The sequence below is a fragment of the Prionailurus viverrinus genome, chromosome F1 (genome assembly GCF_022837055.1).
Source record: "Prionailurus viverrinus isolate Anna chromosome F1, UM_Priviv_1.0, whole genome shotgun sequence".
NCBI lineage: Eukaryota > Metazoa > Chordata > Mammalia > Carnivora > Felidae > Prionailurus > Prionailurus viverrinus.
In genome coordinates, this window is record NC_062577.1 from 64,262,181 (window position 1) to 64,403,373 (window position 141,193).

Sequence of the window (141,193 nt, forward strand, 5' to 3'; positions counted from 1 at the left end):
AAGGAGATATGGACGTGTCCTACCCAGTGGTACAATTCAAAGACCTACCCCCCCTTGTCACTCCCTGATGACATAATCCCTCTGCTGGGACAGTAGCTGGGGCTATACAGTCAGGACCTAGAGCCCCCTTCCTGAATGCCTCTGGCAGAGGCTTCCGAGGATGCTTTCCTGAATGGCCCTGCAAGAAGGGGGGTGGGCTCCTTTGCTTGTTCAGGTCCTTGCCTCCCCTTGGAGGATAGAGGTCCCCAGAACTAAGGACAGTTTGGATCTGCCCCAGCAGAGGAAGGAGACCAACAGGCTGGAGAGGAGCTTGGGGTTTATGCAGAGGAAGGGGACCCAGCCCCACACGCGGTGACCCAACCCTGCAGCCTGGGGGTCCTGGGGGAAACTTTTCAGCCGACAACTGAGCTGGAAATTCACGTTCAAATTTCAACTTGGAGTTGTAGTGCATCGGGCTGAGTTGCAGAGAAAACGCTTGCCATTCTGATAAAACGTCTAACCCCAGGCCCGACCTTGGACCATTCTCCTTCGGTGTCAAGAGAGACAGAGTCCGACTCAGAGGAACGGAACGAAGAAAGAGGCCAGGCCGGGAGTGTCTGTTTGCTCTGTGGGCTCTGCCCTCCAGCCGTGACTTGTTTATAGGATCAGATATCACGTAGCTAAGGATGGAAACAAGTCAGGCGTGGTTCGCTTGCAATCCAAGGAAATGGTCAGAAATGGTCCTGTCTTATGCCCGGCATCTCTCTAGCCTCGGGTAAAGGCGCTTTTCATCCCGGCCTCCAGCAGCAACGGAGGGGCCCGAACCAGGAGAATGTTTGCCCCACAGTAACTGCTGTCCTGTCGCAGGCCCAACAGGAAGCAGAAAAGACTTCGCTGCCTTGACAGGGGCGGGGCAGGCCTTTAGCCCATCACACAGGCAGGGAGCAGTCGAAGTGACCCTGGAGCGCACCTGCCCGGTGGGGACCAGCCTCCCGCTCGCCCCACCCCTGTCCTGGCCCTTCCCCCACAGCCCCAGGGGTGAGGCGAGACGGACGGCACCTGCCTTGTCTGCAAGAGTGAGCCTGAGCGTGCCTCCCGGAGACGGGAGAGAGCACAGAAAGGGTAACTCACCGGACCGAACACCCACAGCAGCTGTGGCGGAAGAGGCAGAGATCACAGGTCTGCACACTTTCTAAAAAGGTTGTAACCTCCACCCAACACCCCCCTGTTCTCTCTGCCTTCCTTCCCTTAACCCCCACTTCTGGCCCCTTCCCTCCGCCCTCCCTCATTCACCTTCGCTTCCTTCCTTCCCTCATTGGCAAACAGCCTCCCGTGGAAACAAGTGCTCATTCTGCAAGACCCCAGCGTTGTGTAAGCATAGTGGCCCCCTTTACCGGAGTTCATTACCATGTAGGCAAATTCTCAAGAAGTTTCGTGCTTCGTCTCCTCCTCTCCCACCTTCTCTTTTTAAGACTATTTTGTTGGAGACAGATTGCCTGCCTGCTGGCAACACAGAAGCCAGGAAGGACGGGGACGGAAACGAGATGTCCGCTGGCATCTCGGGGACACTGTTTCTCCCTCCTTCCCTATTCCGGATCTAGCGCTGCGTTTGCAACCGGACGCGAGAGTCAGATTTCTCAGCAGAAGCTGTGGTCTCACCTACGGTCGGCAGGACTGGAAGCTGCTCCAAAGTGTAGTAATTCTCTCCAAAGAGATCAGCCCCAGATGTGGCGGCTTGCGGTGGGGCTGGGGCAGAGTAGGATTTCTGTGGGTTGGAAATCGAATTTCCTCCTTTGATGTCCTTTTAAGAAGTGTGCCAATGTTCTGAGAGATCAAAGCAGAAATGGATGGGGTTTTTGTAATGTTTATTTATTTTTAAATTTTTAATGTTTATTTATTTTTGAGAGAGAGAGAGAGAGAGAGAGACAGAGACAGAGTGAGTCAAGGAGGGCACAGAGAGAGGGAGACACAGAATCCAAAGCAGGCTCCAGGCTCTGAGCCGTCGGCAGAGAGCCCTACGCGGGGCTCGAACTCATGAGCCATGAGATCATGACCTGAGCCGAAGTCGGACGCTCAACCGACTGAGCCACCCAGGCGCCCCGGTTTAATGTTTATTTACTTTGAGAGAGAGAGAGAGAGAGAGAGAGAGAGAGAGAGAGCAGGAGAAGGGCAAAGAGAGAAGGAGAGAGAGAGAATCCCAAGCAGGCTCTGTTAGTGCAGAGCCTGACTTGGAGCTTGAACTCATGAACCGTGGGATCATGATCTGAGCCAAAACCAAGAGTTGGACGCTTTACCAACTGAGCCACTCAGGTGCCCCAGCAGAAATGGATGTTTTAAAGAGACAGAAAAGTGTCAGTATTTGCAAAAGAGATCCAGAGTCCTTTGTTTTCCTGGGAACCTGTTCTGCTCGGTACAGGTTCCCACGATGCCTGTTGGTCCCGAGTTAGAAGCTGAGGCCCATCCTTCCCAGCAGAGAGATGTGGGCTCGGGAGCAGACTCTGGGATGTCCGGGCACAGGTGGCTCTGCCCCGGCTCCGCCCAAGCCCTGATCCAGTTTCTACTGACCGAGAACCGGAAGCAGCAGCCACAACGTGAGACTGGAGGCAAGACGTTATCCCAGTGACAGCTCGGGGCAGCTCAGGTCCTACAGCAGGTCCCTCCCCGTGGACTGGGGAGCCAGGCTTGGGCACTGAGGTTCAGCAGGAAGTTTATAGAAAAATGAGAAAGGCAGTAGGAAAGCTCTCTGCCAGTCGGCATCGTCCCCGCCCTCAGCCCCACAGGTACTGAGAATATAAATGTTCTTCTTCACCGAGGTGCTCGGATATATGTGTACCGATCAGAAATCCTCCTTACAATGTGAGGTGTCTTCGCCCTATGGCTAAGGTCCCCGTAGGGAAGGCTTTCTAACACCTTTCGGTTCTCAGAGACGGTTGCTTGGGTTGTGAACCTGCAGAGATCCACATCCTGTGCCCGGTTTCTTGCAGGGGAGAATCCCTGCTGTCACACGCCCGGCCTGTGACACGGCTCCGGATATTGACACGCCTTCCAGTGTGCCAGCGTGGGGGCTGCTCTGCCCAGACCCACCCAGACCACAGGAGGAGACCAACAAGCACCTGTGAGAAATGACGATGGGACCGCACACCGGATAACTCTGCGTGTGGTCCGAGGACTCAGGAGGGTGCAAACCCGCCCCACCCTAGCCACCCCTGCCGATGAGATGACCCAGACGCTGCGGTGTTAGCCCGAGACATCAGCTCCGAACGACCCTGCGGTGGTCTGAAGGGCCTTGACACACACAGGACGGCTCAGCTCTGTCCCCTGGCACGCCAGAGTTCAGGAATAAATTTTGGAAGAGAGCCCTCGTATCCGGCTGGAAATAGAATCCATCCTGGTGGTTAAAAGAAGGGGGTTTCATAAAGGGATTGTCAGTCGAGATGTGGGCAGGGTGGAAGGGTTGAGGCCACCCAGAGGCCAGCCACGGGGGGGGGGGGACGAAAGTCCCGCTGTCACCCTTCCTGTACCTGGAGCCCCCGGCTGCCTCTCACTGATGGGGCCCAAGTGGAAGCCAGAGAGGTTGGCGGATCTTGCAGGAATCAGCTCCCCAGGGGACGGAGCAGCAGAGAAGGGACGGAGGATGGAACCGGGGGGCGGTGGCTGAGTAACCAGCAGAGTCCTCAGTCATTGGGGAGAAAGGTTTGCACCAGCACTGGCGTCTTCCCGGCAAACATCTCTCTCTGTGTTGGAATCTGCCCGTGTCCACCCAATGCCGCTGGTGGGCTGGTTGCTGAGGTGAGATTCAGAAGGCATTTAGGTCAGACAGAACAGAACACCCGGGTCACCTTCAGTCAGTCATTCCAGGAGCAAGACAAATGAACATCCTCTCACTAGCAATTTCAGATCCAGCTTCCAAAGGGTGCTCCTTTCCGCCTGGCTGTATAGCCCCTTATGACTTCTTCTCCCGAAGCCAGTGTGGCCCAGGAATACCCAGTGTGCTCAGGGGTTGGGGCAAGCCAGAGCTTAACTAGGCTAGCAGGTCTCAGGCCTGTCTCTGCTGATTGGTTCATGTTTGGGATCTGTGGGGAGCAGGAAGCTGGAAGGGGCAGCATCTGAGGGCTCAGACTCCAGGTCTGCCTTGTTGACTGCGTGGGAGAAGGCAGCGTACCAAAGAAGTCACACCCGCATGCATCCATACGTGTTCTATCTTGCAATCACTTTGATGCTTCACCCTCTAGAAGTGTGGACAAGTACATGTTCTGGGTAAGCTTTCAGTCATCAGGAGAGAGAGAGGAGAGTGGCTAAGTCAAAGCAAGGCCTGAGAGGGGCACCTGGGTGGCTTAGTCAATTAAGTGTCCGTCTCTAGATTTAGACTCAGGTCATGATCTTGTGGTTCAGGGGATCGAGCCCCACGTCGGGCTCTGTGCTGACAGCACAGAGCCTGCTTGGGATTCTCTCTCTCTTCCCCTTCCCCACTTGTGTGTGAGCTCTCTCTCTCTTTCTGTCTCTCTGTCTCTCTCTCTCTCTCTCTCCCTCTCAAAATAAATGGATGGACTTTTTAAAAAAAGCAATGTCTGAGAAAGAACAAGATGGTGTGACAAAGACAGAGGCGAACAGCAGGATCAGATGCGTCTGGAACGTTCCAACTATGGGCTGATGATTTAACAATAAGTCATGACAGCTAAGCAGCAGGCTGCAGAAAACGTGATGGCTCTTCACTATCACATGCTCCTTGGGATCTTGCTGTAAGGTACGGACACTTTCCCCCCTCAAATACGCAAACACACAAAGGTAGGAGGGTTTTTCAGATAGTTTGGGAGATTCGAAACTTTCAGAAGTGATCCAGGAACATCAGATTAAAATCAAGAGCCACTAGCCCCCCGCAGCACAAAGGCTAAGCAGGACAGAGATGGACAATTATGGATTTTCCAAGGACAGATTCCTGAAAGACAGAACTTTCTTGGCAGATGCTAAACGCTAGCTCTCCTCTTTACTGATGACATGACAATTTTAAGCCACGAGAGGAAGCCTGGTGTGCTGTTGCCTGCTTATTACCCAAGCGAGAGAACGCAGGCTCTCTAAGATTTCACGCCAGGCTCCTGTCCTCTGGGGCATCCAGCCCCTCTGGGAAGGACACGCAACTGGGGAAAGGGGGGCTTGGGAGCATCTGGAGAGCTCACCCCTGTAGTCTTTGGCAAAAGGGGTTGGACAGGCAAGGGTCACTGAGGCGGGCACCTGACGGCTTTCTGCCTTATGACTCTACAGTCCCTAGAGCTTTAAGAGAACCAAGAGAAGGGAACTCATGAAACTGTGAACACACTAGGGCGTGAAGGTTCTGAGATCAGCGGAGGCGGGACTTCTCAGACTTTGAATCTTCCAGCCCTCCCAGAAATTTTGTCCCCAGGAGGGAGGAGGTTGCCAGAAGAATGGGGAGAGCCGCTGCGGCAATGGGTAACTTCCCTTGACAGTGGGGTCTTATCTGTAGGTCTCTGGTGGCTGCTGGAGCAGGGGGGCCCTGACGTTTCAGGAGCAGATCCAGCTGAGTATGAAATAACCCCCCTCAGGCTCTTGGAAACTCTTTCCCAGAATCTTTGGCAACACTGCGGGCAGCAGACTTTGTGTCTGATGTGTTGTCCCCACCGGTGCATCCCCCACGACGGTCTCCTGCCCTCTACCAACCCAGGTCCTGATGCTGACATAGAAAGATTTTCAAAATCCTCTTTCTCTTTTTTTGGGGGGGTGGTGGTGGTTGGGGAGTGGTGGTGTTTCAAGATCTAGCACAGCCCGTGAAGGGGCCTGGAATCTGTGGCACATCTGGCCAGTAGGTGGTGGCCACAAAGAGTATCTTCTCCTGTCTCTTCACCTCCATCTATAGGTCTGGTCATTAGCCTGAAGTGACCCTGGGGAGAGCCAGGGAACAGTTAGTGACTGTCGTACGGTCCTATCTATAATGATATCCTAAACCCTCCATGATCTGATGCCACAGGAGTTCCCGTCTCTCCACGACCAAGGATGATCAAGAAAGGCGACAGGGAGAAGCACGAAAGCTCTGATTCAGGCTCCAGAAGTGGGGTGTCACGCGGATATTGTCCAGGAAGATGAGGCCGCCTCGGAATATGGGCACCGAAGCCCCTCTCCCAAAAGTAGAGATGCCCAGGGAAGAGTCAAACGGTTTAAGCTGATGTCCAAGGCCACCTTCTGTGCTACCGAGGAGGAAAATGGGGTCCCGTCAGCAAGTGGCAGCTGCCTGGGAAACCACCCTCTTGTTCTAAAAATACCACCCCCCACCCCCACCATCTGTGTGAGGAAAGCCCCAGTGTAGTTCGCCATACCAGTCCAGGCCCATGAACAACAAAACACGAGGCCGCCTCAGACAGGACAGGGGAGCGTCTCTTCCCCAGGACTGGCTGGACCACGGGCCAACGTGCAAGCGGAGACTTCAAGAAGCCGTGTACTGTGGTATTGAAAACAGGGTTACTACCATTTGCAATGTTCCCTGTCATCCAATCTGAGCACACTCCACTACACGGCCTGAATTTGAGGCCCCTGGGGGTAAAGCACCAAGGCTTACCCGGACCTCGTCTCCCCTGCAGTGAGCTTAGAGCCCTGTGGAGAGATCTCCAAAGTTAAAGGTGGTGCACAAAGCCTAAAGGGCACACTGACCACAGAGATGTGTCCATGAGTTTCTCTGAGTTTAGTTCTTCTATTTATTTACTTTTTTAATGTTTTTATTTATTTTTGAAAGAGAGAGAGAGAGACAGAGCATGAGCGGGGAAGGGGCAGAGAGAGAGGGAGACACAGACTCCAGAGCAGGTTCCAGGCTCCGAGCTGTCAGCACAGAGCCCGACGCAGAGCTCGAACTCACGGACCATGAGATCATGACCCGAGCTGAAGTCGGACATTCAACCGGCTGAGCCACCCAGGCGCCCCGAGTTTGGTTCTTTTAGATTCCACGTATACATGGGGTCACACAGTATTCATCCTTCTCTGTCTGACTTATTTCATTCAGCATAATGCTCTCAAGGTCTATCCATGTTGTCGAAAATAGATTTCCTTGTTTTGCTTTGTTTTCCAGTGTTTGTTTTTCATGGCTGAGCACTATTCCATGTGTATACACCCCACCTCTTCTTTATCCATTCATCCATCCATGGATGCCTGTCTGCTTCCGTGCCTTGGCTACTGTAAACAGTGCTGCCACAAACACAGAGCACAGATATCTTTTTGAGTCAGTGTTTTCATTTCCTCTGGATATATTCCCAGAACTGGATTTCTGGATCATATCATGGTTATATATATATATATATATATATATATATATATATATATATATAATTTTCTGACAGAAAGAGAGCACAAGCAGGGGAGAGGGCAGATGAGAGAGAGAATTTTAATCAGGTTCCACACTGGGTGTGGAGTCCAAGGAGGGGCTCGATCCCATGACCCTGGGATCATGACCTGAGCCAAAACCAAGACCTGAACACTGAACCCCCCAGGCGCCCCTATTTTTAATACTTTGAGGATCCACCATATGGTCTCCCACAGTCAGCCTCCAGCAATGCTAATGTCTTCCATTACTGTAGAGCACACCAAACTCAGGAAATTGGCACAGTACAATCACAGAACTCACTCAAATTTTACTAGTTATCATGCATTTATCTGATTTACTTCTGTGCACAGATGGGTGTGTGTATGAAGTTTTGTCATATGTGCGGCTTCATGTTATTATCACAACAATCAAGGTACTTAACTAGAGCTTTGTGGTTCCCCCCCCCACACAACACACATCATTCCCTAGCCCCAAGCAGCCATTAACCTGATCTCTACCTGTAAAACTATGTGATTGCACAAGTATTATATAAATGGAATCACGTAGTATGCACCCTTTTGAGGCTGGCTTTTGTTTTCATTCAGCATAATTTCTTATGGCTCACCCAAGTTTTTGCTTGCATCAGTAGTTTGTTCCTTTTTTATCATAGAATACACCACACTTTGCTGAACCATTCATTTGTGGTGTTCAGGTTCGGGCTATTAGGAATAAAGCTGCAGTAAGCACTTATCTACAAGTTTCTGCTTAAAAATAAGCTTTCACTTCTCTGCCCATGAGTACAAGTGCTGGGTTGTACAGTAAGTCCATTTTTAATACATATTTTCAAATCTGCCAAATTACTCTTCTGGTGTGGAGGTGCTGTTTTGCGTTCCCAGAAATGCCCACATGACCTCACTCTCCACATTGCCAGCAGCACTTCATGCCAGCACTATTTTGTCTTTACTTTCAGGTGTACTGTTAGATGTGTAGTGATGTCTCACTGGTTTACTCTGGTTTTTCTCTAGCTGCTGGTGTTGCGCTACTCCTCCTGTGCTTACGTGCTGTTTGTATGTCCTCTGATGGAATGTCTTCCATCTTTAATAGGGTCTTCTGTCTATTTTGCATAGGGTCTTCCATTTTCCTATTGGTTACTTTTGGTGTTTTTAAACTATGGTCTAGATACTAGTGCTTTGTTGGATATGAGGTTTAAAAATATTTTCTCCCAGCCCATAGCTTGGATTTTTATCCTCTTAACAGGAGCCTTTGCAAAGCAAAAGTATGACATTTTTATGAGGTCTGATTTAGCAGTTTTCTTTTCATGAATTGTGTTTTTAGTGTCAAATCTTTTTTTTTTAAGTAGGCTTCATGCCCAGTGTGGAGCCCACCACAGGGCTTGAATTCATCACTCTGAGGTCAAGACCTGAGCTGACATCAAGAGCAGGACACCCAACCAACTGAGCCACCCAGGTACCCCTTTAGTGTTAAATCTAATAAATCTTTACTTAGTTGTAGGTCCTGAGGATCTTATCCCTTTTTTCCTAGAAGTTTTGTAGTTGTACCTTTTAAAAAAATGTTTATTAATTGAGACACACACAGAGAAAGAGAGAGAGAGAGAGAATGAGCAGGAAGGGCAGAGAGAAGGAGAAAGAGAACCTCAAGCAGGCTCTGCACTGTCAGTGCAGAGTCTGATGTGGGGCTTGAACTCACGAACCATGATATCATAACCTGAGCTGAAATCAAGAGTCAGACACTTCACTGACTGAGCCATCCAGGTGCCCCTAATTCTATACCTTTTATACTTACATCCATGATCCATTCTGAATATTTTCTGTGTAAAACATGTGACTTAGGTTGAGAGTTCTGTTTTCATTTCTAGCTTTGCCTATGAACGTCCAATGTTCCAATGCCGTTTGTTTAAAAGACTATTCTTCCCCATTGACTTGTTTTTGCTCCTTTATCAAACATTAACTAGACTTATTTGTGTGGTTCTATTTCTGGTTCTTTATTTCGTCCCCCGGTCTGTCCCTACAGTACCATGCAGACTTGCTTACTGTAGCTATGCGGTAAGTCTTGGCATTGGGAAGAGTGATTGATGCTGCTGTGTTCTTTTTCAAAACTGGTTTTGCCCATCCTTAGCATTTCACTTTCTGTATAGATTTTAGAGTAAGCTGGTTTATGTCTACAGAAACCTTGCTGAGATTTAGATAGCAATTTTGTTAAACCTACAGACCTATATAGAAAGAATTGAAATGTTTACTACGCTGAGTCTTCCAACCCACAAATAGTGTGTCTCTTCAAGTACGTGGTCCTTCTTTGATCTCTTTCATTTGCATTTTGTAATTTTGTGTATATAATTTTGTTGGGTTAATACCAAAGTCTTTCATTTTCTTTGAAGAAATTATAAATAACATGTGCTTTTATTTTTATTTCCACTTGTTTGCTGTCAGTACACAGAAACATGGTTGATTTTTGTGTGTTGATCTTGGGTCCCTTGAGCTGACAGAACTCACTTTTTAATCCTAGAAATGGTCTTTTTGTTTGTTTTTGGTAGATTTTGGGGGGTTAGCTATGTAGACAATCCTGCCGTCTACACATAGAGGCAGTTTTATTTCTTCCTTTCTAATTTTTATGCCCTTTTCTGTCGTTCTTGTCTTATTGTAGTGGTTAGAACTTCTGGTCTTATTAAGAGTGGTGAGGACATATATCCTTGTTTCATTTCTAATCTTAGGGAAGAGATATTTGGTATTTCACTATTAGGTATGATGTGAGATGCAGAGTTTCAGTAGACACTATACGTTTGGGTCTACTACGTTGCTTGATTTCCACTTGTTGGAAGATTTTGCTGTTCTTTTCTGTCATTCATTTCCATTTTTATTCTATTATGGATGGAGAACATATTGTGTGATTTCAATTATTTTGTACCTGTTAAGGTTTGTTTTATAGCCCAGGAAAGTCTGGAAATAGTCTGTTGTGGTGAATGTTCTGTGCACGCTTGGAGAGATGGTGTCTGTTGCTGATGGTGGAGGGTCCCGGGAAAGTCGCTTAGATCCATTGCTCAGCATGCCGTCCAGCGATTCCCCATCTGTGTCTGTTTTCTGTGTAACAGCTTCATCAGTTGCTGAGAGCGCGGTGGGTGCTGGAGTTTCCAACTAGTATTGTGGATTGATTCCCAGGGTTCTCTTTTTTTCCCCTCGGCTTTATGATTCCCACGGTTTTGAAATAACACGTTCACATATTATGGAGCTTGCGTTCTTTAGTGTTCTTTCAAAATTTCTCTGACCATCCTCATAGGCTTATCTCCTCATGTAAGCTTGAGAATGAGCTTAGCTAGTAAACACAACAAAAATGAATTCAGCATTTTTATCAAAACTACGTCGAACTTTCGGACACATAAAAAGGGAACAAATAAATAACTACAAATAACATACATGAAAAATAAATATATAAATAACATTCATGATACTGAGAGTCTGAAAATAGGGTTTGCATTGTAGTGTTATTTGAATCTTGTGTTATCTTACTCATTAGAGCTTGAAAATGTGTTTATGGGGGCGCCTGGGTGGTGCAGTCGGTTAGCGTCCGACTTCAGCCAGGTCACGATCTCATGGTCCGTGGGTTCGAGCCCCGCGTCGGGCTCTGGGCTGATGGCTCAGAGCCTGGAGCCTGTTTCCGATTCTGTGTCTCCCTCTCTCTCTGCCCCTCCCCCGTTCATGCTCTGTCTCGCTCTGTCCCAAAAATAAATAAAAAACATTGAAAAAAAAATTAAAAAAAAAAAAAAGAAAATGTGTTTATGTAAGTTCTGCAATTTTTTGCTTGGCTTGTTGCGAGGTACCCCATTTTTTTTTTCTATTTACAAACAAGATCTGTTACTCTATTTTCTTACTAATGGTTGGCCTTGGCTGTTGTAAAGCTCTTTTTTAATTTTTTCCAACATTTATTTATTTTTGAGAGAGAGAGAGAAAGAGAGAGAGAGAGAGAGCATGAGCAGGGGAGGGGCAGAGAGAGAGGGAGACACAGAATCCAAAGCAGGCTCCAGGCTCCGAGCTGTCAGCACAGAGCCCGAAGGGGGGCTTGAACCCACGAACTGTGAGATTGTGACCTGGGCCGGTTAACCTACTGAGCCACCCGGGCGCCCCTGCAAGGTTCTTGATTCATATTGTCAAAGGCTTTCTAGAATCACTGTATGTGTGCATTGTCCTGCTCCAAGCCTCCTCACATGGTAGGGTCGTTGGGCATGATGGAAACTCTCAAAGCTCCCCCGAATGACTTTCCATGTCCCATTAAAGTAAAAGCCCGAGTGCTCACGATGGCTATGCTGTCTGGCTCCCGTATGCTTGTCTCCCATTGCTTCCTTGCATGCTGTCGACCATGGCAGCCATCTTGGCCTTCCCGGAAAATGCTCAGCACACCCTTGCATCAGGACCTTTGCACTGGCTCCTCCCTCTGCTTCGACTGTCCCTGAGCCAGCAGCATGGTTCGTCCTCTCATCTGTACCCGTGTCGCCCTAACAGCGAGGCCTTGCCAGGCCAGCTCACCTGGAAGCGCAGCTCTTCCCTTGTTTCCTTCGCCTTCTTTGTAAAACAGCACTTACTGACACACGAAACACCACGTAGTTTATTTAAGTTTTCTCTCCCCACCGGAATGTAAGCTCCATGAAGCCAAACACTTGGCCTTGTGTCTAACGCCACATCGTCCATGTCCAGCGGTGCCCATTCCACGGCTGTGCTCAGTAGGTCTTAGTGGAAAGAATGAATGGTATCCCTCACTTTGCTGGCTTGAAAAAGGGTGACCCCCCCCCCCCGCCCCAGGGTCTGTAAAACTCCATGTTGCCTCAGGTGGCCCCACGCAGGATGCCCCTGCTTTCCCTTCTCACGTGGGAGGGGCTCTGGGCCTTGAAAGGAGAAGAGAGGACAGGATGTGCCAACTGGGGGCCGAAGACAGTATGGCACGTGCACAGGGGGTCGGACTGGCACACAGATGTCAGGAAGCACTGTGAAATCGCTTCCTTTTCTCTGTCTGGGAAGCACGTGTCTGGGTATAGACCCAGCACTCAACTTCTGTGTTTGTGAAGGGGGCTGCCAGAGCTTCCCAGAAGGGAGAAGGGCATTTCTGAGGGGCAAGAGGCTGCGCGTGATGGGGGAAACCCAGGGGCCCTGCAGCCTCTCTGCCTCTTCCCTCTTTACTGGAACAGAAAGGAGTCCTCATGGTCTTTAAGCCAGGCTGGCTGTTGGGTCAGGTTGGACAAGCGTCCTCCAGGGCTGTCCTCCAGGGACAGAAACCACGGGTTAGGAGAGGTGCAGGTAGATGTCCAAGGATGAGTTGGATCATTTCCTAGAAAGATTCTCGTCGACAGGCCATTAGCACCACTTCCCCTTCCTGGAAACTACTGATCTGATGCTCCTCCATCCGATGGAGGAAAACAGCTGAGAACCATTGATCGTCAATCCTGGTTCTTCACCTACCATTTTGTATGACAGTTTCCAAGGTGACAGCCCACTGATGGCCACCTAGCAATGCTCTAGGCTGCTCCCTGGGACTCGGGAGCCATGAGCCTTATCAAAACAAACCTGCTAATGGTTCTTTTGGATGGTGACTCCTGTTGGGAAAACTGGGCCGTGGCTTTTTCCTTCCCTCGGTTGTTGAACCTTGTGTGTCTGCGTCTCCCAGAGTGAGCACATTATTTTTCACATCCTAAGGCTGCATTCTCTACGCAGCGTCTATCACGATTCTGGCCGTGTATCAGGTTTGGTACTTATGACCCCCTCTGTTAGCTCACTTTACAGCGCACTGCCTCAAACATCTTTGTACATTCTGACATTTACTTTCCTCTTAGGGGGATACTTCTAAAATGGGATTACTGAACCAGAAAGAATTTGAACAGATCCTTTCACATATTGTGAAATTATTTTTCTGAAAAACTACCATTTTTCAATGCTACTGGCAATATCCTTGTTTCCAAACGACGTACTATTTATGTGTGTTTTTGTTAATTTAGCTGCGTTGCCTAAGAAAATATTGAGATATAAATATACGTGCCTTCCTCTTGTTCCTCTATTGAAGTAGAATTCATTGCCTGCTCTGCTCAGCATCCGGCCCCGAACCAAGGTAAACGTGATGGAGAAGCCAAGACCAGAGGGACTGACTTCCGGAGAGAGGGCACAGAGGTAGCCGTAGAAGAAAATAATTCTGAACAAAAGAGAAAAGGCATTCAGAGGTAGAACAGGTGAAGAAGGAAGAGAGTCAGGGAACCAGCGTTGGAAGAGATTTATTTCTTTAAGCTTTAGGAGTAATCGCTGCTATGCCGAGTGCAATGTCGAGGGAGAAAGGTGTAGAAATGAGATACTGAGGAAATTTGCCTGTGTGTTCTAGATGCAACTTCTTTTTAAATGTAGTTAAGAAAGAAATAAACTTCACCCTGACTGCCACACTCTTTGGCGCCCGTGGTATAAACAAAAAGTAGTATATCCCTATTGAGTTAAAATGAGCTTCAAAATACCCATTTGAATTTAAAAGGATATGGTAGAGAACATGTGATATCTTAATAATACCCACTGGGGAAATAACACAGTTTTGAACCCCGGGTGTATTAGATGGGGAACCAGAGTTACAGGGTTAAGTCAGTTCATTGATTTGAAGTCTAAATTAATTCCCCTATAGGTCAGACTTTGTTTTTTTAACCCAGCTTCCAAGGAAATACAATTTCCTGATAAGGTAGAGTCTTTCGTGGAAGGAGAAAGGTTTGGGGGGAGACTTTTGTCCTTCCCGCCACCTGAAATGGGGCCTCCTGGGGACTGAGTGGCTGTTGTGCGCACCATCAAATGAATAGCAAACCACAGTTTGAGGCCATGTGCTGCCAGGAACAAGAAAAACTCATGGCGGGAGGTGGTAGAGGGGGATCCCGAGCTGTTGTAAGAGCCCCCCGCCCCCCCGAAGCTTACAGGTTGGCCGACCTGGGGGGTAAAGAAGTCTCAGGGATTAGGTGTGACTTTTCGAGGTCCTGCAACGTTTCCCGGTTTCCCGTTCCCCCCCCAGAGTGTCACAGACTTGATAAAACAGAACTTCCCAGGACGTGGGAAGGGCAGGGGACCCTAGCAGTGATCGGAGAAGAGCGACATCTGGTGGCACCAGGGAGGAACGAGGAAACAGAGCCTCTTCTCGCTTCTCAAGAGGCACCAGATATTTGTCCGACAGGTAGTCCGTATTTTCCATTAGGACTGCTCTGAATTTCAAAAATATAAGTGAAACCAAACTTTGGCAGACTCTTGAGCCAGAAAACACCACCCTGCGGGGTGGCAGAGAGAAGCCACGAGAGCCCAGTGAGAGCAAGGTGGCACCAAGGACGAGGATGAACTTTGACCTTGACGGGACCCTGAGTGACCCGAGTAGGTTTGTTTTTCCAATTGGGTGTTTCAGACCTCGTTAAAAGATCACAGTAATTTCCCTGGGGAAACCGGTGGCAGGGACCAAACCTCAAGTGTTAAGAATTGGCCATCTGGGGGCGCCTGGGTGGTGCAGTTGGTTAGGCGTCCGACTTCAGCCAGGTCACGATCTCGCGGTCCGGGAGTTCGAGCCCCGCGTCAGGCTCTGGGCTGACGGCTCAGAGCCTGGAGCCTGTTTCCGATTCTGTGTCTCCCTCTCTCTCTGCCCCTCCCCCGTTCATGCTCTGTCTCTCTCTGTCCCAAAAATAAATAAACGTTGAAAAAAAAATTTTTTTTAAAATAAAGGGAGAGTAAAATGAGAACCACAATGAAAAGAAATTGAGCCATCGCTTCTATATTATCAGATTGAACCCATGGAGTATCAGGAAAGCAATGTTGTTTTTGAGAAAATATGCCAATCATTTGGAGTCTTTGGAGTTCTTTCCTGAGAATATAATAAAAATTTTTTCTTAGTTAGAAAATTTTTCAGAGAATTACGTGCAAGACACATATTAGAGCTCAAATAAATATTGATTGTCTCCTCTCAAAACACATTCTACAATCCTAAATCATTTTATTTATTACACATTGAAAAATGCCATTCTTGTACTGAATTTATTAGGTACTTACATATCCAAACTATCTTAAATATTACCAATATCCAAAGTACTAAATATACAAAGATTATTTCTCAGTGTAGTAGAGAAATATTAACAATGTGTTTTCTTTACTTTGGTGGATCAATTCTTACTTCTCTCTTTAACTGGGCTAAAGCCCCTGATCCACGAAAAAAACAATTTTAGCATTTTGATGGAATTTGGAATTACTAAATATTAGGAATTTGACTAATTGCTAGTCACAGAAACCTGAGTGATGATGGCGGGAAAGTGTTAGGAATTTATCTTTATTTCACCTGAAAAACATCTATTCCTGTAAAAACAGAATCTTCACAAAGAGGGTTGCAGTCTGACTGAGTCACGCAGGGTCCCGTCCACTTTGGGTTCAACCCTTCACCGATTGTTTTCTTCCTCCTGAATGTGACGCCTTTGTCATCCTCAGTGTCCTGAGCTCCCTCTAGCTTTCTTTTCCATCACCTTTAGCACACGGTTTCCATCCTAAGGGTTGCCTTCAGGATGCAGGCGCAACATTCCCATGGGAGGTAGAAGGAAGGAGGGACACCATTCCTGGCCACTTCTGTCTGAGGGGGAGCCGGTGGGAAACCTGGGTGTGCCTTTGTCACGTCACTGCCCCTCGCTGTCACTGTTTTCTGGGCACGGCAGCCTCTGCCGCACCCTGCCGACCCCTGTGGCTCTCTGGTATAGGTGGACTGACCGTGCATGTAGGACATCCGAGGTTGCAGACCTCTAGGGTGACTTTTTCAAAACTGTGTCAAAGAAGTTGACCTCTGTTTTATAGTCTCCATGCCAGTAGAGACTTCAAGTCTCTACTAGAGACTCTTTCTTGCTCACTGTCCCTGATGCAAATTACAACCTGACAAAATTTCAAGCCTGGTTTGAGCCTATGATCCTCCCCCCACCCGTCCCCCATCAGGTCTCTTTGCCATTAGGTTGGACCTAACTGATTGTATTCCAAACCCTCTTCACAGTGTTATGTGGTAGGAACACAATACACACAGATACTTACACAATATATGGCTGTAAGCAGCATATCTTACATGCTGGCTTCTGGATCTCAGGTCAGAGCTTCTAGAGTCTTTCTAATGAAGAAAGGAGGCTTGAAGGTACCCAAAGATAAGATCAAGGAGAAAGTTCTACAAGGTGAAAGGAGGGGTCAGAGAAGTAAGGAGATTGGGATAGAAGTCTAGAGTGAGATCAGAAAACTGGAGATGGGGAAGCAAACAAAAGAGCTTGGGTGAGCAGATGCTATGATGAACTCTGTCAAGAGACACTTCTGGGGAGAATTCTGGAAGTTTTTTGTGTGCTTTGTGTTGCAATATCCATCACCCACACTGGTCACCTCCTCAAGAGACGGTCAGTAAGGCCTGGGATACTGTTCAGTACTTCTGAATTTCCGTATGTTTTGAAAATTCTACCTTGCCAAAATGGATATTGAAAGACAGCAGTGACCTAATTTGTCGGGGTTCAGCAGTGTCATGACTTGTGATACCCAACATCTGTTTTAGGGAATTCAGTGAGGACATAGTTGTATGTGGTAGACTCCTCACTTCCAGATAAGTTGTGGGAAATTGAAGACTCATGTCTGCTTCGTGGTCAGAGCTCTAGGCAACAATAGGGTGACAGAAATTCTCCATTCCACCAAGGCATAGAAGTAGGTTAGAGATGGCTGGGTGGGGAACCAAGAAACAAAGAGTCTGTCCGTCAGCAAACATTTATTGAGCAGGTATTATATTTCAGGTATTATTCTACACAGTGAGAACAATGGTGAACGAGATAGATGGCATCCTTTCTCCTAAGGAGCTTGTATTTAGTAAGCTTGAGGCAGCCTACCAAGTGTCCTGAAGGGGCTACGTTGGAGACGAGGAGGGGAAGTGCATGTAATGATGACCGGAAACCTTGAGAGACACCAACATGGAGGGATGATCTTGCTTGAAGGCCAAATGGCACGGTCCAGATATCTACATGGATAGAAAGTGTCTATTGAGAACCAGATCCCCAACATGTGCCTTTCTGCGCTGGATCCTACACACACCTGATCCTGGAATCCTTCTCAGGGATAAGTGGTAGGGGGAAACATTGGGTCAATTGAGAAAACTCTGATAGAGCTGAAATTAACCTGAATTAGCAAGACTGAAGTCGATTAATTTATTTGGCAGGAGGCAGAATGTAGACTAGAGATGGAAATTAATCTAATAAAACTTATGAGAAAATTATTATTGTCATACACTTTAGTTTATGACTTATTATATGTTTATTCAGTATACCTGGTTATAAATCTAATTGAATTGGAAGCATCTGGAAATCACTTTGGTGTCTGTATGTGGCATGTTAATTAAGATTAGTATTTGGATTGTCATTAAAATATATTCTAGGAGATATTGATGATCAGATCATTAGCAAGTTTTCCATGTGACTTTGGATTGAATGAATCCAGTATTAAAAAAACTCAATTTTATGCTTTGACAACTTAAGGATCACTGCAGATGTGAGAATGTTTTTTAATTTTTCAGTGTGATTCAGGTCAAGTTGAATAACAAAGTGAGGATTACATTGTGGAGATTTTTAGAGGTAGAGTTATAACCAAGGTAGGTGTAGGAAATATCAATGATGCTCTTGCTTCAGGACTGATATCTTGATCTGAGTATACATGAAACACGTGGCTTCAATTTAAGGCTGGGAATGAGTAGATGCCAGGTTTGGGCTTCATTAGGGTTTGCATTGAGATTAAAAGAGTCCAGATTCAGATGTTCACTTTACTGCCTTCTTGAGGGTGTGTTGAGGCAAAGACAGTCAAAAGATGGGATGTCACATAATCAAATACCCATAACTTTGGGGTCAGGTTGAGGGAGCAACTCAAGTTGCCTACCATGGGTTCAGGCTTAGAGAAGACCAGGAAATGGGCTGATAAGGAATGAAAATAGAAACAAATCATGGGATAAGGGTTGGAGGAAAGGAAAGTGTTAGAAAGTTCAAGAAAGAGAGGCTGCATTCAGAGGTTTAAATGGTGGCATTTAAGGTTTTAGAGAAGCAGATCTGGGTAACGATGGGGCCTGAGCCATAGGACTTGGAGGGAGTGAAGGTGGGAGTTTCAGAAGTTGGGTTTAGGGGATTGAGAAAAGGCTATCAGTAAGAGGCTTATCCAGATGAGGGAGATAGGATGGGGGTTGGGGTGCGGAATCCCAAAGCCGTGTGGCTGTAGACAGTTGGATGGAGAATACTGACGTCTGACACACATCAGAGGCGAGAAGTCACCAATATCAAGGAGATTGTTTCCTTTTGGAGTTTTATCAGGTCTTTCGTTCAAGTGTTTAATTCATTTTGAGTTGTTGTTTTTGTTTGTTTGTTTGTTTTTTGGGTTTTTTTTTTGTACAGTGTAAGATAGCCATCTTGTTTCGTTCTTTTGCCTGTGGTCGTCCAGTTTTCCCAACACCATTTAAGAGACTATTTTTTCCCTGCTGTGTATTCTCTGGGCCCTTGATGAAAATTAATTGACTATATATGCATGGGTTTATTCCTGGGTTCTTATCTGTTCCCTTGATCTATGTGTTTATTTTCAGCCAGCACCTTTCTGTTTTGATTACTACAGATTTGTAGTATAACTTGATATCCAGGATTGTGATAGCTCCAGCTTTTTTCTTCCTTCTCAAGATTGTTTTGGTTTTTGATTTGTGTGTGTGTGTGTGTGTGTGTGTGTGTGGTTCCATACAAATTTTAGGATTCTCTGTTGTAGTTATGTGAAAAATACTGTTGGTATTCTGATAGGGATTGTATTAGATATGTAGATTCCTTTGGGTAGCATAGAAATATTTACAATATTACTTCTTCCAGGGGCACCTGGGTAGCTCAGTTGGTTAAGCGTCAACTTCAGCTCAGGTCATGATCTCGCGCTTTGTGGGTTCAGGCCCCATATCAGGCTATGTGCTGACCGCTTGGAGTCTGGAGCTTGCTTTGGATTCTATGTCTCCCTCTCTCTCTGCCCCTCCCCCGCTCATGCTCTGTCTGTCTCTCTCTCTCTTTCTCTCGAAAATAAAATAAACACGAAAAAAGTTAATTCTTCCAATCCACAAGCATGGAATATCTTTTCATTGTTTGTGTCTTCTTCAGTTTCTTCAGCCAGTGTCTTATCGTTTTCAGAGTATAAGTCTTTCACCTCCTTGGTTAAACTTATTCCTAGGGCTTTTTTTTTTTTTTGTGCAGTTGTAAATGGAACTGTTTTCTTAATTTCTCTTTCTTATACTTTGTTATTAGTGTATGGAAACAACAGATTTCTGTATATTAATTTTGTATTCTGCAACTTTACTGAATTCATTTATTAGTTCTAATAGTTTTTTGGTGGAATATTTAGGGTTTTCTATGTAGAGTATTATGTCATTTGCAAATGGTGACAGTTTTACTTCTTTATTTCCAGTTTGGATGCCTTTTATTTATTTATTTATTTATTTATTTATTTATTTTCTTGCCTAATTGCTCGATGGGACCATGGAACTTCCAGTACTATGATGAATAAAAGTTGCAAGAGTGGACATCCTTGGTTTTTCTTGATCTTAGAGGAAAATCTCTGTTTTTCACCATTGAGTATGATACTAGCTGTGGGTTCATCATAAATGGCCTTTATTATTTTGAGGTGTGTTCCTTCTAAACCCACTTGATTGATAATTTTTATGACGTTGATAGTTTTATGAGTGGTTGTTGAATTTTGCCAAATGCTTTTTCTGTATCGATTGACATGATCATATGGTTTTTTATCCTTCATTTTATTAATGTGATACACCACGTTGATGGATTTGCAGATATTGAACCATCCTTGCATTGTGGGAATAAATCCCACTTGATCATGGTGACTGATCCTGTTTTGAAAAATTTTTTTAATGTTTATTTATTTGAGAGATAGAGAGAGAGAAAGAAGGAGGGAGGGAGGGAGACAGAGTATGAACAGGGGAGGGTCAGAGAGAGGGAGAAACAGAATCAGAAGCAGACTCCAGGCTCTGAGCTGTCAGCACAGAGCCTGACACAGGGCTCAAACTCGAACTGTGAGATCATGACTTGAGCTGAAGTTGGACGCTTTACCAACTGAGCCACTCAGGCACCCTGTGACTGATCCTTTTAATGTATTGTTGAATTTGGTTTACGTTTTTATTTTTTGAGGATTTTTGCATTTATGCCCATCAGGAATATTTGCCTGCAGTTTTCTTTCTTTCTTCTTCTTCTTCTTCTTCTTCTTCTTCTTCTTTTGGTAGTGTCTTTGGTTTTGGTATCAGGATAATGCTGACCTCATAAAGCATATTTGGAAGCTTTCCCTCTTCTATTTTTTGGAATAGTTTGTGATGAATAGGTATTAGCTCTTCTTTAAATGTTTAGTAGAATCCACCTTTGAAGCCATCTGATCTTGAACTTTGTTGGAGAGGTGGCATTTTTTTGCCCCTCCTTCTGCACTGAGCCTGGGGTGGGAGGACATAGCAGTAGAAGGTGCTTGTGTACCGATTTAGCAGCTGCCTCTCTGTTTGCTATAGTCCTGCAGGTCTTAGGAATGCCAGCCCCGTTGTCTCTCAGAGCTCGGTGATTCAGGGGCACATCCCTTGGGTAGAAGCCCTAGAATTTGGAGTGTTAGATGTATGGTCCAAACCCATTATTCCTCAAGGAGAAGCTGGAAATTGGAGGTTCACCCTGAATAAGGGTGCTGTGCCATGGGTGGTGTTTGTGGTGAGAGTGTGTCTCAGCCTTTCCTACCCATTTTAGTGTGGGTATTTTCTAACTTGTACAATGTGTAGGAGCCACTAGACTCATTTCTGGATTTCTCTCATCTAGCTACACACTCTAGTTCCATCCACATTATTGCAAGGATAGAAATTCAGGAGCCTCCTATGTTGCCATCTTGGTGATGTTTAGAAATGGTTTTAATTCAACTTGACTAGCAACACTTCAGGGCTGTTTACAAACTCCAGTCATCTGGTTTCACAATCTTTGAACATGTCCTGAATGGACATTCCAACACTCATGTTTCCAGACCTTAGGGCCTCTGTCCAAACAGTGACCATATGAAAAGTCAGATTTATGAGCAAGACGTATTACTACCAATGATCTTACAGAGGAACTATGAGAGACATTAGAGAATGTACATTACTCCCACACAAAAAAAAAATAAAAATCGAATAAGTTCCATTTAAACAGCTTCATTCTTCCCAATGACTCTCTTCTTGGTCTCAAAGAAACCGACTCTGGGTTCTGCCCCTATGACATATAAGATATCTGTGTCTGTGTCTGTGTTTACCTGTATTAATAAACATCTACATAGAGTTTACTCCCCTTATCTCCATTTATACATGGAGGGTTTTTACCCAACTTACTTATTTTTCACAACTTACTGGTATTTTCTTTTTTTTTAATTTTTAAATATTTATTTTTGAGAGAGAGAGAGAGGGAGAGTGCACGAGCAGAGGAGGAGCAGAGAAAGAGACACACACAGACTCCAAAGCAGGCTCCAGGCTCTGAGCTGTCAGCACAGAGCCCAACGCGGGGCTCAAATCCACGAACTGTGAGATCATGACCTGAGCCGAAGTTGGACGCTTAACCGATTGCTCCACCCAGGCGCTCCACAACTTACTGATATTTTCAGGTATCAACAGTTAATATTAAATTATCAATTTATTTAAAATATTAATCTGTTATGAATTATAATTTATATTACTTATAATGATTGTTAATATGATTCTAAATAATTATTCATCAAAATATTAATTAATTTACCAAATAGAAAGGATAGATAGCGTAATAATTACAAGAATATAGTAGGAACTATAAATTTAAAATGTTAGCCTAGAAATGTTACGCTTATCCAGTAGCATTCAAAATATGCTGCCTTTTTATATGGCACTGACATCTTTATATAAATTTTTATCTTTATCTCATCACTAACTCCTGTCCTCCTCCTTCCAGAGTCTCAAACATGCTTGGGGCACAAGAGATAATCAGTGAACATTTCTAGTTAAATTAATAAGATTTTCCCCCAAATGCATTTTAAAAAATATATTTATTTAAATTCAAGTTAATAAACGTACAGAGTAGTATTGGTTTTAAAAGTAGAACCCGGTGATTCATCACTTACATACGACACCCAGTGCTCATAACAAGTGTCCTCCTTAATGCCCATCACCCACTTAGCCCATCCCCCCACCCACCTCCCTCCATCAACCCTCAGTTTTCTCCGTATGTAAGAGTCTCTTATGGCTTGTCTCCCTCTCTGTTTTTATCTTCTTTTTCCTTCCCTTCCCCGATGTTCATCTGCTGTGTTTCTTAAATCCCACATATGAGTGAAATCTTTTGTTACTTTTCTTTCTCTGACTAACTTATTTCGCTTAGTATAATACACTCTAGTTCCATCCATGTTGCTGCAAATGGCAAGATTTTCTTCTTTTTCATCACATTAATTTAAAAAAACATAAGAACCATATGATCTTTCAATGGATGCAGAGAAAGCATTTGACAAAATACAGCATCCTTTCTTGGTAAAAACCCTCAAGAAAGTTGGGGTAGAAGGAACATACTCAAACATCATAAAAGCCATTTATGAAAAGCCCACCGCTAATATCGTCCTCAATGGGGAAAAACTGAGAGCTTTTCCCCTAAGGTCAGGAACACGACAGGGATGCCCACTCTCACCACTGTTGTTCAAAATTAAATAATATTGTATTACCCGCTCTGAGAGAGGGTGCTGACAGAGCATGTCTGCAGTCTGCTCTTCTGGTCCTTCTCCTTCCCCGTGCTCTTAGCCCCCCCCCCCCAGAACACCATCAAGTCTTCATTTCATTCACACCCTCTTTTCGCGAACAAGTGACGTGCTCCAGAAAATAGTTAGAGAGTAAGAAACAAAGCAAACTGATGCCCCACCCAGATCTCATGGGCCGGGCATAGTGTGGACTCTCAGAAGAGGATCCATAGACCCCAGAGAGGAGACAACTGGCATGAATGGAGCAGAAAGAGTTCTCTTGGTCACACAGATGAAGGATGATCTTCATCTTCTGGGGGAGGAAGAATTGGCATCTGACAGTACAGCAGCCCCACAGCCAAGTGGGAAGCACAGTAAACTGTGCATGTGACTTGTTACAGAGCCATAATGGCCTTGGTGGCGGGGCGGGGTGGGGGGAGGCAGCAGAGTGTGGTGACGTCCAGTAACCCCGGGACACTTCCTGGTCCAGGGCTGGCTCGTTGGACAACTCCTCTTGCCCTCTTCCCCTGGCCCTGTCCTGGAATATTTATTCTCGGGCTACCAGACAAGGGGCTTTTTAACATGGGAATGTCTGTCTTTCATAGGAACTAGGTTTAGGATCGGAGATGTTCAGGGAACAAGTTGTGGGGCAGAAAAGAGCCAATTAAGGCTACTTCGTGCCAGGAAGTGAACCGGCCTTCCCTGCTCGGTGCTTATCTGAGGTGTCACCCCATCGGCTGCTTGCTTTGCTGTCATTTTTTATTTCCCATTTAAAAGAGGAACGCAAAAGCGGATTAAGCAAGATTAAATCAGCTAAATATTTGTTCAATAAAAGGCAGAAACGAAAACTGATCGTTCTAGCAAAAAAGATATAAATCCTAGCCAATGAAGCTACTTGCAAAGGGCCAAAGTGGCTTGCTCAAGGTCACGTAGCTATTAACTGACTGAGTTAGAATGATCAGGAACACCGCGTCTTGCCTATTATGTCCACATTGCCTTGTATGGGCTGGGGGAGAGAGGCCATGGGGCCTCCAGGAGGAAAAACTGGCAGGACATAAGTACTCTGTCCACATGGAGTTTGTGTGGTCAAAGGAAGATCTGAAAAGCTAACAGGATACTGAGGTCCACCTGCCTCCAAATCACATGCTTTAGCCTCTATGCCGTGCAGCCTTCTTGTGAGGATGTTCCAGGCAAGTCGAGAAGAGCATTGGCTCAAGTTCTAGGGCAGAGCACACCAGGGACATCGGACAGCAAATCAGGGACATCGGGACAGCCAGGACCAGGTTTCTGGACCTGGACAGGGATAGTCAGGCAGGATACAGATGGGACAGCCCAGCTTACAAGGTTTCTCTCTGTGACCGCACTCTTCTGACTGTCACCCCTGGTCCTTCTCTCTTGGATTTCTCTTTTCAGGTGCCTGAAGGCCTCTTTTCAGGCCACCACAGCTCACAGCTTCACTGTCCTCCTGAGGGAGGCCACAGCCCAGGTGCCCTGCCTGTCCCTCAGCATGCACACGGGCCCCCAGACTGACAGGTTGCTGCTAGTTTTTAAAGAAACTTTTGGGGTCTTTTTCCTGACGCTGATGAGAATGTTTTTGTAGTTCTGAGACTTAGTGACCAAACAATCATTAATAATGATTAACAAACCATAGGAGTGCCTGGGTGGCTCAGTTGGTCAAGCGTCCAACTTCGCCTCAGGTCATGATCTCGCGGTCTGTGAGTTCGAGCCCCGCGTAGGGCTCTGTGCTGACAGCTGGGAGCCTGGAGCCTGCTTTGGATTCTGTGTCTCCCTCTCTCTCTGACCCTCCCCTGCTCATGCTCTGTCTCTGTCTCTCAAAAATACGTAAAAAAATATTACAAAATTTAAAAAAATAATGATCAACAAACCATAAATAACAGAATATCTATTAATAGGCCATGTGACTAGACACCTACAGTTTTGGATAGTTCATGTTCTCCAGAACAATCCATTCTGTCTTTAGATTTTTTTTCATGATGAGTTGAAAAAATATATTTTCCTGCAGTTTCCATACGTAGGTCTTGTTACCTCTTTGGGAAGCTCACGGACCAGTTTTATTCTTAATGCCAGAGGCCTGTGCTTACCCTTCATCAACCCCAAGTCCTCCATCCTGGTCTTGAGTTCCTTCTCAATCCTGGACACTGTGCTGGGAGGGAGGCAGAAAAACACGTGAGAGGAACAGAGGGGGTCAGTGGTGGTGTTTACGGGTGTTTACAGATGTCTACAGGGAAGAGTAGCCGAACCCACCCCAATCCTGTTTTTTAGATCAATTACTTTTAGAAAATCAGCCCAAGACAACCCCAGTCATGTTGACAACCATGTCAGAATGCCAGTCCTTACCTTCTCCTCCCAGAAAGCACAGCCCAGTGACCCTCACCGGTGGGCTCTGTCTCACCTGTCCTGAAGCCAGACCTACATAAGACGGGAGCACACGAAAGCCTTGTCCTCCAAAGACTGAGTGGGATGAATCACCTGGAAAAATAATGTATCCATCATCATGGTGGTGGATTCCCATAGACTTGGTGCCTCATTAGCTCTTCAGGTCTTCCTTTGATCGCACAAACTCCATGTGGACAGAGTACTTATGTCCTGCCAGTTTTTCCTCCTGGAGACCCCATGGCCTCTCTCCCCCAGCCACGTGGACATAACGGGAAGGGCATGGGGTTCCTGATGGTTCTAAAGATTCCATGATGTTCGCTGGAATGCAATCATTCATTTGGTCAGAGTCAACAATCACTTATTGTGTGTCAAGCTCTGGGCTGCTGAGGAGGAACAAGGCAGGTGATTTCCTGCTCTCGCAGAGACTGCTAGTAATGGGCACGCTCGTTACTCGTAGAGGGGCTTTCGCCTTGATGCTAAACCAGCAGAACAGGAGGCTCACCCTTTGATGGCGTCCCCGGAGAGCATCTTCTGTGTTCTGAGGCGTGTCGTGGATGGATGTCCTCCAGACGACGATCTACGTCCACACAGCTTTGGGCCTCCCCACCCCCGGCGCCCCAACCCATCATTCCCATCTGGATGAGCCTCTTACTGCTAACCTTTCCTCAATCTCCGAAACTCCCACCTTCGCTGCCACCCGGTCCTGTGGCTCGGGTTTCATCGTTGCCCAGGTCTGCTTCTCCTCTAAGACCCTAAAAGCTTCATTCCAAGTCTCCAGTGCCTTCCCATTCTGTGAACTTCCCAACACTGGCCTTCCCTGGCCTTCCTCAGAGACATCCCTTTTGCCACGGCTCCTTTCTGTTCTCACTTTTTCTCAGCCCATTTCCCGGCCTCCTCTGCATCTTGCAAGACATTTGGGTCGCTCTGTCGGCCCGAGCCCTGGCATGGTCACCTCCCAGTGTGCCTTCCCGATTAGCCTCCAAGTCCAGATCTGTTAGGCCCACACCCTCACCCCTACCCTCTGACTGCAGAGAGGGCCTCGCGGCCGGGCACAGGCTGCCTCTCACAGATGCAGGTGTCCAGCCACATGCTGAAAACAGTGCTCGCCCTCATGTGGGTCTCCTTCCTCTTTGTGATGGTTTCAGCTCTGACCACTTCTCAGAGGCCCCTGTCCAGTCCAGCCTCCCTGGTTCCCCAGAAGTGATGTATCCCCCCATGATACACCCAAGGCACTGTGACTGTGACTGACGTGCCGTCCTTCACTCTCCGACAGGTGCTTACACTTATCGATATTTTCACCCTCTGTCACATTTTTCCCTTCCAGAAATCTGAGAATTACCTTACACCACCAACACTCAAAGAGCAAAGCCTTATAGACCCTGTAATTAGTTACCTCTTGTAGCCCTCCCCTTGCTCAACAGCCCTCGCCGGCTCCCCCTGGACCTGAGCCTCCCTGGGGCCACACTTCCTGTGGCGCCTGACGGGGCAGTCAAAGCACGAGTGCCACATGCATCACATCACAGGGCGGCTCTTTGCATCCTTGGGGCGATAGCCTTCCTTTCCTTTCTTCACGTTCCTGACTCTGCTAGTAAAATATGTTGGCAGGAAAGCTTTCATCTTTATTTTTCCTCCCTTCTCTTTCACCCGATGTCCCACACGATGGGGGAGAAATATCTCTGAGCCCGGAGGCCTGAGCTCCTTGCTGGTTGGTGGGCTCATGGGCCACAGCAGGTCTTTTCTTCTCCAAGTGTAAACTCTGTAGGGCAGGTCTGCCTCCCAAAGGTGAAGATAGATGCACAGGGTCTGGGATCCCGGTCGCAACCTGACGGAGGGTAGTCAACAGGAAAGCTGATGCTTTGAGGCTTTTCTGCATTCTGGGTCTGCTACTGCATCATTTCAAGATTTGGAGAGTGAGGGTGTGAGTAATTAGCATTTACGGACCCATTTGTGATAGACCCTCCACCACGTGTACCTTTCAACACCAGTATCCCTGGCACCCGACCACCAGGCGGGCTGAGACCCAGCCCTTCCAGACCAGCCTGCGTCGCTCTGGTAAATGATTCTGTTCTGTCCACACATGCAGAGCAAAGCCTTTCCCACTCCGGTTCTCCGGCCCCCTTGCCCCTCACCTCCTGCCCAAGAGTCATCCCCCCTGTGAAGTCCCTGATTAGCCCCAAGTGCAAGTGACCATGGCCTCCACTGTGCTCCTGAAGTGCCGTATACTTTGCTTCCTCAGCTGTTCGCAGACCCTGTCGCAGCTGCACGACCGTGTCCCGCATCAGTGTCTTTCCTGAGCCCGTCACACTCATCCAGCTCTCTCGCTACTCAGAGCTCTTTACCGGATACAGTGATAACCAAGCGACGAAACACAGGATTAAAGAGCAAAGCCCAAAGGAGCCAAGCTTTGTGCAGAGTGACGTGGACATTTCAGAGAAGCAGTGGCAGGAGTGACGCCGGCCTACTCAGCTGAGCGCTCCGTAGTCCAGCGTTGAACAGCTCTGGACGTGCGGCTGTGCTCGATAGCAAGGCGGGAGGCTGGGGAGACCAGGGATCTTGCTACTCAACTGCTGTCTATCACATACTGGTCTTAGGAGTGACTTGATTTCATGACCTCTTTTTTGCTCGGCTTCCAAAGATGGGCATGAACCAGGACAGGTAGAGAAGAGCAGATCCGTGTACTAAGCCCTCTGCTCTGTGCCGGAATGGCTGGCTTGAAGGAAAAGGAACCTTGGCTGCAGAGATTGACGCCTTGACTCTGAATCGTGGCGCCTCCAAGGGCAAGTCTGGATTCACTCTACTCTCCTTCTCTATTCTCCTGGTGCTTCCATCTGGGGCGAAGGAATCAAAGTTGGTCTGTCCCTCCCACGAACCCCACATGGAGGTCAAGGGTTGCCTGATCTTAGCAGGTGAAATGGCCCTACTCTTGGTCCCCGCCTGCCCTCGCGGGAACTGATTGCCGTGGTTACGCAGTGAAAGGTCTGAAGCAGAGGTGGTTGGAGCTGAGATTAGACCAGAACCAAGTCAGGGCAGCTTGGGGGTTTTGTAGTTTCCTTCTGTTTTCGCTATCTTTCTGCCAGTTCTGGCCACCTCCCTTCCTCTGGGGATACGCTGAGCTCAGCAAGCCCGGCTCCACCAGCTCTGCCCCCTGAGCCCATTGGCTTCTGGTCACCTGATAATGCTCTTGCTGCAGACAGGACCTCTGTCCCGCGGTGCACTTGTGCCCAGAACTCTCCGTTGCTGCCCTGGGGCCTCCTCGCGGCCTTGGATTCCAGCTCAGCCTCTCCCGTCGCCTGGCTCATGGCGCTACTCTTCTCCCTAATCCTTGGTGAGTATCTCGTGCCCTGCTGGCTGAGGCTTCAGACACCCCCAGAACCCCCTGCCCAGCTGGTCCCACTCCCTCTCAAGGAGTGACTTCTGCTCTCCTGCCCCTTCTGTGTCCAACGGTGTTCTAAACCCAAAGCCACTCAGTCCACACCCAATTTAGAATCCACTGTGATCCCCAGAGGTTTTATTTTTTTTCCTATTACTTTCTATTTGCCCTGACAAATTTATAACAGTCTATCATTTCCCCTGTTGCATAAATTTCCCCAAAGGTACTCTTTTTTTGAAAAAGACAAGTGAACCATGCGTAGCAGCAGGTGGGGGAAGAAAAGGAAGTAGAACCACAGGCAAACACCTTCCACAGGCCACGCTGTCCAGTTTCCTCCAAAAAGTGTTTCATGCGGGGTTTCCCAGTTTCTTATCATCCAGATTCATTCACAGTATATGGGATTTTGGAGTCAAAGGGACCCGAGTTTCAATTCTTGTCCTTTGATTTCTTGGCTGTCTGAATTGTTCAGTTACCTTCTCTCTCTGGAATCTTGTTTTCATCTATGGAATGAGGAGAATATTATGTTCTCTAGAGGCCTGTGGGAGACTTTTCACGAATTGAGAAGCTTGGGGCATCCAACAATGCCTACTAGGTCCCTCCCCTAACTAATCATAGCCATTTTTAAGTTTTATTTATTCATTTGGAGAGAGAGAGGGAGAGATGGAGAGAGAGAGAGAGAGAGAGAGGGGATCCCAAGCAGCCTCTACTCAGATGCAGGGCTCAGACTCATGAGCCGCGAGATCATGACCTAAGCTGAAATCATGAGTTGGACGCCCAACTGCCTGAGCCACCAGGCATCCCAATTTTACCCACTTTGTATTGTCTTGATGTTCTGGTGCATCACTGGAGCTTGCACTGGGCTCTCAACCAGGCAACAATGTGCTCTGTGCAGGATGCTGGCCACTCTCCTAAACTCCAGTGTGTCCCCTGTATCACCCAAGAGCGAGCCAGCCCATCACACGCATCCTACCCTGTCTTCCCGACTTTCCTTCGGCCCCACCTCCTTGGTGAAGCCTCTCCGGTCCGGTCCCCCACAGTCATCTACTCTGCCCCAGAGTTTTCAAGTCACTCTTGGGCTCTGTCACTTTCACACCTGCATGTCAGGGTCGACACGCTCAGTTTCCTCTCCGTGTGCACATGCTTCGTGCTCTTTACTGGAGATGTGGGGGGTTACGTGTGATACGATCTGGAGTTTTAGACAGCTGCGGACAAGCGGCCACATCCTGAAGGCCAAGGGCTTAGGGTTGTTAAGAAACTACTTGGCAAATAGTCCAGAACAAGCCAATGAAATTCTTGAATCTGCCTGAAATGCTCTAGACCAAAGTATTAGCTCCTTCACAAACATTCCACAAGATGTGGGGAGGGAAAAACTGTTCTGCACTGCAGAATGCCTAGGGCCTTGGGGACCACTCGGGGACCACAGGTGGACACAAGGTTCAGGACTCTTGGCAGCATTAGAAGGGAGCCCAAGGCGTGGAGGATCCCGGCCACCCAGAGGTCCTGCGGGAAGAAACTATGATGTCCTAAGACGTGCCGGTGCTTAAGGCTGGGGATTGGGAAGCAAATACAGAGCTGCTTTCCGACCTGTTGAGCCCCCGGGGGCCAGCAAACAGCCTCCAAGCTAAGGATGGTGTTTACATTTTTCAACGGTGGGGAAAAAAATCCAAAGGAGAATGATATTTTGTGCACCGAAGTCTGAATCTCAGAGTCTATGAACAAAGGTTGGTTGCAACATGGCCATGCTCTTTGTGCTCGTTCGGACACATGGCAACTCTCACGCTACAGTGACAAAGTTGAGTAGTGGTGACAGAGACCGTGTGGCTACAAAGCCCAGGTTATTTGCGGTCTGGCCCTTTACAGAAACAGTACACTGGCTGTGGTCCCAATGTAGCGCCAGTGAACGTAGACGATCCCTCCCCTTTCCCCCGCTCTGAGCTGCCGTGGTGGTGTCGCTGCCTTCTGCACCAGAGCCCGTTCCGGGGACCTCTGACACCTCTTCCTGTGGAGCCCAGAGGCTGCACAACACCCCTGGGGCAGAGCCAACGTTGCGTGTTCGGGGAACATGATGGGCTGTGGCAGACCGGTCTTTGTGGTTCCCAGCCACTGTCCGTGTGTCCTTGCAGGGGAAGGTCCCCACAGGACCGAGTCTGGAGGCTCTGTACCCACACTTTAGCTGCCCCACAAAGTCTAGCAAAAAAATTTCTAGACAGTCATGTTGTTTGAACAAAGCCTTGGAAATGGACTGTATGATCTCACTCAACTTCCTTCTTCTCTCCCCAGCCATTTACGCTGGACCTGGCATTTTAGGTAAGACTTTTTGAGGTCCTTGAGAGGCGGGGGGTTGGGGGGGCTCCAAGCTCCAGAGATGGAAAATTTGAAGCTTCCTGGGGCATGGAGAGAGGCTCTATTCGATACAGCCCTGGTAGATTTCCTTCCCGGTTTCTCAGTCCGCCCGCTCAGTCTTATGTGGATGGCTTCCCACCTCCAGAACCTGGGAGGGATTCGGGTGGCATTTCCCGAAAGGGGATTCCCTCCCACTTGGCCTCTGTGGCCCAAGACTCTTGGGCACCTCCAAGCAGCAGATGGCCTTGTTTGGGGCTCGGAAAGCACCTCACCTCCTCGCGGGCATATCTGGGTGAGGAGCTTCCTCTTGCCCTGCTGGGCTCTACCACTGGCGGGACCCTGTGTCAGCCTGCATGGCTCCTTTGAACTAGAAATGCGTCAACTTGTATGCGGCCTGTGGCTCGACCGGCAGCAGGCGGGCTGGATTTCAGCCTCCACCGGCCCCTCGAGTGAGGGTCCTTGGGCAACATACGAGGGGAATGGGTCTCTCAAGAGGAAGACTGATGCTCCAGACTCTAGGGGTTGGTCGTGGACTATCAGCTCCTTAGATATTACCCCATCCGTCTTCTTTGTCTTGACGGTAGAGGCTTCGCAAGAGAGGGGCAGCCACTAGCCTCTAGCCTCTTTACTAGAGAGGGGCCCCGCACCTGCAGGGTGCAGTTCGATTCCTTCTGGAGTGCTGCCTGGGGTTCTCAGCCTGACGCTCAGATTACACGGGCCTTTTCCTGTGGCTTCCAGGGCTGTTCTTGCTGCTGGCACAGGGACCACTGTTCTCCAGCTTTCCATGGCCCGGGACGCTCCCCCTCCACCCCAGGGTTCTGCTCTGGAGCCATCAGCCAACACAGTAGGTCGAGGACACTGCCGGGGATGCAGCTGCCTTGATGGTCCCCCAGCCCTTCTCCCTGGCTTTCAGATCTCTTCGCAGTTGGGTTTCTTGGACACTAACGCTGTTTCTTTCTTACATATTTCTTCTTTCCTAGGAGGTGTTCTATGCCTCCTTTCTGTGGAAAGGAAAACTCACTTAGAGCCAGAATTTTACAATTCAGAATCAGATAATGTGTGCAGCCAGCATCCCGGAGGACACAATAATGCCTGTCTAAACGCTAATCTTGCAATGAAATGCTGTTTCTGGGTGACTCCTCTAGGGTTACCTTTATTTGTAGGCTGCAAACTTAGGTGTGCAAAAATGAAAACCTTGCTTAGTTGTTTTGTAGTTACATTTAAATCTCTGTCTCTAGCCTCCATGCCTCACATTGCTTCCCTTAAAAGACACATGGAGGAAAAGGAGAGACACAAAAGCAAATGAGCAAACCGAAGGTCAACTTCCAAAGCACTTTGAAGTCAGCCAGCTCAGAGCTTTCCCACTCAGCCATGTCTTCTGGGGTTGAATGCAGGTTCTAGAGGATTTGTGTGCCACAGAGGCAGTGGGAGATCTGCTCCTCGAGGTCATATTCCATTCCTGCAGGTGCCTGAGTCACCCACGTGTCCCACGTGGTCATAGGCGACAATGCTCGCATCCTGGTTGGTCACAGACCAGCAGGCACGTGCGGTCCTGCCAGGTGCCCCAGACCTCTCTAGGTCAACCGCCCCATCCCGTGGAAGCAAGGCTGACTCAGCTTTTCTGTGCCACGTTGTCACTCGGAGGCTGCAGGAGACCCGCTGGGGTTGCCTCAGATGTCTTAAATATAATGTCCTTGAGGACAGCAGTGTGGACAGTCTTGTTGGCCACTGTTCTTTGAGTTCATGAACATAGTATGTGCTCAATAAAAGTGTGTTGCCTGATGAGCTCGTCTCTGTCCTCCCCACAGCCATCACTCTATGTCTATGTCTTACTGGAAGAGGGAGAGGATTTCAGTTATTCTTTTCCACCCTCAGAGTTGTAGCTGGGAAGCAGAAACAGGTTCTGGATTCCTCAGAAATTATCTGGAGGCTCTGGGGAGGCTGCCTCCTACCCCGGCTGCTGGAACCCTCTGGACTAATGACCGAGGCTCAGATGTGCAAAGGCTTGGCCCCTTGCCTACTTCTCTCTGCATTCTTCTGAGCTGTGTTCTCAGACATGGGAAGATGTCATAGGGAGCAGCAAGGTAGGGGAGATCGTTGATATTGGGAGAGAGCGAGAGTCAGGTTGTCCAGCCCAAATTATATCTAAACATCCTGCCTCATCTGGTGGCCATGGGGAAGGACAGGGTCAAGAAGAAAGAATGCAACAGGGAAGACCTCTACGTTTGTGTTCTGACCTGGGGCTTCCACCGTCTGGCCACGTGAGCATGTGTTTGTAGGTGTCTTGCCGTGGAGTTTCTTGGCAGAGTAAATTAAAAGGGAGCAGAATCAGAGCTTAGGGATGAGGTCCTGAAGCTCCTCTCCCCACCCCCTTCCCTTTTGAGCCCTCCTTTCCCATCCCCCAGCTTTCCAAACACCCTCTGTCAGTGATGGAAGTTTCCTGAGATGCCTGCGTCCTCTCCGGGCTCCTCTGGATGCCCAGCCAGGCTCCCGTTCCTTTGCAGGGTCTTTGTCCAGAGTGCGGCTAGTGGGAGGTGACCACCGCTGTGAAGGTCGTGTGGAGGTGCAGCAGGATGACGAGTGGGTCACCGTGTGTGATGACTACTGGAACATGAGCTCTGTGGCCGTGCTGTGCCGGGAGCTGGGCTGTGGAGCGGCCAGGAAGACCATGAGTGGCACTGTGTATGGACCAGTGACACCAAAGGACCAAAAAGTCTTCATCCACCTGTTCAGATGCAATGGGACCGAAGAAAGCCTGTTTCAGTGTGAGAAGGAAGATGCAATCGGATGCTCCCATCTTGAGGATGCGGGAGCCGTGTGCGAGAGTGAGTCCCACAGCCCCTCAGGCCAGTTCACCTGTCTGAGCCCACTGTGGACTCGACACGCGGCTAACTGGCTCCTCACCCTTCGTGTCTCACCTCTTCCTGATCGTGGGCCCTGCAGGTGAACACTATCCTCACTTAGTATTGCCCGTGCTCTTTGGTTGAGGTACCGCATTCACCTTAGTTTCAGCCTACGTGAAGGGCTGCTTCTCCCCTTTGTGCACGTGCGTGCGCGCGCGCGCACACACACACACGAGCACGCACAGATCCATCCACCACTAAATGTTGGATCAAGAGTATAACCTGTGTCTGCTGTGTCTGGAGCTTGGCGGGAGGTATGGGGAAGAAAAGAGCTGGTGAAGTACGATGTATGGTTCCCGGGTTTTGGTGCTAAAAAAAAAAAAAAAAAAGTACAGGGGCGCCTGGGTGGCTCAATTGATTAAGTGTCCGACTTCAGCTCAGGTCATGATCTCGCGGTTTGTGGGTTCTAGCCCCGCATCGATGATCTGGAATTTTAGACAGCTGCGGACAAGCGGCCACATCCTGAAGGCCAAGGGCTTAGGGTTGTTAAGAAACTACTTGGCAAATAGTCCAGAACAAGCCAATGAAATTCTTGAATCTGCCTGAAAGGCTCTAGACCAAAGATATTAGCTCCTTCACAAACATTCCACAAGATGTGGGGAGGGAAAAACTGTTCTGCACTGCAGAATGCCTAGGGCCTTGGGGACCACTCGGGACCACAGGTGGACACAGGGTTCAGGACTCTTGGCAGCATTAGAAGGGAGCCCAAGGCGTGGAGGATCCCGGCCACCCAGAGGTCCTGCGGGAAGAAACTATGATGTCCTAAGACGTGCCGGTGCTTAAGGCTGGGGATTGGGAAGCAAATACAGAGCTGCTTTCCGACCTGTTGAGCCCCCGGGGGCCAGCAAACAGCCTCCAAGCTAAGGATGGTGTTTACATTTTTCAACGGTGGGGAAAAAAATCCAAAGGAGAATGATATTTTGTGCACCGAAGTCTGAATCTCAGAGTCTATGAACAAAGGTTGGTTGCAACATGGCCATGCTCTTTGTGCTCGTTCGGACACATGGCAACTCTCACGCTACAGTGACAAAGTTGAGTAGTGGTGACAGAGACCGTGTGGCTACAAAGCCCAGGTTATTTGCGGTCTGGCCCTTTACAGAAACAGTACACTGGCTGTGGTCCCAATGTAGCGCCAGTGAACGTAGACGATCCCTCCCCTTTCCCCCGCTCTGAGCTGCCGTGGTGGTGTCGCTGCCTTCTGCACCAGAGCCCGTTCCGGGGACCTCTGACACCTCTTCCTGTGGAGCCCAGAGGCTGCACAACACCCCTGGGGCAGAGCCAACGTTGCGTGTTCGGGGAACATGATGGGCTGTGGCAGACCGGTCTTTGTGGTTCCCAGCCACTGTCCGTGTGTCCTTGCAGGGGAAGGTCCCCACAGGACCGAGTCTGGAGGCTCTGTACCCACACTTTAGCTGCCCCACAAAGTCTAGCAAAAAATTTCTAGACAGTCGTGTTGTTTGAACAAAGCCTTGGAAATGGACTGTATGATCTCACTCAACTTCCTTCTTCTCTCCCCAGCCATTTACACTGGACCTGGCATTTTAGGTAAGACTTTTTGAGGTCCTTGAGAGGCGGGGGGTTGGGGGGGCTCCAAGCTCCAGAGATGGAAAATTTGAAGCTTCCTGGGGCATGGAGAGAGGCTCTATTCGATACAGCCCTGGTAGATTTCCTTCCCGGTTTCTCAGTCCGCCCGCTCAGTCTTATGTGGATGGCTTCCCACCTCCAGAACCTGGGAGGGATTCGGGTGGCATTTCCCGAAAGGGGATTCCCTCCCACTTGGCCTCTGTGGCCCAAGACTCTTGGGCACCTTCAAGCAGCAGATGGCCTTGTTTGGAGCTCGGAAAGCACCTCACCTCCTCGCGGGCATATCTGGGTGAGGAGCTTCCTCTTGCCCTGCTGAGGGCTCTACCACTGGCGGGACCCTGTGTCAGCCTGCATGGCTCCTTTGAACTAGAAATGTGTCAACTTGTATGCGGCCTGTGGCTCGACCGGCAGCAGGCGGGCTGGATTTCAGCCTCCACCGGCCCCTCGAATGAGGGTCCTTGGGCAACATACGAGGGGAATGGGTCTCTCAAGAGGAAGACTGATGCTCCAGACTCTAGGGAGTTGGTCGTGGACTATCAGCTCTTTAGATATTACCCCATCCATCTTCTTTGTCTTGACGGTAGAGGCTTCGCGAGAGAGGGGCAGCCACTAGCCTCTAACCTCTTTACTAGAGAGGGACCCCGCATCTGCAGGGTGCAGTTTGATTCCTTCTGGAGTGCTGATGGCTCAGAGCCTGGAGCCTCCTTCGGATTCTGTGTCTCGCGCTCGCTCTCTGGTCCTCCCCCGCTCATGCTCTGTCTCTCTCTGTCTCAGAAATAAATAAACATTAGAAAAAAAGCAAAGTATGATGCATGCTCTTGCAGCTCTCAAGGAGTCCACTATCTGGAGCGTGGACGAGAGCCATTCCCTGGAAACCCACACAAGCCTGGTGTATGTATGTATAGTTGCCGTATTTCTTCGCCCTCTCCACACACTTGCTTCCTGTGCGCTAACAGTCCCCTCTCTGTGTGCATTTCCCCCCCATTAGACTGTGGTTTGGTGGCGGTTAGGGTTAGGTTGCTCCGTGTCCTCTCTTTGTCACCCTGCAGACTGTAACCAGGGACACAACCACTCAGGCTGCCTGACGCTGGAATCTCATTCTTATTTCTTGGAGAGGTGGAGGGTCAGGAGCGCTAACCCACGATACTTGGGTGATAAACGCTGAAAACAAACCCAAACGCTTTTGGTCTTGGACACAATGTGTAGGTGACTATTGCATTTATTTTGTAAAAATCTACACAACGCCTCCACTTGCCTCTTGGGAGGAACAAATGAGAATACGAACGTGAAAATAACTTGAAAAACTAAAAACGTTACAGAAATAATTAACTCACTCGGAACTGAAAAATGACATTCACTCCATCGACTCACTTGTCCATCCTTTCCACAAGCACCCACGAGGCAACGCTGAGCACTCTAGATGCGTCGTACCAAGCGCCAAGAGCAGAGGGACATGTCCGTGGGGCTCTATTCTGGGAGGATCGTGTTGTTGGGTAAGCAGACACCTGCTCTTTGCTTCCCCACAGGGCCGGAGAGTGTGAGGCTGGCCGATGGCCCCAGGCGCTGCCAGGGCCGAGTGGAGGTGAAGTTCCAAGGGGAGTGGAGCTCTGTGTGCCAAGCAGGCTGGAGCTTTGCAGCCGCCAAGGTGGTGTGCCGGCAGCTGGGGTGTGGACGGGCCACCCTGACCCGGAGAGGCTGCAACAAAGCGACCCAGGGCCAAGGGGCCATCTGGCAGGGAAAGGTGTCATGCTCAGGACAAGAAGTGAACCTTCAAGATTGCCTTTCTGAAGTTTGGGAACACAACTGTACCCACAATGAGGACGTGTGGGTCGAATGTGAAGGTAATGCCTATGAGTCCAGAGGCAGGTTCAGTCATGAATTTAGGTCAATCGGATTCGCTTTCACCAAGGCTCACGGAGAACCCGTCATCCATCAGATGACGGTGACAAAGTTACTTAGCTTTGCTGCCCATCAATTCTCTTGTTTTTAAAATGGAGACAATTGGAGAGTCTGGGTGGCTCAGTCGGTTAAGCGTCCAGCTTCGGCTCAGGTTACGATCTCACGGTTCTTGAACTGGAGCCCTGTGTTCAGGTCTGTGCTGACGGCTTGGGGCCTGGAGCGGTCAAATTCTGCGTCTCCCGCTCTCTCTGCTCCTCCCCTGTTCATGCTCTGTCTCTGTCTCTCTCTCAAAAATAAATAAAACATTAAAAAATTTAAAATGGAGACAATAATATGTGCCCTTGTATACGGAGCTGCTTTAAGCCATCTTAAACACTATATTCACATGAACTATTATTATATTGAATTCTATTTACTAGGAACAGGCACACCATTCCAGGTATTGTTGAGCTCTTCAATTTTTAAAAAACTAGTGGAAAGTCATTTAGTGACGTTAGATTTTTTCACGTTTTTAAAAAATGTGTATTTTTGAGAGAGAGACAGAGCGAAAGTGGGGGACGGAAGATCCGAAGCAGGCTCTGCCCTGACCGCAGTGAGCCCGACGCGGGGCTCAAACCCACGAACCTTGAGACCGTGATTTGAGGCAAAGTCAGAGGCTTAACTGACTGAGCCACCCAGGTGCCCCTACTAACGTCACATTTTAATAAACTAGATGGGGCGGTGGGAAATCCTGGTGAAGGAAAGGGACCGGGGCCGCAAGGTCAGGTCCAGAGAAGGGGATGTACGCTTGGAAGCCGGGTGGAGAGTCTCAGGTGCTGATGGGATCTGAGTGCCGGCTCAGAGGAGCTTACCCATCATCCTCCCTGCCTCCCGCCCACCCCCCTGTCCCCCCCTGCACCTGCAGATCCCTTTGGCTTGAAGCTGGTAGGAGGACGCAGCCACTGTGAGGGGAGGCTGGAGGTGCTGCACAAGGGCGAGTGGGGCTCTGTCTGCGACGACGGCTGGGGACAAGAAGCAGACCGGGTGGTGTGCAGGCAGCTGGGCTGCGGGCAGCCCCTGTCTCCACCTGTCAAAGTCCGGAGAAGGTTCGGCCCCGGGGTCGGCCGCATCTGGCTGGACGACGTCAACTGCTCGGGGAAGGAGCCGTCCCTGGAGCAGTGCCTGCACAGGTCCTGGGGCTACCACAACTGTAACCACAGAGAGGATGTGGCTGTGGTCTGTGAAGGTCAGTCCTGGGTGGATGGGCCAGCGTGGCGGGAGGGGAGGACAGGGGGGCTCCCTCTGGGGGTGAGACCCCGGCTGCCACGCCGCTCCCCCACTTTACGCTTTCTTCCAGGGACACGAGTGAGGCCTTCCAGCCGTAAATAGAAACAATAACGATACTGATTATTGATAAATCCCAAACCGTCTACCTATTGATGTGAGAGCAAGAGAGGTTTTAAGAACGGTTGGACCAACACCCTTAGATCAAACACGAAGAGAGTGAGGCTCAGAGAGGATAAGCAACTTTCCAGAATCATAAAAATTGCTTGGAAATGATAGAGCAGAGCGAAAATGCCCGGTCCTGACTCTGAACTCAGGGGTCATTGTCCCAGACGACCCCAGCCCTCGCACCCTGACTTTAAACTACGGGAGCCTGTCCCACCTCTTTCTACCCGTGTGACTCCCTTATTTGAGGTGAACCCTTGGGAACGGGGCTGGGGTAGGGGGCTCTCTGGCAACGCCCGGGAGACAGAGTCTTCTCAGACAGCTGGCAGACCAGCCCCGAGCTGCAGGCGTCTTTGGGGGAGGGAAGGAGGAAGCCAGAAAAATGCAGGCGTGACCCCTGGGGTCCAAAGCTCCGCTTTGTGAGCAGGGTAGATATGCAGGCCTGCTCGGGTGAAACAGCACCGTGGGGCCGGGTAAGGGCCGATGGGGCCGAGCAAGGCGGTGACCTCTCTTTCCTCTCCGGGGACCCAGTCTTCTCTCTGAGCCGTTTAGAGCTTGCATGAAGCCTTCCTTCTGGACGTGCCCCCTTCTCACTGTACATGCTTCTTCTTTCTGCAGAACAGCAGTCTGGCCTACTTGATGCTTGACCCACAGGCCCCAAGCGCCCTTACCTCTCCTGGGCCCTGATCGGCCCAGCCTGAGCCCCCCAGCCGCAGGCTGTACCCACAGCCCCGCTCTGCCCCCAGGAAGAGTCTGAACTCTGCCTACGCCTTGCTCCAGAGCCAAGCGCTCCCGTGGTCGCCCGGAGTTACCGGGTGTTGCAGGACCTCCGCCGGGGGAGATGGGCCTTCGTCCCCTTGCCCGCACAGCGGCCCCCCTGCCCCGGCTGGGGCCTCTCCTGCCTCCCCTCGCCCAGCCCGGTGCTCTTTGCAGCCCCATCTCTGTGCCTGCGAAGAACGTGAAGGGCGCAGGACGGTTGCATGGAACTGGGGGGGAAAGCTTAGAACCTTTTAAACTCTTTTTCTCACGCTTCGGACGACCACGACGATTCATTGCACCTCGCCGCCCTCCTGCTCCTCGGTGGCGTCATGTCCTTTCAGCAGCTGAGCAGCGTCCTGGAATTCTAGACCCTTTCATGGCACCTGGAAACCATGTTGCACCCCCTGAACGCCTGGAAGAAAACGGCTCTGGTGACCAGCCAGCGAGGTGGCGCCCTATCGAGCCGCTGCGCGCACACATGCGTCCTAACGGGTCCCAGGAGACGCGCTGGCTGTGCGGCTGTGACCAGAAGGAGGGAGAGGCCCAGGGCCGTGCCTCACACCAGTCAGATGGTGCCTCTCATTTTAGCCTCTCACACGCTGGCACCTGCAAGTCTGAGGCGACGCGCGAGGCTGTTAAGGAGAGAATCGACACTCGATTCTAAAACTCGAGCCTTAGACTCTGAGCACCTGTAATGTGCCTGCATTTACGCCGCCTAATAAAGTCGATCTCACGGTCTAAACGTCTCAACCGTTGGCTCATGTGCGAGGTGCTTTTTTTTCTGCCCCGGGGAAGCAGGTGCGTCAGCGACGGCCTTTGGGGCAGCAGAGACCCCGCCAGCACTTAGGACCCCGTGCCTTCTAGAGCCCTACCCTCCTGCCTCTTCCCTAGGGTGGGGACAGGGGACAACCTGGTTCCGGAGCAGAGAAGAAAAGGCCTTATCACACATTTGGGGACCGACCCTGTGACTCAAAGAGACTTGCCTTCATTTGCTCAGCTCCCTTTATCAGATGAGGTCTTCCCGATTTCCCCCACAGACCAGTACCCTGTTCCTGTCACCCCAGAGGAGCTGGAAACCTAGAGCTGCCTGCACCAAAAAGCCGTTGTATCCAACGTAGAGCAGAAAGGGTTGGAATTTCACAACAGGAACTCTGAATCTCCCTTAATTTCTGCATTAGAATTTCGTTTGTGTCCATGCCGGCCAAGTCCCCTGAGAACCCGTCAGATCAAAGTAACAGCACTTGGAAGAGACGGGGTGGATCCCACCCGGAAGCAGGAGCTGGCAGGAGCCTAAGTGGTGTCACCGAAGGAGAGAGTGCGGAGCTGACGCTGGCCTGTTGGAACCGTTGGGGAGGAGGCCACCTCGATGTCCACAGCGGGCACGGATGAAATAGCGAGCCAGGGCCCGAGGAGATTCGCGTGTGACAGTGAGTGCCCGAGCTCAGGCTCTGCTGTGTCCTCTTGGACACGTGGCTAGTCTCTCCCGGGTGCCTCAGCGGCCAGCGCCCCCAGCCCGGCTCCAGCAGGGCAGTCTGCTCTCCTCGAGCTCTGCCTTCGGGGGGAGTAGTGCCTGCACAGGTCAGGGGTTGTGAGCTAGCTCACACCTTCTCCAAGAGACCCTCCTGAGACCCGACCCCTCCTGACCCTTGTCAGGGCCCTTGCCGGGGCACTTCCTGGCCCACACATGCCCCGTGTGCACCCCCACATCTGGCCTGGGGCAGACGGGCCCTCCGGGCCTGTGGGGATGGGGACCGACCGTACCACCTGCACAGTCTCCAGCATAGAGGGGTCCCCGGCCCTGAAAATCACCCTGAGGCAGCAGTTACAAGTCTGTGACAATCAGCACCCCCTTGCAGCCTGACAGGGTCGGGGGCCTCGCCAGCAAACAGGGCTCCCAGATCTGTCTTAGTAGGAGACACTGTGGGCAACCCTCTGGGCACTCGGGCAGGCGGGCCACTCTCCAGCCACTGTGCCTTCAGTGGACTATCGTCCCCTGGGGAGGTGACTTAGGGCCTGCAAGCTGCCATATGCCTCGTTCCCCAAGGGCCACTCTTGTGGCCCTGCCTGTCCCACCCTCGACAGAGGGTCCCGATCACAGCACCCACACCTACACCCAGCCTGCACAGCCAGCCGGGGCAGAATCCCCAGTAGCAGGGGCCCACGCCCTGAAATCACCCTTAGGCAGCAGCTGCAAATCGGCTGCAGTCAGTGAGTCCCGCTGGGACCTGCCACCTCTTGGTCCTGGCTTCTCCAAGCAACCGGGGCTCCCAGCTGTCCCTTCCGTCACCATGCAGCACGTGGCCGGTTCTCAGAACGGACGGGACGCCTTCCCACCGGGGCAGTTGACACAGCTCGCTTCCCCCAGGCCGTCTCTCTCTGTCTGCTGGTTGGTGGTTGGAGACCCTGACGACGTGGGGAGGGCAGAGCCAGAGCGTGGAGGGGCCCGGACACCCAAATGGCCCGGTGGCATATGCACCTCATCGGGTCTCTGCTGATAAGAAACAAATATGGCTTGTGTTAAGCCGGGAACACCTTTGGGTGTCTCATTTACAGCCCTCGGCTGATTCCGGCTCCCACGGACATAAACAGTTTTTACAAAATCAACTGCATTGCTTCAGAGCTCACCAACACACTCTCTGACGTGACTTCGGCTTCCTCGGAAGCCTCTAGAACTTGGCGGTAATCAGGAGACGTGCAACCTGGCCCACTGGTAATTCCATAGTTAGTGTAAATTAATCTTTTATTTTCGACAGTCTTCTGAGCCTTTTGGTTTGTAAACTATACCCAGCCTGTCCATTGCAGCCGTCATTGTGTGTGTGTGTTTTGGGACTTTTAAATTATTCATAAAATACTTGTTATCATTATTAATATTTTAATATTAATATTATTATTAACAACTATTAATTAATATTCATTATTAATCGGGCCGAGAGAGAGGGAGACAGAGCACCCGAAACAGGCTCCAGGCTCTGAGCCGTCAGCACAGAGCCCGACGTGGGGCTGGAACCCGAGAGCCGTGAGATCATGACCCGAGCTGAAGTCGGATGTTTAACCAACTGAGCCACCCAGGCGCCCCTAGGACTTTATTATTTTTTCAAGAACAGTTTTAGGTTCCCAGCGGGATTGAGAGGAAGATACAGAGCGTTCCCATACACCCGCTGCCCCCACACATGCACGGCCTCCCCCGTTACAAACATCCCTCTTCAGCGAGCACGTTAGTTACCACCAAACTCCTGTGACACATCGTGACACATCATTATCCCCCAATTCCATAGGTTACACCGGGGCTCACTCTTGGTGCTGTTCTAGGGTTCGGGCAAATTTATACACACGTATCCACTGTTACAACGTCACGCAGAGGAAGTTTATCCCCCTACAAACCCTCCGGAGTCCTCTGTGTTTGCCTAGTCACCCCTCAGCCTCTGGCGACCACTGATCCTTTCACTGCCTCCATTGTTCTGCCTTTTCCAGGAAGTCATAGAATTGGAATCACACCCCACGGAGCCTTCTCAGACTGGCTTCTTTTACGAAGCGATACGCGCGTAAATGTCCTCCATGTGTTTTCACGGCTTGGCCGCTCATTTCTTCTTAGCGCTGAGCAATATTCCGCAGTCTGGATGCACACAGTTTAACCTACGGAAGGATATCTTGGTTGCTTCCAAGTTTGCAAACCCGTGAACAGAGCTGCTTATATAAACATCCACGCACAGACTTTACTGTGGACACGGTTTCAGCTCCTTTGGGTAAATACTAAGGAGCATTTTCAAACAACACCACCCTGTCCTCCTGGCCACAGTCCATCGGTACCATGAGTGGGCGTCGGTCTGGAGCTAGAAGGATCACCCCTTCCTGGGAGATGGGAGCTGTCACTGAAGGAACATTGGTTTCTTCAGGTGGCTGGGTTTGTAGTAAGTTGTCCCAGGAGCAGTGGGAGGATCAGAGCATCAGAAGCCCTTCCACAGAGATGCACTAAAATGTAGGAAGCAGAGGGGAACACAGAGGAGAGACAGAGAATCTGGACAGTACTTTCCGTTTCTGGTCCTTGTCTTTTCCCGTCTCCATTCCTAGCGTTGCGCTCCGTGACAAAGCGCTGTATGCTTATCGTATACATGTTATGGATGTATATGTCCATCTACAAAAATATACGCTTAAATTTTGATCGACTTACCTCACTGGTTCTTGCACTGCTAACCAAAATAACCCTAACCGGTTTACGTGCTTAAAATTAATGCGCCGATAATTTGCGCATCTCGGGTGAGGTTCGTTAGGTAAGCTCGTGTGTTAGTAATGAGTCAATTCTCACCGCACTTGAAGCATCAAACCTGGGAAGGATCTGAAAAGGCAGAGATGCCACAACAACAGATGCAGGTGGCTGTGTGTCCCGGGGTGCTAGTGCTTCGTCCACGCCTGAGGTCATGACCTCTCTGAGATCGGCAGAGCTGGTGTCCCTCCAGCCACGTCCTGTCCAGCCTCCTCTCTCGGCCTCTTTTCAGGCAGTGGCCTGAAGCCGTCCTGCTCTCGAGTGACACCAGTGTTCCTTCTGTGTTGGTGGGCGCTCAGTATACACGATGTGCAGTGACAGCCTGGAAGGAGGCTCGGTCTCTCTAACTCCCAGGAGGAGAGAGGGCACCCTTGACCTCAGTGGCGCTTCTACCGGACTCTGTCCCTGTGAGAACCTCCTCATGAGGTTGCCCCAGAGACACAGGAGGGGAGTCCCGTCGGGGTCAGAAAAGCAGGGAGGAAAACACTGCAGGTGGTCCCTGGTTGTCTGAGGAGGAAAGAGGGACGTCTGAAGATGGGAGCATAGAGACGACGTTTTGCCGAAGTCATAAAGCTTTGCCCGGGACAGGATGGTTGATGTCCGCTGAAGGTCAGTTAATTTCCGTCAGTAATTTCTAGTGGACGCTTCCACTCCCCAAAGTGTCCTGGTTTCGATGATAAATTTTGTGCTCATTTTGACGCTGAGGGATGGTTAGTACTTGAGAACTGCATTTGACACGACGGGGGCCATCAAGAGTGGGGTGTCATTGCCCAAAGCTCGACACCCTCTTCCCCACAGAGCAAACTCCCAAGGACCCAGCAGGTGGATGGGCGAGTCTCACGCCTCGGCCACTTCCTCTCCGTGACCTCGTCTCCCTTCCCAAGGTCTTTCTCCCGCTGCTTCTTCAGCAGGACCAGCCAGTAACCTGTGGTGGGGAAGGTGGCCCAGACCATGAGGATTCAGTGGGATTGGCCCGCAGTTCGATTTGAATTCGCGACAGTGCTCTGAAAGTCGGGAGAACGACCTCCTCTTGTGATTTGCTCCCGACGCAGGACCCCAGACCCAGCATGCTCCTCGGACGTGCTACCATTTCTACTCTTCCCTGAACTCAGGCTTTCCCTCTTAGGGTTTCTTTCCTTCTACCCTGAGGTGAGGGCATCACATCTTGTGGGGACTTGACGGGCAACGGCCCAGGTCCAGCTGTTCCCTGCAGGCTGGCCGTGGGCGGGATGAAAGGGTGTCTTGTCATCGAGAGTCATGGTCGAGTCAACTCTGGCTGGTGGAAATGTAATGTAGAATGTAGAATGTAGAATTTTCTAGTAGCCATAGTGGAAAAAAGTAAAAAGAAAGAAAAAAGAAAGAAAGAAAGAAAGAAAGAAAGAAAGCGAAAGAGAGAGAGAGGGAGGGAGGAAGGAAAGAAAGAAAAAAGGAAACAGGTTGGGGGGGGCGCGCCTGGGTGGGTCAGTCAGTTAAGCATCTGACTCTTGATTTCAGCTCAGGTCATGACCTCACGGTTCGAAAGTTCAAGCTTGTGTTCAAGCTGACAGCACAGAACCTTCTGTCTCTTTCTCTCTCTCTGCCCCTCCCCCACTGTGCACACACACGCTCTCTCTCTCTCTCAAAATAAACATTAAAATTTTTTTAAATAAACTTTTAAAAAATTAGTAGATTTTATAGAAAATTCCAAAATCCTGGCTTCTGTGAACAATCAGATGATGGAACAGCATGTCCTTTTACCCTCAGGGCAATGACCTTCTGCTCCCCGAGGTGGGCGGTCCCTCCTCCAGCCCTGGCGCCCCCGCTGGCTCAGCTCCCCGTCTGAAGGATCCCCACGCTCTTCGTGCAGGGTGTGCTCCGTTCCAATCTCCCCTCTCTGTCTCTTCAGCCTCCCACTGTGCCAGCACTCCCTCAAATTGTGTTCCAGAACCTCGGCAAAACGCCTCTCCGTTCCGCGACTTGGTGCGTGCGTGCACTCTTAGCCTTGTGTGCGTCCCTCCTCACCCAGGCTTCTGGAGACTCCCAGCCACCTCGGAGGCCGGCTCAGACCTCAGGGCACCTCTGGAGCGCCCCGTCTCCCGACACCGGCTCCCTCGGGCTCTCTGCTCTTATCTCTCCCCCAGAACTCCCGCAGTCACGATTGTCGCAATGCCCTGTGTTCCGTTTGCCCACGAATCTTTCTCGCCTGCCACACTGTGGGTTCTCAGTGCTTAAGGAACGTGTGATTCTCACATCCATATATACGTGCTCAGAACGCAGCATAATGTGTGGCACGTATCGCCGTTTTCAGGGGACGGGTAATGCTCCTTCATCCACCCAAGCGCAGGACGGATGGAGGGTAACGGGAGTCCCAGAGAGGGGAGCAAACTTGAGCTTTCCACCAGTAAAAATTGCTTCGGAGGAACTGGCTGTGCTGTGTGGCCTCAGTGGTTCTCATAAGTGACCACGACACTCGGCAGATTTCCCATCGGGGCCACAGGCAGTGTGGACAGCCCTGGGCCTCTGCAGCAGGGACAGAGCCCGGCGTGTGGAGGTGGGAGGGTGACCAAGGAGACTGCACAGAGGCCTGCTTCTCAAGGACAGAGCCCATGTGGCACCCAGCCACACAGGCTCAGCTGCTCCTGAGTTTATCGGCCAGATAAGTCACATCCCCTTGGTAATTTTCCCCCTGAGGTACAGTGAAGAAATTCTCTCCCGTTTACGGAAACACGGGGACCCTTGGAGGCGTACCCCTAGCAGTCTGTAAATAGGTGAGTGACACCACTTCGAAGATGAAATGATAAATGAAGGTGACAATGCATGCTGGTGCCTGGCCACGAATCTGTCGTGGACCCGTGTCAGCCTCTCCTGCGGCTGTTGCCACAGCGATGTCGCCGGCTCCCCGCTGATGGTTACTTCTTGCCCAGCCGACTGAGGTTTTGCTGGGCTCAGCTGGGCTTGAGCTCGAATTCCCTGTGTCCTCTCATGCTGGAAAGCGGGTCAAAGGGCAGCCAAGAGACACCGTGCGCCCGCGGCCAGTGTCCCATTGCATGCGGCCATGCCTCACGCACTTACACCCGCCGGCCAGCGCAGAGCCGAGCCGGAGCCAGTGACACGGGGACGTCACTCCTCTCCAAAGATGTTTGAGTGAGTCACTTGATAATGAGAAAGCACATGCAATTCCTTTACGGGAAGGGAGCCAAGGGGCGCCTGGGTGACTCAGTGGGTGAAGCGTCCAACTCTTGATTTTGGCTCAGGTCACGATCTCCCAGTTCGTGGGTTCCAGGCCTGCAGGGGGCTCTGCGCTGACAGCTCGGAGCCTGCTTGGGGTTCTCTCTCTCTCTCTCTCTCTCTCTCTCTCCCCCTCTCTCTGCCCCTCCCCAGCTCTCTCCCTCTCAAAATAAATAAACACATTAAAAAAAAGGAGGGAGCCAATAGTGGCAAACGGTAATCTAGTCTGAACAGTGACGGCAAACAAGCGTCTTCCCACTTCCCCCATTTTCCTCGTCCGGAATGGACGAGAATGAAGAGTCATCCTTCCAACCACGTATCTGGGCCCCGTGGCCCAGCAGCTGATGCAAGATTCACCATCCCAGCCTGCCCTACAGAAGGCCAGCCCCCACTCTCTCAATACGGTGGGTGAGTGCTACAGATGTCTCCTTTCTGCCATGTGCCGGCCACCTCCGTGTCCTCCTCACTGCTCCCTGGACCAGAGTGGGGGTCTCCTAGGAGAAGCGCAGACCCACCCCCCCCCCCCCGGGAAAAGTCTGACCCTGATTTCGGATCCCCCGTGACAAAGTTCTTCCCACATTCCTCTCCCTGCTGGTGGTGCTCCCTCTCGCTCACCGCCTCCACATCAGACCTCGCCCCCGTTTACCGCATCAGAATCTTGGTGGGTTCAGATTTCATCATGGAACCGCATAGTTTATATGCGTATAATTCATACGAATGTACTTGTTGGTGTGTGTCTGCCAACGATGTCATAGACATACAAGGGTGAAAGAGCTTAACGAATCATGTACAGCCTTAACCTGCAGAGGAGGGGAGAGAGATTTTTCTCCTGAAGGAATTGTGAAGGCACGCACCCCAGCACGGGCAAAGAGCACGTGTGCGCACACACAACCTCACACGCTGGGCCGAGAGGACGCCACGTTCCTCAACGAGGGTGGAGCCTTGGTCCTGAAACTCTACACACAGGCTTTCCTGAGCCAGCAAACAGAGTCGGGGCGCGCTGCCCCGTCTCTGGGATTCCAGGGGCCCTTCGGTCAGCCTCCAGCACTGCTCCCTCTTCCTCCAGGTGGCTCCTCGCTGGCCACCCTGATCACCTGCTTCTCTTCCCATGCCTCTTCCGACTCTACACTCAGACTTGGATGTCATCGCTCAATGGCGTCTTGCCATGTCCCCTAAGAGCTTTGCTCCCACACGTTGTTGGGTTCTTCTTAACCTTAGATACTCAAAGACTCAAGAGATGTTGGAAATTCAGATGGTTTATTCTCCTCTAACCATAATCTGAATTCCACGCAGGCTCTGGGTGCCCAGGACTGGATCCCCTGTGTGCTCGAGGCAGAGATGACGCTGACTTGGGGAAGGGGAGGAACACCACCACAAATGCCAGGCCAGGAGCTAGTGCCGAATGTCCCCCAACACCCAGAAGCTAGTTTGCATATGCCTCTTTCCTGTGTTTCACTCACAGACATGCCCCCCACCCAGGCAGTAGTTTCCTGTGATTCTGTTTTCTTCTGTTTCTGGTTCACTGACTGCTACACCCTGCAAGTTTAAATATGGGAGCCGGCACCTTACAAATAGGCTGACTCTGTACAAATCATCATCCACAATGGTTCTCCGATGCTGCAGGGGACCCGGGTGACAGCCCATTGGTCTCTGGCTTGGACATTCGTGCCCAGAGCGGCCACAGTGCAGGCTGTTGAGAAACGAGAGTGTGTGTGGAGAAGACGTGGGCCAGGAGACATGCTTCCCAGTGAGGAAAACCCGCCATTGAACTTCCGCGGGACCGTGGTCTGAGGAAGGTTCATTGGGGTCAGAAATTGCCTCTGGGAAAGTTCCCTTGAGATGCCCCCTGCGCTCCGGAGGGAGGCCCTGGTGTGCACCCTCTTCAAGTCGTGGACAGTCAAGCAAATACAGAAAGGAGCACCTTTGCCCGTCTGGGCCCCCACAGGACAGGAAATAGAGGAGGGCCGTCGGAGCACCCTGGTTCTTCTTCTATTTCTGTAAACGTGCTGCAGCGTGACTTCCGCAGCCCTCTGACAAGCTGCTGCCTCTCGACTCGGAGCTGGATTCTTCCTCCGATGAGAAAGCATCTCCAGTGACAGCCCCCGACCTGGTCCTCATGCTGCTGGGGCTCATGCTGTTGATGTGCGGTGAGTAGGGCGTCCGAGCAGGTGCGGGGCTCCGGCCCCAGTGCCTCCCGAGGCCTCTGCCTGCGCCCGCGGGTGCTGGGATCTCTGCCTCCAACCGGCAGCTCAGAGTCGGTCAGCAGGTGGTAAATACTGGAAAGGCAGGTGTTTGAAGGGCACGTTCATTTCGGTTTTTACCTCCTAGGAAGCGTTCGCTGGCTGTCTTTCCTTCCAGTGTGAATTCTGTCTGTCCTCGCTGTTGCTGATAGCCACGGGGATAATTCATACAACAAACTGGGCCTTCGTTCCTTGTCTTAAACACCTTTCCCTTTATCGTCTGTCCTTGGCCCCCTCATTCCTACCATCAAACCCTAGAATTTATCACCAACAACTGTTCGCTTTCAAAATCCCTGTTTCGGGCACCCCCCCCCCACCCCCGCCGAGTGGCCGCTCTTCAACCCCCCGAGCGACTTTTCGTTGCCAGGTACTGTCCTCTGCCCCCTCCCTGCCTTAGATTCTGGGCGCAAGGCTCCTGGCCACACCTGCACCTCTCTCCTCGTGAGCAGCCCCCGATCAGCATACTTCTCTGCACGCATCACACCGGTGCCTTCACACGAAAGGCACCGTCCCATTGACTCATGTCCCTTTCAAGGTAGGGCACGCGTCTCCAGTGGTCCTGGCAGGGCCGGTGACCGCCTACACCTGCTAGTCTGAGCCTCACACCTGGACCACTACGTCCCAGCTTCTCCGCCTCCTCAAACTCCTCCCTTCTCACACTCAGCTTATGACCTTGCTGCCTATGTCGCTGAGGACATGAACACTATCAGAAGAGGAAGTCCTCCTCTGCCTGCGGCCGTGCTCGGATCTCCCCGCCACCCCTCACACGCCCTCCTTCGGGACTGCCCTATCCCCGTCCCCACGCAGGGGCCCTCCCTCCGCACTGCGTCCCAGGCGCTCCTGCTCCCTCAGAACCTCCACTCTGCCATCAGCACGATTTTTCCTTCTGGGTGATTCCTGTAAACATACAAACAGCATAACGTCTTTCCCCGGAAACCACGGAAATGCATCCTGACGGCCTCCGGCTGGCCTTTTGCAAAGTTTCTAGGCCGTTGCTGGGCTTTGCTTTACCTCCTGCCATCGTTTTGAGCTCATTTTTAACTGACGGGACAGTAAGATTCGCTTTTCTGATACGCCGTCTAAGATTCTCCGGAAGGATTTGCAGCCACGTGACCACCAGCTCACCACATTTCTAGCGCCTCAACCCCTTTGGCATCACACCCGCCCAGCCCCTAAGCCCTGGGACCGTCGGCCGGTTCTCAGTGCTCACAGGTCCCCCTCGCCCTGTCCTGGGCCGCTGCCGTCCGTCTTTCGTCCCCAGTGCTGTTCCCTCCGGGACCAGCAGCCACCTGCGCATCGCCCCGGCCTGGACTCCGGGTCCCATCTCCTCGCACTCGGCCTCCCGGGGAGCCTCCCTCTGCTCCCTCTTCTGGAAACGTTTCTTCCCGTGGCCTCTGGACTACCACATTCTGCTGGTTTTCTTTTTTTTTTTTTTTTTTAATTTTTTTTTCAACGTTTATTTATTTTTTGGGGGGACAGAGAGAGACAGGGCATGAACGAGGGAGGGGCAGAGAGAGAGGGAGACACAGAATCCGAAACAGGCTCCAGGCTCCGAGCCATCAGCCCAGAGCCCGACGCGGGGCTCGAACTCCCGGACCGCGAGATCGTGACCTGGCTGAAGTCGGACGCTTAACCGACTGTGCCACCCAGGCGCCCCCTGCTGGTTTTCTTTCTAACTCAACCCCCGTTGTTTCCGGACCTTCCCAAGGTTTAACTTTCCCAAGGTGGCTGCCCAGACCTGGCTCTTCCCCGCCCACCCCCACCTCGCTCACTTCCCAGCTTCACCGTTCAGGTGCTTTGTGGCCACTTTAACCTTGAACTCAGGCTAATTTTCCCCAGCGCTGGTCTCTCCTCTGAGCACATTCCAAGCAGTCAACGGCCGCCCGGCCTCAGCCGGCGTCCTCAGGCTTCCAGACCGAGTTGCCACCCATGTCCTCCCTGCTAGTCCTGCAGGACGGTGGTCCGTCCTCATCCCCGCGTGCGTGAGAGTGATTTTACAAGCGTAAGTTCAGTCAGAGCTGCCCACGGCTCCCAGCACACCTGGAATGAAATCCAGGCCTGGCACCACGTCCAGGAAGCCCTCCGTGACTGGCTCGGACTGCCTGTAGGTACCACAGCAGTGCCCATCGCTGCCCCTCCCTCAGCTGCAGGGGCACTGCCTTCTCCTCCCTCCACAGATGAGCTCACTCCTTCTCAGGTCCTCCGCACTTGCTCCTTCTCTGCCCGGGGTGCTGGCCCCGAACACTGGGAAGGCAGCTCTCTAATTTCGTTCTGTTTTCTACCCAACGGACAGCTATCCGAATGGTCAAGATCGTCCGATGATACCCTGTAACTGATTTCTCAGCTTTATCTTTTTCTTCAGTTTATTTATTTATTTTGAGAAGGAGAGACAGAGAGAGAGCCCGCATGAGTGAGTGGGGGAGGGGCAGAAAGAGAGGAAAAGAGAGAGTCCCAAGCAGGTGCCGTGCTGCCAGCCCAGAGCCCAACACGGGACTCGACCCCGCTGAACGTGAGGTCACGGCCTGAGCCAAAATCAAGGGTCAGACGCTTAACCGACGGAGCCACCCAGGCGCCCCTGGCCTTTATCTTTCCTACACGCTGATCACTCTCTGAAATCAGATTGCATATTGGTTTTTTAATTGGCGCTCTCCCCCTGAACAGCAAAGACTTGGTCACGTTCGCTCCGGCCACCCGCGTCCCACTCGCAATGCGTGACGCACAGGAGGCCCTCAAAACGCTTTGTAGGACGGATGAATGAAAACCGTGATGGTCGTGCCAGCCCCCGTTGACTCCACTCTCCTACCCGAGGAACGCATCATTCAAATAAGCATTTAAGCTAAAAAAAAAAAAAAAAAAAAAAGAAAAAAACCAGGCTAAATATGTCAGACTAAGTATGGGTTCAAATAGATAGTGATAATGAGGTAATATTTACTGAATGTGGAATAAATTCCAGGCATTTTACGGATGTCAACTTACTTAATCCTCACAAAAACTGCGTGAAGTAGGTCCAGTATTACCTCCATTCTACAGAAAAGGAACATACAGCACAGAGAGGGAAAGCATTTTCTCCGAGGTAACACAGCTAGTGGGGCAGAGCCAGGGTTCAGGCCCGTGCCTTCTGGCTGAGAGCCTGCATCTCCCCAGAATCTCCTGTCCTTGGTCATCATGTCATAATACTGTGGTCAAATCCTTGGGATATGAGAGAATCTTTGGGGAAATCAGAATTCCTTCTCTGGACCTGCTCCGCTGGGAAGTAGGTGAATAAAGGGCACAGTGTGTGTGTGTGTGTGTGTGTGTGTGTGTGTGTTGGTCAAGAGCCTGGCCGTTGTCACTGCGGGTTGGCCGGGCCGGGGCAGGGTCCTCTGGACTTTTGAGGGAGGGATAAGAGGGAGGTGCGGTCACCAACGAAGGTTCCGCGTCCTAACAACGGATGGGGACAGTGATCAGAAATGAATGCGGGAGAAGGAGCAGGGGCCAAGAAGGAAGCAGAGAGGAGAAGGAAGAGGCAGGAGTGAAGCGGAGAGGGAAGGTGTGGGAGGAGGGGGGAGGGGCAGTGCCGGGGGAGGTCCACCCAACTCCAGATCCGCACTGATCTCTCCCGAATTCTCTCCTAGCGCCGCCCTGCGAACTGACTGGTGAGTAGCTCTCTTCCCCTCCCCCTTTGCGGTCTGTGGGAATCTTGTCGCAGCCGTGGATGCTGTCTGACATCTGGTGACAGCGGCTCCCTCGGGGCCCCCCGCGGCCTGTGTTCAGACCAGTGTCTGCACCTGACACGAGCCTGCTCCGCGGGGGGTGGGGCGGTCTTGCTGAGACCTTCTCAGAAGCACCGTCGTCTCCGCTCTCCGGAAGGGAGATGCTTTTCACGGGGAAGTCACAGAGTGTCGCAGACAGATGTGAGAAGACTGTCCACCCTCCCGGCCTCAGGGGCCCCAAGGCCCCTGTGTCTTCCCCGCTGGGTGCTCCCCCAGGAGCGCTGGAGGAATCTCGGCCGCCACCCGTCCGCGGCGACGATGACGATGACGGTGGATGCCGGGCCTCGGGCGCGCCAGGCGTCACTCTGCCTCCTTCCTCCTGCAACTCCTGCTGTAGCCACAGCGGTCGGCCCGCACGACTTCTCTCCCAGACCCTGCTCGGTGCCACCGTTCACTCTGATCCTGATCCAAAGTCTTACCTTTACCAGAAGAGAAGAGGAAGTGTCCCCCCAGAAGGAACCTTCCACTGACGTGTGTTTACATCCAGGAGGCGTCAGAACTGCTCTCCTCTATGCAAAGTACTGTCCACGGGGCCGGAAGGGGCCTTCTGCGTCCTCAAGAACACGGGCTGCACGTACAACCGGGGGGAACAGGCCTCTGACGCCAACGGTCAGGGGTGTTCGGGACCAGCCCAACCTTCTGGACGGCTCTTCTGAGGTTCGTCCAGGTGGAACTCAGGCCATGGGCTCATGGGCTCAGTCCGAGCGTAAGCAGAAATCCAAGACCACACCCAGAAGAGACGAAACTCCCGCCACCGGGAATCTGTCAGGTGTTTCTGGGAACACCCGAGAATGATCTGGGGCAAGCTCTGAGCTCGAGGCTGAGCTCCAGCCCTCGCAAACGGCCCTGTCCGGGTCCCACTCCACGCCTGCCCTGCCCCATTCAGAAGCATGGGGCCCAGCTGCCTAGACGCCTTTTTTATTCCTTCCTCTGCTCAGCTCAAAAGCTGTGCTGTCCTCGGCCCACTGGGACTGCAGTTTTCCAAGGACAGAAAATGCCTCCCGGCGCACAGGTGTTCCGTCCAGGCCCCAGCACGGAGCAAGCAAGCATTCTGGTACCGACGTCGGGAGCGAGTTTTTCTGAGTTGCCAGGCGAGGCATTCCACCAGCCAGGCTTGAGGTGACAGGTGTTGGAGCAGCCCCCGCCTCTCTGTGAACTAGATCACGTGGCATTTTTCGCTGGTGAGGGGAGACAGGCTTCTCTTAGGAAAATTCCTAAACTTTCCCGAAAAGCAGAGGCTCTGAGCCTTCCACAAACAAATGTCGCAAGAGCCAGTGTGCTCAGGGATTCTGGGGTTTCCTGGGCGCTGACGCTGGGCAGAAGGAGGTGAGGGGAAGCGGGACCCAGCTTTAGCCACCCGTGACCCCTGTGGAGAAAACCCTTACGGCCGAAGAGGGAGGCATCCCTGGGCTCAAGGTACGGATTGAAATGGCTCTGCACAACCTTGCCTTCTACGGAGGTGTGGGCACGGTCCCAGAGCAAGGGAGCCCGGTGCGTGCGTGAGGCATTTTCCAGCAGGTGCACCCCTGTTGCTTCCAGTGGGAAGGAGAGAATCCGTAGAGAAGGCATCGAGCGCCTCTCAACCTTTCCCTGACTGGCAGATCCCCCGGTGTCACGTTCTGTCCTTGGAAGGAAGAGTGTGGCTCTGGGACGCCAGGGGGACGAAGCAGAAGAAAAACGAACGCCCTGATTTACAACAAGAATGAATGAAACCCACTCACTTTTCCTGAAGCGTCAGGCTTCACCGCCTCCAATCGCAGTCATCAGTGCCCCGCCCCGTCTCCGGAAGGGGTGTGTTTAGTTCGTGGCTAGAAATGTCGACGCGTGAGAACCAAGTGGCAGGCAAGGGTCGTCTTATGGACGGAAGAGGTGCTGCGCGGGGGGCGCCGGGGTGCGGGATGGGCTCTGCACCCCACTGGGTGGTTATCTGAGCACCAAGTGCCTCCGCCCGGGGACTCTGAACCCCTGGGCCCTGGAACATATGTGTTTCGTCCCTCTCTCCAGCCCTGCTCCTGACCGCCACGCCCTCTCGGCCCGTGGAGGGAGGCTCAGTGACCCTGACCTGCAACGTTCTGGTCCCTTCACGGAGGCTGGACGGCCCCCGCCAGTTCTGTTTCTTCAGAGACAGCCGGGTCCTGTGGCCGGGCTGGAGCAGCTCCCCGGAGCTCCAGCTCCCCAAGGTGTGGAGGGAAGACTCAGGATCCTACTGGTGCGAAGAAAAGACCATGGCAGCCAGAGTCACTCGGAGCCCGAGGGTCCAGATACGGGTGCAGAGTGAGTGCGGGGGCCTGCGGCAGGGGGCAGACACGGGCGGGGGCGCGAGGCTGATCTCCCCCAACACAGGGGGCTCGGCTCCTGCAGGAATGGAGGTGTACCGAGCTTCTCTCCTGGTCGGGGTCCCGGAGGGATCTTCCCTTATCCTTGCTAATCCCGCTCGAACGCGCAGAAGGGTATTTAGGAAGCCCTCATTGTGCTGGAGAGTGGGGCCCCCCGATTTCCAGGAGCCGCAGCTCCCGCGGCGCCCTCAACAGCCAGGGCGAGATGCGTGGCCGTGGTGGGGGGCTGACGGGAGCCACAGAGAAGGGAGAAAATCAGAGCCGCACGGAAAGGGGAAGCTTTGTACAGGAGGCGATTGGAGGAGAGGTTGGGGTTTGGTTTTGAGAGAGAAAAAGAGAAGGGGGGTGTTTTGTGACTCTGAACCGTGCTGCCCCACGTCAGGGTGGACACGCCGACGTCCTCCCCCCATTCTCGGTCCAAGATGCATCCTCGGAGCTGGGAAGCGGGTGTCGATTACCTCCAGAAGGCCGGCTTTCGCGCCTTCGCTCACAGCCCAGCCCTGGTGAGGCTGGAGACACGCGGGGCAGCGGGCCGTGCTCCCGGCCCGTCGCGCCACGTAAGGGAGCCCTCCCGACTTCGGGAGAGAGCGATCGTTGCCCGCTCCCCTGTGTAGACGGGAAATCGGGTCCCAGGGAAGTTAAGCCCTCGGATCAAGCACACACAGTAAGACCAGAACCAGCACCCAAGCCCAGGCAGCTTGACCTTCGATCCGCACCGTGGCCTCCTTACCGTTGTGCCTTGCAGAGTGAGGGTCCTGGGAGCCCCACTGTTCTGGGGCGGGAGGGGGTGCATGGTAACAGTATGGCCTCTGTCACACTGCCAGCATCCACTGGACCAAGGCAGACCCAAATAGGCAGAACCCCCCCACCTCAAAACGGCCCCCAACGTTAGCCATTCGACCGCATGAACTGTTGACTTTACCCAAGGCCTTTGGGTTCAGGACAGTCACCCCTCCCGGGTCACATTGTGTGTGCGTAGGAGTCCCCGTCTGTAATGTGAGCTTGGAGACGCAGCCTCCCGGCGGGCAAGTGCAGAAGGGAGAGAGGCTGGCTCTCATCTGCATGGTGGCCAGGGGCACAGGAGACATCACCTTCCTCTGGTACAAAGGGGCCCTGGGTTTGAACCTGGAAACAAAGACCCAGCGCTCTCTGGCAGCGAAGTTTGAGATCCCGGCGGTGAGGGACAGCGACACGGACAAATACTACTGTGCGGCCGACAACGGCTACGGCCCCAGCCTCAGCGAGCTGGTGAGCGTCACCGTCAGAGGTAAGTTCTGCGACCCACCAGCGGCCCGCCAGCTGGGCTCCCCATTCCCCTGGGGCACCCCAAGGGAGCTCAGCGGGGCTGGGCCTCCATGGGCTGGGATTACTAGTCCGTCCCCGTGTGGGGACCCTCTCTGACGGCCCCCCTGTCTCCCTCAGTTCCAGTGTCCCGCCCCGTCCTCACCATCAGGGGGTCCGGGGCCCCGGCCGAAGTGGGGGACGTGGTCGAGCTTCGCTGCGAGGCCCAGAGGGGCTCTCCCCCCATCCTGTACCGGTTTTATCGCGAGAATGTCCCCCTGGGGAGGAGCTCAGCTCACGCTGGAGGAGGAGCGTCCTTCAACCTCTCTCTGACCGCAGAACATTCTGGAAACTACTCCTGTGAGGCCAACAACGGGCTGGGGGCCCGGCGCAGCGAGGCGGTGCCACTCAACGTCACAGGTACAGCCCAGGGCATAGAGCTGTCTTGGTCACTGCCTCTCTCCAGCATCTTGGGAGAGGTTGTGTTAACTCTACTTAAATTCAAGTTAGGTAACAAACAGTGTCGTCTCGGCTTCAGGAGTAGAACCCAGTGGTTCATCTCTCTTGTTTTTAATTGGTAGAATTATTTTTTTAATGTTTATTTATTTTTGAGAGAGAGAGAGAGAATGAGCAGGGGAGGGGAGAGACAGAGAGAGAACAGAATCCGAAACAGGCTCCAGGCTCCGAGCTGTCAGCACAGAGCCCGACGCGGGGCTCCAACTCGCGAAACTTGAGATCATGACCTGAGCCGAAGTTGGACGCTTGGCTGACTGAGCCACCCAGGCACCCCCAGTGATCCGTCTCTTACATACGACACCCAGTGCTCGTCCCAACAAGTGTCCTCCTTAATGCCCATCATCCATCTAGCCCATCCCCCCAGCCACCTCCCTCCATCAACCCTCAGTTTGTTCTCTGTAGTTAAGAGTCTCTTATGCTTTGCCTCCCTCCTGGGGGAGTTCTCCTGACCCCGCCACGTTTCTGGCATCGTGCAACCAACGATGGGCGTCTGTGGGCGGTGTATCTGAAGGGCACGGAGGCGACAAAGGCTTGAAGGCTGGTGCCTCTTCTCCTGTCATCAGTGCGAAGAGCTGTAGGCCCCTCGATACAGAAGTCAGTTCACTGTCCCCCCGCCCCATTCCTGGGAAGGGCAGACCTTGGCCTCAACCCACGGCCAGGATGTCTGCTCTCCAAAGGCCAGCCGTCCAGCACAGCAGCTCACGCTCTCACCTCTCCCTCCAGTGCCCACGGAGGACAGGAAAGAACTTCTCGCCTCGGGAATCCTCAAGGGGATGCTTGGCGTCCTTGGTCCCGTCATTCTGGCCTTATTCTGCTGTGGGCTCCGGAAAAGACTAGGTTAGTATTTCAGAGACTGGTATTTTGTGACCGTGACCTTTGTTTTCACGGACACAGGCTGGGCCGGTGACGCGTACACAGAGGGATGGGTATGCCCTGCTGGCCACCCTGCCCGCACACCTGCTCCCAGCCCCCCGCACGGGAGCAGCACCCATTAAACTGACGCAGTGTCTTAGGTCAAGTCTTCCGTCTGCTACGTGTTATCAGTTCAGGTCCCCCCGATATCTTGTGTTCGTCTGATCTAATATTTGCACCAAAATGTAACTGTATGTAAACTAACTAGTCAGCACCTGGAGGAGACACACGGTTAGCAATCCCAGCCCTGCTGACCATCTCCCAGGTAAAGTCAGTGCCTCGGTTCTTATCCCCCCCTCCCCCGAGCATGGTCACGTGCCTTTCCCGCTTTCTGGAATGCTTGTCCACACATCCTCGTGTTCCACTCACTGCAGGATCCCTCCTGCTTTCCGGCTTAAGTGTCACTTTCTCCGAGAGGCTTCCCCTGGCCACAGCCCATGTTCTCTCATTATTCTCCATCAGGGCGCTAAGCTGGTTAGCCCCGCCGTGCTCACAACGGGTAATTACATATGTATTTGTGCATTTGATCCGGGACTCCTGTTCTCCGCCGAGCAAGATGGGGACAACGTGAGGTTTTCACTTGAATGCCCAGCTTTTTCTGCCTCTTGGGGCACGTCGCCCCGTCTATAACGTGGCTGTGGCAGTGCCTGCTTCTCAGGACTTGTCATGACAACATTAGGGGGTGTGGTTGTTAGAACCCGAAGCAAACAATACAAGAGGTGGAGGTGTAAGGGTTCAGAGGTGTGGGTTCAAGTCCTCGCTCCGGTGTGAACCGTCTTTGGGAAGCTCGCGTGACCATTCTGCACGGAGTCTCCTCACCTGCAGGACGTAGGATCTGTGCAAGCGAGTGCCAGCTTGTTCTCTGGCACGCGGCGGCCTTGTGAGGGGCACCGTGGCCCGGGGTGCGGTCCCCACACGAGGGCCACCTGAGAACAAGTGGTGAACAGAGTCCCCCTTTGACATGTCTGCTCATCTGCTTGACTTGTAGGAAGACGTCCCTCCGGGAACCCACGCGGGTGAGGCCCCACTTTCTCCATGTGCGCGGATGCGGCAGAAAAACCCGTCTTCCCGGTTTTGAGTTCTCTTCTCTCCTGTGCTTGTTTCATGCTATTATCACGCACCCTGCGCACCCTCCCCCCGCCCCAGGGCTCTCCCCCCCGGTAGTGAGAACCTGCTTGCCACCCCTCTTCCTTGTACTTGCATTTCAACCCTTGCATCACTCTTCCTAATTTAGCTCCCTCGACAAACTACCTTGACCCGTTTCACACATTCACCAATGAATTGATTCATTCGATCAATTCACCGGTATCTGAGGGTCTGTGAGTCGTTCCGATGAGGAAGGAAAACGGGATCCTAGGGTCTTAAAGTATCCCAGAGGCATTAAGATACGGGCACATTTCGGTAATTGAAGCCAGAGAGTGATAACCATTGCTGGTGAAGTTCTTTAGAAGTTTGGGCGGGGGGGGGCGCCTGGGTGGCGCAGTCAGTTAAGCGTCCGACTTCAGCCAGGACACGATCTCGCGGTCCATGAGTTCAAGCCCCGCGTCAGGCTCTGGGCTGATGGCTCGGAGCCTGGAGCCTGTTTCCGATTCTGTGTCTCCCGCTCTCTCTGCCCCTCCCCCGTTCATGCTCTGTCTCTCTCTGTCCCAAAAATAAATAAAAAACGTTGAAAAAAAAATTAAAAAAAATAAAAAAATAAGAATAAATAAAAAAAGAAGTTTAGGGGGGGTGGGGGGAGTTTTTTTTTAAATCCTTGCATCTGGGGACATCAATGTTTAGTTGACATACTTTTATACCGTGTTGTTTTTATGCCGACAAAATACAGATATTTCCCCCCAGATCAGGGTAGCACTCTTCCAGGGGTACATGCACGCACAAGCCCACTTTCTTCTCTCCTTTCCTCAAACTGCTTGTTCTGCCTAACAACCTGTTTTCCGTCGGGGGGAATCAATATTGCTCTGTTCAATATTCACTGAGCGCGTGTGATGTGAGGGGCACCGATGCGGGTGTGGGCGACACCACCGTGAGCCCGTCAGATGGGGGCCAGCGCTCACGGGCTGTGTGCCCCAGTGCTACCTGCTGCACCCTGCTGGGCCAGGTCAGAGCGTGGGCGACGCAGCCGTGCCGGGGACTCTCCCCAGGAGTCAGTATTCCGCCCAGGACGCTCCCTAGCAGGCTTGGCTCCTTCAATGTCTTGCTCACAACCGTCGAGGGAGATGTGCGGGGCATCTGGGACGCCACCCCACGCTGATGACGTGTGTTTCCGTGTCTGCAGGAGCCCTCCGAGCCCTGTGCCACCAGCATCCAGCTACGTCAACTCACCCACCCCGCTGCAGGGACAGTCGGTATACGAAAACGGTGAGGGTCCCGAGTGACCTGGCCCGAGGAGCTCGAGTGAGCTGGGGAAGAGGCGACGGGGTGCCGTCTGCCGGCCCCACCTGTGTCTGCTGTGCCCCAGCCACCGCCTCCATGAACAGGTGGCGGGTCTGTCCGTGTGGCCACGGGTGGTCGGCATGGAGTGGGAAGAAAGGGCCATGTCACGACGCCTCCTTCCTCCCCTTCCAGCGAATGTTGTACGCGGGGACGAGGTTTACTCTTTGGTGTACCACACGCAGCAGGAACGGCCACCAGCAGGTGAGACGCGAGGGAGCGAATTTGTCTCTGACTTTGTCCTTCCTGGAACCAAGGGGATAATCAGGGCCGCGAGCGGCTTCGGTGCTGCTGCTCTGCCTCCCTGAGCTCCGGCCTTGGGTCTGGGAGCCGCCCCGAGGAGAGCCCAGTGCCGGTGCCTGCTTAGTGCCCCCAGTCGGACGGCACACGGTGGGTGGCGATGTTGACCTGCACTCCTCGAGGGGCCCCGTGCTCTCTCTGAAGCCCGGGCGTCCGCTCACCTGCCGTTGTCCCGTCCATACTTGATGGCTCCAGAAATGCCAAGAGTGTAAATGCCCAGAGGGACCTACTCACCCGTCCGCCCCCACGAGGCTACAATTGTCCTGTGAACGGCAAGGCAACCGTGTTTGTGAAAGGCAGAAAAGCAAGACCAAAAACCGAGGGCAAGCAATACACCACAAGTAGCATGAAAAAGCATATAAAAATTTACATTTAAATATAAATGACATCTTACAGCGCACATCTTCTCTCCCACAGTACCGCCCCCGAGGACGCGCGTCGAGGACCAGGTGAGTCAGAATCCCCATCGTACTTTCCTTCCTGCTCGTCTGTCTTTCTTCTGCCGACGGCTCCTCAAACTTTAAAACTTATGGCCACTTAGCAAAACCCAAATGCCTCCAGGGTCTGCCTCTTCCCCTATCTCCCCACACAGTGGGATAAAAACATTTGGTTATAACAGTAAAGCATCACTGTGCAAGGGAATTTTGGAGGCTTGCGTAGACGTTTCCTTTGGCCACAGACACATGGATGATTTGTAGTTACACTCTGGCACGTGCCAAGTCTAAACATGCCGTTCCTTGAAAATCCTTGTTGTGAAATACTGTTCAGCCACACACACACACGACTTTGTGTTGTGAGGTTAACCAAACAACCCGTGGAGAACTAAATTAATATTGAACGAAGCTAAACTAAGAGGGATTTGTGTCATTGAAACTCAGTGATCTGTCAACCTTGAATAATTGACGACATCACTGATAATACGGAAATACGCTCAGAAAATTGTGGGAATCCCAGCTCGGCGTGTGTGCAAAGACAGCAGACGCTTTGTAGTTTTGTCGAGTGCAGTGGGGAAGCCAGATGTGTCACGACAGAACCCATGTCCTTGGGAAACTCCAGTGACACGCTGAATTTAGTGTATGAGTGTAAAATCCTGAAATCCTGCAAAAAAACCCAGCCCGTGGAACTGCCTAGCAGTGGCCCCTCCGAACGGGAGAAGGGTTACACGTTTGGATCCACCGGGGGGATGGGACGCAGGCCCTTTGAAAATGCTCTCCCAGGGCCGCAGTCTTCCAAGAGGCTGTGCTACATGTGCGTGGCATGTCATGATATGACGTGCCCCGGCTGCCTGGGGAAGAGACAGGCCCCATGTGTGTTCCCTGCTCTGGTCCTGTCTATGTGCCTTTGCTTTTAGAATGCCTCAGCCATCTATTTTAGGCTGAAGAAGGCAAACGTTACAGATGAGGACTACGATGACGCTATGTAACATTCTGGAAGATTCTGCCCTTTGGAAACCATCCATGACCCTAAGCCTCAGAACCAATACGTTCTTCAGAGATCCTGGGGTAGTCAGCCCTCCAGTGCTTCTCACCCAGCTGCTTTCCTCCCAAGACTCTTCCTAAAACCAGCCAAGAGAACCAACATGAATGTGGGGGCGGGAAGGACCTTGTTACCAGGACCCCATACCTACTGGTTCTTCTAGGCACAGGTCGAATTGTGCTCTACCTTCTTCTTATAAGAGGACACAAGGTGGGTGAAAGAACTTGGGATCTTGGGGTGGAGGGACAGTGCAGCTCACTCAGCGGGCCGGGATGCAAGGTCAGTGACTCCACGGGGCTGCCGCACACGGAGATGGGTGTCGTCACCTCGTAAGTGTAGACGGGCTCTGTACTGATCTCCAGAACAGACGTCCAGTCCTGCCACTTACGTGCAGCCTGCTTCTGCGTAAAATATGTCACTCGGTGCATTTGGGGTCACTGACACCAAATTAGAATTCAAACAAAGCTTTGTAAATACGTACTGTGGGTGCATTCAACTTTGGCGACGTATTTTGTGTGCATAGGCCAGTCTAGATGCCGCCATATTTGTAATGAGATAGAATCTTGGTGAGTTTCACCACATCCAAAGTTCTGTGCTTGCTGCGGCTTCTAGAAGCTTTATGAATACAGTTTTTCTTCTTTTATTCACAAGCCTTTTAAAAATGTGACAATACAATTTGGAGTCTGTATTTTCATTTGAAAACAATTATTCACCACCTCTTACAAATTAAAACAATTTAAAAGTATACAATGTAAAAACTAAGGGTCTTCCCTATATCTAACACCACAAACGGTGCCCGTTGCTTAAAAACTTAGCTGCACAGATATTTTTAATTCTTCATACAAACTCTTATACATGCAAGTAAATAGACAAATATTTAGAAATATGCCTACCTTTAAAAATTGCGGAATATTTTCAAGGCTTTACGTAGACATCTACTATTTTAAAAGGCTATATATATATATTGGCTATATACAGATAAATCATAATATATACTTTTTTTTTTGCAAACTAGAAGTAACATAAAATTTGCTACAATGACCATTTTAAGTGTACCATTCAGTGCCATGAAATACTATCATAGTATTTTGTAGTCTTTTCAACCACTGATGGACATGGGGTGGTTCCAAAATTTTTATATTATAAAAACAATACTAAAATAAATGTCCTAGGGCACCTGGGTGGCTCGGTCGGTTGAGCGTCTGACTTCAGGTCAGGTCATGATCTCCTCATTCGTGAGTTTGAACCCCACGTTGGGCTCTCTGTTGTCAGCACAGACTCCACTTTGGATCCTCTGTCCCCCCTCTCTCTGTACCTCCCTCCCTCCCTCTCTCTCTCAAAAATAAACATTAAAAATAAAATAATAAAATAAAAGTCCTTGTACAAATATATTTCTCTGTTCCTGTTAATTCATCTGAAGGATAAGTTTGTAAATCAGGGATTAGGACATTTTAGGTAGTGCAGATTTGATATTTTTGTTAAATACTCTTAAACTGCTCTGTAGTAAGGCTGGGTCAGTGCACACGTTGACCAACAATGCGTGAGATAATCGACCTGTGAGAGAAAAGCACCATTGTCATTTCAGTTAAAAATTTTAAAACTAATGCAATTGAGCATTTTCCCCATAAAGGGACTGTTAATTTGTAGTTCTTTCAAAAGTTTCCTGTGCTGACCCTTCGCCTATTTTCTCAGTGTTCGTTTACCTTTCTCTTATAGCTTTTGTGGGAACGATTTATAATTAGTATACAGTGAGGTGCACACATTTTATGTGCTTAGTTCGGTCAGTTGGACAAAAGCACGCACACAACTAACCCAAAGTCTTGTCAGGATAGAAAATTTCTCCATCATTCCAGAAACTTCCCTCACATTCCCTCCCCTGCGATTACGTTATAGAAACGTTCGTACATTTTCTTAAAATGTTTTCATAATTTCGATATATATTCACACAGTGTATCATATGCATGTTTGGGGTGAGGTAAGAATCTGCCTTTTCCTATTCTGGTGTTTTATATTATATTTATATTATGACTTTACTTTTTGGAATTAAAAAAATTATATGAGCCAGAGATCTAACTGTTTTTCCAAACAGGTGTAAATTATCTACTACGCTTGGTTAGGTCTATTCTCTTTCCTTTTATTTCTGTGCTACCTTAGCATGCCTGACGTGAACTTCCTTTCTACTGCTTCTGCCTAGTGCTAATCTCAACAATCCAGAACGAAGTGAGGGTTCTGGAGGGAAGAGGGCGGGGGATGGGCTAGATGGGGGATGGGCACTGAGTAGGGCACTTGTTGGGATGAGCGCTGGGTGTTGAATGTCAGCGATGCCTCACATTCTACTCCTGACGCCAATATTGCACTTCACGTTAGCTAACTAGAATTTAAATACAGTCTTGAAAACCAAATACTGACACCGTTTGAACTTCTGCTGAGGAGGAGTCTGCCCGTCGCACAACGGACTCCTATCACGTGCCCTGTGTTCTTGGCACACGCACCCCGCTGTCCCAGCTCCACACTCACCCCTGCCCCCGCCAACCCAGGCTCCGTGGGGCGCCCTCCCCATCACGTCCCTTGGCTGGGTTTCTCTCTTGAGTCTCTGTTTCTGGCCCATGGAAATGTTTAACTTTTTCTTTTTTAGGACAAATGTAGATTTTTAGATGTTACATTTTTTCTGCCACCGCAAAGTATTTGGACCTCAGGGAGGGCTCAAGAAATGAAACGTGGGCCCCAAGGGTCCAGAAGCGAGGACTTTTTTTCCTGGATTTACACGGGAGCCCCACCATTTACTGGATCTGCAGTTTGGGTCAAATTATTTAAACTCTGTATTTCTTGGGGTGCTTGGGTGGCTCAGTCGGGTTAGGTGTCCGACTTCCGCTCAGGTCATGATCTCACAGTCTGTGGGTTCGAGCCCCACGTCGGGTCCTGTGCTGTCAGCTCAGAGCCTAGAGCTTGCTTGGGATTCTATGTCTCCCCTTCTCTCTGCCCCTCCCCTGCTCACACTCTGTCTGTCTCTCTCTCTCTCTCTCTTAAAAATAAACATTAAAAAATAAAAATAAAAATAAACTCTCTTCATGCTTAAAACTGGAATAGCAATCATATCTGATACATCATGCTGCCTTGCTAATTATGTAAAACCATTTGGTTAAAATGCTTCAAGCTGTACATGGCACACGTTAAACACTCAAAAAAATAAATTATTATTATGATTCCATCTCAAATTTCCCTTTTTATTATGTATGGCATTTTACTCTATGAGTGCCCTACTTTATTATTTTAACAAACTTAAAATAGTATAAATACATTTACTTTATTGTAATTCTTAGGTTATTCTTCTGCCTGAAGTTTTATGTAGTTAAGCCTGCATTTGTCACATTTCCTGAATCTTGGTCATTGTAACTTGGTGGGTTTTGTGACTGCAGATTGAGACACTTCCTGTGCATTATAGGAGTCTCATGTGGCCGGGGCTTCTCACTCTGTCCCTCAAAAGCCATTTTGTATGTGCTTCCTCCAAGCCCTGGGGGTGGCAGTGGCCCGGGACCACTTTTCATGATAATTCCCCATGTGGAGCTTCCCAGAGCACCCACGGGAGTGGCCTTGTCTTGGGGTTTTGATATTTCAGGGGAAAGTCTATTTTCCCCCAGAGCTTGTAGAAAGACCAGGTTACTGTCATCTCTGTGCTGGTGGGTGGATTTTTTCCCCACCAAACCACTCTTTTATTAAGAGGAAAGCGTTCTGATGGCCCAGATTTTATGTGTTTTAGTTTCAAGCTTCTGCCTTTCACAGGCCCACGATTTTGTCTCCTGGTTCCTCCTGGATGAAATGCTAAGTTCATAAAAATCATCTCATGTAATATTTTCTCCTCACGGCACCAGAAATGCCAATTTACATGTGTAATACTCTGTTTTCACTTCCTCTTTATCTTCTTATCTGTAATGGAGGAATTTCCCTTTTCTTTTACCTATTTAATGATGCATTAAAAAATTATGTAATATTTATCCATCACGGAATGAATGAGTGAGTGAATGCACACTTCCTTGGACTGGTCAATCACCATCTCCTGGTGAGAAGGAGCTGTTAGCAGAGCACGTGAGATGAGCAAATCCCTTGGCAGGAAATCAGGACCGAAAGCCGGAAGTACAATCAAAGGGTCAGTGTATTCAATGTCCCAAGGGGGTCCCCTGTGGTCCAGAGTTCCCCTTGGTTGTTGGTGTTTCTGCCTGGAAAGTGACAAGTGACAACCATCCACCTTCTGGAAAACCCACACGTAGGCAATTAAAACAGAAAATAAAAGCTTCAAATTGAATTGTCTTTGGTCCCCAGGGGCCCCTCCACACCTGCCACCCCTCCCCCACCCCAAGCGAGCCCAGGCCACCAAGCAGGAGGGATTTTCACACACTGAGGAAGGTCTGCTCCCTGCTGCTCAGACATCTACCAACAGCCTCGCTGAGTCTCTCTGTGCCTCTGTCTCCCCTCAGACATCAAGACTGGGCTTGCCTCTACTCCCCATCATGGGAATGGCATAGCCTCATTCAAAAGGGGTTTATAATAGCTTCTATTGACCCTGAAGAAGATGATCTTCCTCATGAAGAAGAAAAGTTTGAGCTCTGAAAAGTCCAGTCTCCCAAAACAATCACTACCTGAACGGAGACTTACGCTGTCCTTCTCAGATTGCCTGGAGGAGACATGTAGGAGACTGAGATTGCCTGGAGAAGACACGTGGGTAATTCTGGGAGAAACTGGGGCTCCGGGACATCTTCATCTTCTAATCTGCCAGGAAGGTAACGGACGGCAGTTTCCAGGCATTGTGGGTCTGAATTCCTTGCCATGCTCTCTGGACTATGGAGGGCCCAACAGAATTCTAGGAACTAATGAATTGCATTGTAGAGACTCTTCTGGGCAGAAGGGTCTGCCTAAATAATGTCTGGAGAGTGTCGACACAGACACCATCTAGAGCCCCACCAGCCAGCTCTGCTGCAACAAACATTAGCACCCCCAAAAGAATATATCTCTTACCCTGGATATAATATTTCTAAGTCAAACCCCATCCAACAAAGACGCCATGTTGTTCAAGATGATTATAGTGACGGTTGAAATGACTACCACAACTCCTACCACATGATGATGATGGCCGTGAGTTATGACCATGTCTACCACCATGTGTACAACAATTCCTGTGATAAGAGATCGCATACGTGGTGACATTTCATTCGGTCATCGCCGCCTCGTGGCCCCAAGGTCAACCAAATACAACAGAGACCTCTGAAGTTATCCAGCTTCATTTTCTTATTGTGACTATCCTAGTAACTTCCTCAAATGGGAGATGGTATTTATTTTGTTCTGAGTTGTATTTCATGAAGACTCTGTCTCTGTCTCAATCCCTACACACCCGCCTTGGCATTGTACCTGACGTCCCTTCCAAGACACTGGACAGAGTTGACAGGGACACTGTTGCTCTGCGTCTGACAGAGAACCCTTGTGTATGCTGCAACCCTCAGAATCTCCAAGCCAAGAGTCTACCTGGTCCATCCGAGAGGATTTCGAGTCTTTATAGAACTCTGCCTCCCCGTGGCACCTGTGACTCCATCTTGCCGGTGGCCAAATATCCTCGCACAAGGATCTTTCTATCTCTCCTTTTGGCCAGTGTTCCCCTCCCCCCCACGCCTCCCACCTAGTTTCACTTCCTCCACTGTAACCTTGAAGATGAATTTACTGGGGCGCCTGGGTGGCGCAGTCGGTTAAGCGTCCGACTTCAGCCAGGTCACGATCTCGCGGTCCGTGAGTTTGAGCCCCGCGTCAGGCTCTGGGCTGAGGGCTCAGAGCCTGGAGCCTGTTTCCGATTCTGTGTCTCCCTCTCTCTCTGCCCCTCCCCCGTTCATGCTCTGTCTCGCTCTGTCCCAAAAATAAAAATAAATAAATAAATAAATAAAAAAACGTTGAAGATGAATTTACTTTGTTCTCCAATGAACCACTGAGCTTCTCACCTCTGGCTGGGGCCCCTAGTTTGCATCTGAGTTTAGATGTGCCTCTAGGTCATGGTCGTCCATATGCAAATGTCTGCCATCTGTCAGCTGTGAGAGCACCCAGAGGCTTATCATCTTAAGGACTTGCTGCCGCCCCAAGGGCCCCCCTACTTCACTGTGACAAGGCATATTTCTCTCCCCTGCATCACTCACTGGCACACAAACGACACCCCCTCCTGTTTGAAAATGCCGTGGAAAAGAACTAATTCTTAACTCCAGAGGCCCCATTCCCATACAGGACAGAATGGAATCGCAAATATTTTGAAAAATCTGCTCAGAAGTCTGAAAAACCAACACCTATCACCAGCTCTTCCTCCACCTTTTGCAGACACCTTTTTCTGTATTTTCTTCCTTAATTCACCGTCGCCCTCCAGAATCCTGTGCCTTCCTGACTGGGCAGGACAAGGAGGAGCCACAGACCGTCTAGAAGCCCTTCCACAGGCAAGGGCTGGACGAGCAGCTTGGTGAGCGGCTCTGTCCCAGGGAGAGAAACACCTTCTTCCAAATACAAATGGACCATTGGCCCTGCAGAAAGTTAAAGTAGCATTGCTTGATACACTTTGAGGCGAGAGAGGCCAAAAACACTGGGCCTTATTTTTTACGAATTTTTTAGAAATACATAAACAGCATATGTTCACTTTATATAATATATATTATATATTGATATGTAATATTTATTTTAGATGATATATATTAACTATATAATGTTTACCTGCTTTATTATATATTATAACATATAACATTTATTTTAATGTATATTATCTAAAATAAATGTTATATATTGGAATTACACATTACATAATTATAATATGTATTAACATATCATTAATGCATAATGTAAAATAAACATATGCTTATATATATTATATAAGAATACTAGAACACTAGATATATAGAAGACTAGAACATATAATGTTTTATATATATATACTAGAATATTTATTATATAGAATATAGAATATATATTATTCTATAAATTATATTCTGTAAATATATAGAATATATAGTAATATATTATATATCATAATATTCCATATATAATGTTCTATATGTTCTATATACTAAATAATAATATATAATAACATAATCTATATTATATTCCATATTATATTCTAATTATATTCTATATATGTAGAATATAAATTATAATCTATATATTATATAAGAATACTAGAACACACTGGTAAGCAAAATGTGGAGGATAAAAGCCACCTTTAATTACATTATTCAAATACGATTATACCAACATTTGGTGTTTATTGCCGCACACATTTTTACTGGACAAATGAGGGGATGATAATGTGCAAGTAAATCGCGCTCAGCCCCCCTTTTTCCTTACCAGTATATCATGAACGACTTTTATTGCTGTTCAATATTGTACAAAATCATTTTAGTGGCTGCTCGGTAGTACACGGACATATAATTTATTTTTTTTACCTGCCTTTTTGGGCGTTTTCAGCACTTTTTTTCCACTGCTATAAGCAAAGCTTTGATGATACGATGTATGACATCACATACGACACCAACGTGTCCCAAAGGGAAACTGTGTTTGTGGTGAGTGATAATGTTGAGTATTCACCTGAACAGATGACGTTTATGGTGAGTGACAATGGTGAATATTCACCTGAACAGAGGACGTTGAGCCTATGATCGCTTCACTGTCAGTCAGCCCACATGTTACAAACAGCTATGATTTTGTGATTTAAAGTTTCAGGCTACATATAGTCCAAAAAGGCAACGTACACCTGCCTGTCCAGCCTGTCCAAGGGGGCGGCTGTTACACACAACACCTGTGGGGACCACATCTGATGAGAATGGGAGTGACAACCGGCTTTGGGGATGCGTGCCCCGGAGGGTGTGGCTGCATCGGGAGCAGTATGGACTAGAAATACGGAAGAAGACAACGTTTTCAATGATACCAGGACAAGCGGTTTGAATCTTAGCAACGTCCCGTTCCGGAAGGCTGAAAAACTCTTCGCCCGAGAACCCCGCGTGGCTGCAGAAATGGTCCTACTATCCTAAGGATCATTGAGAAGCATGGTGTCGCAGTGAGATGTGACAGCGTTTGAGAGCCAGACTGTGGAATGGGCCCTCCTGAGTTTGACTCCCAGCTGTCGCTCCTGGAAAGTGGCCATGCTGATCTTGGTCAATTGCTTGCCTTCTCTGGTGCCTCAGTTTCCCCAGTCAGGTAACAGGGATAGTGTGCACTTCAGAAGCTTGTTCAGGGCACCAAATAACTCTGTGAGCATAAAGCACTTACAGCCACGTCCAAGGCACCAGCAGACAGAAGTTAAGTGTAACTGTCATCAGCATCAGGTGGAGGAGTTTCTTTGCATCTAGAGGGACCATCTGCATTGACTCAGCGCCTGTAGGAAGGAAGACAGCGGTCAGACACTGACAAGCCCTTCTACTTCCTTTTTTTGCTAATTGCATACAACTTACTTTGAAAGCGTTTCCATTCCCTGCACACAGACTCCAGCGGGTGCCCAAAGGGACTTCTCTTCTCGGACAGCTGACCCGGGTCCTCATGCTGCTGTGGTCACTGCTGGTCATCTTGGGTGAGTCCCATAATGTGCATCAGGGCTGAGGTGGCAGCTGACGGGGTCTCCAGCCCCTGGACGCCCTCAGGGTTTATCAGAGCCCGGGGATCAGTGGAAATGCTCAGGTCTGTGCTTGCAGCTTAGATAGCAGAGTCCGAGGGGAAAGTCAGACGGTCACGCATCCTCGCCCTTAGTGTTCAAGGCTTATGATCTTAGATAATTAGTAATTAGTGATATGTTCTCCTGAATCCAGTTTTCATAATTTCAGCATTTACTACTCCTCCCTGAGAACCACTCGCACACATCTAAGACTGGGTTCAGAGATGCGTGGACCCTCTTTGCTGAGGCCCCTCCGTTAGCCGTCCGCTACCAGGGAAACAAGAGTCCTTTCTCCACATTCAGGAGGCGCTAACATTTGTTAATGAGTAAAAGGACTCTCACATAAAACGTGGCCAGGGAAAGGGAATCTGCTCAAGGTGGGTTCGGCTTTCAAAACTGTGTGCTGCTCTCCGCCTGTCGGTAAGCGAGGTTGTGGCCGGTCCAGCCCTCGTGGGTCTTATTAAGACGGCAAGATGCCCTTCGGCATAAATGGTCAGGAAGCTTTGAAAAACGACAGGTTTATTACTTCCAGGGCCGGGCAGTTCCACGGCACCCCGGGACCGCACAGCGAGGTGGAGGGGAGAGACAGAGCCTGGCTCCGGGGTTCTGCTCGTCCTGGGGTGGAGGCTCACTCTTTGTTGGAGAATTAAAACAAATGAGTGGGAATTTGAAGCATGAGAAGACAATAAACCAAGGGGCCCACATGGTCAGTTACAGAAATCAACCGAGACCCCTAGAACAGAAGAGCCTCAGAGTGGGGGAGGGGACCGGCTCTTGGCCTGCAGCTTGTGGCCGTCACTGTCTTTGAAATGGGTGCCTTAGCATCAAAGCTTAAGTCAGGCACAAGGTCGGGCTTTATGCAACAGAAAACCCCCGACTTTCAGGGCTCACACTACTCACTCTGACTGGGTGTGTTTCCCTACGGACTCTTGGTGACTCGGGATGCCGTGTCGTGGTGCAGTCAACACACCGGGTGTGGAGGTGGTCGACGGGGACGGGGAAAGGACAAGGAAAAGGATACCCAGCGTCCATCCCTGGGACGTGCCTCGGGTGGTCCCTTCGGTCCAGGGATGGGTTTGCACCTGCCTTGTGGATGTGACATGAGCGGGGGGGGGGGGGGGGGGGCAGTTGAGGTTGGAGGGGTGGGATTGCTGGTGATAATGGAGTAGAGGACAGAAAAGGGAGTGATGGGAACTTTGGTGGCACTCTAGCAGAGTGATAATAGATTTCTAAATTGTGGGGGCAAACGCTCGGGGCTAACCTCAGGTTTCTGATGTCCCCACAGCTCCAGTCGATGGAAAATCAGGTGAGTCACCTCTGGCCTGTTGTTCTCGGGGTCCGGGTCCCACGAGGTCCTGCAGAGTGGGACAAGGAGAGGCCTCGGAGACGTTCCGGTGTCACTGTTCCCCTGGGACAGCCTGCCCTGTGGCTGCTCTGCTTGGCTGGGTGAGGAGGGTGTGCCCGGCCTGCCCGGGCCCACGTCCGCCGTGTGGCCACAGCCCGCAGGGAGGGAGGCGTGTGGAAATGTGCAGGCTGGACACGGGCCCATGTGGGAGGATGGTTCTCCAGGCCCTGGGACCCCGGCTCCTCCACAAGGTCCGGCTGGAGGTCCTCACAGCTCTGGCTAAGAGCGTCTGCGTGGTCGGACGGTCTTGTGCCATCATGCTTCTCTGGCCGGGGCCACCACCGGTGGAAGGGGCTCTCGGGGCCCCAAGGAACCGTCCTGGGATGACAGACTCTCGTCTGTCTTCCCCCGACAGCATTCTCCCCGGGGAATTCTTCCAATTTCTGGATGAAGTCTGTACCCGTGGTTTAAAAATCAGCTTGAGGGGCGCCTAGGTGGCGCAGTCGGTTGGGCGTCCGACTTCAGCCAGGTCACGATCCCGCAGTCCGGGAGTTCGAGCCCCGCGTCGGGCTCTGGGCTGATGGCTCAGAGCCTGGAGCCTGTTTCCGATTCTGTGTCTCCCTCTCTCTCTGCCCCTCCCCCGTTCATGCTCTGTCTCTCTCTGTCCCAAAAATAAATAAACGTTGGAAAAAAAAAATTAAAAAAAAAATAAAAATCAGCCTGATTATAAGTCCCACAGCCGAGTCCCCAGGGGATCCAATCCCCGTCACTGCAGGAAGGCAAACATCTCCAATTAATCTAATTGTCTCCGCAACCCACCTCATCTGCCCTTCTAACTCCACGTTTTATAACCCAGATTGTCCCCCAGTGCCCAACAGGTAAATCTGGTTCTCCGAGTGGACAGCCAGTCACACGTCGTCCAAATTTCATCAAACTCCCGTGAAAGGGCTCGGGTTCTGGTTCCGCGTTTTAGGAGACGCTTCGTCTCTTACGTGACCGAATTCTGCCTCCTTCCACTGCACCTCCAGATTCTGCCAGTCCTGCTACAGTTGAACAGTGTTAGAAGATTTGTGTCGAGATATAGCTTAGTTTCTCACCTGGAGGTCGGAATCCTCAACTACAAACCCTAAAATATAATGCAAATGTCCCAGACGCTGAACGCGGTCTGGTACGGAGAAACGGCCCCAGGGGACGCTTATTTTTGGCAATGACTTTTTTTCTCGTAAAAGTCAGTCACCTAAGAGCTGACCCTTGGATTAAAGGTCAGCTCCACCTTATTACTCATTGAAGGGATGGGGGAATTTTCTGGAAAATGCTCAAGGGGGCAATTTCTGAGGACTGAGACACTGGATCCCATTCCAATAGCCGGTTGACTCCCCAGTGATCTGGGCCCCCTGGCGGTTTCCTCCGGCAAGGCGAGAAGACGGGGCAGAATGTGAATTCAGAGCACAGTGCGGGGCCCTTAAAGGCTGGATAAAAGCAGAGGGGGCAGGAAAGCAAAGTGTCCCCTGAGGACAGTGGTCCCCCGGGTGACATCACCAATAGACAGAGCCGGGCAGGAGAAGCACCAGCGGCACACTCCCGCATCCACGTAGAAAAAGAAGTTTACGCTGAGACCCCTGCAATGGGCTGAATGTTTGAGTCCCCACCCCCTAAATCGCATTGTTGAAACCCTAATCCCCAGCGGATGGTATGGGTGGGGGGGCCCTTGGGAGGTCATGAGGTCATGAGGTCATGGAGGCGGGGTCCTCGTGATGGGATTAGTGCCTTCAGAAAAAGAGGCCGGAGAGCTGCGCGTGCAAACACACAAGAAGTCAGCAGTCTACAGCCTGGAAGAGGGACCCCACCAGAACCCAGCTGCGCCGGCACCTTGGTCCTGGACTTTTAGGCTCCCGAACCGGGAGAAAGAAATGCCTGTCGTCGAGAAGACACCCAGCGCATAGTATTTTGCTACAGCAGCCCAAGCTGACTCAGAGACCCCCCTCAGGACAAAAATAGGAGGCGACCCCGAGTAATTAAGGCGTGGGTCGGAACCTCCATCCTGCCGAAAGGGGAAGGGGCCACACGCACACCCTCTCGCTGCCCAACAGCAAAGAGACAGGTCAACATCTGCGTCCCCCTCACCCCTTCTCTTGCAGACTGGCTGACCCTCGTGGCTCCCTCTGCCGTCTTTGAAGGAGACAGAATAGATCTGACATGCCAGAAGAAAAACAACTGGTGGAAAGTCAAGAGGGTGTCATATTACAAGGACGGAGAAGAGTTACAGCTTTCAAGTGAACTCTCCAACTTTTCTATCCAAAGAGCAGTTTTGAGTGACAGTGGCACTTATCACTGTGCTGTTGCTCCTGATTGGCCTCTCTTTCCTTTCCAAAAGGAAAAAACCTCAAGAAGTGTAAGGATTGAAGTTCAAGGTACAGTCTTCCCTCCTGCGGGACAGGGGCTGGACGGGAGGGTAGCAGACAGAGCAGGGCAGGTCCTGGGAGGGGCATCTGACCCCCCGCCCCACCCCCGCACGCCGACCAGAGGGGAACCCGAGTCTTGTAGTCCGACAGCAGGAAGGGAGACCATGTGTTGGGTGACACGGCTGGTCTGAATGTCTTGTTTGCTGGGGTGGCTTTTCAGCAGGAACCTTCGACCTCACTGTGACCCTTCTTTCCAGAGCTATTTCCACGCCCTGTGCTCACAGTCAGCCCGTCCCGGGCCATCGAGGGGAACCCGGTGACGCTGACCTGTGAGACCAAGCTTTCTCCACAGAGGTCAGATGCCCAGCTCCGATTTTGCTTCTTCAGAGATGGTAGAGCCCTGGGGTCCGGCTGGAGCAGCTCCCCAGAGCTCAGGGTCCCTGCCATGTGGAGTGGAGACTCAGGGTCCTACTGGTGCGAGGCAGAGACAGCGACTCCCAGCGTCAGAAAACAGAGCCTGCAGTTGCAGATTCACGTACACAGTAAGTGGGAGTGGGTCTGAGCACCGGGGGACAGGGGCCCTTCAGCCCCTCTCCGGACGCCTAGTCTTTCGGGAGCTTGTGCAGCTCCTGTCCCTCTGGAAAGGGGGAACTGGGCTAGAAAATGGGCATTTCGTAAAAATAACAATCGGACAAAGCCCCCGTTGAAAAACGGAATCCAATGGAGCAAATGTGAAGACCGAATTGGCTTTATCAAGCCATTTGTGAGTCAGCTGGACCCCAGCCAGCCTGTGGAGAGACGCTCAGAGATGCGCAAAGCGGAAGGTTTTTAGAGGCAGGAGGTGGGGCCAGGGAGGGATGAGAAAATTTAAAAAGCATCCTTGCAGGTCCCGGACATCTTTGTGGGGAGGAAACTGCAGGGGTTTTTCTGGTTTTCGGTTTTCGTTTTATCATGCAGATGACCTCGTGTGGATCCAGGAATTTCAGACTGACTTTTAGAAGGTCACATTGCCAGGGCACCTGGGGGCCTCGGCGGGTTAAGCCTCTGACTCTTGATTTCGGCTCAGGTCATGATCTCACGGTCTTGTGAGTTCGAGCCCCCCATGGGCTCTGCACTGATGGTGTGGAGCCTGCTTGGGATTCTCCCTCTTTCTCTGCCCCTCCCCTCGCTTGCACTCTCTCTGTCTCTCTCAAAATATAGAAACTTAAAAAAAAAATTAGAAGGTCACATCCCTAGGATTGGCTGAAACCATAATTAAGTCTCAGTTGGCCGTCAGTGAAGGACAAATACTCCATTTGGGGCTTTTCTTCTTCTCTTTTAAACACTCCTTATAATCTCTCTCTTCTTTATTAAAGTAATGTCCATCAGTCATGCCTTCAATGATCCCTGGGTGCCTTTGCATCTAGCAGCGGGCTGGGCACCTGCTCCACAGTGGCTCTGCCTACAGCCCCATGCTGGCTTTCAACCCAAGCTGGTTTATTAGAAGGCACCACGGTGCTCCAGTGCGGGCGGCTAAGCAAAGCATCAGAGGAAGCAGAAATCAGAGTGAACTAAGCAGTCAGAGGAGGGGTGGTAATTCATGTTGAGCCTTGAAATTGGGAATAATGAAGGAATGGTCACAGATATTGTTAGTGGGAGCAGTGTCTCGTCCAAGGTAGGACTGATGCTACCGGGACGCCCTCACTCTGTGCTCAACGCATTGGTCTGGACAGCGACTCCTCCCCCCACCCCCCCCAGAAATACTTCCTGTCTCGTGGAGCAGATGACATGTTCTTTAGTGACGCCCTGAAATTAGGTGGGATTGGGGTTGGGGCATGCAGTGTCTTATCCACATTCTTCAAGGGCACTCGCTGCGGACCCCCCACCTTTCTGTACTTACAGTGGATTACGGGGACAATGCCCGTGCACCCACTTCTTGGACCACCTGGTCCCAGAGTCCTCTGCGGTCAGGTTCTCACCTGCCATCTTCTGTCCGTCTAGGAGTGCCTGTCTCTAACATAAGCTTAGAGATGCGGGCCCCCAGGGGCCAGGTGATCGAAGGAAGGAACCTGGTCCTGCTCTGCTCGGTGACCGAAGGCACAGGAAACATCACATTTTCCTGGCACAGAGAGGCCACAGGAACCAGCGTGGGGAAGAAGACCCAGCGTTCCCTGTCGGTGGAGCTGGAGGTCCCAGCTGTGCAGGAGCGCGATGCTGGCCGTTATTACTGCAGAGCGGACAACGGCCATGGCCCCATCCAGAGCAAGGTGCTGAGTATCCTTGTGAGAAGTGAGTTGCGCTCTGATTCAGCCCAGACAGAAACCCCAGAGCCAAGGCCACAGTCCTGGGGGTCCCGAGGAAGGGGCTGGAGGGTCCAGGGGTCGGTGCTATGCAACACCAACAGCAATGGAAGGATGGGTTACCCTTGCAAGTTAAACTGTGGATGTCTTTCTTTTCCTAGAAGGGAATTACAAAGGGGGCTGGACTGGCATTAGAAAAACACACGCTGAGAATTACACATGACCATGTGTCTCCAGATACTTCCCCAGAATTGATATTCTCCCAAATTCTTAAAGACGTTGTTGAGGGTCGGAGAGGCCAGGCCCATTGCTGAGGTCCTAGTCTGGGGGTCTGTGTCCTCCACGTCCTCACAAACCCTGTCCACGGCTCCCTGTCTCCCTCAGTCCCAGTGTCCTGCCCAATCCTATCCATCACAGCACCCAGGGCCCAGGCCGTGGAGGGGGACGTGGTAGAGCTTCGCTGCGAGGCCCAGAGGGGCTCTCCCCCCATCCTGTACCGGTTTTATTACGAGGACATCCCCCTGGGGAACAGCTCAGCCCCCTCTGGAGGAGGAGCGTCCTTCAACCTGTCTCTGACCGCAGAACATTCTGGAAACTACTCCTGCGAGGCCGACAATGGTCTCGGGGCCCGGCGCAGCGAGGTGGTGCCACTCAGCCTCTCAGGTGGGTTGATGGTCCCTGGATACAGGAGCATTATGACCAGTGGCTCTGCCCCATCCATCTTCCTTGGTACCATATTGGGGTTTCGGAAGGTAGGTGGAGGTCTAGGTGGCGGGAGGTTGGAGAAGGTGGTCTCGGTGCTTGGCCGCCTCTTTTTCTCCACACTAACCTGGAAAGTGCACATTACACTTAGATAACATTGCGTGACCACCATTCCTGCATAGTATTGATGGGGATTCCAGCCTTTACCCTCTGAGGCTGACGCGCTGGTCTCTTCCCTCAGGGACCAGCAGCTACAGAGAAGAACAGGTCACAGACAGAGCTCTCGGGCTGCTGGGTGTCCCTGCTTGTGTTGCTGCTGCTCTGCTGTTTTACTGCAGGTTCCACAAGACACGGGGTTGGTCATCTACCATTTGTTTTCATTGTCCTTTATTGCTGTGAACTTTTCCATTACTGATAGAGATTGGACAGGAAAGGAGAATTGAGAAATTAAGAAATTAGGAAGGAAAGAGAGAGAGAGAGAAGGGGAAAGAAAAAAAGAAAGGAGGGAGGGAGGAAGAAGGAAGGAAGGGAGGGAGGGAGGGAGAGAGGAAGGGAGGGAGGGAGGAAAGGAAGAAGGAGGAAGGAAGGAAGGAAGGAAGGAAGGAAGGAAGGAAGCTCCCCAAATCTTGTCAATTCTTTTTACGCATCACAGTTTTACATGGTGGCTTCTGCTTCAATAGCAAGTGTGGTAGTGAGTCTGCAATGTCTTTTTCCAACTAATTTCAGCCCACAGTGTCACGCACGTTCACCACAATCTCATCAGGTCCCCTACCTAACACTTGCCCAGATGCAAGGGGAGAGGGCACAGTCTCCACTCCAAAGACAGCTCTAAATGTTAAAGAACTCGCAGCCGTGTTTTTTAGATTTCCACACGAATCACCACGATGCCAGTCCCTGCCTTCCTCCCACCAGACTTCTGGAAGCAAGTGCCATGGGGGGCCAGCAGTTCCAGACCTAGGCCTCTCTCCGGGAGCGTCTCCCCTCTCCGACCTGGCCTGGGAGGTTCTTCCCTGTCCTGTCCCCTCTTCAACACCAGTACATAGACTTCCGCCAGGATTTTGTCCAATATCTCCAGTTCTCAGAAAAAAAGGCCAGTTCCGTTTCCTCCACCGTCCCTAGAAGCACGAGACACCTTCTTCCATAACCAACACTCCCATAAAGCCGCTGCCGTGTTAGCACGACCGTGCATTATCTTTGTAACATTATTTTTAAGACCAAGAATTTAGGAAACTCTTCGAAGGGGTAGCTCATACTGATCCCTACCAGCATACTGCTAGCCAAAACACGTTACCAATGACCAATTATTGCATCTGTTACATATGACGAGCTTACACATATTATGTGTAATTATAAAAAAATCATTTGGAAGTGTGCATCATGGTCCAGGTTTAACAGTCTTGGGGAAGTTGAGTGGGCCGAGGTGCTCACATCCAGTAGAGGGCAGAGCTAAGATCCAGTGTCCACACTGGCCTGGCCAGAAAGCCTCAAGCCTGCACGTAGAGACTCTTGACCTGAACAATTCTCTTGCAAGTTTCCCCAGCTCCAGCGGTGTCATTTTTTTCTTTAAAATTTTAAAAAATATTTATTTTATTTTTGAGAGAGAGAGAGAGAGAGAGAGCAGGGGAGGGGCAGAGAGAGAGAGAGGGAGACACAGAATCCGAAGCAGGCTCCAGGCTCTGAGCTGTCAGCACAGAGCCCGATGTGGGGCTCAAACTCACGAGCTGTGAGATCATGACCTGAGCTGAAGTCAGACGCTTCATCGAGTGAGCCACCCAGACATCCTGAGGTGTCATTTATTAATCTGTAAGATACAGGACAAGCATGGGAGACAACAGAGTCGCAAGATAAGCTTTTTAAGCTCCTACAAAATGTTCCCTTAGACCTATCAACTACCACCGAGTGAGAGAAATTTTGGAAAGTCATCAGTCATTCCTTTCCCAGATGGTGAAAATGTAGCTCAGTTTTTTCAAGTTCAGCGGAAGTTATATTTTTAAACAGACCATCTAAGACTAAGGAATTGTAATATTGTTTTTTCTTTCACTATGGTTTTTAACTGATAAAAATATGTCTATGAAGAGGGAGGTTGTTTTTCTAAAATAATTTCTAATTCATCCACTGTTGAATTCTCCCACTCTTTCAAGTTACACACCAATATAGTATTGATTTTTTTAAAATATAGAAACAATCTAGAAAGCAATAAAACATTTACTTTCTATTTTCCAATTTTTAAGCAATTTATTTTTCACGTCTAATTATATGCCCAAGGGCCTCTGAAATGTTATGTTATGTGGATGCGCTTGTCTAGCCCTTGTTTTTGAGGGAAATTTTTCTAGTATTTCTCTGCTATATACTATATTCAAATACTCCTTCTAGAGAAGTTCCAGTTTTCTTATTTTATCAAGACTACTTCTCAGAAACAACTTTTAATTTTTTCTAATACCTTGTTAGTACCTGTGAAGATAATAATATAATCTTTCTCTTTCATCTATTAAATCAATTAATTAAATTATACCAGAATACTTAATGTTGACTCATCTTTGGATTCCTGATGAAAACCCAATTTTGATGGTGCATTTTTAAGAAAGTAGCATTCTTTTGAAGTTTTCTTCCTTGATCGTAATGTGTGACATTTGCCAGCTTTGTTGCTATCGTGATCTTTTCCGGGTTTTGTACTCCACGTTATTCCATTTTTGCAAAAGGAAGCTCAACGTTGTCCTACTTTTTATATGTTTTGTATGTTCTGGAATAGTTTACATAGAAGTCTAATTATCTGTTTTTTAAAGAGTCTACATGCTCCCCTATGGAACCTTCGCCTGGTGGGGCTTTGGGGGAGCAGGTCTTCTGGAACTTTCTCTGTTTCTGCTCTTGTAACCAATCTTGTGAGAGACGCTGCTAATGTTCACCCAGCCCTCCTTTGCTTCCGGGCATGTGGACAGTCTGTGTTTCCCTGTCTCCTTGAAGTTCCATGTGGCCAGAGACATGTCCGCAGAAGTGGTACATGTTGTTTCCTGTCAGAAGTATTTACGAGTGAGGTGCTGATGCCCCTTCTCCTTCCCGTGTGCCAGTGGCCAGGCACACACATGCTGAGTGGACAGTGTCTCCGGCTGGAGTGGCCTCTGGCAGCCTCAATCCCTGAGTGACTGTGGTGACAGACACTCCCCCACCAGCAGACTTCTGACAGGTCTGCAGCACAAATGGGAAATTTGCAAATGCAAATCCCCCACAAGTCGAGCCTCGCTTGTTAATGCAGCAGAACACACCCCATCTTGACACCACATTCTGTTCACATTTCCTTTATCTTCTGGGGACTTTTCCTAGAAAAGTACCTGTTTTACCCAGGGTTCCAAATTTCCTCCCTTGGAACTGAGTGAAGTCCTGCACTTCCCTGTGATTCTTCTCGCTTCCCGTGGCGGCGCTCAGTCCTCCGTTCTTTCTCGTTCACGTTCTTGAATGGCACAGCGTATCCATCCTCTGGATTGCAAAGTGAAGCTCCTAGAATCATTTATTTCATCTACCAGTTTGCTTTCTAAATCTGAAATTTCTGCTTTTCTTAGTTGCAGCATTTTTCCCATTAGTCCTATTCTTTAGAACAAATCGGATATTTAATGTATTTGCTTTCCTCCGTCTTATATATTTATCCATGCACTCAGCAGCTTAAGACTTAATTCCCTTAAATGTACAAGTTATAGACACATCCAGGTTTCTTCATGGTTTTGTTGTGAATTATCTGCTCCACTAAGATCTAAGATTGTTGATATCATACTCACTTTATAGACTATTTTTGAAGTTTTCTTTGGAAGCCAAGATTTCATCGACTTTTGTTAATATTCAAAAGTGCTTAAGAAGTCCATTTTAAATCCATTTTTAAAATAATGTATTCAGTAAGGAGTTGCTAGGCTCACACACCCTGATTTCATACTGTTTGAAGATATGTGTGCCTTGCCTTATGGTTGAGTGACTGTTTGGCTTGGTAGAAAATCCTGAGGTCATTCTTCCTTTCCTCGAAGAAAATAAATTAGTTCCTCATTGTCTTTGGAGAATACACTTAGGTTAGCCTTCCAACACTGTCTCCTGAAATCCTGATAAAGTTGGAGCGCTGGCTGTATTACCAGGCGAGGTTTTTCATGATTGCTGAGCTGCACCTAAACCAGAAGGGCTCTGGGTGGGATTACAAATGTTTGATGGGAGGCACAGTGGGCATACCCCCAAGTGCAATGCAACCCTTGAGACTAACTGTGTCCCTTGTAGTGGTCCCTGCTCCCATCCATGTGGACTTGTCCCCTCAGCTCTTAGGTGAAGGACCGGCAAAGAGTTTCTTGACCACTGTAAAGACTCCCTCTGGCGACACAGCCCATACTTCCATGCTGAGATGCCATGTTTCTTGCTCCACATCTCCCTGAAAAGCTAAACGGTGCAAAGGAGGGCCCATTGGGTCCTATGAATGTCAACATCAAGCCTTACCCCAAGACCACTGCTTTAGACTTGAGTTGCTAATATCAGAACATCTAAAAAGTGAGAACCCTCAAAGTCCAAATAAGGAAAGCAGTAAAGTCACCAGCAGTTAACATATATTTTTGCAACAATCAAAACAGCAATAAAAAAAATCCAGAAACAGTGACCCATGCCCGTGGGGTTTGCCGTCTGAAGTGGTATGTCAAATCAGTGGGGAAAAAAGAATGGATTGTCCAACTGACCACGTCGGAGGGAACAAGTAGTTATCAGGACACAATATAACTGTATCCCTACTCTGTGTCCTACATCCTGCCGGTAACAACATGTGATTAAGTTGGGTGAGAGTTTTAAGAGCTAAAGCCTCCTCCTCTAACATGAATGTTCCTTCATCTGATTTTCAGGAAGACACTCTGTCACTAATGCACTCAGGTGAGAACTTTTCCTATTGAAACTGGGAACTCCAGAGACCTTCCTCATTCACAATTTTAAATACTTTCTGCTCCTTCTGCTTGTGCAAATTACACAGTATCTCTCTGTGACACTCACCCGTGTCTATTCACTACATTTCTGCCATCAGGGTGCTGTCTCAGGCCACAATTCTAGGTGTTATCTTCATAGGATTTGGTATTTCTTGTTTAATTTTTTTATTTTGAGAGAGTGAGCATGAGTAGGGGAGGGGCAGAGGGAGAGAGAGAGAGAGAGAGAGAGAGAGAGAGAGAGAAACAGAATCTCAAGCATACTCCAAGCTCAACGTGGAGCCCAACACAACCCTGGGATCATGACCTGAACCAAAACTAAGAGACACTCAACCAACTGAGCCACCCAGGCACACCAGGGTTCAATATTTCTAGGTGAATTTCTTAATTCACATAACCAAGATTATTTATGGAGTACTTATAATGTATGAGCAAGTTTTTGTTAGATATTTAAAGGTGTGAAAATATGCATAAAATGAGGTTTATTTCCACAGGGGACATATTGTTTCATGGAGAATATAAGATGTGTACAATAAACAAAAGAGAGAGAGAGAAACTGATAAGAAAGAAGCAGATGAAGTTCTAAGGAGAGTTTATAGGGAAAAAAAATTAAAGCAGGGGCAATATCATTATCTTACTTATAACTTTTGAAAAAGCTAAAGACGAGGAATAGAATATTTTTGCCATATCAGAGTGGCCATCTTATTAAAGAAGTACATTGTGGGGGTGCCTGGTTGGCTCAGTCGTTAGGGAAGGACATTGTGATTATGTGGCCTGTCTCCGCCTGCCCCCCTGAAGTGACGCCTGAAAGACCACCCCCGAGAGTCTAGACAAAGGGCCACCAAATCACCAGAGCCGAGTGCTGTGTCTTCCTGGTTTCTCCCCAGTCTCTCCCCAGCCTGCCTCCTCTCTTTCCCTGGAACCTGTCTTGTAGTGAGTTTCCTTTCTCTCAGAGATGTTCCCAGTGCAAATTCTCAGGCGTCCATCCCCTCCAGCCCATCCCCAGCCATCGAGGACCTGCAGCCAGATTATGTCAATGGTGAGTCTCCCCACTAGAAGGGGCTCCAGAGCTGCGGCCGGGAGGGAATAAAGCAGGTGGAGAAAACCATGGGGTGGTCTGGACGCCCTGCCTCCAAGAGGCCCAGTCTCAATAAAGAAGTGACCCTCAGAATCATGCTGGGGTTGGGAGGACAGTCACGGAGCAGGGGACTGGGAAGGCGCATATGAAGTTTGAACCCTTGTCCACGGACACCTATGAACCATTGTCTTCTCCCTGCAGTGGACCCTGGAGATGGGGATGTGGCTTATTCCTTTGTCTGGAGCATCCAGCTACCAGAAGACTCAGGTGAGAAACTCCAGAGTGGTTCTTGTCAGATGCATCTTCCCAAGAAAGTGGGACCGGATGTGCAGTGGAGGCTTTAATACAATCCTTGCCCTTGATGTGAAATCTGCAGACCCAAGAGGGAGCAAGAGATATTTGCAGGAAGGTTCTTGTGGAAAAGCTGAATTAAGACACACACACACACGCACATACACACACACACACACACACACACACACACACACACACACTAAAACAGATGGTCATTTGAGAACAGACAATTAGGGAGAATCTGGGATACAAAAATCAAGTCAGGTAAGAGTGAGAATATCTTTTATTTTTTTATTTTCTTTTTTTAAAGTTGAGCATAATATGACCATTATCCATTTCAACAAGTCAAATTTCATTATTAATACTAACGAAAGTATTCAACTACTCAAATTTCAATCTTTCTTTGGGGACTTTACATACTTATTTATATCTTTATTTTTTAACTTATATCCAAGTTAGTCAGCATACAGTGTGATACTGATTTCAGGAGTAGATTCCAGATTCCTCCCTTATACATAACACCCAGTACTCATCCCAACAAGTGTCCTCCTTAACGCCCCTTGCCCGTTTAGCCCATCCCCCCAGCCACAACCCCTCCAGCAACCCTCAGTTTGTTCTCTGTATTTAAGAGTCTCATGTTTTGTTCCCCTTCCTGCTTTTATATTATTTTACTTCTCTTTCCTTATGTTCATCTGTTCTGTATCTTAAATTCCACACATGAGTGAAGTCCTATGATAGTTGTCTTTCTCTGACTGCTAATTTCGCTTAGCATAATACCCCCTAGCTCCATCCACGTGGTTGAAGAGTGAGGATCCCTGAAGTATGGTAGCTAAAGCCCAGGGGGAATTGTCCCAGCTGAAGAGGGTCATTGCAGAGCCTCTTTTAAAGGACCTGCCGTGTGGAGGTGACATGGAAGGTGTTACTGAACAAATCATCCTAATCTAGAGAATGTGCATTGCCACGGGCAGCCTTGCAAGGATCGAGACAGCGGTTCTTTAGCTGTTCAGAGCCATGTCCTTCAGGCTGCAGCCACAGTGCCCTTGAAGCTGCAGTCTTCAAACATGGGCTTTGTGCTCCCAGCTACTTCTATAGGAGCCAGTGGCCACAAGCAGCACAGCCGGTTTCCCTGCAGGTGTTGGTGGGTGACCGCAGGGAGGAGATTCAGTCCCACACTGCCCACCTGCAGTGAAGGGAGAAAGAAGCAGCCACCATGCCCTCAAGCTGGTGTGACTCAGGATCTCCCCACCCCCCTTATCTGGGTCTTCTGGTTCCTTCTCTATGGAGCGTGAACCACTGTGGTTGTTATCTGAAGAACATAGAGAGATGACAGGAAAGTGAGCCCTCACAGAATAATGTCAATAATCCACAGAAGTTGCATCAAAGAGAAGAAGGATTTTGTTCAGCAAGGGTTGGTAGAGGGCTTAGAGCATGGGTGGTCTTGGACTTCAGAGGGTACAACATTAAGGCATGGAGTTTACATCAGAGCGGAAGAAGCTGGAAACCTACACGTTAAGCACAGCCATCCTGTGCTCTGGTGCATCAAGTCCGGGAATGAGGTCTAAGTGGAAACCCAAGAGCTCAGTAATATATTTTCCTCCACAGAAAACACCAGAAGGACAATTCTGGAGAACAAGGTGAGCTAGACTCCTGGAAAGTTCCCCATCTTGCCTCCCTCCACCGTGTTCCTTCTCTTCCTTCACCTGTGCATCTCTCCTAGGACTCCCACGTCATCTACTCTGGCGTGAAGGAGATGTAACACTTGGAGGAATGGGGAGCAGATCACCAACAAAGATGGAACAGCACTAAAGGCTATATAAAACCTTATAAAGATGCCCAACCCTCATGACCTCTCACAGACAGAATGTGCTCCAGGGGATGAGCAGGCTGCCATTTTTGTTATCATGTTCTTTCCCAATGTCTCCTTCTGTTCATTCAACATTAGTTGAAGTGTTATTGTACCCCAGATACCGTGCAGTGAGATTATCTCTGTTACCTGCTCTTAAGGTTCAATGTTCGAAGAGTTGAGAAAGAGAAATGAACAAGAGAGACGAGCTTTTGCCTATACCTACTCTGAGATGATGTGAACAGAATCCATTTCTGGGCTTTGCTTTCTCTTCCAAACTGGGACCTCATTGTCCTTTGTCTCCCCAGACCTCTCAAGTTTTAAATGAATCCTCTCTTGCTTTTGTGAGAATGTAGGGTTGAGTTTGTGGGAGGGAACAGCATCTTGAATGAGCTTGCTTTATTTGTCCATTCTTGAATGTTTGGTTTGTACCCTGATTCTTATTGATGTAGAAGCAACAAGGGTATTTACCTCTGTTTGAAATTGTCAGTGGCCATTACATTCATTGTAACGTAATCAATTCACATTGCTGTAAAAACAACAAGGGTATTTATGTCTGTTTGAAATGGACAATGACCATTACATTCATTGGCACCTTCATGTAAGGGGTAAGAAGACCACAGCCCTTGGGACCCTATGCCTGGGGCAGTGTCCCAACCCCACCCCCCACTAATCACATGGTCTTGAACCAACCACTTAACCTCCCCGTGCCTCCGTTTCTTCACCTTTAAATGGGCAAAACCTACAGGTTATTATGAGGATTAAATGTTCATAAATCACCTGGAACAGTGTCTGGCATGGTTAGCACTAAAGAACTATTCCTTAAATAAAATATGCATAACGATCACTTAGCCTCAAGCCCGGTACAAAGAAAGTTCGAAATGTTGAGATGAGAATCTCTAACAAAATGACTATCAAATACAAGTGTCAGAATCTTTACTGAAATACCTCCTCGGTTAGCATCTCTTATAATCCACTCCCTGCTAAAAGTAGGTCACCAACGGGAAGGACATAGTTGACTGCAGACTTGGGTTTGGTCATTAATCTACACAGAGATAATTTGGAATATTTCATAAGCCACACACATCAAATTTGAAGCGTACCAGAAAAAAATAAATAACTAAGAATGGTTACAATGATTATTTCAATTTTATGCTGAGACGATGATGCAGTCTTGGCAAAACCACCAAACTACTGAGCTCTGAGCATCAGGGACTGAGAACTAGCATGATCCCAACAATCTAATTGTGACAAGGTGAGGGTAATCTCAGTCTGACCGTTAACCCTGGTACCATTTTAGCAGTGATGAACCTCTCCTCGCTGTTCTTTACACCCAACTATCCCTGGAGGGTATACACAGTCTCGTGATTAATAGTAACTCTGGTGTGAAAACTTCTAGGGAACATACGAAGACTATATATTAGGGACCTAGGTAATTTGATGTATCTCTGCTCAGCCTCCCACTAAGCCACTCCAAGTCACATTTATTCATTACGAGTTACTTATCTAGCTATTTCTGGCTTGCGAGAACCAGTGGGAAATTCTAGGCAGTCAGGTCAGGAATCCTTCCATGTTACCAGAGTCTGTTCCAATGGCTAAGTAGCCAGTGGCCATGCTGATCCATAGACGGGGACTGCCTGAGTAAGAGCTGACACTTAACGCTCCTCTGGTCCACACACTTCACACACATGCCTACGACCTGTTCTGCAACCTGAGGGGCTGACACTTGGAGCTGATGGGAGCCACCAAAACGTACGGATTTTAATACATAAGGTAATAGATCTTCATTGCAGAAAAACTGGAAATACAGACAATGAAAAAGATAACTATTAAACTCACTCCTATTTCCATCACTCAGACAATTTTACTAGTGTTTCAAGATCCATCAGCCAGAATGTCTTCTATGGATGTGCTCTCATATACCTAAATAGGTGATTTTACTTACTTAGTTTTAAATGTTTATTTATTTTTGAGAGAGAACGCAAGAGCATGTGAATGAGGGGTGGGGAAGAGACGGGGGGGGGGGGGGGGACACAGGATCCTAAGCGGGCTTTGCACTGTTAGCACAGAGCCTGAACCGTGAGATCTTGACCTGAGCCAAAGCCAGATGCTTAACTGACTGACCCGCCCAGACGCCCCCATAAATATGTGATTTTAAAGGAATCATTACTGTCATCTGTTTTTAGTCAAAAAAATTCTGTGATGTTTTCATACTAATAAATGATCAAAGATCTTTGTGGCATTGCTTTGTACATGTGGATACATGGTAATTTGTTCTGTAAATTACTCGTTTGGGGTAATGACAGTCACTCACTGTGATAGACACTATTGCAGTGAATATCCTTGTTTCTAAGTCAACACTTTGGATGGTGTTACAGTTGAGAGAGATCAAAACCTAAGGCTCTATTCAGAGTCAGACCATAACCTGGCAGAATTTTTCCCGAGAGATCCCAGTGGTCGTGCGAAGGGCCCATCAGCGGCCCGGGCACTACATCGCAGAGCACAAGGGAAGCAACTTCGCAGAAAAGAGTAATCTCCGTCGCCCTTGCCTTCTAGGTGAGGAAGCCAGGATCAAACCCAGAGAGCCCTGGCTCACAGACCTCTTCTGTTTCACTAGCGTTTGGGTTTTGTTTCTTTTCCATTAAAAACTTTCCATTTGTGGACAAGATGGCTTCAGGCTCTTCTCTCTAATCCGTACCTTGGAAATACATAAACAGGCGGAAAGTAGGCGCCTAACAAAAGCTTACAGTAACGATCATAAATACACAGGGCGACAGAAATGAGGGCAACCCAGAGCCGCTGAGACAGGAAGAGGCAGATTGGAGGGCGGAGTGCTCTCTGGGTGAGACTTCTGCCCCCCAACACTGCTGTGAAGCGTTGGCTCTAATACGCAACGGGTAGCCTTTCATGTATTTTTTGAATTCTTTTTTCTTAGTGATTTACAGGGTCTATTTTCAAACTACTATAAATACTTTATGAATAATATCTGTCAGTTTCCTAACCAATTGAGTATGTTCTGTTACATAATGAGCCCTCTCACGTCTTTCAGCAAGGAAAAAAACCCACCAAATTTGAATAAAGACATCACCCGGTGAATCAGGACACAATTAACGTTTGCTTTAAATCTTTTCTTGGGGGGAGGGGACACCACACTCCTTCTGCTCAATTAAGAGAACCAGTTTCACAGTCTTCGGATGTTCTTTTTATTTTATTTTTTTTATACTTATTTTACACTTGGATTCCTAGGGAGCGGGTTCCCCGCAGCTCAGGCTTCTTTCCACGCGTTCTCACGAAGCGTGCTTCCCTGGAAAGAGCAGGCTGGCGGCTCCGTGAAACCCAAGTACCTTTCTCTTTGGCCTCCTGGTCTCTCTGGCCTTTTTCCCTCATGCACTTCAGGAAGCTGGCCAGGCTCTTTGAGGGCTTAATCCACTCAATACGCACGTTAATTCTCTTGGCGAGAAGCTTGCCCTTGACTGGTGTGTTTACAACCATTCGGACAGCATGCTGGGTGACGCAGCAGACTCTTCCAGATTGGCCATGGGAACCTTTGTGGGGTGCTGCTGTTGGGGCATTTCCGTCATGGCCACAGTATCACCTTTCTGATGGACTCGCCCGTGGGCGGCCAAAAGGACCACCCCACGTTTTCTAAAAGGCCTGGAGAACACGTCGGGGGTGCCCTCTCCTCTTTCCCTTGGTGAGTTACTGGAAGACGGCAGTTCTGCTAAAATTTGGTTGCTTCAATAAACAACTGCTGAATAATAGAAAGAAAACAACCAAAAAGAATTTTCAAAATTCTGTTGTGTAAACTCAAGAGTCTGATAGCACAATTGAAGGGTGGGAGGGAGTTGTTTCGAAACATAGAAATGAGTGTTGTCAGTCATCCTTGTAAGTGAGTAATGGGCAGCAGAAAACGGAAACAGAGCATGTGACTTTCGGGACAGCCTGCCCCCCAGGCCACGGCCACCACGGAGAGGATGGCTGTGCCCCCAAGTGTGCTGGGCTTGGCAAATCCACCAGGCTGTCTTCACCAAGGGCTATAAATAAAAAGGCTATTAATGCAATTTGACTTGGAAATGAAGTCTTAGAAAGGACTGAAATTTACCAGCCAAGGCTCAGCCGACCGTGAGACCGTCACAGCCAAGGGCAGCGTAGTAGCAGGTGCAGGTGGACCAAACAGAACACAGCCAAATCCACTGCCCACCAAGACTATCGGGGAAGATGAGCTCACACGTGCAGGGAAGGTGGCTTCTGATTCATGCTTCTCCACTCACGCTGGGGCGGTGGGGACAGCTGAACTCAGGACAGGGCACCAGCCGGAGCATGTGAGCCTGGGCTGCGATGAAAGTCTTCACCTCGCTGGGCTCTGGGGTGCTCGGTGCTGAGTTCGGGGGGCTGGTTGGCTGGCTAACAAACCAATCATGAAGCAGCAAAGTCCCAAGTGGCCCAGAGCAACTTTGCTTGGCTCTAAGACTCGTGAAGTCCAGACACAGAAGTGAACAGCGAGGCGGAGTTTGGTGGCTCTATTTACCAGAAGGTGAAGCCGAACAAGCCATTGGGTCTCCAGGTTAAAGATGCTTCATGTCAGCAGTGTTACCTTTCCGGGGGTACAATTCCCAAAAATTCCAATCTCCCCCCCCCCCCCCCCCCCCACACACACAAAGAAGAAAAGGTCCTTTCAGCTAGCTCTAGAGATCTGGGATAAAGATCAGAATTATAAAGATCAGAACGCAAAAAACTTGGGGGGCTGTCATGCCCTGTGGCAATATGGGGAGGGGGGACACCCATGTGAGAATGATGCTAAGGGACTGAGCCGAGATCGAGGTAGCCTTGTAAGGCTGACATCAAAAACCAAAGTCTAGGGTCTGTGAAGCTCCAGCAACCTGGGAAACCACCCTCCCTTTTGAGCGGGGACCTCAAAGACTGCCAGTCTTAGTAAGAGGGAATCGGAAGGAAGCGGGCCCTCCTACCGACGGGTGCCTGGTTTCAGGTCATTTGGTTAAATCCATGCTTGGACGGGGAGTAAGGTGATCCCACACTGCTAGTGCCTCCAAAAGACCAATTTTTCCCAAAATGGATTTTAGCAGCTAAATATGCTTGGGAAAAAATAAAATCAACTGAGTCTTCAAATCAATTCTAGAGATTATTTTCCAAATGCAATAAGCACACAAAGACAGGCCCACAAGGAAACAAGACACCATGAGTCACACTTGGAAGAAGGAAGGAGACACAGGTCACGCCTGTGGTTGGCTGATCGGGACCGAAGTAGACAGAAGGCCCCAATAACCAATATTTGGAATGAAGAACATGCCATGATTATATATTCTGGAGTTATTAAAAATTGAAACAAGGGCCACCTGGGTGGCTCAGTCAGTTAAGCATCTGACTCTTGGTTTCAGCTCAGGTCAGGATCTCACAGTTTGTGAGTTCGAGCCCCACGTAGGGTTCTATGCTGACAGTGTGGAGTCTGCTTGGGATTCTCTCTCCCCCATTCTCTCTCTGCCCCTCCCCTGCTCATACTCACTCTCTCTCTCTCTCTCAAAATAAATAAATACACTTAAAAAATTAACACGAGAAGATAATACACATATTTACATAATTAGTAAATATGAAACTTAGATGAAATGGACAGTTCCCAGAAAATTTTTTTTTCCAGGAAGAAACATTGAAGACCAAACTGAAAAAGACACCATCTGAGAAAGAACGCCTAAGTACTGCTGTAAGTTATGAACGAAATTGAACCAGTGGTTTAAAACTCGCGACAAAGAAAACTCCAGGCCCAGGTAGTGTTGCTGACAATCCTACCAAGTGTTTTGAAAGAAATAATAGCAATTGACACAAACACCCGCCAATATTCGAACCAGGGAATGCGCTTCGTGAGCGACTGTGTGAAGCAAGTGTAGTTTTTATCACATCTGTTGCCCTTTTCTAGAGGAGCTTGTATAGTTTTTTTGCAGGTCTTTAGGGATCTCATTTCTCCTGTGGGGCCGACAGAGCTCTGGGAGTTCCCAGCTGCACTCACGACTGCTTCCCCAAGACCAGCCCGGCTCCTGTGGGTATCTTCGTGGCCACACCGCCGGGCAGGCTGTGCAATTTTCCCAAAGACTCAGGGAAAAAACCATTAATTCAGTAATACCAATGTCATTTGGGCATCCCAGGGTGAAAATTCGCTTCTAATTCTATTTTCCATCCCCCAATTCAGCCCAATACACTGAATGGTTTCTGCAGTGAGGGGGTTCTGGGTTTCAGGGGGTCCGCAATGAGATTAAACAGTAACCTAAGATCTTCCAACAGTATAATTACATCGAGATGCCACAGATTTTCCTGTACACTCCTTCCCTTGTCGGCACCCCTAGGAAGAAAGTGAGGTTCAAAGATCGGATCCCCCTGTAAGAAAAATTCCGGACACATTAAATCGAAATACAGTAAAACCTTGGATTGCGAGTAACGTGTTTCGAATACATTTTAACTTGATAAACGAGCGACGTCTTGCAATACGAGTTGTACACGATACTCAATGTCACACGATCCCAACTGAGCAAATGGGTCCTTGAAATTCGCTTTGATATACAAGTGCTTTGGATGACAAGCATGTTTCCAGACTACATTATGCCCCCGCACCACGTTTAATGTCTCCAAAGCCCCTAACGCAGACCCACTCACATATGAGGAAGGAGGCCAGATAAATTCTCGTTGGCACCAGTAGGATGCCAGTCGGTTAACCCAGAACCTTTGGACATAAACTCAGTGGCGAGAAACCTTCCAGCAAAAGGTTAATGTGGGCACCAAACGCTTACTATTTTGGGAGCTGGTGGGAACCACTTACTCTGTGCCGTCCCCCTGGCTTTCACTTCCCCTCTGAGTAAGATATGACACTGTGGTTGTGGACCAAGGGGAGGTGTGAGTGACAGCGTCCACATCCTCCACCAAGCAGACGGGCTGCTGCCTGCGGGGGTCTGCACCAGCCTGAGGAGCCCGGGAGGGGTTTTTGCCTTGTGCCGCACACTCAGTCCAGGCGGAACACGCGTCTCAGCGGGTTTGGAAACTAAGCTGCCGTGTGTGTTTCTGAAGCGCATGCCTCGACCGGTCCAGTGAGACTCGATCCTTCCTACGTGTGCACCCCAAGAACCTGAACTTCCTCCCCCTTTTTTAGCTTCCTACATTTGTTGGTCATGTCCTCAGAGGCACAGACAAAGCCCCGCGTGCCCATTTATAATAACTACATAATCTTGACCCTTACCCACTGGTTCTTCAAATTCGTTCACCCCTGAGCCTAGGGAATACCTCAGGAATTCAAGAGTGAGCCTCCAATTTGCATCGTGGGCCTTCACACAGGGTGGAGTTTGGGGAGACTGATGCAGGAGACTTGCTAGGCCTGACATGAGCAATTTGAAGCTAGATTGTTTCTCGTGTTTTGTAGCTCACAAGGAACCTTACAGCTCAAAAATATTCTGGTCACCAGGGCCTTAAAAAGCTTCACAGATTTCTAGTTTGACTAAAGCATGCTGCAGCGCTGAAGCTGTGAGTGCCCTGGAAAGTTACTCAGGCTACCCTGGCCTCTGTGGGGTCACCCCTGAGCCCCCCAAGGCTCCGCTGCCGGGCAGACCCCATGGTCATCCCTGTGCCTCCTGCCCACAGGTAAAGCCCTGCCTCATTCGCTCCTGCTCAAAGGGATTTCCCCAACTCTCTTCAGGCCCCCGATGAGGCTATTGAACCCTTTCCTTACTGGTGTCCATGGGGTAGTCCTTCCCTGTAGAAGCATCCACTGGTCTATTTCATAAAAGCACCACAAGCCGATGTCACCTAGCAAGGTCACAAAGCCATATGCCTCAAGGCTGTGGGCTCAGTAAACTTAGAAGGGAGGTTCAGTATGAGCCTCTTTCTTCTGCAAATGCCCTGCTCTCACTAAATCCCAACGCTGAAAGCCCACCTTGTGAATATGCCGCTCCTTTGTTTTTCTTTCTGTTCTGTGTAAGCCTATGCTCCAAATTTTGTGTCTCGGAGAATTTGTTCTCAAAATTCTAGATTCCCTCCAGGGCAGGGGAAGGTCTGTGCCTGCACGGAGACTAGACCTCTAGTCTTGCGTCCGAGGCGGAAAGCGTGGAGCTGACTTGGCATGCCTCATTTATTACTCGCCCAGATTTACCAGGTGAAATCATTTCACTTCTCCCGGGATGGAGCGAGCTGAGGAGACAGCCACGTGCAGACACACGGCACGGAACCGGTGCCCCCGACGCAACGCTCACGAAGTTATTCACGCACGTCGGAAGTGATCCTGTCCGGTTAGGCCTGCCATACGTAGCAACTAAAAGTACAAAACTTCTAGTTACATTTGAATTTCAGACACACAAGGACTGCTTTTTTGGTGTGAATTTATCCCAAATATTGTACGGGACACAGTGACAATAAAAATCATGCGTTTTTTGTATGCAATTCGAATTTACTGGGGACCCTGCATCTGGCAACACTACACTTAGTGGCACGCGTCGGGCTAGAAGCTGAGACTATAACATGCACACGATGTGTCCTCGCCTTACGGAGGGGAAGATCGGAAATCCAATATTTTTGGCACCACGTGGCAACAGCATCCAAAAGGCTGCTTTCCGAGCACCTTTTTCCAGACACAGGAAACAATGGTTGGCAAGAATCAACATCACCTCCGCCTCTGACCGTGGAATGAATTGTATTCCTTCACATGTAGAGTAAGTCTGACTCGAACACACTACATCTCAGAGCTACATTCAATCGACTCTTTCTTCTGTTGACAGTTGTGCCGGATGCAGAGAATTCAAAGCTGAGCCGGCGCCATTTCCCTCCCCAAAGGTGCTTACACTTCTGGGGATATCGTCAAAGACACAAGACATTGTGCTGCACCGTCCAAGTGCATGCTCTGCAGAGGAAATCGGAGTGTCATTGAAGCACCCACGTGAACACCCAGCTCAGATTCAGTAGGGAAGACCTCTCAGAAGAGGTGGCATCCACACTCTGTCTAATCAATAGTTTACAATAACCCCACACTACACGACAAATGGAGTGCAGTTTTAATAAATAGTTTAATGTAGTTTAGAGCGATGTAACTGATACCTCATCTCCAGACTATCGTAGGAACCTTTAACTGGAAGTGACTAAGGAAATATCCTTTAAAATTTTTTTAACGTTTCTTCATTTTTGAGAGACAGACAGAGACAGAACAGGAGCCGGCGAGGGGCAGAGAGAGAGGGAGACACAGAACCTGAAAGAGGCTCCAGGCTCCGAGCTGTCAGCACAGAGCCCGACGCGGGGCTCGAACTCACGGACCGCGAGATCACGACCTGAGCCGAAGTCAGACGCTTAACGGACTGAGCCACCCAGGCGCCCCAGGAAACATCTTAATGTCTGAACTTCTTCAATTGTCATCCCGCGCTTTGTCGTTCATTGGTCTTCCACTCATTCAGCAACCACTTGTTGACGAATCACCATATGACAGAGCTCTGGACGTGGGCACTGAAAACACAGTGGGATTTGGGATATGAGCAAGATCGTAGCACAGGAAGCCTTGCACTTTCCTTCTTCCCACAAACACACCAACTCAGGAATGGCTCACAGACAAATTCCCTTTGTGAGAGAAATCAGAAACTAACGAAAGGCTTCTATGTCCCATGAGAACATGAACTGAGACCCACCAGAGCCACAAGGGAGATTTGAGTCCAGGGGACTCTGCCTCTGACCCAGCAGCACGAGAGCAGGAAGAGAGTCCCTAGAACCCAGCTTCACCCAGGGGAGGTGGGGGTTGGCTCCTGCATCTGGAGCCGCTGTTTCCTGCCTTTTGCCAGTCTGGAGCACCAATGGGTCTAGCCACTCAGGGAAGTGTGGGGAGTCTGCAGATGGCACTGGAAGGTGTCAGTGATCCTCCCCCCTGCTCAGCACATAGGAACAAGGCAAAAATCCCGGTTTTCAGCCTCCCCCCGGGGAGGGAAAGAGTCGTAGAGTGCCCCAGAATCTCTGACGGGCTGATTGGTAGGGGTTTCCTCCTGCATGGGGCCAGTCTGCGAAGACCTGGGAAGGTGTCTTCTTTGTCTAATGAACAGACACCTACCCAGAGAGCCAAGGAAAATGAAGAGCCAAAGACATGACAAACACAGTAACACTTTAAATTTCCGCGGGGCGCCTGGGTGGCTCAGTCGGTTCGGCATCCGACTTCAGCTTGGGGCACGATCTCGCGGCTTGTAAGTTTGAGCCCTGCATCGGGCTCTGTGCTGATGGCTCAGAGCCCGGAGCCTGCTTCGGATTCTGTGTCTCCCTCTCTCTCTGCCCCTAACCCGCTCGCATTCTGTCTCTGTCTCTCTCAAAAATAAATAAACATTAAAAAATTTTTTTTTAATTTTAAGGGGTACCTTGGTGGCTCAGTCAGTTGAGCGTGCAACTTCGGCTCGGGTCATGATCCCTCAGCTTATGAGTTCGAGCCCTGCATCGGGCTCTGTGCTGACAGCTCGGAGCCTGGCTCCTGCTTCGGATTCTGTGTCTCCCTATCTCTCTGCCCCACCCCCACTCATGCTCTGTCTCTCTCTGTCTCTCAAAAATAAACATTAAAAGAATTTTTTTTAATGTCCAGAAACAAATTCTAATAAAGTAGAATTATAGGATTTACCTGACAGAGAATTAAAAATAACCCCAGAAAGACACTCCCTGAGGTCCAGAGACCCATGCATGCACAAGCAAGAGCTACAACAAAGAGATAGAAACCATGTAAAAGAACCACACAGGAATCACAGAACAGAAGAACACAACTGACCTGAAACATTCAGGGAAGCGACTGGACAGCAGGCGAGACCCCGTGAAAGAAAGGACCAGACAACTGAAGACAGGTTGACAGAAATACTTCAGTCAGGGGAGCAAAGGAGAAAAGGTGAAAAAGAGTGAAGAAAGGAAAGGGAGAGGCCCAAGAGGCTGAACAATACACTATGAGAGTTTCAGAAGGGAGAAAGGGCCAGAAAGATAAGCAAATAATGGCTGCAGCTGCTGCAGACCTGGGGAGGGAAACGGACAGTGAGAGACGCAGGTGGGGCTGAAACAGGAAATAATCAGGAGGGACCCTTGGACCTTGAGGTTGGGGAGGGTGTCTCTGAGGAGGGTCCGGGTCAGACACAGGGCCTGTGCGTGAGCCCACAGGGGGCGTCCCGCCTGCAGCTTGCAGCTGATCTTGGTGGACTTGGGTAACCGACCACTTGGACCACTTGTGTTTGTTCTTCACGCATTTACATTCCTGCTCTTATATTTTCAATTCACTGCTACAGAGTAAGCCCATGAAACCCTAAGTGCTCCCCCCACCCCCTGGACCCCAGTGGAAGCAGAAGAACCCCAGGCCTGTGACCTCGTTGTGTGGCTGTAGGCACATGTTGTAGTTTCCAGGACATGGAAATAACAAATCTTTTCTTTCCCCCACGTTTCCTGATGGTTATTGCTGGAGGCGTCTTGCCACAGCAAGAATCATGGGGGCGGGGGAGGGGGTCCAGCCACTGTCACCTGCATGAAACAGCTTCCTGTTTGTGTGCTTGTCCCTTCACCCCCTCGCTGTGCAGGTCTGGGTGGGACTTAGGGAAGCCCGTTTTCCTCATCTGAAGAGGGTTATGTTTTTTGTTTCTTGAGTAATTTTTGTTTCTTAAGTAATCTCTGCCCCCAACGTGGGGCTGGAACTCACAACCCCGAGATCAAGAGTCACATACTCCACCGACTGAGCCAGCAGGGCGCCCTGCTAAGCTGCAAATTTCCATTAGGTTTTTTAAGTTTGTTTTTTTTTTTTTTTTTAATTTTGAGAGAGAGAGAGAGAGAGAATATGTATGAGTGGAGTAGAGGCAGAGAGAATCCCAAGCAGGCTCCACCCTGTGGGTACCGAGCTGGACGCGGAGCTTGATCTCATGACCTTGAGATCATGACCTGAGCCGAAATCAAGTGTCGGACATTCGACCTACCGAGCTGCCCAGGTGCCCCCACAAGTTTCCATTATTTTCCTCTTCAGCAACTTCAGCCCGGTGTATGCAAAGGTCAAAGAGGGTTTTACATCTGCTTTGATGCCTTGACTCTGTGGGGCTCACACTCCGAAACGCACACACACAGCACACTCCCCACCTGTGTCTATATCGGTACCTCACGTGACACTCAATTTGTGATAATGTAGGGGGTTTCCATCCGAAAAATGAGGACAGTGTCATTTGAATACTAGGAAATCTACAGCGTGGCATTTTCAGAGAAGCCGGGCACAGCCTCAGACAGTTTTCCTGGCAGACGTGAACCAGTGGAAGGAGGCCACCAGCATCTAAAACTTCACAGCGGCCAGCCCCGAACGACAGACAGGGAGGCGGCCACACTTACGTTCTGCGAACACAGGCAAGCTAGGATCACTTTGCTTCCTCTTCTTTAGTTCTCGCAGACCTTATCTGAGTCCCGCTCCCCATACTTCCTTCACAGATGGGACAGAAGCCTGGCTTTTGGTGAGACAGTCTTCCCCTGCCCTCGGCCAGGCCCGGCCCCCATGCTTCTGTGGCTGCTGCTGATCCTGGGTGAGTAGAGCCCAGACTGGGCTGGGGGCCCGACGTTCCTAATGCCAGCCGGGGCAACCCCGGGGCGGGGGGCCAAACCCCTGGGAGGCTTCTGTCTCTGCTCCCACCGGACTTCAGAGACACAGCGAGAGGGGCCCAAAACAAGTAGAGCTGGTGCCCAGGAAGACCCACAGGGTCCGGAGACCCCCAGAGCAAGCCAGGTGAGGGATCCCAGGCCTCCCCCTCGTGTCCTCTCCCAGCTCCCGGGAAGCTGGGGCTTTCTCCCTGCCAAACCACACCTCGAAACGCGCAGATAAACAGTTAGGGCCCACGCGGGCGAGGGAGGGAAGGTCTGCAGAGCAGCATAGCTCCCTTCCTGAGAATTTAAGTCAACGTTTCCCCAGAAGTTGAAGAAAGTAGGGGGATGGGGCCCAAGCAGCAAGGTGGGGTGGGGGGTGGGGCTCTGGGGGAGGGGGGTGTGGGATGTGGGCCAGGAAATGGGAGGAAGCGTCAGAGAAGCAGCCGTGGCCGGGCTGCGGGGAACGGCCGAGTCTAAGTGCAAAGGCAGGAGCCCCATCGCCCGGTGCTAACCTTTCACCTTGGCTCTCACACAGCTCCCGGACGACAGTCGGCAGGTCAGTCTTTCCTTCTCTCTTCCCCCTGCTCTCCGGGCACGGGTCCTGCCTTGTACATGGGGGCTGCGGGGAGTGGGTCAACGTCAGCGGTGACACCTGTGACCATGGCGGGCGCGCCGAGCCTCCTGTGGTCTCTCCAGCCTTCTGTTCTCTCCCCCCCTCGCGTGAGTGAAAGAAGCATTTGCAGAGGCAGGAGGCTAATGCCCAGAACCTTCCACGCGTCTCCTCTCTTCCCTAAGGACCCCCTACCCCCACCCTGTATGCTCAAGCCCGAGCCACCGTCGAAGGACAGAGAGATAAAGTGCTGCAGCCTGTGTGGCTGTCCCGCTTCAGTTTCTGGTCCCGTTGGTCAGCTGCCGTTTTATGCACAAAGACCATTGCGCAGGCAGCCCGTGCCCCTCCATTCCAATTCTTCATATCCCTCCGTTTTGTATTGTGTCTGACTTGGCTGGAGAGCAGACAGAAGTTGCCTTCCCCGTGAAATCTCAAGGGAAGCAAGGTTTAAAAGTAACGAAAGTGGAAAAAAATGTGTATTGATTATGAGCAACCAAGTAGGAAGTGGTTTGTCAGAGTCTAGAAAGTGCTTCTGAGGCTCATTCAGCCAGGCCCACCTGTGCCTTGGCAGGAATGTCGAGGACAAGAGCACCTCAGAATCAGCCCGCCCCCAGAGGCCCGCACGGTGTCTGCCCAGCTGCCCGTCACATCTCCTAAGCTTTTCTGAGCCCACACCAGGGACCTGAGACCTCTCCCCCGTGACACCCCCCTGCCCACCCCCAGGCTGGGCAAAGAGTAAGGAAGACCAGACCCCGCCCCAAGCCGGTCCCTGGGTCCTGTCGGCTCCCCTCCCACTGGCAACCAGCCCTGGTTTCCACCCACGTCCCATTCACCTTCACCTGCCTGACACTTTCTCTTTCCTGTTCAGGAGCACTTCCAAAAGCTTTACTTCTCCTCAAACCTCCATGGTCCACAGCCTTCAAAGGAGAGACAGTGACTCTCTTCTGCAAGGATCACCATTCTCTAGCCTGGGAATATGTATCTTGGTATCACAATGAGACTCCCTTGAGAAAACAATCCGGAAAACTCCAAATAAGCAAGTCTGGACATTACAGATGCAAGACCCAAAGATCTTCCCTCAGTGACCCCGTGCACGTGCAGTTTTTATCTGGTGAGGAAGAAGGGGGTGGGTCTCTGAAATCAAGCCCCTGGGCGGCACGTCTGGAGCCTGGGCGAAGGCAGGGAACCCAGACAGGGTTGCGAGCCCGCATGTGGCGATTCGGTGAGCTGATGCCAGTGGAGAGAATAAGGAGATAGGCTGCGGAGGATCGCGCATTGTCCGTCTCCTCCATCCAGAGAGGAGTCAGTAACCCAGAAGCCACCAGGCAAAAAGGGACTCGGGTCTGGAGAAAGGTAGGGTGTCAAATTCCTCAGCTAACGACACTTATGAGGATGTCTCAAGGACCTGCTCTGAAAATTCGTTCGCTGTCCTAGGACAAGGGAGAACTGGGTACTGGGGCCACAGGGAAATGTTGGCGGAGGACGGTCACAGGTGCATGCAGGGCTCTTTCTTCATGGGTGGAAATGAGGCTTTGCAGAAAGAAATGGATGGGATATGTCATGTTCGTTCACTCTTTGCAGACTGGCTGGTCCTCCAGGCCTCACACCCTGCCTTTGAAAGAGATAAAGTAGTTCTGAGATGCCGAGGGAAAAAAGAAGAAGATATTATGGAAAGGACTTACTACAAAAATGAAGAAAAAATTAGAAGTTCTTATAACTCAAACATCACAGTATATCCAGCCTTCAACGATGACAGCACATATCACTGTACTGCTTCTGGGACATATATTTGGGGGGGGTCATGGACAGAAACTTCACGACCTTTAAAGATCCAAGTTCAAGGTAATGGCTACACTCCCATGGGTAATAGGGCTTGGCAAGGGACCAGCGTGTGGGATGGAAGAGGGGTGCTCAGCGGTGGGGATTTCATGAGCGGCCTCTTCCGAGCAGCCGTGGGAGGGAGACAAGAGGTGGCTCCACCTGCGTGGGTCCCTACCTCTGATCCTGAGGACACAGGTCCACCTCTCCAGGAGCTCAGAGCCTCACTGCCCCAGGAACTACATTTGTTCGTCTCTCTAGAGCTGTTTCCGAGTCCTGTGCTGATAGCCAGCCCCTCCTGGCCCATCGAGGGGAGCCCCATGACCCTGACATGTGAGACCTGGCTCCCTCCACAGACATCGCACACTAGACTTCAGTTCTGTTTCTTCAAAGAGCACCAGGCTCTGGGGGCCGGCTGGAGCAACTCGCCGGAGCTCCAGATCCCCACCACGTGGAGTGAAGGCGCCGCCTCCTACTGGTGCCAAGCAAGGACGGTGATTCCCAGGATCCTGAAAACAAGCCCACGATCCCAGATACGTGTCCATAGTGAGTGTCTGCGGGGTCGGTCTTGCCCCCTGGGATCACGAACGTGCCTGAGAGTAACAGCCAGGCATCCTGCCATCCTTTTCTCCTGTGCTTGGCATTGGCCTAACTTCCCCGCGGCATTCTCTTCCCTCTGAGTTAGGTGATAGTAGTTATTGATCGTGTGCGGGGTGCCCAGCCCTGTGGGGGCCATAGACACGTACGGGATGTGTTTCCTTGTGGGTCAACACAGAACAAGAAGCTCTGATGACCACACGCAGCCCATAGAAGCCCCTATGGTGCGTCCATGTGTTGGTTGAAAATTATTCCAAAATAATAAGAAAAGAGGAAGAGAAACACAAACCAGAACAGCCAGAGCAGGATGTGGGGAGAGAGAGGTGAGGCTGGAGGGACCTGTGGAGACAGGTTTGGGTTCCGATCAAGTCACGTCAGGGCCCACGCAAGCTTCCCGTGTTCTCACTTGCTCTGCCGTCCGGTGATGCATCAGAGATGCCTTAGACATAAAGGGCCATAAAACTTGACTGTGGTCAACATTAGGTTTAAAAGAAGATCATAGGCAAGTGCCCACATTTCCCGAGGGTGGGAATTGGTATGTGGGGGACAGGCTTTGCTCCCTTTAATAATCACGTACACAATCAATTCCTCCTTTAAAAGACCCCTGCCGGGCACCTGGGGGGCTCAGTCGGTTGAGCGTCTGGTTTCGGCTCAGGTCATGATCTCACGGTCCATGGGTTCCAGCCCCATGTCAGGCTCTGTGCTGACAGCTCAGAGCCTGGAGCCTGCTTCAGATTCTGTGTGTCCCTCTCTCTCTGCCCCTGCCCTGTTCTCACTCTGTCTCTCTCTGTCTCTCTCTCTCAAAGATAAATAAATTTTTTAATTAAAATAAATAAATAAAAGACCCCTGACTATTGCACCTGCTGCTATTGGCTTATTAACGGCAATACCAGCCTTCTCGGCCCTGCAGCACCTGCCATGGAGACCCTGTCGTGTCCTCCTCTGTCCTCCTAGGGGTCCCTGTGTCTGATGTGAATCTAGAGACCCAGCCCCCTGTGGGCCAGCTGATTGAAGGAGAAGACCTCGTCCTTATCTGCTCAGTAGCTGCGGGTACAGGGACTGTCACGTTCTCCTGGCACCGGGAGGGCTCGGAGAGGAGTTTGGGCAGGAAGACCCAGAACGCCCTGTCTGCAGAGCTGCGAATAGCCTCCGTGAGGGAGCAGGATGCCGGGAGGTACTACTGTGCGGCCGACAACCTGGATGGCCCTGTCCTCAGTAAACGGATCAGAATCACACTGAGAGGTAAGTTCCTCATTCCTGTCACTTGGCCACATTCCCAAACTGGGGTTTAGGTTCTCTGTCAGCCACGAGGATCTTCTGATGGAAGCAAGGAACGGAGGTTTGAAGATTTAATGGCCAACCAAGGAACAGCAAATATGCAAAGTCAGTCAAAACAACTTGCTTCTTGTGGAGAAGACTGAATAGCAAGGAAAACAAATAAAAATTATCCAGGATTCCTCCCCATGGTTCAAGGAGTATGTCTACTTTTAGGGGCCTTGAATGGAGCCATTAATCTACCACAGTGTCACAGTGTCAGGGACCTTCTCTGATGGCCCCCTGTCTCCCTCAGTTCCAGTCTCGCCTCCAGTCCTCACCATCAGGAGGCCCAGATCCCAGGCTGTGGAGGGGGACGTGGTGGAGCTTCACTGCGAGGCCCAGAGGGGCTCTCCCCCCATCCTGTACCGGTTTTATCATGAGGACGTCCCCCTGGGGAACAGCTCAGCCCCCTCTGGAGGAGAAGCATCCCTCAACCTCTCTCTGACTGCAGAACATTCTGGAAACTACTCCTGCGAGGCCAACAACAGCCTGGGAGTTCAGCGCAGTAAGATGGTGTCCCTCAGCATCACAGGTAAGCAGAATATGCTCTCAGCAGTCACAGCTAAGAACAGATTATGTCTTCTCACAAACAGAAAGGCCCCTCTAGGCTTTTGGCTGGGGTGGCGTCCCAGCAAACTGCCCACTTCTGCCTCCGCCTGAGACCTCCTGGGACTCTTCCTTGTGACCACACATTCTGAAAGTCATTTCTTCTGTCATTGTCATTGACAGCCATGTATTCCACTCAGTCTTTCTACTGGAGGCTCACAGACTCTCCAAAATACCAAATGTATGATGGCTCAGCAGATAGAAAGCTTTATCTCCAAATCCCTTTGTCCAAGAACGAATGACGAGATTGGTCCTTGCCCACGTGCTCCTCCACTACTCCCATCCCATCCCGAATACTTCATGTCTGTCTGGATTATGAGACAGCGTGTCTCCTCACGGACACTCACGGGAACCAGACCTACAGAGCTTCCTCATGGCTTCCAGACTCTAAGAACCTCTGTGGCCTTCTGACTCCTTGAACAACAGGCTATTTCATCTGTTGTTCTCAGTATCCCCAAACAAAATTTTTCCTCTCCGGAGGACCCAAGGCATCTCACATCTCCCATTTTCAGTTAGCAAAGTGCGTGTCCACTTAGGGGAGACCCCTCATCCAAGCGAGGATTACTCTGAAGTGCCCAGCATTTGGTGGCTGGAGTGGAGCACTGGGGCATAGGAAAAATGGCAGGATAAAAGAGATAGGGCATGACTTCCAGTGACTCAAACCCTTACATTCTCTGGGTTTTTCCATGACCCCACATCACTGGCAAAAGTGTTGGACATGCACCCCAAATGTTTGTTTATTAACTATATACATGCACATCTTTACTAACTTTAAATGCATGTTGTAAAAATGAGACTCAGAGAGATTAAAACTTCCAAAACATCGAGATCATAGAACTGATAAAGGGCAGAGACAGGACTCAAAGTTAGTTGGGTTCTCCTGATCCCAGGTCCGTGTTCCTACCACTAAATCAGGCTGGATATTTCCTTTATTATCTAGTATGCATACTCAATTAATACTGCAAATGAACTGTGTTTCCTCTTTCAGTTCCAGTGTCTCACCCTGTCCTCACCCTCAACCCTGATGTGGCCCAGGCTATGGTGGGAGATGTGTTAGAACTTCGCTGTGAGGCCCAGAGGGGTTCTCCCCCAATCTTATACTGGTTTTATCATGAGGATGTCATCCTGGGGAACACCTCAGCCCCCTTTGGAGGGGGAGCATCTTTTAACCTCTCTCTGACCACAGAACATTCTGGAAACTACTCCTGTGGGGCTGACAATGGCCTGGGGGCTCAGAGCAGCGAGACGGTGTCACTTAACATCACAGGTGGGTTGGGGGTAGCTGGCCTCCAGGTTACAGTTAAGGTCAAGAAAATATTTTTCCCTATAGACTGTACAAATTCTGCAAGCATCAAAGAGTTTTTGAACATGCACACAAGACTTGGGACTTCCAGAGATCGGTGCTGATTTCATGGGGGAAGGATAAGGGAACTATTCAATCTTAGATGCTGACCCTCATGTACTGTTATTTTCAAAATTACAAATTATCATGGAGATAATCAACCAAAAGGAGAAATCAGAATCCGGGAGAAACCTTCCCTGAGAGATCTCTAGCCCCCACTGACATGTTGTCTAGATTAAAAACATTTGCCACTGGGACTCAAATATAGCTCTTCCCGTGTAGGGCTTTCCAAGAACAAAGTAACCCATATCACTGTGGGAGTCATCGGGTGCTTGCTAAGCATGCTTGGTCTTGCTGCTACGGCTGCTCTGGTGGGTCGCTTCAGAACCCAAAGGAAGTCAGGTGGGTGTCTGTGTCTTGCCCTTTGGCATTGTGACTTTTGCCATCACTATGATAATTTGGATTTATGCGATGCCTCCCATGAAGGTCATTATTCCCTTCCAAATACTAGACCCTCTGTTCTACTCACTGGCACTCTGTAGGCAAGTGACAAAATAAATTTCTCAATAAGGTTGCTATCCATGTGTTTAATTTGAGATTTAAATCAGGTAGCAGAGTTTGCTTCCAATTAAAAATTAGAACGGTAAGTATTTACCATTCCACCCCTGGTCCAAAGCTTACTGAGAACCAAAGGCATAAAAAAAGAAAAAAGTCTTCATTTGTAACAAAAAATAGACAACAGCCATAGACGCAAACCATAAACTCTGAGATATATCTGAATGCCAGTCACATATTGTGAAATTCGGATAAAATTAATACAGGTGCTGAGAATGAAATTAAAATTTCCGTTTCTTATTGTTGCTACTTGTATAGAAACACAACTGATTTTTGTATATGGGTCTTGTACCCTGCAACCTTGCTATATACATATTTATTAGTTCCAGTCTCTGTTTTGTAGATTCCATCAGATTTTCTACATAGGTGATTCTGTCATCTGCAAATAAAGATAGTTCTCCTCCTTCCTTTCCAATCTAGGTTCCTTTAATTTCTTTTTTTGCCTTAATGCACTGGCTACAACCTCCCATACAATGTTGAATAGAAGTGGTGGACGAGAGCAGACATGCTCGTCTTGTCCCTGATCTTTGGGGAAAGTATTTGGTCTCATCGTTATGATATTAGCTGTGGATTCCTTCTAGATGTTCTTCATTAGGCTAAGGACGTCCCCACTATTTGTAATTTCCTGAGAAACATTTTTTATAGAAAAACATTCTATAAATGTTTTTGTAGGCTAAGGACGTCCCCACTATTTGTAATTTGCTGAGAAACATTTTTTATAGAAAAACATTCTATAAAAAACATTTTTTATAGAAAAAATGTTTGTCAAATGACTTTTCTACATTAATTGAGACGATCATAGGATTTTCTTTTCTAGTCAATTGATATGGATTTTGAGTTTTGAATGTTAAACCAGCCTTGCATTTCTCAAGTCAGCTTCACTTGGTCATGATTGTTGAATTTGATTTGGTAAAATTTTGTTAAGAATGTGTGCATCTATGGTCATGAAAGATATTGCCTGATAGCTTTATTTTCTTGTCATGCCTTTGTCTGAGTTGATGTCAAGGTAATACCCACTGAGTTACTACTTCTAGTGTTTTTCATTCTTTTTCATATTTCCATAGGGTATCATTTTCTTCCTGCCTGAAGTACTTCTTTCTTTTTCCTTGTTTATTTATTTTGAGACAGAGAGGGAGAGACTGATAGAGGGAGAGACAGAATCCCAGGCAGGTTCTGCGCTGTCAGCACAGAGCCTGAGGCAGCACTAGAACTCACAAACCATGAGATCATGATTTGAGCCAAGGTCAAGAGTCAGACGCTCAACCAACTGAGCTACCTAGGCGCCCCACTGCCTGAAGTACTTCTTTTCACATTTATTACAGTATGGGTCTGTTGGGGAACCTGACTGATAGTGTTGCTAAAGTCTACTCTATCCTTACTGATTTTCTACTTGATCTATCAACTACCAAAAGAGGGGTATTGAGATCGCCAACTATAATTGTGGATTAGCCATTTCTTCTTGCATTCTATTAGGTTTTGCCTCAGGTATTCGGAATGTCTTTTATTAGGTGCATTGTTTGTGTTTTTGATGAAATGACTACCTTATCCTTGTGAAATGATAACTTTATCTCTGTTAGTATCATTTACTCTGAAATAGTCTTTGATATTAAGGTAAGTACTATTAACATGGTATTTCTCTACCCATCTTTTTACTTTTAATCTATTTGTGCCCTTATACTTAAAGCATTTTTTTATAGATAGCATAGAGTTAGTTCTTGCTTTCTAATCCAATATGTCAATCTCCACCTTTTAACTAAAGTGTTTAGACCATTTATATTAATGTGATTGTTGATAAGGTTAGATCTAAGTCTGTTATTTTGCTATTTGTTTTCTATTTGTCCCATCTGTTCTTTGTTTTCTTTTCTCTTTTTTTCTACCTTCTTTTCGAACAACTGAGTATTTTTTATGATTCCATTTTCTTCCTTTATTGGTTTATTAACTTTATAATTCTTTGTTTTGTTTACTTTATTGGTTGTTTTGGGTTTATAGTATAGCTATTTAACTTACCACAGTCTATCTTCAAGTGACATGGGATCATTTCACATATAGTATAAGAATATTACCATTGTGTCCTCCATTCCTTCCTTCCTAGCTACATTAACGTTATTTTTGTAAATAATCACTTACCTGTTAAGTAGACTTAAGTATAATTTAAGAATCTTACATATTGAATCAAGTAGTTACCACTTCCAATGTCCTTCATTCCTTTTTGTATCTCTATATTTCCATCTGGTATCATTTTCTTTCTGCCTAAGAGACTTCTTTTGACATTTCTAATAGAATGGGTCTGCTGGTGATGAATTATTTCAGCTTTTACATGTCTGTAAAAGCCTTTATTTTGTATTCCTTGTGAAAGACATTTTTGCTGGCACAGAATTATAGGTTGAGAGTTTTTTCTTCTTTCAGTATTTTTTTTTAATTTTTTTTCAACGTTTATTTTTTTTATTTTTGGGACAGAGAGAGACAGAGCATGAACGGGGGAGGGGCAGAGAGAGAGGGAGACACAGAATCTGAAACAGGCTCCAGGCTCTGAGCCATCAGCCCAGAGCCTGACGCGGGGCTCGAACTCACGGACTGCGAGATCGTGACCTGGCTGAAGTCGGACGCTTAACCGACTGCGCCACCCAGGCGCCCCCTTTCAGTATTTTAAAGATGTTGCTCTACTGTCTTCTTGTATGCATTGTTTCTGACAAGAAATCTGCCTTCCTTCTTTGTTCTCCTGTGACTGCATTTTTCCTCTCTACATGATTTTTCATGGATCAAGGATTTTTGAATTAATGGACTCTTTTATCCAATGCCTTGGGTGCCTGTAAAGTTTCAATACTTTGTACTTTGGATTTACTAAAACCTTACTTTCTGTCTGCCACTCTGCTTGGCATAAAATGGCATTTCCTTTTCTATCAGGCCAAATGTTTCTGTTCTCCTTCTCTTAGGGCTCATACTGAAAATCAAGCAAACAAACAAAATATTTGGATCTAACTTTAATGAAAAAGTTTACATATTTTTCTTAATGATGCTGGTCAAGCATTGTCCTTTTACCCTTCTTTTCATGTCAATCAATGAGCCTCTGTCCTGTTCTTTGTATGAAAAATAACACCAACACTTTATGACTGATATTTAAATTTTTTTTAACGTTGATTTACTTTTGAGAGACAGAGAGAAAACACGAACAGGAGAGGGGCAGGGAGAGGGAAACATAGAATCGGTGTGAGAGTGGGAGACACAGAATCTGAAGCAGGCTCCAGGCTCTGAGCTATCAGCACAGAGCCCGACACGGGGCTCGAACCCACAAACCTATGAGACCATGACCTGAGCCAAAGTCGGACACTTAACCGACTGAGCCACCCAGGCGCCCCTTATGACTGATATCTTAAAGCTACCTAGTATTTTCATAAATAACATTACCTATAAAACTACACGTGTATATCATTTTTTTTAATTTTTTTAATGCTTATTTATTGAGAGACAGAGCATGAGCAGGGGAGGGGCAGAGAGAGAGGGAGACACAGAATCCCAAGCAGGCTCCAGGCTCCAGCTGTCAGCACAGAGCCCGACGTGGGGCTTGAACTCGCGAACCACGAGATCATGACCTGAGCCGAAGTCGGATGCCCAACCGACCGAACCCCCCCCCCAGGCGCCCCTCATTTTTCTTAATATATAAGGAGAATAAGAGCACTAACACCAACAGTACTCATCATAAAATGTGTCATTCATTTAGAGCCCACTAAATGAAATTTTACAGCTTGTCTACTTCTCCCAATCATTCCATAACTACATTCAATCCAATCAATATTATTATCACCATATTAGAGTGAAAAATGAGGCTACTTCATAAGTGAAGTCATCTTTCCAAGTTCACGTATCTATTAAGCATCAGAGTTAGGGCTCACCTGGGGATCTCCCTAGCCCTTGACTCCATGTTCTCTCCACTGCACCCTGGTGACTTATGGAAGGCTGGTTACACATCCTATTTTCCCTGCTTTTTTGATCTCATCACCTATGTGGGTGACACTTATTAATTAGTAACATACTACAAGTGCAGACATTGAAACCTTACTGCCGAAGTTGATAGTGTTCAAAACACCAGCTGGTTCAGTCGGAGCAACAGCAAACAACACACGGGAGGCAAGATTAACACTCATCACTTCATGTGCTCCATGGGGACAGGAGCCCAAGAGTTTCTGACCTCCAGATCTAGAGGAGGTGTTGTTTTACATAGCGAGCTCAGTGAGAAATTCTGACAGTCCACCAATCAGGGGGCATCTGCCTCCCTCACAGCAAAGTCTTCCTTCTCATTATCCATCAGTCTTCTCAGGGAGGAGCTCAGCCCTTGCAAACTCTTCTAAAAGAGAAGAGCTCTGCTCCTTAAGCCTGAGCGTACCCAACCCGTTACCAAAGGCGATGACAAATGTAATGACTCTACGACTGAGCCGCCTGGATGAAAATTCCAGTAATGTCACTTGCCAAATACTTGCTATATGGCAAGTAAATTAAGCTCTCCAAACCCTTTCTTTGTGGTCAACATAATAGTATCTACCATTTTGGGGCTATCTACGTAAGCTCTTAGTACTGTGCCTGGCCCATAAATCTTCAGTGCTATTAGCTTGTGTTATGTAAATAGCCACCTTCTGGGTCTGTTTTCTGTTTTAAAAATGAAGAGATAAACTGACTTACAGATGCATCGTGGGACTTAGCTAACCTCCCCGCAAGGGAGGACATGGGCTGTTGACTGATGTGAACTGCAATTGCTCTAAGGAGGGAGACTTGAGCCGGGATCACGAACCTCCAGTTCAACTCAGGGTTTGCAGACATCAGTCAGTTATTCTTCAGGAGTGTGTTTACTTGGGGCAATAACTCGTGGTCTGTAAGCCCGGTGAGACAGATAGAGAGCCACAGATAAGTAGGCAAAGGTCAGAGTTGGGAAACTGGGAGGAGTCTGGCATGGGGGCAGGCCAAACAGATTTCAGTATTTCAGTGATGATGGAAAACTGCCATATTTTCAAGGCCGATGGAGTAGCCTTCCAGATTACGTTTACATGTAATCACCTATTACAAAATTGTCAACTTGTCTTTTTTTTTTTTTAGTCCTCAAAGTGCATGCTTCAACTTGCTCCGTTGTTTAACAAATCTTTACTGAATATTTTCGACATTCTAGCCACTGAGAATACAAAAGCAATTAAGACAGCTTGCAGCCTCAAGTAACACACTCTTTCATGGTGGAGAGATCGAGGGAAACGTACAAATGGGTAATTACCATCCAATACAGCGATTCCAATATTTCAGGGTTCTCCATGTGTGGAGAGAGAGGTCATTTCATACAGCTTGCTGGGACCAGGCAAAGTCCTGGAGGAAGAAAGATAAGTTGGAATCAGCCAAGTGAAAGAGAAAAAGGGGTGTGGAGAAAACAGTATGTACCCACAGTGGTTGGGTCTGCCAGGGCCCCAGGGACAGAGTTCTGAGCTTGTTATGGGGGCCCTACTGATTCACGCCGTGGGGAACTCTGTCTCCCGGTCTCTGTCCCCCAGGGCCACAGACAGGACAGAAAAGAGGAAGTGAGGAAGCACCAGGCCCAGAGTTAAATACTAAGTTGTCTCTCTTGTGCTTGCTTGGCCATACCTCCTTAGAGTGCACACTGTTGTTACTCGGTATGATTCTGGACAAATATCTTTCAAGATCCCACCTTCCTCACCTGTAACACGACGTGGAGGGTGGGGCCAGATATTCCTTAAGATCTACTGTAGCTGAGATCTAGAATGAATCTGATTCCCAGGAAAGGACATTCTAAAGTAGGGCACATTACTGACACAGCTCACCCGCCATCAGTGATCCTTTGTTTTTCTGGAGGGGTTTCGGCCACTGAAGCACCCAGGTGAGGTCTCTGCTTCTTGTGCTGACAACATTTGCATGATTTATTTACACCCACAAGATAGGGGCACAGAATTATGTGCATTCAAAGATATTTGACTGGACTTCTCATTAACCTTTTCAAATTCTCATGAAATCCATAAATGGGATTCACGAAAGCTGCTTTCAGTCGTATTTGTGGATGCTACTCAGACCTACGTGTCATTTGCTTATCCATGTTAATCTATTTCCTTAAATGTGTTCTGGCAGAGAGCTGACCACTGGCTCCTTAATGGCACCCTCTTTCGGCTGCGCCTCACTCTTTCCCCAGCTCATTCCTCCAGTACGCAGTCACTCAGCACATCATTTTTGAGTGCTATCAGTGTTAAATTCATAATATTTATCACGGAAGGAAATAAAATTGGGGGGAAAAAAACAACCCTTTTCCCGTAGAGCCTTCGGGCTACCTTATAGGAAAGGTAGATCATTGTAACACAAGCTGGAACATTGAAAGGGACCTTTTACAAAAGACCAAGGTCAGATTCTATGGGAACGCCAAAGTCTTTGTGTGTCAACGTCTAAGCATTTAAAATTTTGAGAACAATAGAAAGTTAGGCGAATACTAGTGTTTCATGTGTCGGAAAGACCTTGAGACGGTGCACTTTCGCCCTCTGACCTTGCCTCCGTCCACCTTTTCTGCAATGCGGCCTTGGGTTGCATCTGGCATCACGTGCCTTCTGGGTTTTCTTGAGGGAGCCACGCAGACTCTGGCTTCCCTAAGACTCCGTACGATCCGCCAATGCTTCTGTCCCTTGTGCCTCTCCCCGTCTGTCACAGGGGCAATCCCAAGGAACATCGGGAGCGTTCCTGGCCCAGACCCTCCAGCACAGGCCCTCCATGGCCCACCCAGTCTGAGCCAGCCAGCCCTAATGGAGCTACAGCCCTTGTACAGCAACGGTGAGGGTTCCCCAAGGAGCTCAGGGCCCCAGGGACGAGCCAGGCTGGGAGGACAGACTGAGCGACAGCCCGTGGCCGAGCCACACGCCATTTAGTTTTAAAGTTTATTTGTTTGTTTGGGGAGAGAAAGAGCACACGGGTAGGGGAGACACAGAGAGAGAGAGAGAGGGAGGGAGAGAGAGAATCGCAAGCCGGCTCCACACCATCAGCCCAGAGCCCGACATGGGGGCTCAACCTCATGGACCGTGAGATCATGACCTGAGTTGAAATCAAGAGTCGGGCGCTTACCCGACTGAGTCACCCAGACACCGCAGAGTCACATTCAGTTTTAAAATGACATTCCTGGCACTGTGTCCGAGACAGAAGGCGGTTATGAACTTGGTGGCTGAGAAGAATCTAGAACGTGGGCTCTTGACTACAACTGGCTATGGTCTCCTCTCTCACAGTCAGTCCTGGCGATGACGACCTGGTTTATTCCCAGATCTGGAGCAGACAGCGCAGAGAAGGAAGTCCAGGTGAGACCTCTTCGCGACATGCAGAGGGGAGGCGGCAGCGTGTGAGCGGATCCGCAAGGGGCCTCTGGTCAGGCCACCCGAGTAGTGCGACACAGAAGGCAGGCATCGCCTGTTCCTCTCGTGCTGCTGTTATAGGACTGTGTCCCTTCCCGCTTGCCCGTGTGCACTGCCACCGGAACCCCATAAAGTCTCTGAGGACAGACGCTGTCATTTTTTACTAATGTATCAGTAGCATCTAGTTCAATGCTTAGAAAAGTGTGAGCCTCTTCAAATATTTTTTGAAAGGACGCATGGCCAGCAATTGCTTGCATAAGCCGCTCATAACCTAAGGTGTAGACGATCATCGTTCTCCTAACTGGTCTCTTTATTCCTGATCTCCTCCCCGGGCCCCCAGCACTCGGTTTCCAGCACGATCCCTCTGAGATCCCACGGCCGATCACACCCTTCCTAGAATAACTGCCTCAGCGGCTTTTTGTTCCAAAGCCAGACCCTTGCCTCCCGCCTCCTCGAAGCTCTGTTCTTACTCTCGCCTCGCAGACCCTTGCTGTTTTCCTTATCAAACTGGGCTGTCACATGCTTCGGTGCTCACGTGTGTTATTTGTCCTGGAATGTCCCTACCCCCACCTAGTGTACCCGGTGAGCCCTGCTCCCATGTCAAGACATAGTTCAGGTTTGTCTGAGAAACTCGGGGTGCCTCTGTCAGCCCTCCCTGTGTCCAGCCTCTGCAACAGCAACAGAGTAGAGTCTGTACCTCGGTCTTGGTGTGCATAATACTCGATGTGTTTCTTCCACGCCTGTTTATCCCCCCTAAAAATTATAGGCTCTTTGAGCATATGGGCTGAACCTGTAGTCATTTCTCTGCCCTTGTGGCTCACCAGTGCTTAATAGAAGGTCATTGTGGGGGCGCCCGGGTGGCTCAGTGGGTTGAGCGTCCGACTTCACCTCAGGTCATGATCTCACAGCTCGTGAGTTCAAGCCCCACATTGGGCTCCGTGCTGACGGCTCAGAGTCTGGAGCCTGCTTCCAATTCTATGTCTCTCTCTCTCTCTCTCCCTCTCTCTCTTTCTCAAAAATAAATAAACATTAAAAAGAATTTTTTTTAAAAAGGTCCTTGCCCACTGAGCATATTGGCTGAATAAATACAAGAAAGAGATCCTGAGGACCCCTTGGAAGGATAGAAGAGACGTACACACTGAGTTTTCTTAAGGCTTCACCGCGAATCTCCACTGGGAATTTGCCGTGTGGCCTTAGGATGCCAACCCCCTCTCCAGCCTCCTCCACTTTCCCGGCACAGACTAAACCACACGTGCCACCTTCCCCTAACCAGCGTGTCCATAGAGGCCCTGAGTGGGGCTGGGATGGGGGCAGGGACCCACTTTGCCGGAGCGATGAGCAGTGGAGAAAGAAAGAAACGCCGGGAAGCCACTCTGGGCATTTGGTGGGCAGGGGAAAGGCTTTATCAGTGTGTGGGGAAGGGATGCTCTGTCTGAGGCTGGGAGGAATCCAGCAGAGCCAACAGTCAACAGCTCAGGCAGCAGAGGAAAGACTTAAGTGCATCACGAGGGGGTTGTTAAGTTGTCACCCACAGTCTAATACTTTTCTTTCCTCCTCCCACCCAACAGCACATTCACCAAGGACGCATCAGAAGGGTGAGGTAGGTCCCCTTTTCTGGCTCTCTCTCCCTTCTGTTCTTCCTCACCCGTCCTTGGGTACTTACTGTTTGTAGGTTTTCCACCAGGAACCTGCAATCATCTATTCAGAGGTGAAGAGGGCAGACCCCGACGACCCTGCACGGCAGGACCGTGAGGAGGCCGCAGAAGGCTATGAGAACGTCCCATGCGCGTCGCTGGCCTTGGACCACTAGCCCCATACCCAGAGCGGCCCCCAGATACCTTCTCCCCATTCTCTGCAACCACTCACCTTCCGTCTGGGAGGCTGGGTGAAAGATCCTTCCCACTCCTCCGTGCCTGAGTCTGGGTGTTCTGTGGGAACAGAAGGGGCAGCATTTCAGTAAATGCTGCACGTTTTCACAGTAGAGACACACATGAAGGCAGGGCGGTTGGGCCTTCACCTCCTGGGCCCGAGGAGCAGAGGAGGAAGGAGGGATTGTCTAGCCGGGATCACGAGGTCACAATCAATGGCCACGTGTTCCAAGCGTGATCAAAAGCCTTCAATGCACCATCTCTGAATAAACAGTTTGCTCCAAACACCTTGCTTCCTTTTTTAGGTAGATAGATGGTAAGTGATGATGCTGATGCTGATATTAATGAATAAGACTCGGGGGCACCTGGGTGGCTGAGTCGATTGAGGGTCCGACTTCGGCTCAGGTCATGATCTCGCAGTCTGTGAGTTCGAGCCCCGCGTTGGGCTCTGTGCTGACCGCTCAGAGCCTGGAGCCTGCTTCAGCTTCTGTGTCTCCCTCTCTCTCCCTGCCCCTCCCCTGTGCATGCTCTGTCTCTGCCTGTCTCAAAAATAAACGTTAAAAAAAATTTTTTTTAAATGAATAAGATTTGGGGAGGCCTGGGTGGCTCCGTTGGTTGAGCGTCTGACTTCAGCTCAGGTGATGATCTCACAGTCCATGAGTTCAAGCCCCACGTCGGGCTTTGTGCTGACAGCTCAGACCCTGGAGCCTGCTTCAGCTTCTGTGTCTCCCTCTCTCTCTCTGCCCCTCCCCTGTGCATGCTCTGTCTCTGTCTCAAGAATAAATAAACATTAAAAAAAATTTTTAAAAAAAGATAGAAGCAGGTATGGGACACACACCCCAACCCACACAGAGTCTGTGGTCTTCAAGACCCTTCCTCTCTCACAACATCAAACTTCCCCGTAGCAGCTGAATTCCACCATCTAATTGTTCAACATCCACTACTTGGAGGCTCCGGAGGCCTGACCACCAACCCCGGAACCCCAGTGGAGCTGGCGACTCTCACGACTCAGCAGGCGAAGCCTAGTGCCGCCCCGGAGCCCGCATGGCCTGAGCCGGCAGAGGAGGGAGGGGGCACGGCAGTCCTGGGCCCACGGAAGACACCCTCCCTCTGCCCACCAGCTCCCGCTCGATTCTTCCAGGGCCTAGCAAGCACTGAGTGTCTACCACTGAAGAAACATTGGACACGTGTGGGGGATAAGTTGAAGGATTCTCTGAGCTTGCACCAATGGGTTAACAAGGCTTGGGGCGGAAAGCCGCTTCCACAGGACGAAAGCGTCTGCGAACAGGTAGAGGCAGAGGGCCGCCACCACAGGGCGAAAGTGTCCCACGTTAGCCAGAGAGAAAGATGGCTCGTTAAGCCTGAGGCGGCATGCCTCACTTATCTTAGTCCCTAGAAAAGTTAAGATAAACAGAAACGGTGCCTGAAGTAAAGGGCCACCTGCTCGGCGCCCAGATGTCCATCTGTCTTGACCCTAGGCCCTAACACCGCATACCTTCGAAACCCCTTCTCTCTCACACACGTGAATTAACAATTACTGTTTTATCGTTTCTTTCTGCACATCCATCACGTATATAAGCCTTCTGACCCTAATAAATACGGAGCGAGGACCCTTACTCGGGGTTCTTGTCTCCGCCTGGACATTAGACTCTCTCGTTACCATTTCTGCATCCGCTCTCTTGCTGGACGAGAGAGAACTCCAGACTCAAAGTCTGCAACAAAAAAAGCATGCCATGTGTGCTTAAGTCTCTGGAGAAGGGGCAGAGTCGCTTGGAGTCACTTGTGTTCATAAGGGATAGCTGGAGTTGTTAGCCTGTATCACCTGGGGTGACGCTGAACTGTTCGCAACCACAAAAACAACAGGCCTTAGCAAGCTAGCGCACTCACTGATGACGGCTGTGTATGAACTGATACAAGTTATGGGCAGCGTGGATTTTGCACCCCCCCTTGTTTATGACGTTAAGTAAACAGCACAGTGACGCTTTGCAAACCTTTGAAATAACTCAAGAATAAAAAGTAATAAGTGTATTTCAGATGTTATTCTTTTCCCCCCGCGGGCGTCGGAAGCTTGGACAACAGGAAGTGTAACAGACAGCAAAATGCAGTCCAGTCTGAGGTTTCAATCTTAGCCTTAGGAAATCAGCTGGCAAGCTAATTTGCTGAGGGACAAAAGTGATGTCCTTCGTAAAGAGGAAATACATATTAAAAAAAATTTTTAATGTTTATTTTTGAGAAAAAGACACAGCGTGCAAGCAGGGGAGGGGCAGAGAGAGAGGGAGACACAGAATCCAAAGCAGGCTCCAAGCTGTCAGCACGGAGCCCGACGTGGGCTCGAACTCATGAACCGTGAGATCATGACCTGAGCCAAAATCAGACGCTTAACCGACTGAGCCACCCAGGCACCCCTCTTTTTTTTTTAATTTTCTTTTTTAAGTTTTTTCTTAAGTAAGCTCTACACCCAACATGGGGCTTGAACTCATGACCCTGAGATTGAGTCACATGGCTCCACCGAGTGAGCCACCCAGGTGCCAGGAAATACATATTTTTATCATGAAAGGGGAACTTGATGCCTTATTTCCATATCATCAGATACAAAATGCTATCTAGAACGTATGCCCGGCCTTTAAAGAGAGCAAGAAATCCGGGTGAAATCTGTGTCTACGCTTCGATCTTGCTCTGAATCCCCCCCAACTTTGGGCTGCAGGAAGAATAAAGCCATATAAGGAAGGCAGGACATTCCATGAGGTGCCAGCTGTGGGAAACCCATCTAAAAGAGTGGTGACAAAAGGGAGCATCAAGGCAGCATCCCGGGCCCAGTAAGAGTCACTCTCCAGGAGGGCGTGTCCACAGTGTGAGTACCCACCATGATGACAGCCACTCGAGCAGACAGGATCAGCAATGCCAGCGAGACATGAGGACGGCAGGGGGACAGAACAGTTCTGAGGGGATGCAGACCTTCCTTCCAGAACCCCTTGTCCAGGTCCTCAAACTGAGGACCAACAGTACCTGTGAGCAGTCAGGGAGACTCTGAGGAATGTTTAGGAGAACATCCAAGAGGAAATCATGTGTCCAAGCAGTCAAGAAGGTAACGTGGGAGACATCAAGATTTAAGACATTATTTTCATTCTTTGCATTATATTGATTTTATTTATTTACAAATGTCTTGAAGAGTAATTTATACACAATAAATCACATACCTAAAGTATACAATTCGATGTTTTGACAGTTGTATACATCCACAAAACCACCATCACAATCAAGATCCCAAACATCTCCCTCACTGCCCAGGGCATCACGAGATGCTTCCTAGCACCTCAGATTAGAGCGTATTTTTCTAAAGTTTTACATAAATAGGATCATATAGTATATACTCTTTTGCACCTGGCTTCATTCCCCAAGCAAAAGAATTCTGAGATTCATTCACATTGTTTCAAATTGCCACAACACATTCCTTTTTGCTGCTGAATAATATTCCACTGTGTGGAATATTCCATTCGTTGTCTGTTCATTCATTGTCCATTCATGTCTGTAAATGGACATTTGGACTGTTTTATTCTTCATTATGAAAAATAAACCTGCCATGAAGATTCACGAACAAGTGTTTGTGTGGACGTGTTTCCGCGGCTCGTTTGTACACACCCGGGAGTCTAATTGCTGAGTCACACACACAGTAGATTCGTGTTTAACGTTTGAATACTCTTTTCCAAACAGCTACGCCATTTCATGCCCCCGCGAGTGCTGATAGTTACAGGTGTTCTGCTCCCTTGCCAACTCTTGGCGTTTGCAGTCTTTTGCTTGAGCCATCGCAAGGAGGGTGTGCGGTAGTGTGGGGTGATGTCCTTGTGGCTTCCGTTTCCCTGGTGATCCGTGGTTCCGCTGTCTTCCCAAGTCCTTACTGGCCCTCTGCACATCTTCTCCGGAGAAGGGTCTGTCCACATCTACCCCTTCTTTGTTGGGTTCCTTGTCTTTTTATGATTGAATTGCAAGAGTTGTTTTTCCAAGTCTGGTCTGATTTGCATGTTGCAAATATCTTCTCTATGTCTGTAGCTTGCTATTCATTTTCTTAACAGTAGCTTTTGAAGAGCCAAAGTTTGTAGTTTTGATGAAGTCCAATTTATCAACTTTTTAATGTTAGGAGTCTACTTTGTGTTTCCTATCTGAGAAGGTACACCCCCGAGGTCAAAAGATTCTCTTCTATTTTTTTCCTAGAAATTTTATAGTTTTCGCATCTACATTCAGGCCTATGCACTATTTAAAGTTCATTTTTCGTGTGCGTAGAACGCGGGGGAAATGTTCACTTTCTTTCCTGTGAAATGCACTTGCTCCAGCCCTGTTTGCTGAGTAAGCATTCTTCTCTCTCTCCCTCCCTCCCTCCCTCTCTCTCTCTTTAACGTTTTGTTTTATTTATTTTTGAGAAAGTAAAAGAGAGACAGAGAGAGAGAGAGGGAAAGGGGCAGAGAGAGAGAGAGACAGAGAGAGACAGAGAGAGACAGAGACAGAGAGAGAGAGACAGAGAATCTGAAGCAGGTTCCGCACTGTCAGTACAGAGCCTGACATGGGACTCAATCTCACAAACTGCGAGATCATGACCTGAGCTGAAGCCGTATGCCTAACTGACTGAGCCACCCAGGCACCCCCCTTTTGCCTCTTTTTAATTGAGTTTCTTCTTCTTCTCCAGTCACTGGAGCTATTTATGTATTTGGAATACACATCCCTGTATCAGACACATGCTTAGCAAATATTCCCTCCTGGTTTGTGATCTGCCTCCATATTCTCTTCACTGTGTCTTTCAAAGGGCAAAGATTTTTAACTTAATGGAAATTAGTTACCTTTTTTCCTCTTACAGTTCACGTTTTGTGTAGCCTGTTTAAAAACTATTTGCTCTCCCTCCCAAATAAATAAATAAATACTATTTGCTTAACAGATTATCAAAAGGTTCTTGGTCCACCTTTTCTTTAGGAAACGGAACAGTTTTAACTCTCATTTCTGCATATGTGGTTCATAGCAAGTTAACTTTTGTATACGGCAAGAGGTGAGAGTCAACGTTAATTTTTCCCATACAGATATCCAGTTTTGCCACCATTTCCTTAAAAACAAAACAAAAAAAAAGCCCATCTTTTTCCTTTGTTGTAACCCTGGTCAATGATCAGTTGACCGTATCAATGTAAGCCCACCTCTGCATTATCAGTAGATGGTCTTATACATCTATCCTTAAGCCCAAAAGCACACTTTCTTGATTACTGCTGCTTTGTGTTAAGTCTTGAGATCAGTTGGATGAGCTCATCGACTTTGTTGTTTTTTTCCAAAATCATTTTAATTAATCTTGCCTTTCTGTATGAATCTTTCCACTGATTTTTAAATTCATTCAAAAAAGCCTGTTAGAATCTCAGTTAGGGTTCCTATGAATCTATAGATGAATGTGAAGAGAACCGCCCTCTTAACGACACTGTCTTCCAATCTGTGAACTTCATACAACTTTCAACTTTGCACACTTTTTATTAAATGTATTCCTAATTGTTTTATATTGCATGCCAATATAAGTGGAGTTTTTATTCCATTATTTTATTATCTTTGTAATGTTTATTCACCTTTGAGAGAGACAGAGACAGAATGCAAGTGGGTCAGGGGCAGAGAGAGAGGGAGACACAGAATCCGAAGCAGGCTCCAGGCTCCGAACTGTCAGCACAGAGCTCGATGCGGGGTTCAAACCCACCAGCTGTGAGATCATGACCTGAGCCAAAGTCAGACGCCCAACCACTTTCTTGCCTTAGATATTTGATGGAATATACCAGTGAGGCTGTTTGGACCTGGATTTTTCTTCATGGGGAAGTTTTCTGTTAAGGAATTTAAACTCTTACTTGAAAGAGGACTATTCGTACATTTTTTTTTCTTTTTGTGTCAATTTTGGCAAGTTGTGTTTTCCAAGGAATTTGTCCATTTCCTCTAGATGTCAATTTTGTCAGCGTAAAATTTTACACGATATCTTCTTGTCTGGTGCCACTTTCTCTTTCGTTGCTAGTACTGCTTTTGTTCTCTTTTGCTCATTGATCTGTTTAGCTAAGTTTCTCAGTTTTGTCAAAGAACTGACTTCAGGCTTTGTTAATCGGTTCCATTTGTGTGTGTGTGTGTTTTATGTGTTGGTCTCTGCTGTTCTCTTTATGGGTTTACTGCTTCCACTTGCCTCATGTGTGGGAGGCAGAACTCTTTGATGGGTCCTAGGATTCCTGCCCCCGATGACGCTCATTTTTGTCTTATCCTCTCTTCTTAAACGTGATCAGGACTTGTCGATGTGATGAGATGTCACTCGACAGTTAGGTCACCAATCATTGGTCTTCGGCTAATCAAAAGGGAGCTTTTCCTCAGCCATCTAATCGGGTTAGCCTTGAAAAAGAAGTCGGGCATCAGCAAGATTTTCCTTCGGGCTCGAAGAAGGAGCCAGCTGCACGCTGTGGGGGGCCTGTGAGGAGAGGAGCCGCGTGGAGGGGCTGAGGTTGGTCCCCGGCCCACGGCCAGCAAGAACGAGGGGACGGACCCGTGTCGCACGGTGGAAAGGAAATGAGGAAAGTGGGATCTTGCCCCTACGAGGATGCGGTCGGCTCACATCCAGATTTTGGCCTCATGAGGCCTCCAGCCAGAGACCCGAGGGACGCGCACGGGCCCCCGACCCGCCCAAACCGGGGACGATAAATGTTGGCTGCTTTAAGCTGCTATGTTTGTGTGATTTGTTCCACAACAATAGGAAATTAATAGGCAGTCTGCTCCGCTCCTCCTTTTCTTAAAATGGCACGTCGGCTCATTCCTTTTCAACTTTTCTTCTGTTCTATTATGAGCATTAGAGGCTATGAGGTTTTGATACTAACACTGGAGTAGCGAAATCCCAGAGCTCGGTTATTGTGGATACGTTTAGATCTAGACCTTCCGGTGTTTGGTTTTTCGCTTCCCTCTGATTTGTACTTCTCTGCTCACCCTCCCTGCCTTCTCCTAGATGATTTTTAGTGCAGGGTCGTATAATTTTTAGTATTTTATTCAGTTCTAAATAGTCTGTAATAGCCAGCACGATCTTTCTCTGACTCAATAATGGTATAAAAGTTTGCTGTTAATTTCCAAGTATTTGGGATTTTTCCCCAAAAATGTATTGGTACTGATTTCTTATGTGGGCCTTTTTTCACACTTAAATATTCTACAGCTTCAATATAATGGTTAATGGTCTGGTAATATTACATCGTACAGATGTATTCTCACTTGCCATTCCGTCAGCTTTGAATTTTCATTTTTTTCTATTTTCATAAACATTTTGAGATGGAACTTTTTTTAGAGAAAGAGAGAGTGCACATGCATGAGCAGGGGTGGGAGGTAGAGGGAGGGAGAGAGAGAGGGAGAGACAGAGAGAGAGAGAGAGAGAGAGAGAGAATCTTAAGGAGGCTCCATACCCAGAGTGGAGCCCCACATGGGGCTTGATCTCAGGACCCTGGGATCATGACCTGAGCCAAAATCAAGAGTCAGATGCTTAACCAACTGAGCCACCCAGGTGCCCCTGGAATGAAACTTGTCTGTATCTCTGACTTTTTCCTCACAATCAATTCTTATTGGGAAAAGGATTATAAAGAACTTTCTGGCTCTTAACAGAGATTTACAGTATATGGGTCTAGAAACGTTGTTCCCAAGTTTCAACACTAGGTGGTTCACTTTGTTTTCTTTTACAAAAATGATAAAAATTAGCGGCAGAGGGCAAGGATGGGAGCCTGGGTGGCTCAGTCGATTACGTGTCCAACTTGGGCTCAGGTCATGATCTCATAGTCTGTGGATTTGAGCCCCGTGTCGGGCTCTGTGCTGACAGCTCAGAGCCTGGAGCCTGTTTCGGATTCTGTGTCTGCCTCTCTCTCTGTCCCTCACCTGCTTGCTTGCTTGCTCTCTCTCTCTCTCTCTCTCTCAAAAATAATAAAACATTAAAAAAAAAGAAATTAGCAGCGGGGGGTGCTGCCTGGGTGGCTCAGTTAGTTAGGCGACCAACTTCGGCTCAGGTCATGATCTCTCAGGTCCTGGGTTCACACCCCACATCAGTCTCTGTGCTGACAGCCTGGAGTCTGCTTGGGATTATCTCTCCCTCCTTCTCTGCCCTAACCCGCTCGCATACTCCCTGCCTTTCTCTGAAAAGTAAATAAACGTTCAAAAAATTAAAAAAAAAACCAAAAATGATAGAAATTATTTTTTCTTTTTTAAAGTTTCATTTATTTGGTTACTGTGGAGCTGAATATCAGTTTATATGTTTCTGGCAGTGTTTTCTTTTTTCAATTGGTAGTAAGGATCAGAACTTTACTGACTTTCTAGAAATTGGAATAGTACTTTTCTAATGAATTATGTGGATACTTTATGAACTAGGGACACTAACTCCTTATGCAACACGTGGGATGTAGACAGTCACGATGTGTCATTTGCCTTTTGTGTGTGGCACTCTGACATGTCAAAGTCACCTCAGAGATTATGAAGATATACTCTGTCCTCAGGTGCTCTCTTCTAGCCGCAGGCTGTGAGCCGTAAGGACATCTGCTGAGATGTCTCTAAATGTCTCTAAACGTGAAATCCAAGCTTAGTTCAAAGAGAGGAAATATCCGTGCGAATGTGGGAAACAGGCCGGTTCTCCAACTGTGTTCTCAAGGAGAATGTCTTAAAGGTCTTACCCCTAATGCATAAACCCAAAGCAGTGCCTCGCTGATGAATGAAGATGAATTTTAACCCCTAGCGCGGTAGCCTCTCAAAGAGCCCTCTGACTCCTGTGTCCGCCCGAGACCCACCTCTCTGTAGATGAAGTCATGTTCCCAAACCGTCCCTCCTCGTAACTGTGCACCCTGTCTCCCTTCCTCGGACTGAAGGAGGCAGACTGGATCTACCTACGCGTGCCATTCCTGCCTCGACCTCTTCCCTCTTCCTCCCGGTGGAGAATCCATGTGATTCTGCCCCCACGGCCGGTATCTCTTGTGCCCCTGAGCTAGGAAGGACCTGCCTTACATGCGGTGTGAGGGGTAAAAGCGGAACAGAGGGAAGGAGACACAAAAGGAAGACGCGGTGGTTGGTGGCCTGCTGACAAAGTCCTCCGCGGGCTGCAAGTCAGAAAGCTTGGAAAATGAACACTTCTGTGCAATTCCGGTTTCTGCTCTTTGGCAGTTCCGGGCAGAAGAAAAAGCATCCGTGCCTTCCTCTGTTCTTTCTTCGTGATTTCCAGGCACGCCGGCCTCCCTGGTCAGCGCCCGGAAGCTCCGAAGCATCTACCTGAGCCGCTTCCCACAGCCCACAAGACAGCGGTCCCCGTCACTGGAGGCCACTGGGAGCTCTGTGGTCACTGCCACCTGCCTGTCATTCCGTGTGAGCACAGCCTGCCTGCAAGGTAACCCTAGCCAGGGAGGAAAGGCAATGAAGGCTGGATAAGAGCCACAAAGAGAAGGGCGGGCCTTACGGGTGGCTATTGATGGAACTTTCAATCTCCTCACAGCTCCGCAGCTGACAGACCCCTGTGACGCGGGTCTGAAAACAAACACGCACCATGGGAGTCTTCCCGAGAAGTCCCCGCGTCCCACCAGAATCAAGTAGCATCACCGTGAGCAGCATACGTTTGCAAAGCCAGCCCCCCTTCCCGGCACCTTGCCTCCGCTCCAGAGTAGCAAGGTGCTTGCGATACTTGGCACAAACTCCTTTGGCCCCGCGACACCTGATGGGAAGACAGTTGGAAGAGAGAGACCCTTGGACGCTAACTTGGAAGAGTGAAGACACTTGGTCTCCACACAGGCTTAAATCTACTGAACGTGGGACTTGCCCTTTTGTTCATAAAATATCGACGTCTTCTTTCGGAATCAAGAACATGGACCAATTCACGTGACCTCAACTAGAAGTGGGAATTTATTCTTTTTTTGTTATTTATTTATTTTTAATTTTTTTTAAATGTTTTTATTTATTTTTGACAGAGAGAGGCAGAGCGTGAGCGGGAGAGGGAGACACAGACTCCGAAGCAGGATCCAGGCTCCGAGCTGTCAGCACAGAGCCGACGCGGGGCTCGAACTCACGAACCGTGAGATCACGACCTGAGCCGAAGTTGGACGCTCAACCGACTGAGCCCCCCGGGCGCCCCTCTTTTTTGTTTTTTAAAGGATAGCTTTGAGAATACTGATCGGGAAGGTCAAGACCATACTGGAATCAGAAGTCAGCACGCTGTGGGAACCTGGCGGGAACCTGCCCCCGCAGCCAGCCAGACCCCGCACCTGCCGTCCGTGTCCCTGGACAGGCTGCTGGGGCTCCCTGCGCCTCCGCCTTCTGGTCCTGGTGAGGATTACAGGAGTTAATGGATGCGAAGGGCTGGGAACTGTCTGGAACGTACCAAACCCTCAAATTTATTAGCAACTGCTCATCTGTCTGCCTACGCATCGCGGTTCCCATTTTGTTTCTTTCAAGAATTTCCCACCATCTGAAATTCTCCTGTTCGTGTAACCGTCCATTTGTGAGACCTCAGCCCTTCTTCGCAGGCTCCGCGGAGGGGAACAGGCTGCTGCGGGCCGTGTGTTGGGGCTGCGGCCTTGGGCTCCCTCCCGGCCCAGGGGGGGCGAGTGCGGGGAACCTCGGCCGTCGGATGGAGTCACCGGCATTCACTTGGGTTCGAATCAGACTGATGGAGAAGGTGACACATGAGACACCCGGAAGCGCTGACCCCCGGAAGGGTCTCCTGCGTCACCTGCTTCCGGGAAGGGTCCTGGCCGCCTCATCGTGTACAGCAGGCCGCCTGCCCCTGATACGAACACCACACGCACAAACAGCTGCGAACCAGCCCCCGCGTTTCTTCCTCAGCTCACCGCTGACACAGAGTTCTACACGAGGCCATAGGTTGGGCCGCGGGAGGAGAGGAAAGGCAGCAGAGGTCTGGCAACCCGCTCGTGTAACACATGTGCCAGCATGAGCCCTGAGCCCAGGGTTTTGGTCTATATGACCTCCCCCTGCGGAGGGGCCGGTGCTGTGCGCGCTCAGCCTTGTGGTCACGGGAGCCTCTGCTCATGATGAGAAGTCCGGATCGCCTCCTCCCTTGATGGCCCCTCCCCGAGCATTACATTCTAGTAAGACCCAGCGGCAAACCGGGTGCCTTTTCTCCAAAGGGAATATAGTTTGATGCAGAATCCGAGGAGCCCATGCCCTAACTCTCTTGTCCTGGCTCCCGGGAGGCCCACGCGGTGCCCCTGCTTGTCACGTCGGGGGACGCGAGATCTGCTGTTTCCCACGTGTCGAGTGGCTGAGCAGCTTCTGTGGCAATCGGTGCTTTTGCGGCAACTTCTGTTGCCCTGGGCCTCGCTCAAACCTGACGGCCTCGTGGGCTTCTCGACGATTGGGGAAGACAGACGCACTTCAACGAGGACGATGTTGCCTCCAGAGTCCAAAGAAACCCGCCAAGCGTCGCACGTCTTCTTTAGTGACAGGGGCACAAGCGGCGGTGATTAGCCTGGAGGATGTCCCGAAATGGGGGCCATAATATCATCTCACGTAATAGGGACTCTGTGGGGCCAGAGCGGATACTGGGTCCGGTACGTGGCTGAGCGGGTGCTCACCCTACCTCTGAGGATGACGACACTCGTGGTGATTAGGCTTGTGATGGTTGCCGTATTTGAAATTGGAGCAAGATTGCACAGACAAGGCCTTCCCAGCTCCTCCCCCTTCCCCCCGCCCTGACCACGGCCTGCCACCATCAGCAGAACCAGAAGGGACAGCGGTAACGTCAGACGTGGCAATGACAGGAGAGGAGCCACCTGTCTTCGTGAAAAGCCGCCATCAAATTCAAGAAGGCGGTTCACACCTGCTCAGCTGGCTGCCCTGCGTCTGAATCATTCCGCACGGAGCGTTATGGTCCACGGAGGCCCTACGCTGTTTTACGGTTTTCTGCAAGAATTTGGTAGGAAGTGTTGCTGGTCCTAACCCCACCCCCCGCGTATGTTTGTGTGAGTGCGTGTGTGAAGCAGGGCTGTGGGGTGGAGGGGGGAGCAGTAGCAGGAGAGCCCTTGGCTGCTTGTGTCTGGAAACAGAGCCAGAGATCCCAAAGCCACGTGTGGAGTGAGTTTGGTGGAAAGGGACAACAGGGCCGGCAAGGGGAGGGTAGAGTGGGGACTTCACTGGGACCTCAGCTCCCTCTTTCCCATCAGGTGGGAACAGGAGTCTGTCCCAGAGAGGTCCTGATGCCATCCTGAACCCCTCATGTCTGCGGGGGCGTCGGGACTGGAACGGTGACCCAGAGACCGAGCATCACAGGACTTCAGAATGGCCGCCACCCTTCTCTTACGTCTCCTTCTCCTGTGCCCGTGGGGACACTCTAGAGGCCGTGCAGGCTGCCAGTGGCAGAGGCTGGGGAGGAGCCGTCGGCGTTCCCGGGAAGCAGAGGGGAGCTCCCCGCCTTCCGGAGCCTTCCGGAGTCACTCCTGCACAGCTTGCCCGGGAGGGCCCTGAACGTCACCTCGACCGTCACCTCGACCGTCACCACGGCACGTCAGCCAGAGCTTCTCAAACGGGGCTCAGGGACCCTGGGTCGTGAGGACATTTCAAGGTGCCCGTGGGGACCACAGCTACGAAGAGCTCACCCTTCCCGACAAAGGCAGAGTTTGCAGAACGAACAGCTGCTTTAGCGGGCTCAACGGCTTGTTATGGCAAAGAAAGAAGGGAGAGGGTCAGTGACCGGGCGGGTCCCCACAGCAATGAGTCACCTGGGCTGGCCACCCCTAACTGAATCAAAATGTACAAGCTCGCTCCTTCATTCACACTCGCCACATTTCTGCACCCAAAAGCCACGTGTGGCCTGGGCCACCACACTGGGCAGCACAGGTGTGGAAACTTGCCGTGACAGTAAGTGTCCCTGGACAGGCCTGCCGGGAGGCCAATCCACGTGCGGTCAGTGAGCTCGGGTGTTGGGGTGGCTGCGGGGTTCTGCCCAGCACCAGGGTCCCCTCCGCCAGACCCCGGGTCCCCCAGTCTCAGAGTCCCGCCCCGTCCTCACCTTCAGGGCACCCGGGGCCCAGGCCGTGGAAGGGGACGTGGGATGTGGGGGAGGGTGGAGTTTGCTGTGGAGCCCAGAGGGGCTCTTCCCCCTTCCTGTCCCGGTTTTATCACAAGGACATCCCCCTGGGGAACAGCTCGGCCCCCTCTGGAGGAGGAGTGTCCCTCAACCTCTCTCTGACCACAGAACATTCTGGAGGCTACTCCTGCGAGGCCGACAATGGCCTGGGGGTCCGGCGCAGCAAGGTGGCGCCCTCAGTGCTGTAGATGGGCTAATTTAGCCTGGGCTCTCCTTCCGGAAGACAGACCCGAGGTGCCAGCCTCTGAGAAGGAGCATCGGGCTGTGGTTGGCTTGACGCTGGGTTTTCTCCGTGACTTGTGCTGACGTGGGGACAGGAGCCTGTGCACACAGGACATCCGACGGTGGTCTTTCTCCCCAGGGCTGTCCTGAAAGGAACACGCTGCACACCAGCCACGGGACAGACGAGCGAATGTCCACACAACCTCTCCAAACCAGGGCAAGACCCCTGGGGACCCTCCCCGCCCCTCTGGGGGCTCCCGCCTGGGCCCCAGCCCCCAGAGCCTCCTCTCAAGAGGACAAGAGCCACACTCTGGCTGCAGTGATGGGGATGCTGCTTGGGGTCCTGGCTGCTCTGTTCCCTCACCTACCGTTAAGTCCCCTGGGTAACTGAGATGCACAGCCCCTGGGCTAGTTTGGGAGAATTCGCAAAGCTAGCAATAACAATGGCAAACACTGAGCATCTGCCATTGGCCAGATACTGTCACCGTCACTCAGCATGCACTAAACAAATCCAACCTTCGTTTGGGAGGTATTCTTGCTGTTTTCCCCATTTCATAGATACAGAAACCAAAGCACAGGGACGTTGAGCAACTTCCCTAAAGCGACCCAGCCAGCAGCTGGCTGGGGAAGCGTGGCCCCAGAGCTCGTGCCCTGTTGCACCCCATGCTACTCGTAAAGAGTACCCCGAGGCCCCCAGAAGCTAAGTGACTCTCTCGGGTTAATCAGCCAGTAGCCACATCACTCAGTTCTCCAGGCACCTGCTGGCCGTCCTCGGGAGGACAGGCCTCGCGAACATTTTTCATTCTTCCCACTGATGCGCATGAAGCACCAGCCGTCTGCCGGGCACCGGGCCAGGAGTGAGAGACACAGCGGGACAGGCTGGGGCACCTCCGGCCAAGAAGCGCCTCGGCCAGCGGTCCGGTGATGTGTGGGTGCCCGTCCCGACCACACACTCCTGGGTGAGGAGCCCGCCAGACCGTCTCCCAAGGTACTTGAGTGGACCCCTTTCGTGCAATCCGTCCCGGAGACACAGCTCGCCCATGGCCGACGCTAACGCTCCGCTGTGCCCGACAGGAGCTGGACCAGTGCCCCCAGCTGAGCCTCTGGGTCTAGTCCCCGTGTTGGGCTGGTTCATTCATCCCACATTTACTATGCATGCACCGTGTGCTAAGGATGCTGGGATTGTCCTGACCGAACAGTCAAAACAGAGCACTTGGGAAGGTCTCCAACGTGGGAATTGGAGCACGAACATGCCGTGTTCTATATCCCTTGCCTTCTCTGGCACTGAGCACATGCTGTACCTCCTAGAGGGACCCCTTCTGTCACCTCTTCCCTCCATCCCTGTCTAACTCCTACGTCTTCATATTCCAGCCCAGTGTCACCGTCTCTGAGAAGTCTCACTGACTGTCCTCCCGTCTCCACTTTTATTTATTTATTTATTTATTTATTTATTTATTTTTAATGTTTGTTTATTTTTGAGAGAGACAGAGACAGAATGAGAGTGGGTCAGGGGCAGAGAGAGAGGGAGACACAGAATCCGAAGCAGGCTCCAGGCTCCGAGCTGTCAGCACCGAGCCCGACGCGGGGCTCGAACGCACGAGCCACGAGATCATGACCTGAGCTGAAGTCGGACGCTCAACCGACGGAGCCACCCAGGCACCCCCCGTCTCCCCTTTTAGAAATAATGATGAAACGTTGTAATTCTTAATGATCATAAGAGCTAATCTTGAACACAGCACTTACCGTGTGGCCCATACTGTTCTAGCTGCTGGACATATGTCAGCTGATTGTACTCAGTATTGTTTGTGTATGAGGACATTAGGCACAGAGAGGGTAAGATATAAGTTAGTCAAGGTCACACAGCTAGTAAGTGATAAAGCCTAGCTTTGAACCCAGAAGTCGGGCTCCAGAATCAATACAAAGATGCCGTGGACGTAAGACACTATTTTATGACTATTTCAGGATACAAAAGAGGAACACTGCAGGAAATGTAAACTAAAATCCCGTGTTGATAATAATCGATACATATGCACATAACTGCATTCTCTTTCTTTCACGTTGGACGTTTGCGTGCAAGACTCCCTCTCACTCAGTGTGAATCTTCTTCTGAACCCCTTTGGTCAACAGTGATATACACCTGTACTTTTAGAGGTGATAACACAGTTTCGAGCGTATCAGAGAATGCCAAGCTTTGTTTAGAGTCAAAGTTTCATTTCTTATCTTGGTTAGACCATGTGTTACTGAAAGTTAAGCATCTTTTCTGGGACACGAGCCCCATATGATAGAAAGATACTCACACTGTCTATATTTTTGAAGGAAATGACAATGAACAACGCTCTTGGGGAAAGTCTCCAGCTGGGTGATTATTTTTCTCTGAACTTGACCTGGACCTCTCCAGCTTAGATTAGTCTTGGTCATACCAGGCCTCGGGGGTGACTCCTGACAGACCCCGCCTGAACTGCCCACGCACAGTGGATCAGGCAGCAGGCTCCCCGCCTTAAGGACGCTATGTCTCTCTCTCAGTACTCGGTCCCCCGACACCGTCTACTTTTAGCCCCTTGCCGACCTTTCTCCACGTGCCCCTCCCGCCTCCATTCACTGTCCTGGGGACTGACCCACGTCTCTGTGCTTTCAGGAACCTTCCAGCCAAGGACCAGGAGCCCGTGTAGAGCCAGAGAGAGTGCGGCTGTTAGGAAGGGGCTCACCTCTGTGAGGTGAGGCTTGTAGGGATGCCTTTGACAGCCCAGGTCCTGCCTAGACTCACTTGGGGTGTCAAAGTGGGTATGCAGCCAGTGCCCTGTCCTTGGCCGCAGGCTCCTGTCTAAGCTTGTCCTTTCAGAGGCTCCGGCGTGTCTGGACGTGGCTGGTGCCCATTTCTGGAGCATCCACCAAGGACAGGAGGGTGCGGGTGGGCTTTGGGGCGGCGGCACCCCTGTCTTCGCCAGAGCCGAGGGGAGGTGGCTGCTGCAGCCTTGGCATTGACTGCAAGGGAGAGAGTGTGGGTCTCTGTGACAGTTTCTTTCAGAGCTGGTGCTGTCGTGCCTCTGTCCTGTCTTGAGGGACAGGTGGAAGCTGTGGGCCTGGGCTGTGAGAGGCCTGTGGTTTTCATGGCTCCTGATTCTCTCACGGCCACAGCCTCCCCTAGGGACACCTCGGAAGGAGGCTCCACGTTCCCGGCTCTTCTCTTCCAGGGACTTGGTCTCCAACCGAAGTGTGGTTCAGTGCACCTGACACAGTGGGCCCTCAACAAACATCACTTCCTTGCTCTCCAGGACGGCCTTCGTCCTCAGGACCCCTCTGTGGTCTGTTCCACGGTGAAGAGAGGGCAGCCTCGGCAGAGGCGCAGAAAGTGAGACGTGCCCTGCAGGCGTGTCTGGCCTTGACTCAGGTGCCAGCTGGGACGCCCAGGTGCTTCCCTCCTGGAGTCTTCAGCCGCTGCTTCAAGGAAAAGGAGGTGGCCGGTGGCTCCAAGAAGGAGACTCTGAGACCGTCCAGTCCATGGCCTGCTCATGACCCAGACCCAAACCCTCAGGGACCAGAGCTTGCCAAGCCGACCAGCCCTTCCTTACTTCATCCCGTCACTCAGGACCAGCCCTTCTGTACCCTGAGGTGAAGCCAGGACAGCCAACACATAGAGGGGACACAGGCTGAGGGGACCCGGCTGAGTAGGAGCTGCCCACAAGCATCCATTCAATCCCGAGTTCTAGAAATTTCCAACAGTTATGAAATAAGGCTTTCATATCAAGAAACACAAAAAATAATTGACACAAATGGGAATCCGTCTTTATAGGACAGTTCACTGCAACTCTTCCTAAAAGCAGACACCTGCCTCTTTCTTTTATGCCAAATATTGCAGAGTCCCTGGTCCCCCAAATACCACAGACTGTCTCTCTTCCCACCCCTCACCTCGGTCCCCACTTCCTACCATAGACCACTACAGCCTCCTGGATTACAAGCAAAATGAAAATCCTTGGAACGTTCCCAGAAACTTGTTTAGGCAAAGTAGACAAGACATAGATTTCTGAATTAGAAGAGGGAGTGGGGAGAATAAATCCTAAGAAAGAGGAATGTCGTGGCCCATCAACTCCTGGCAGCTACAGAAATAATAAAAATGTCACAGACAGACAAGATGGGGGGAAAAAACTAAATAAAAGAAGGAAGGAAGTCCTGACAAAGTACGTGGGTGAAATCGAGATGTGATGGTGAATTTTATGTGTCAATATGACTGGGCTTGGGACGCCCAGGAAATATTGATTCCAGGTGTGTCTGGAGACATTGCGTCTGAATCAGTAGGTCGGGTAAAGAAGGCTGCCCTCACTGGTGTGGGCAGGCTCCGCCCACTCTGCAGAGGATAGAACAGAACAAGAAGGTGAAGAAGGGGCTTGAGGGGGCACATCCTCACTGCTGGTTCTTGGGTCTTGGACTTGGACCAGGACTCACATCGTTGGCTCCCATGGTTTTCAGACCAGGACTCACACCATTGGCTCCCATGCTCTTGGACCAGGACTCACACCGTTGGCTCCCGTTGTTCTCAGACCAGGGCTCACACCGTTGGCTCCCGTGGTTCTCGGACGTCCAATTTGCAGATGGCAGATTGTGAGACTTCTCCGTACAGAGAAACCCACAGTATGGGTTATGCTTCCATAGTTGCATGACACAATCCCTCATAGCAAACCTCTTTTCTCTGGAGAACCCTGATGGATACAAGGCACAAAGAACAATCTAGAACAACAAAAAAGTAGACGTGTTTGGGACAAGAGCATCCGGACTCCACCCAGCAGCATAGCCTCTGTGTTTTGGAGCTGGCGAGCCTGACAGGCACCTACGAGGAGGTTACAAACCTGGAAAGATCCAAACACAAGATGATGGTGTGAGAATATGTGGTTGACACGTGGTTGGGAGAGATCACTGCAGAGACTCAACAAAAGCAGCAGCAGTTCGTGGGGTATATTTGGGGACAGACTCTTCCCCACTCTGTTTTTGAAAGACAGATGTCCACTTTCTTGTGTCTTCTTCAATTTCTTTCATAAGCTTTCTGTAGTTTTTGGCATATGGATTTTTCACCTCTTTGGTTATGTTTACTCCTAAGTATTTTATGGGTTTTGTGCAATTGTAAATGAGATCGATTCCTCGATTCCTCCTTCTGCTGCTTCATTATTGGTGTATAGAAATTCAATTGATTTCCGTGCCTTGATTTTACATCCTGCGACTCTGCTGAATTCGTGGACCAGTTCTAGCAGTTTTTTTGGTGGAATCTTTTGGGTTTTCCATATGGAGTATCACGTTGTCTGTGCAGAGAGAAAAGAAGACCGGTGTGTCGGCACAACAAGCAAAGGACAAGACCTGGGCGGGAGTGCCGACTGCCCTGCACGCTCAATGGGCCACAAGCATCGTACCTGCAAATGGGAGCAGTCGCCCCATCTAGCAGGGCTGTTGGAGGACTGAACGAGACCTTCTAAGAAATGCCTGTCGCAACGAAGGCAAATAATCAATGGCAAATTTAATACTGGATCATTGTTACCATTTTCATTATAGGAAGTACCGTCCCTCTTAGACATCCCAACACCAACTCATCAGGGTGTCTCCAGTGAGTCGTACCCATGTTGCTGCTGCTACATTCTCCATACTGGGTGTGCAAACCCAGCCACACGCACGGGGCCCCGAGTGCTTTCATCTACACCCATCCAGTCTTCAGAGAGAATTTCAGTCAGGACTCTTGGTTCTGGCAACAGATACTGACCCTGGCTCTCATCTCAAAAAGGAGGTGCTTTCCTGGAAGTATATCAGGGGCGTGGAAACTGGGAGAATGAGACCTTAGAAGATGGGTAGGAACAAATGGGGGCCAGAGTCCCAAACATCAGGAGCCACGGCAAGTGTCCTGCTACACAAAAGTGCCCCGCACGCTGCCCATCCACGCTCCTGGCCCCACAGCCACCAGCAAAGTCCTGGGGTAAAAGTCTTACTGGCTGAGCCCAGGTCACATGCCCACCCCACGGCAGCTCAGGAATGGGGGATGAAGAGTCTCCTTCCTGGGGCTTTTAAAATAGAGGCTGCACCACTCCCCACCAAGCATGTACATCAGGTGGGTCCATCTAAAGGGAGATCGAGTGCCAATGGGAAGGGTGTGTGGTACCCAAGATATCTCATAAATAAGTAAACAAGAATCTGCTGAAGACAGTAACTGAGAATCTGACCAACTGGCCCACAGCCCAACTTCCCCTCTTAAATTTCAGAGAACGCCCTTGCAGATATGATTCTTTAAACTTCTACTTTCTAAAGTTTCTTCATCTTAACCTCATGGGAACCCCCATTACCACAACTCTGACATCAGTTTCAGGGCCCCAAGCTTCTCCAAGTCAGTGAGTGGTACCTTGTGTATTCCCACCTCTACCCCCGGACATTTGCATGAAATCGCCAAGGTCGGGCTGGTCCCAGCCCCGCAGGTAAGTGAGATTATTCGCTAACGGCCTGCCCCAGCACCCTGCCCCCCCACCCTCTACGAGCACACGGCCACACGCACTCCATTCCTTTCCTGCCTGGAAAACTTGGACATTAAAAGAACTTGAGTCTCACAAGTTCTAGATTCTATATGTTCCAATTACAGATTTATTTCATTAACCAGTTCGAATATTTTCTTGACTTTCTACTTCCTACTCTGAAATGGGAGATTTTTTTAATTAGAAATGTTTTGTGGTTTTTATAAAACCGATACACGTACTGGGGTGACTTACTCTAATACAGGAGAATCAATTTCTTCTTGTTTCTTTCTTAATTTATACCATTGTTAAGTTCCACAGACCAACAATGACCGCAACCCACCTCTTGCTCAACACATATGGTGAGAAAAATTTTTTTTTTAATTTTTGAGTTCTTCAAGGTAGGAACTCAACCCAATTGCCAAGAATTGGACAAGGAGACCTGCTTAGGGAATCCTCCAACTACCTGAACCTGAGAGGTGTCTTCGGGGACGGGCAAGAGCCCTGCATTCCGAAGTCACCGGATAGATGGGAAGGGAGACGAGACGGAGCCCTCGGACCCTGTCCTTCCCCCCTCAAGCAGAGCTCTGCCTTGGAAAATAGATGGTTTATGGCTCTTTATCTCTTTCGTGTGACATTTTTTTCCCCCAGCCATGACCCATTCCACAGTTGAGAGAAGATGCAGGGGGGATCAGGACAGAAGGAGTTCAGAACTATTGGGCTCCGTAGAGAAAGAGCTTCTCTGTCAAAGACACAAGTGGCTTGCCATGCTGAGGATGAGGATGCCCCAGGAGAAGGGGCTTCTGCTCTTTCTTCTTCAGACCAAGTCTCCTTCGGAAGACTTCCCTCATTGGCCTCCCGCCACTTCCGTCTTCTCTTTTCTTCCCAACTTACTCCACCACATGCTGATACAGAGCCTAGGGCAGGACAGTGACAGGGTGGCCCTTTCCTATTTCGTGCCCGTTTGAAGAATACTGTTCTGTCATCCACCCGTTCATTCGCTTACCTGGTCTGTGTTTAGGCCACTGTGCTCCATACTATGTGTTGACCCTGGGGAGGGGGGATATATAAAATCTCACTGCACACATATTCCTCTGGTTCGTGCTGTCGACCCACCTGGCATTTATTGTTTAAATTAGTTGCAGTTAAGCAGTCAGGAGATTTCACACAACAATCTGTATCTGGGGCTTCTCTTAAAAAATTGGAAAATCAGGGGCGCCTGGGTGGCGCAGTCGGTTAAGCGTCCAACTTCAGCCAGGTCACGATCTCGCAGTCCGGGAGTTCGAGCCCCGCGTCAGGCTCTGGGCTGATGGCTCGGAGCCTGGAGCCTGTTTCCGATTCTGTGTCTCCCTCTCTCTCTGCCCCTCCCCCATTCATGCTCTGTCTCTCTCTGTCCCAAAAATAAATAAACGTTGAAAAAAAAATTTATAAAAAAAAAAAAATGGAAAATCAGCTAACAACAGATCTTCAGGCTTGGTAAGGATACCGTCGTTGAATATCCGGCTGCTTTCAAATGCAGGGTGTACAATCCAATCGACCACAGTCTCTAGCAGTGTCTGTCGTCTCCCTGAATCTGAAGCTGGGTGACAAGCTGCCATTTATTCTTTCAAATATCCGATTATTCTACTTCCAGTAGATTTAGGAGAAGAGTGGCTTTTTACCCATGTCTCTACCAAAAGTGGGGAAACAAAAGAGAGAATGAGAACTCGGAGTTTCAAGAAAAAAAGATCATTTCTTTCTGAAAGAAAAAAAAAAAAATAGTCCTAAATAAATACACAAATAAAGTGTGCCTTTGTCAATGAAATACAGATAAAGATACTATTATGAAATTAGTTATAGTAAGAATGATGGCAGGCTTGTGCTGAAGAACGGAATGAACTAAAAAACACAACTGAACTTGAAACAGGGCTTCTTTTTCGTGTTCTTCAATTAAATATTGGCCACTAGAGAAGGCAGCTATGCGTTTAATAAAAACCAAGAAGTTTCCCAAGCACAAACACCTTCATAGAGGGCAAATCTATAGAAGAATGTCTCCTGAGGGCAAAAAATATTACGTTTCCTGAAGAGAATCAAGCTGAGGCTGATGTTCAGGAAGTTGAACATATGGTTGGAACTGAAAGGCTAAGCATACGAAAATTTCAATTAACTCATGGCATTTTTCTATGGCAACTTGTAAGATTATAAGAATAAATAACACCACTTGGAATATCTGTATTCATTTCAACATCATTAAAATTAAGATGGGACTTTGGTCACGGCACCTACAGTGTACTAAGTCCTATCAGATACTAATCCTATGTAAGATACTAATCCTATATAACGAACCACCCTGGAACTTCTATTTATCTTAGGATTTTGCACTTGGGCGGCATGGGCTGGATTCAGTTAGACAGTTCTTATCGCCTGGGCAGTGCTGGGCTGATGTGTCTGGACTCTCTGACGTCAGCAGAAGGATGGCTTTGGGCTGTCTGGTTTGTGATGGCCTGACTTGGGGTGGCTGGGATCGTGGGGTCCTCTCCCATGGTCTTTTATCCTCAGCAAACTGGTCCGGGCTGGGTCCCATGGCAGCTATTGTGAAGGCAGATCCTACAAAGCCTCTTGAGATAAACATCTGCAACTTGCACAGCTGCCCCTTCTATTGGCCAAAACAAGTCACAAGGCGAGACCACATTAAAGATGTACAGAAGCAGATTCCCTCTTCGTGAGAGGAGCGGCAAAGTCACATTATAAGATCATTCATGCAGGGAAGGGAAGAATTTGTGGCCATTTTTGCAATCTGCTGTAAGTCCTGAAAAGTTGGGTACAGCCCAGGCAAACATAGCCAACAGAACGTAGATCTGTTCCGACATTGGGCAGTGCTGACACCACACTTGTAAAATGCCAGACCCCACAGGCTTTGATTTCACACTGCTTAAAATAGGCTGAGTCAGAATAAAACAGATGCCAGGGGCACCAGTCTAGGAGAAGCAATTAAACCAGAGTAAATCGGTAAAATGTAAACTTGCCCCATTCCCATAAGGTAGAGAGCACCCTCAGTGCAATGTTTTTAACGTTTAAAAGGATCTGAAGTGATGCAGGGCTCGAACTCATGAACAGCAAGATCATGACCTGAGCCAAAGTCAGACGCTTAACCAAATGAGCCACCCAGGCGCCCCTCCAGTGTCATTTTTTAAATCATGCCTCTCCAAATCCTTCCCTCTGTTGAGGTCTTGGTGATGTGCAGTTCCAGCTAAAAACGGGTAGTCACAGATGAAATTTGGAAGCCAAATGCAGTTTAATGTTGTTTGCCAGTGGATGGGTGATTTTACTTTGGTGCTATCAGGGAGCAAGGATTCCTGTCCCCTTCAAGGTCCTTCTGCCGGACGAAGAGTCCAATTGACATGAAACAGATTCACAGGGGAAAATCAAATCTAATAGCGTTTATACGGGGACTCCACGCAGACACGGAAATTCCGAAGACAGTCAGGCAAAATGAGGTCAGTACGTCACCCTGAACTAAGGAGAAGGGGGCAGGGTTCTGGGACTTCCGAGCGGAGGCGAGTAGTTCACAGGGCGACAAGGAGAACAGATGTTTGATAATTAGATGTTTGCCCTGCAATACAGATGGGTCACTCAGATCAAATTTATCTCTGCTCATAACCCTTATTCTGGGAAAGACCCCAGTTTAGAGTCTTCTGTGTGGTTAAGGGAGGAAAGTTTCTCTTGAGCCTGTAGGGTCTTGATTGCCTTCTGCTCAGAATAACCTTTATGCTAGAGTGGCCTACCTTGGAACAGCCTGCCCTCGGCCCCTATAGTATCTAAGTTTTGTTTTTTATTTTATTCATTCATTTATTCGATTATAGTTGACACTCAATGTTACACTAATTTCAGACGTACAACATATGCATCTAAATTTTAAATTCTCTAACATATTGACCTCCAGTGATTTTGGTTTGGGAAATCACAAAATTGGACTAAAAGTTACAATTTAAAACAATTCTTATTTTGCTGATTTTTTTTTTCAAAATGTTTTAGTCAACGGAGGTGAAATAGTAAAAAAAAAAAAATGGTTTCTGCTGTTGGAGAGGAAAAATTCTTATCCACCCTTCAAGATTCTTCTGACTGGTGACATGAGACAGATTAATGAGAGAAAATACACTTTAAGGACATCCATACGGGGAATCCACATAAAGGAGATCCCAAAGACGTTGGGCAAAATGAGGTATTTACGTCATTCTGAACTAAGGTGAACTAAGAGCTGGGCTTCAGAGGGAAGGAAAACCATGAACAGGAAGATGGAAAAGTCAATGTCGGATAAACAAATGTCTGGGGGCCGCCGGCAGCCATGGGACGAAGGGAGGAATTCTAACACAGGCTTCGCTCAGCTGCTTCTGCCAGGCTAGTTCGTATTACTCTACAGTTCTCGATGGTGATGCTTCTCTTCTTGGGGCAGGTCCTCCGTCTAAATTCTTAGGAGGAGAGGGTATCAGAGTTTCTTTCGGAGTCTTTAGGGCTTTGACTGTTTTAGTTCGAAAAAATCTGCATGCCAAAGTGGCACATCTTGGGGCCACTCATTCTGATCCCCGTGCTACCTATAAACGAAATCAGTGATAAATCAAGCTGTATTATGACCGGCTAGTTTAGGTTCAAATATAAAATTCTTGGATCCTTTGGATTCCCTGCAGAACGTGACAATGTAAGGAACATAAGCTCTTGGCCACTGGCCCCAAGCCCACAGGGTCCTCCTTGTCCCCCGCCCCCAGCTCCGTCTTGCAGCACAATACATGTGGGCGAGTCGCCCGCGTGCAGCCTTCTTCCACAGCCTGCAAACAGTGCCACCTTGGCCATCCCTCCGAAAAAGATAAGCAAATATGACAAAATGTGAACAATTGCCGAATCTAGGTGAAGAACACACAGATATTTATTGTCCTGCTCTTGCCATTTTTCTAAAAGTTTTAATTAAAAAAAAAATGTAGGATAGACAGAGAACAAACCGAGGGTTGCTGGAGGGGTGGGGTGGGGGGATGGGCTAGGCGGGGGATGGGCATTCAGGAGGACACTTGTTCGGATGAGCACTGGGCGTTGCATGGAAGTGATAAATCACCGGGTTCTACTCCTAAAGCCGATACTACGCATGTTAATGAATTTGAACTTAGATTTTTTAAATATATAAAGTTTGAAAATTAAAAAAAAAAAAACTTTAACGTAGGGAAAAAATAGGGTTTTGTTAAAAAAAAAAAGTCTCAAAGTAGCAAAGTGGATCTGCCTTGACCTGTGCAAGTGACAGAGCAAACCCACAGCTGGGCCTCAGGCTACAAATCCAGAGTCTGTTCCACATGCTCTCCCACATCAGTGTGGGTGCGAGTCTGGAATAGGGTGCACTAAGGAGCTGTGATTCTGTTCTAATTTGGCCCAGTTTTCGAGCAAAAAGATCTGTGTGTTCACGGGGCCCCTGGGTGGCTCAGGCGGTTAAGCGTCCGACTTCGGCTCAGGTCACGATCTCACGGTCTGTGAGTTCAAGCCCTGCGTCAGGCTCTGTACTGATGGCTCAGAGCCTGGAACCTGCTTCCGATTCTGTGTCTCCCTCTCTCTCTGGCCCTCCCCTGTTCATGCTCCCTCTCTGTCTCAAAAATAAATCAATGTTAAAAAAAATTAAAAAAAAAAAAAAAGATCTGTGTGTTCACAGGGCCCCTGGGTGGCTCAGGCGGTTAAGCGTCCGACTTCGGCTCAGGTCACGATCTCGCGGTCTGTGAGTTCAAGCCCCGCGTCAGGCTCTGTACTGATGGCTCAGAGCCTGGAGCCTGCTTCCGATTCTGTGTCTCCCTCTCTCTCTCTCTGCCCCTCCCCTGCTCATGCTCTGTCTCCCTCTGTCTCAAAAATAAATAAAAACATTAAAAGAAGTGTCTTTTCTTCATCTTATTATACTTCCAAGGTCACGGACATCGCCCGGAGCACGAGTGGTGTTCGGTACAAGCCCAAGTTAGAGAAAGGAGCTGTTGTAGGCACATGGAATGTTGTGCTCCAGCAATGCAGATCACTCATACTTCGTCCTCTGTCTGATATCTGCCACTCACAGGAGGATAAAGGGTCACCGAGTCACAGATGTCTTGGGGGTGAAGATGATGCTGATGGTGAGTGCCATCCACCCTGGTCCATTCTCACTGCTCAGTCCTGGAAAGACACCTCAACTTGGCTGTTACTTCCCCTGAGAATCCTCTCCTGGTTCCCCAGCCCTGGGTTTCCCTCCTTTTGGACCCTCACAGCGCTTTTCACTCTGTACTGAGCCCTTCGCTGGCTCTTCTGCCTGCCCCCATCCCATGAAAGCGTACTGACCCTTGCTTACCCCTGGACTCCCAGCACCCGGCCCCCCGCATAAGTTACAGCTAGAGAATCCGTGTGCATTCGTCAGGACATTCCTGTAAACAAACTCTAGCTTCCAGGACCCTCAACGGAAAGTTTGGCAGTGCATTCTCCAGGAAGAGCGAGATGGGGCTATAACTGATTCTGCCGTCCACCTGTTAATCAGATCAAAGTTGGTAGCTTCCTGTGAGAAAATGAGTCAGGCTATTTTCATATGTGTCAGACGGAGCGCGAGCTGTCTTATGATTTCGATGCTTCGTCACATGTGGATGCTCAGCCGGAGGTGGTCCGGTGGAGGCCCCTGAGGTCAGAGAAGCGCATTTCGGCCTCGAAGGAGAACCTCTCCTGCTCCGGACCGATTTGAGGACGTCCCT

General features: G+C 49.6%; 4 protein-coding genes and 1 long non-coding RNA gene across 37 annotated transcripts in view; 4 read left to right on the forward strand and 1 right to left on the reverse strand.

Moving 5' to 3' along the window:
- Positions 1 to 28,597: 28,597 nt before the first annotated feature.
- Positions 28,598 to 40,470, forward strand: CD5L (CD5 molecule like). The gene is made up of 7 exons (XM_047841600.1): positions 28,598 to 28,759; positions 31,085 to 31,111; positions 33,652 to 33,972; positions 35,569 to 35,595; positions 37,161 to 37,475; positions 38,438 to 38,758; positions 39,580 to 40,470. The coding sequence occupies exons 1-7, from the start codon at positions 28,732 to 28,734 to the stop codon at positions 39,606 to 39,608; spliced, it is 1,068 nt and encodes a 355-aa protein (XP_047697556.1). The 5' UTR covers positions 28,598 to 28,731; the 3' UTR covers positions 39,609 to 40,470.
- An 8,182-nt stretch (positions 40,471 to 48,652) lies between these two features.
- FCRL1 (Fc receptor like 1) lies at positions 48,653 to 62,416 on the forward strand. 10 transcript variants are annotated; one of them, XM_047841597.1, is made up of 11 exons: positions 48,709 to 49,335; positions 53,043 to 53,063; positions 55,185 to 55,454; positions 56,496 to 56,783; positions 56,939 to 57,217; positions 58,037 to 58,150; positions 59,214 to 59,241; positions 60,501 to 60,583; positions 60,791 to 60,859; positions 61,373 to 61,404; positions 62,330 to 62,416. In XM_047841597.1, exons 1-11 carry the CDS (start codon positions 49,305 to 49,307, stop codon positions 62,354 to 62,356), a joined length of 1,242 nt encoding a protein of 413 aa, XP_047697553.1. In that variant the 5' UTR covers positions 48,709 to 49,304; the 3' UTR covers positions 62,357 to 62,416. The 10 variants fall into 10 exon arrangements, 9 of the variants coding, with proteins under 9 accessions (XP_047697552.1, XP_047697548.1, XP_047697547.1 ...); XM_047841595.1 differs by having other exon boundaries at positions 48,710 to 49,335; positions 62,307 to 62,416; XM_047841592.1 differs by lacking the exon at positions 59,214 to 59,241 and having other exon boundaries at positions 48,658 to 49,335; positions 60,501 to 60,702.
- LOC125155842 (uncharacterized) lies at positions 48,760 to 62,874 on the reverse strand. Its single transcript, XR_007148376.1, has 3 exons — positions 62,740 to 62,874; positions 56,233 to 56,241; positions 48,760 to 48,770 (listed from the first exon to the last, which is right to left on the reverse strand). It is a non-coding gene; the product is annotated as an uncharacterized LOC125155842 (long non-coding RNA).
- Positions 62,875 to 70,808: 7,934 nt separating this feature from the next.
- LOC125155838 (Fc receptor-like protein 2) lies at positions 70,809 to 114,977 on the forward strand. 21 transcript variants are annotated; one of them, XM_047841577.1, is made up of 14 exons: positions 98,089 to 98,318; positions 98,400 to 98,491; positions 99,085 to 99,105; positions 100,028 to 100,270; positions 100,741 to 101,001; positions 101,239 to 101,523; positions 102,529 to 102,816; positions 103,145 to 103,423; positions 104,486 to 104,764; positions 105,122 to 105,241; positions 112,136 to 112,255; positions 112,702 to 112,770; positions 114,393 to 114,424; positions 114,497 to 114,977. In XM_047841577.1, the coding sequence occupies exons 2-14, from the start codon at positions 98,464 to 98,466 to the stop codon at positions 114,632 to 114,634; spliced, it is 2,163 nt and encodes a 720-aa protein (XP_047697533.1). In that variant the 5' UTR covers positions 98,089 to 98,318; positions 98,400 to 98,463; the 3' UTR covers positions 114,635 to 114,977. The 21 variants fall into 21 exon arrangements, 20 of the variants coding, with proteins under 20 accessions (XP_047697541.1, XP_047697537.1, XP_047697538.1 ...); XM_047841589.1 differs by lacking the exons at positions 98,089 to 98,318; positions 98,400 to 98,491; positions 99,085 to 99,105; ... (2 more) ...; positions 101,239 to 101,523; positions 102,529 to 102,816 and adding exons at positions 70,827 to 71,006; positions 72,373 to 72,393; positions 74,571 to 74,843; ... (1 more) ...; positions 76,815 to 77,102; positions 77,498 to 77,776; XM_047841569.1 differs by having other exon boundaries at positions 98,080 to 98,318; positions 100,741 to 101,523.
- Positions 114,978 to 141,073: 26,096 nt separating this feature from the next.
- The window catches only part of FCRL4 (Fc receptor like 4), a 23,716-nt gene continuing 23,596 nt past the window's right edge, over positions 141,074 to 141,193 (forward strand). For all 4 annotated transcript variants that reach the window (XR_007148063.1, XR_007148065.1, XR_007148064.1 and 1 more), the window contains exon 1: positions 141,074 to 141,193. This exon is cut by the window's right edge and continues 400 nt beyond it. The gene's annotated coding sequence lies outside the window, so the exon portion shown is untranslated.

Bases quoted from the DNA above. Each gene is read 5' to 3' on its own strand.
- CD5L (XM_047841600.1), top strand. From the start codon at position 28,732: ATGGCGCTACTCTTCTCCCTAATCCTTG. The intron at 28,760-31,084 runs GTGAGTATCTCG...TTCTCTCCCCAG, and splicing joins ACTCTTCTCCCTAATCCTTG to CCATTTACGCTGGACCTGGC. The intron at 35,596-37,160 runs GTAAGACTTTTT...GCTTCCCCACAG, and splicing joins CACTGGACCTGGCATTTTAG to GGCCGGAGAGTGTGAGGCTG.
- LOC125155838 (XM_047841569.1), top strand. From the start codon at position 98,464: ATGCTTCTGTGGCTGCTGCTGATCCTGG. The intron at 98,492-99,084 runs GTGAGTAGAGCC...GCTCTCACACAG, and splicing joins GTGGCTGCTGCTGATCCTGG to CTCCCGGACGACAGTCGGCA. The intron at 100,271-100,740 runs GTGAGGAAGAAG...CACTCTTTGCAG, and splicing joins GCACGTGCAGTTTTTATCTG to ACTGGCTGGTCCTCCAGGCC.
- FCRL1 (XM_047841590.1), top strand. From the start codon at position 49,305: ATGCTGCTGGGGCTCATGCTGTTGATGTGCG. The intron at 56,784-56,938 runs GTAAGTTCTGCG...TGTCTCCCTCAG, and splicing joins GGTGAGCGTCACCGTCAGAG to TTCCAGTGTCCCGCCCCGTC. The intron at 60,703-60,790 runs GTGGCGGGTCTG...CTCCCCTTCCAG, and splicing joins GCCACCGCCTCCATGAACAG to CGAATGTTGTACGCGGGGAC.